This window comes from Schistocerca cancellata, chromosome 9, assembly GCF_023864275.1.
Source record: "Schistocerca cancellata isolate TAMUIC-IGC-003103 chromosome 9, iqSchCanc2.1, whole genome shotgun sequence".
Classification (NCBI taxonomy): Eukaryota; Metazoa; Arthropoda; class Insecta; order Orthoptera; family Acrididae; genus Schistocerca; species Schistocerca cancellata.
Genome location: NC_064634.1, coordinates 234,958,480 through 235,102,658, shown reverse-complemented (window position 1 = coordinate 235,102,658; position 144,179 = coordinate 234,958,480). Strand labels below are relative to the sequence as shown.

Below are 144,179 nucleotides of genomic sequence, written 5' to 3'. Positions count from 1 at the left end.
AACAACGGCCAGCAAGCTAATACTGATTCATATCATGTTTCAGTGATCATATCAAACCGTTCGATAAATAAATGATCCAGTACTTTTTATCCTTTACGATATTGTTCTTCTTCTGGGTCATTAAGCCGGCCGGCGTGGCGGTGCGGTTCTAGGCGCTACAGTCTGGAGCCGAGCGGCCACTACGGTCGCAGGTTCGAATCCTGCTTCGGGCATGGATGTGTGTGATGTCCTTAGGTTAGTTAGGTTTAATTAGTTCTAAGTTCTAGGCGACTGATGACCTCAGAAGTTAAGTCGCATAGTGCTCAGAGGCATTTGAACCATTTTTGGGTCATTAAAATCTTCATTGTTCGTTAGACATCCGAAGACATCCATTAACATGAACGATGTATTTAGTCACCAGTGTTAAAAACAATAAAAAACTCATATATATAACTGACATATAGCCATCCATTGTCAGCCAATAGTTTATCAGTATCAACAATTTTCATACGCAAGTTGAAGGAAAACTCGCACTGAAAGGCACTGCTTAATCAAAAGGCTTTCGGCTTTCAGTAATGTTCGAAACGTACATTTATATGTGTTTTGTAAGAAAGAAAAGAATGTTTTCTTGCGATACAATATTAATGCTAAAAGTCTCTTTTGTGAATGAAAAGAGTTGATGGGAAATTGAGTTTTACATCTTTGCCACACTATATGATCAAATGTATCCAGAGAGCTATTATCAACCATATATTTAGGTGTGTCCATGCTTTGTCGTTGTGATGTCTAGAACTTTGTTTGGTGACACTTTCAATGAGGTATATGAATGTCTGTGGAGAAGTGACACTCTACTGTTCCTCAAGAGCAGAAGCCGAAGGAGTAGTCCGATCAACGAAGGAAAATTACGGGAAAATTTCGTGTAAACACAAATCCTTGTACGGCGGTAGCATGGAGTGTCATGAACAACATACTGAAATTCCCAACCAGCGGGGTGGAAGCGCTGGTGTCAGGGGTAGTTTAAATGTCACTTCCTAAATTTTTTCTCGAACACCTAGAAAACCGTGACTTCTAACGAAAATGTTTCCCTGTGCGAAATGAAGCTACATGACATTTCATACTCTACAACTAAAAGTTTCGACGAATCAAATTATTAAAAATAGTACTATAATGCTATGAAATTAACGTTTACTTTTAAATGGAGCGGGTTTAGAACAATTATTAAATGTTTGTGCCACCTCTAAATGCAGTGGACCAACCTTAAGGGACGGATTGTAGGTGGAAGTATGGGATTGGAAGTAGAAGCGTCAGTGAAGGTAGTTCGTAGGATTTTGAACATGCACTTCGCTTCTTTACAAGTCTGCAAACCGAAGATCGAGCAGATGATTCCCCCACTCTTTCAACCCCACTACGTCGTAAGAAGCAGCTACAAGGTGTTTCACAAAGTATGCTAGAGTTACCGGACAGTATGACCAAGAATAAATTTCTCCTCTAGCAGTAAAGAACAGTTTGCAGAGGTTCACGTGGATTGTGTCCATATGAGTTTCTTGCGTTAATATTACTAGTAACTTACATCTGTACCCCATGCAGAGTTCACACACTCTGCGGACAATGGACACTCCCCAGGCATGTTTGTGCACTGCGTTGTTAACGATACATAGGGCACGTTACGGAGGGTCTGTATAACTCTGTGAAACACGCTGTAGTTGCTTCTTCTGACGTGATGGGGTAGAAAGAATAGGGAATTATCTGATCGCTTTTCAGTCCGCAAATCTATAAGGAAGTGAAGTGCATGATCACAATCCGGTGACTTACCATAGTAAAGACATTTAATACTTGTTCTCAGCTCACTTCATTTAACAGCAAGCAATCATTTATACCAATAAAAAACTGTTTTTAATAATATGTGAGTTTTACATCCCCTGCAACACGGAAACTATTAATTGTAGGAAGAAAGAACAGTATCTTTTTTTGTACGAAATCCATTGTTGTTTGAATTTGTACTGAAAAACATTTTTGCTAGAAGCTGCGGTTTTCAAGTTTTTCTAGAGAAACATAAAAAAAACGCTCCCTACCCCCCCCCCCCCCCCTCCCACAGCCACCCGTGCTAATACCCGAACGGTGGGGGTTTTTAGTATGTTCTGTATGACACTCCCACTTACCACAGTAAAAATAAATTCCAACAACACGATTTTTTCTCTATTCGACTTTTTTTGTCTTAGTTCACAGAGCTAAACTAGTGACGTGGGACGCTGGTTTCAGGTGAGAATTAGTGGTATGACTCATCCCAAAGATGACTGATTGCGTTCAGGTTCCGAACCTCGCCAAGCTAATCCATTTTCAGGAACGTTACTGTGTACCAACCACTACCCCACAGATGGTGCCTTTTGGCATATATTGTCAAGCTCATATAATCAACGAGAACTATTCGTTTACTCTACGCAGTACACAATGCTGTAAAATTGATTATATCATCCCACATTTAGCGTTTCCTCAGCGCAGTAAGTGGACTACATCCTAATCACGGAGAACACCCCCATACTGTACCACCACGTCCTCCATACTTCACTGTTAACACTACAAATGATGGCAAGAAATATTTTCCAGAGATTCAGTTAACCCAAACCCTTCCATCACACTGTGACTGCGTACTGCGTGATTTGTCACCACAACATGATTACAGATAACTATAGCTTTTAAGGAGCTGCTCGACCACCACAACATACACTCCTGGAAATTGAAATAAGAACACTGTGAATTCATTGTCCCAGGAAGGGGAAACTTTATTGACACATTCCTGGGGTCAGATACATCACATGATCACACTGACAGAACCACAGGCACATAGACACAGGCAACAGAGCATGCACAATGTCGGCACTAGTACAGTGTATATCCACCTTTCGCAGCAATGCAGCCTGCTATTCTCCCATGGAGACGATCGTAGAGATGCTGGATGTAGTCCTGTGGAACGGCTTGCCATGCCATTTCCACCTGGCGCCTCAGTTGGACCAGCGTTCGTGCTGGACGTGCAGACCGCGTGAGACGACGCTTCATCCAGTCCCAAAAATGCTCAATGGGGGACAGATCCGGAGATCTTGCTGGTCAGGGTAGTTGACTTACACCTTCTAGAGCACGTTGGGTGGCACGGGATACATGCGGACGTGCATTGTCCTGTTGGAACAGCAAGTTCCCTTGCCGGTCTAGGAATGGTAGAACGATGGGTTCGATGACGGTTTGGATGTACCGTGCACTATTCAGTGTCCCCTCGACGATCACCAGTGGTGTACGGCCAGTGTAGGAGATCGCTCCCCACACCATGATGCCGGGTGTTGGCCCTGTGTGCCTCGGTCGTATGCAGTCCTGATTGTGGCGCTCACCTGCACGGCGCCAAACACGCATACGACCATCATTGGCACCAAGGCAGAAGCGACTCTCATCGCTGAAGACGACACGTCTCCATTCGTCCCTCCATTCACGCCTGTCGCGACACCACTGGAGGCGGGCTGCACGATGTTGGGGCGTGAGCGGAAGACGGCCTAACGGTGTGCGGGACCGTAGCCCAGCTTCATGGAGACGGTTGCGAATGGTCCTCGCCGATACCCCAGGAGCAACAGTGTCCCTAATTTGCTGGGAAGTGGCGGTGCGGTCCCCTACGGCACTGCGTAGGATCCTACGGTCTTGGCGTGCATCCGTGCGTCGCTGCGGTCCGGTCCCAGATCGACGGGCACGTGCACCTTCCGCCGACCACTGGCGACAACATCGATGTACTGTGGAGACCTCACGCCCCACGTGTTGAGCAATTCGGCGGTACGTCCATCCGGCCTCCCGCATGCCCACTATACGCCCTCGCTCAAAGTCCGTCAACTGCACATACGGTTCACGTCCACGCTGTCGCGGCATGCTACCAGTGTTAAAGACTGCGATGGAGCTCCGTATGCCACGGCAAACTGGCTGACACTGACGGCGGCGGTGCACAAATGCTGCGCAGCTAGCGCCATTCGACGGCCAACACCGCGGTTCCTGGTGTGTCCGCTGTGCCGTGCGTGTGATCATTGCTTGTACAGCCCTCTCGCAGTGTCCGGAGCAAGTATGGTGGGTCTGACACACCGGTGTCAATGTGTTCTTTTTTCCATTTCCAGGAGTGTATTATTTTTAACTTCTTATGGACATTCATTGTGTTACCTGGACTCCTGGTAGCACTGTGGTATTCAGGAGTGATTCGTTTAATGCGATTTTTTAGAACAGTTCTCTGCGATACCCGATAGTCCCTGTAGGTCAGTACGTAAGTTTCCCGTTCTTTTACTCGTCTTGGTTTAGCTGTAGGTGTTTCTTACGTTCTACTTCGTAGTTAGTATAGCTCACTCGGGTAGCTTTAGAAGGTTTGAAATACCCTTGACGAGTTTGTTACTCATGCGACATCTAATGTCTAGTCCACATTTGAAGAAACTGAGCTCTCCTGACTGACTTACTCTGATGTTACTGTTTCTCTACTGACTACACTGTGCACGGAGCCTTCTTTTATACGGGCGTGTCTCCTCTCGCGACATCTAGCGGAAGATTCCGTATTAAAATATGGCTGTTCATGTACTTATGATAACGTTGTATAATTGACACCTGGGCGGTGTTTTCCATGTTTTAAGAGACCTATCTAAAGTCGAAAACGGTCAAAACAAACAGCTTATCGGAATCCTGGAAAAATATTAATATTGACTGTGAACTTCTGTGAGGAAACGTTTCTCATCTTAAGTACACTCAGCGAGGTATAAAGTCTCTTTAGGCACTTTTCTCGTCTTTTTAGATTCTTACCTCCGTTTTCCAGTCGCCGCTTTTTGTATGCCTCTTATGTTCCGCCCTTTTGTTTGTATGTTCCGCCATGTTTTCTTCATTGTATTGTTTTAAATGTCTTCCTGTGTACCTGTAATGTCTTTCGGCTGAAGAGCAGCGCCTATGCTGCTGGCAGCCGGCCCCAGATGGGGAATTGGAAATACAATAAAGAAAAAAAATGTTCTCGTCTGCTAGGGAACTTACATCATCTGCATATAGTAAGATCATATCTATACACCGCGCTTCAACAAGGAGCGCTACTGAGCAATCAGGTAGCTTCGCGCTTAAAATTTGAATCAGACGAAGCTTCTAGCCATGTAGACCTCTTCCTGTGTACTCCAAGTTCAGCCAACAAGGGTCATTTTATTATGTTCAGTGACCCTGATCATGAGTGCTGCCAACGTCTTCATTTATAAGCTGCAAGATTCATGAATTCACCGTGAGAACGTTGCTCGCAGATGTGCTTTGGCGTAGCACTTTTATACATGATTTTCAGCTCTAGAGACTTGTTTTCTTTGTGATCAAGATTAAGGCTGTTGGGCCGATCGCGGCTTTGTTCTATGTATTAACATCTGTCTGTCTTTGCGTCATCCTGGGTAGTTTATGTTATGTTCATCACGGGGAGACGAGATAACGTGTCGTTTTTTTTTTGTTCTACTTTGGATAGTAAGTGGCATTTCTGTTTTTGATACTATGAGACATCGTACTGGCACAAGATCCCCTGGAGGACATATGTAACCGGTTTACTGAGTTTCGCGTTTGATTTTTGAATAGTAACAAAATGTTATTTCAAATTCCCTTTAATAGTTTTTCTTTTAAAAATGACTTGCAACTTATTATGTTGCCGCACGGACATTTCTTATGTAGTCACTAATCTTTTGTGTCAGAAGTTTATCCGAGCACAATTCACAGCGGATATTGTGTCTTCAGTGGAGTAAAGTGCCATCGGATTGCAAATTACATCAAATATGGGATATGTCTGAGCTGCTGCGAACTTAGAGACCCGTGCTGCCATCCTGATTACTTTGAGAATAGCTTTTGTGGGTCACGCTGTTTATGGATAGGTACTACATCAAGGAAAATGCGGTCTACATCTTCGGCGTACACGATCCCTTTATAAGGGAGCAAGCATTCACACTTTTAGTGTATGTTAGAGTACTCGACCATCCTGATCCTACTTTTTATTTCTTAACTGCATGTACAAAATCACCTTATATTTTATTAGTGCACCATGAAAATCCTACCTACTGCCGAATATTCCATCAATAGACGTCCGATCGCATTCTTGTTCATTCATGGGTCAAAATTTTCTACAATAAAGAATATTTTTAGTGCATAAGCACTGAAGACATACCAGTTGCATACTCAGTTCAAATAGGAAGTATGAGGCATCTCTAGTTCCAGTATTTCATCTCTGTTCTTTGTGTGTTCCTTTCCACGTATTCGTGAGACTGAAAGATCTCTAACTCTATATCATTATTAATGAAGACATGAAGCATCGTTCGCTAATCTGATCCCATGTCAGCCACATCCCTGTGTTATTCCAGGGCTTCGACACACCAAACTGGTCTCTTTCCATGGCGTTCCTGGGATTGCCCATTCTACCACTGTCCCTCGAGGCAAACGACCGAAGAGATTCATTCCGGTAACGCAAGTAGTTGCCATGTGAAAATATCTCACTGTTCCACTTTGTTCATTGCCCAGTTGCAATTTTTCCGCCGGCCTGTGTGGCCGTGCGGTTCTAGGCGCTTCAGTCGGGAACCGCGTGACTGCTACGGCCGCAGATTCGAATCCTGCTTCGGGCATGGATGTGTGTGATGTCCTTAGGTTAGTCAGGTTTAAGTAGTTCTAAGTTCTAAGGGACTGATGACCTCAGATGTTAAGTCCCATAGTGCTCAGAGCCATTTGCAATTTTTCCGCAAACATCGTTGAGTGGCATGTGTAGAAAGGGGCGTCTCGAATGTGCACTAACTTTTCTGAGGTTACAGAATGCAGTTCTTCACAGAACTGCTGTTCCTGATGCACCCTCTGAGCGACAGTATAACAGACACCGATGAATTAAGTAGGTGAGACAATTTGTGCATTGTTTACTGTTGGTGGGAGACCATTCGCTAATGTCTTATTTAAATATAGTGCCTCTTCTATACTGATAAGGCTAAATTATATACCTGCCTTTTACAAGCTATTTGAAGAATGTACCGTTCCTAAAGGGAAGCCAAATACTATCTTCGTGAACTGGAATTTTTAACGTGGAAGTCGCTGGACTTGCAGTCACAAACAAAAAGGGAATACAAGATTAAGGATTTAATAAAATATAATTCATTGTTTTTAATTATGTGCCTTCTCGAAGAAGGAGTTACTCAAGTAGTACACAGATTGTGCAATGAGCGGTGTTGGAAAATTTTAAATGTCATTTACAGTGAGTGCTTCGCATTTGTGACTGTACTTCTCCTTGTACACAAACCCGGTATGGAGTTACTTATGTACATCAGCAGGATTTCTGTTTTACCACCGTTTCATATAAATGACTCATTTTATTTTAATCCTCATTATTATTATTTTTCGCAATACCCACGTTTGGGAAATATTGTAATCTAGAGCGGCACTTTTTGTTTTAAAATTCTGAAAAGTATTTCTCTTTTACTGGTTAAGTATTAATCAGTTTCCACAAATATTGTTAATCTTTCAATTACATTTAACCAGAATTTTGTAATAGCTATGTTCTTTCACAAAGACTGTCACACTCAGTATTTCCAGGTACAGGACTGTGCTTACACACCAACATCCGTTTAAAAATGATGTGACTAACAGCCAACAACTATTAACAAAATATGTATTTTTACAATTTTTGTGGTGGTTTAAAATACACCCACCTCCTCTCGGTAGCACAAGTTGATGAACGTACGCTGGTGTTGCTATGCGTGCTAAAAGATATTTTCTGTTTCTGCGCCCTACTTACACATCAGAACCTATCTAGAAAATATGTTGCTAATGTAAATCTGCTAGAATTAACAAATTATTTTCCTTTAATTTTTTATTGCATTAACAAAAGTACCGCCCCAATCCCCGTGGTAATACACGTTATTGAAAATGATTGGTATTGCTACGGTTAATGGTTAAAATTATCAGATCCTTTATTTGTCTGTCCTGGCTAATAGGCGTACTTGAAGCAATGTTAACTCCTGACAGTTAGCAAACTTACCGAAGATTCCACCGCCGGATGATCCCGATCCACTACCAGATGATCCCGATCCGCTATCAGAAGATCCGCGTCCACCAGATGACGATTGTCCTTGAGAGAAGACGCTGAGTGGATTCTGGAAAATGCCCAGACAATAAATAGTACCATGTGCTTTGAAGAATACGCATACCACGGTCAATTAAGGAAAACAATGCGAAAACACCAAGACCTGTCACTGATATTTCGTAGATGTAAATGAAATTATGATTTTATTATTTTCGTCCATAATACGTGCGTCAAACAGCTGTTATCACAGAAATATTAAAAAAAGGGTTGCTATACAGCTGCATGACCAATGGATTGGATGAAATTTGTATTGAATAGTGATGCCTAATTTGTTAAATCCCGGAGTACATCATATGCAGAAACGAATTTCTCGACGATTTTTGACAGTGCTGAAAGGATTTTTTCCGTGAGAGTATTTTACGATGGATTTTTGCTACGGATAAGACGCTATTCGACGGTTTCACTCCAGGAAGGAAAATGCGGTACAAAACGTCGGTGCTCGAGCTCCTACACACAATGACGGCTACGATATTTTTTGTGGAGAGTGTCATTTGGTCTGACAAAGTTTCTCTGCATTTATTACTCAGATCGATGCATAGTCCAACATCTGCAGTTATCAGTAGCTGAAAAACGTTGCCAGTCTAGTAAGTAATCCAGATGGAGTGGGCTACTTTTGACGCCTGCCACACTACGTACACCCATAACAGAGTTTTTTATGTGTAACGAGACAGCCTGAAAATGACAGTCCTAGCCTACAGAGTGTGACCTTACGAGATTTATACATCAATACATTCATCCATTTTGTTACTCATAAATTAGTGAATGCATCCTGTTAAATAATTTATAATAGTATTGGAAAATAATTTGGTCTGCCACAAGACTATTCAACAAAAAAGAGATGTATAATACACACATTGATAAGAAAATTATCACATTTCGTTTCCCACTTCGGCGTGTAGTTCAGTTTGTCCATTAGCATTAGCTATGTCAGTAGCATAATGTTCTGGCTCTATGACTAGGTGCTTTACAAAGGCAATATAAACAGCATAAGGACATTCATTCGAAACGCAAATTAATTGGAACGATATATTTGCAACATAGATCTGATATTGGCAGTTGCACTACTTAGTGATGCGTTAGTAAAATGTGATGAAACAATAAGTTGGCAAGATCTTCAAAGAACTCGATTCACTGGCAAGTGGCACATAGTCCACAGTCTCAGTTCTGTCATAAGAGTATAAAATCATTCACTTTTCAGGTACAGATAAATCATGCAAACAGTTTTGTTACACATTTTCTGCATGTAAATCGTAACTTCTCATTACTTCCAAATACGAAGTTAGCTATGCATATACTTTATGAATGTTTAGGAATGTAGTTTCATGTCTTATGATGAATGTTGCTATCATTGCCTATGAATTCATATACAGTGATTCAAATTATTACTTAATGACAAAAAATGTACATAATGTTCCACAGCCATTTAGTGGTACTCACAATGACCAACTGAGCTCAGTAATATTAATTAAACTCGAAACGCTACACAGCTCAAGATACGTTCACAACGGAGACGGAGGTGAGCAAACTGACTACCAGCGGAAGTAAAGGAAAGCAACCTATGACCTTCTTAAATTTTTTCAACCGTAACTGTTATTCCATGAGATTTTCGGATTGCACCTGAATGATGTAGCCATCCAGTTATAATGTTTCAGCTGCCAACTAGGCAGTTTTAATCTGTAAATGGCTGATGCCTAAACCAGAAACTGCGGCGAATGCGCATAAGCTACATTAGCATGACCACACTACGTCGATTTCAGTGTCGTCTGTCATTATCCTTCCATCGATGAAGTGATCCATCTCGAGGAAAACGCTCAGATATGTAGGCCAACATGTCATTAGAGCTTTCCGTTACATTTTCGTAACACATCGAGTTCATCTCTTCTACACATATAACCAGTATGTGACAATTATATTTTCATAACATCTGTAGCTAGTAAGTTACATCTTCATTTAGACAATATGTCTATTACATTCAATTCAGATTAATCAATACTACTTTTACATCTTTTCTGTGTCTACAACATATACGTTACACTTACAGTAAATTATATAAGATATCTTGTAGCCTCCAGTATCATAAAAAAGTTATGCAAATTTGTGGAACATTGTTTTTGACAAAATTAGGTTCACAGTCCGAAAAATGAGCCATAAATGCATTAGGAAGGTAGCTACTAATCCGTTGCTCTATTAGCTAAATCAAAATACAAGGACAATATCGTATGTAAGGAAAATTTGGCGGCTATTATGAAGAAATCTGACGCAAAAAATTTTTAAATGTGTAACACAGACATGGACAGCTTACAGTATCACGTGACTACGTCAAATATGTACAACGTTATTAAATGTGATGTGTACAGGTGGTTTTACACTTTGTATTATTCCGCTAATGACATATGTGTCAACCCATGCATCAATAGGAAGAAAATGATTTAAATTAAAAATGAATCATAGGGAAGGGGGGGGGGCAACATTACAGAACTGCTAGGACTGGAAGCTGAAATATACAGCCACAAAAAAAAAGAAAAACATAACGAGTGAAACATTCACCAATCACCTAAACACTGATGATTACAGAGAATATGTATTAAATGATGTTGATAAATCGACTCTTAGGAATTTAATCCAGTCCAACATACACACAATTTCCAGTACAAAGCAATGTAAATTGTAACTGTCGCAAAAGATGATAGTCACTCCGTGTTCTATGATGACGCGAGCGCTATAACATGAATTAATTTTCGAGAAGACATGGCTTGTCAATAGGTGTTTGCGCAACAAGAGGTGATTTAAAATTGATTTATCAGTAAAACACTAATTGCTGTATTCCTTTTCCTTTTTTGAAATATATCGCAATTGCTCCGTAGAACTATTCCGATGAAATCAAACTTAGTAACATATTGGTTGTGGATGTAAGTAACATTCTAAGCTACTGGTTGTGAATCTAATGTACTAAAACTGTAACGTATGTGTTGAAGACGCAGACAATAACTAAACTAAAGCTGCAGCGTACATGTGAAATTGTAACTTACAGATTTTAGATATGGAAAATGGCATAATGAATTGTGATTCAGTCAGAGACAGCATATGGCTTGAAAGAGCACTTGAGTTAAGTGGACAGTGTCTTGAAAGGAGGATATACGATGAATATGAAAAAGGGCAATGTAATGTACTCAAATTAAATCATGCTATGTTGCGGGAATTAATTTATGAAATGACGCTCTACGGGCAGTAAAGTAGCTATGATGGCAAAACTAGCGAGGATATGGACTGGCAATGGCATGAGGACGTTTCTAAAGAAGAGAAATTCGTAACATCGAATACAGGGTTAAGTGTTAACAAGTCTTCTCTGAAGATATTTGCTTGACGGGTAGCCTTGTATGGAAGAGAAAAGTGGACGAGGAAAACAGTTCAGATAAGAAGATCAAAAACGGTTCCAATTGCTCTGAGTATATGGGACTTAACATATGTGGTCATCAGTCCACTAGAACTTAGAGCTACTTAAACCTAACTAACCTAAGGACATCACACACATCCATGCCCGAGGCAGGATTCGAACCTGCGACCGTAGCAGTCACGCGGTTCCAGACTGAAGCGCCTAGAACCGCACGGCCACACCGGCCGGCAGATAAGAAGAGAATAGAAGCTTTTGAAATATGTGTCTAAAGAAGAATATTGAGGTACTGAAGAGAACTGAGGAGATAAAAAATTATTGTACTGCTTCACTGGAACAAGTGATCGGATGACGGTACATATTCTGAGACAACAGATATCGTCATTTTAGTATTGGAGAGAAGTGTGGGAGGCAAAAACTACACAGAGAGGCTTAGAGATGAATACAGTAAGCGCGTTGGGATGGATGTAGGTTGCAGTACTTGTACAGAGTTGAAGAGGCTTGCCCAGCCAGGGTAGGTTGGAGAGCTGCATCAAACAATTCATCTGACAGAAGGCCGCAACAACGACAACAAAAACCAACGTCATTTTAAACCTAGCAATCACCTGTCAATAATGTGGAGTTTTATCAAAAAGAAACGTTTTTCGGATTTCGCGTTGAACTGTAGGTTGCCTTTTACGAGTTGGATAACTGGCAAGGGAGACGCATGTTCAAAGACTTGCTCCAGGACATTCAGCCACGCTATTTTGTTAATACTGGAATCTAACGTTCCTTGCACCTGGAAAAACCGTAACTTCTAGCTACCATAAATATCGATGGTGTGGAGGACTGCTTCTATAATTTCTAAATTTTTACCAAATTTTTTTATGATTATTTTCTCGGAGAAATCCTAAAATTTTTTCTATTTAATTATCTGTTACCTAGATTCAGAGTTTCAAAGTTATCGAAATTATGAAGAAAACCACAAAAACTGACTTTAGCCGTTTTTTTTTCACTGTTGACCGCAATATCAAGATAACTATTCACATAAATGGCTCAAAATTTAATTGTACGCCTTTTAGACACTGATCCAGAAACGCAGTTTTCCCGATTTCGAAAATCTTGGTCCGTTTCAAGCTACATTTTTGGGTACCAGAAGGACCAATTCTAGGGATGGACATTTTTATAATTTCAGTTCATGGTACATTGTAGAAAATTTTGCCACAGGTTCTTGAAATAATGCTTTCGGGCAACCTCGGAACTTTAATCGATCACATCATCCATTACAGAAATCCGGAGGTTCTAAGTTACAGTACGTATGCACGCAAAATATGCAAGTAATATCCCGTATGAGTCGTAAACGTAGTTCTGATTGACTTAGTGAACATATGGCAGGGTTTCTGTTGTCATCATAAGGGTTTTGAGATCACCAGTCCTGTTTATGGTCGCTATTTTTCGCCAATAAAACTTCATGACGTGTTGTTTCTGTATAATGGACACTTCACTCCCATACATTCTTCTTTCTGAAAGAGAGTAGCAGAGGGACAGTGGCAGTGGAATAGGGAGAGAACAGAAAGTGCTAGTGGAGGAAAAGGAGAATGGAGACTGTGGAGGTGGGATAGAGAAAGTGGCAGTGAAAGAGCAAGAGAGTGGATCGAGATTGTAGCAGTGGGAGCGAAAGAGAGAGGAGACAGTGCAAACGTAAAAGACGGGCTTGATATGAACACCGCTCCCCTCCACGAATGGCGAATCTACCATCCTCTGTAATCCAAGATAGGGTTAAAAACTCCGAGTAAACCACCCCAAAAGTTCATTTACGTAGAGGATAGAAGGAGGAAATGATTAGTGTTTAATGTCCCGTCGACAATGGGATGATTAGAAGCGGAGCAGAAGCTCGGATTTGAGAAAGATGGGGAAGGAAAACGGCCGTGTCTTTTCAAAGGAACTACCCCGGTATATACCAAAAGCGATTCAGGGAAATCGCGGAAAACCTAAATGAGGATGGCCGGACGCGGGTTTGAACCGTCGTCCTACCGAATGCGATCCCAGTGTGCTAAGCGCTGCGCCATCTCGTTCGGTCAGTGTAGAGAGCAGCCGACGTGGTGGTTGAAGAGGAAGCAGACTGTAAGCGAGAAAGAAAAAAATAGTGGCAATGGGTGGGAAAAAGAATCGGGCAAAGATCATGGCAACAGAACGGAGAGGCAGTGAAAATGGCAAAGAAGGAGGCACTGGTAAGGAAGAGCGACAGACAGGGATGAAGACAGTGACAAAGGGAGAGGCAAACAGAAGAAAGTGCCAATGGGAGGAAATGGAGACAGTGGGAAAGAGACATATACAGATAGCGGGAGATGCTTAGTATTAAGGCTTCGCTACAAAGAGAGACTGAGTAAAAGTATTTAGAACACTGTGTTCAAAGAGCGTGATTATTTTCACAGGCCAATTCTTATTCGAGAGGGGCGTACGAAGTGTTGAGGCACCTGATTTACCACTTTTCTATCTTTTAAAGAGGTGCATATTCGCCACTTTTGTGCTCGGATTGTAGCCTATCGCGATTGCGGTTTATCGTATCGCGACATTGCCGCTCGAGTTGGTGGAGATCCAATGACTGTTAGCAGAATAAGGAATCGGTGGGTTCAGGAGGGTAATACGGAACGCCGTGCTGGATCCCAAAGGCCTCGTATCACTAGCAGTCGAGATGACAGGCATCTTATCCGCTCTAACGGATCGTGCAGCCACGTCTGGATCCCTGAGTCAACATATGGGGACGTTTGCAAGACAACAACCATCTGCACGAACAGTTCGACGACGTTTGCAGCAGCATGGACTATCAGCTCGGAGACCATGGCTGCGGTTACCCTTGATGCTGCATCACAGACAGGAGCGCCTGCGATGGTGTACTCGACAAACCTGGGTGCACGAATGGCAAAACCTCATTTTTTCGGATGAATCCAGGTTCTGTTTACAGCATCATGACGGCCGCATCCGTGTTTGGCGACATCGCGGTGAACGTACATTGGAAGCGTCTATTCGTTATCGCCATACTGGCGTATCACGCGGCGTGATGATCTGGGGTGCGATTGGTTACACGTCTCGGTCACCTCTTGTTCGCTTTGACGGCACTTTGAACAGTGGACGTTACGTTTCAGATGTGTTACGACCCGCAGCTCTACCCTTCATTCGATCTCTGCGAAACCCAATATTTCAGCAGGATAATGCACGACCGCATGTTGCAGGTCCTGTACGTGCCTATCTGCTGTAAACGTCTGGTCAATGGTGGCCGAGCAACTGGCTCGTCACAATACGCCAGTCGCTACTCTTGATGAACTGCAGTACCGTGTTGAAGCTGCATAGGCAGCTGTACCTGTACACGCCATCCAAGCTTTGTTTGACTCAATGCCCAGGCGTATCAAGGCCGTTATTACGGCCAGAGGTGGTTGTTCTGGGTACTGATTTCTCAGGATCTATGAACCCAAATTGCGTGAAAATGTAATCACATGTCAGTTCTAATAAAATATATTTGTCCAATGAATATCCGTTTATCATCTGCATTTCTTCTTGGTGTAGCAATTTTAATGGCCAGTTGTGTGTATACATACAGTTTCCTACGGAAGTTGAAGATTAAAAATTCCAGCCATCTTCTGCTACCTATACATAAACGGTAATCTGAGGAACTAGTGCAGGACTGTGATAAAGTTTACAATAAAAATGCTTTGATTTACAAGGATGGTTCGTGTATCTACCGCACCGCCGTCGTGCGAACGGCTGCGGAGCCGCGGCGCCTTTGATGCACGTCTCGCACTGTTAGCAGGCTCTGGTCGGGCGTTAGGCGGGCAAGTGGCGTTCACTGCTTAAATTGTTTAATTTATATTAGAGAGATGATATTCAGTTACAGAACTTTGTTCTAGGAATTATTTTATCATTTTTCTGTTCAGGGCGACAGAAACAATGTTTCCGCTAAACTAAGCAAGTCTTACGGCCGTAGATATGTAGAGCTAACCATGCAGCTGGTGCGGATCACTATTTTTACGTACGAATAGGCTCTTACATGTTAGGAACTGAAGATGTCACTTTTTAATTTACATCATTACCATCCTCTCTCAGTTGAAAAATTAACTTCATTTTGAGTTAAAAAGCTTAATTCAGCTGATTTAATGAGCCAATAGACATTACCAGTAAAAACGACTGGCTCATGTATCACGCATCTCAATAGCGTGGCTATGCTGGACACATATACAAACATATTAAAAAATACTGATATGCCCTATGATATCTGTCATTTAAGTTACGAAATTTTTGGACTGTGACAAGTTTTTGTTCTTTAACAGTGGCTAGATATAAACTTGTGCGTTTTGTTGATGTGAGTTTTGCTTCAGCACATTCGACTCCTCTTTCTTTAATGATAAAAATTAAATTAGAAAATAGAAAAAAATATTATCTAAGAAGTTTGTTAAAATATTATATGTACCTAAAATTTATTCCCATTTCAATGATTCTTAATCCAATTCAATGAAAATTTTAATAAATGTATAGTTAAAATAACCCTGGAGATGTACTTATGAGTTACTTGCTACACAATTAGATACTTCCCCGGCGCATGCATTACATTGCCACATGGGTCAGATGACGGTCAGATAATACTTCCATTTGCGATGGTAGTTAGGGAAATCAGTATCAAATTACGTCGTTAGAAGTAGCAGAAATTCTTACCTGGACGCCGAAAGCTGAAAAAGAGAAAGAAACAGGGTTAATTGATAATACATAACACATTTTGCAGTACATTCTATATAAGCTCAAGAATTGGCATCAGATTTAATGAACTGTTGATAATATTCTCACAATCTTCTACTGAACATTTCTCTTCCTCTAATGTCATTCAAAAGTTTAGAAAATGAAACACACTAGTTGCTGTGGAAGTTGCTGGATATTATCAAAACCCAAAAAGATTTTGGAACTGTGACACAAGTCTCTTTTTCTTTGTAATCATAGAGTAGTGCAGAATTCAATACATCTGCTTAATGCGGTGAGGAGAGGAAATGGTTAGGCTGTGCAAGTATTGTTAGCATTTCTAACATATTAGATAGTTTGGAAACGCCTTTGTCATACAATTGCAATACACGTTGAACCACAGGTTTTAAAACTTTCTTTAGTTCCCCGTCATCTGCACAGGTCTCACTGAGTAGTGCCGTAAGCATGCTTTCACAATTAGAAGTATCCTTGCAACATTACACATTCTTGTTGCTCCTATCAGACTACATAATCTCGCGATATCATACACTTTCACATCAAAGAGATCAGTTTTTCCGTCGTGAAACTTTTTCTACAAACAGATAACCAAATGCTGCCAAAAATTCTCAACTAATCATTTCATTCCAAAGAATGCATGAAGGATGATACATCACATCGGTTTTAATCCGCTTTTTTTCATCTCAGTGAAACTATTTGCAAAAACATTACTGCATTATGCAGTGTAAGGTTTGAAACGATTGTCGTCTACCTAATTTATACAGATAATGGAACGGAAAACATGAACCCTCTAACTCTTTCCCACTTCATACAATGCCCGTCGGCAAAGTTCACAGTATGTGATTCGTTTTATATTAGGAAGGTCAATAATGTTTCATGTACCGCCTTGAAATCGTGTAATACGGATTTATGGTTCACACACTGGACTGCTCTTTGGGACAGCCGCCAACGAGAGAGTTTGTTCAGTGGTTAGCGCATTGGACTCCCATGTAGGAGGACAGCGTTTCAAATACCGCTCGCCCGTCGACACGTAGGTTTTCTGTGGTTTCCCTAACACGTTTAAGGTAAATGCTCGAGTGGTCCCTTTGAAAAGAACACCGTCCATTGATTCTTTAACCTTCCCTAACCAGACTTTGTGCTACTTCTCTAATGACGTTGTCGTTGACGAGACGTTAAACCCTAGTCTTCCTTCCTTCCTTTTCCGGTTAGCGGGGCTCAGTTACTCTTCCAGCCATTCACATTTATGCTTTCCGAGGCCTTTAGCTTCGACATATAACTTAAATCAAATATCAGTTTGGTTCCTGTGATGCAGAGAAGTTCAATACCCTTTCTCACCGTTGTCCGTTTCGAGCATGTAATAACCATTATATCTACAAGACGTTAAGACACCAAATACCTGCCCATCTTCCTAAGGCTTGCGAAATTGGACGAATGTTTTGGCTGTTTACAAGCAATTGTACTTGAGTTATTTTGAATGCAGAGTGCCTGGTCACTTGTATTGTATTGCATCGAATGTTAACCGGGGACCTAGAAACGACGGAGAGGCTCCGTCCCCGCCGCAGCCGCAGTGGTCCACAACCGCACGACTACCACAATCCTCTTCATCCCTCCGCCGCCCCACACCGAACCCAGGGTTATTGTGCGGTTCGGCCCCCGCGGACCCCCCAGGGAACTTCTCACACCAGACGAGTGTAGCCCCTGTGTTTGGTTGGTAGAGTAGTGGTGGTGTACGCGTACGTGGAGAACTTGTTTGCGCAGCAATCGACGACTTAGTGTAACTGAGACGGAATAAGGGGAACCAGCCCGCATTCACCGAGGCAGATGGAAAACCGCCTAAAAACCATCCACAGACTGGCCGGCTCACCGGACCTCGACACAAATCCTTTGGGCGGATTCGTGCCGGGGGCTTGGTCACTTACTGCACGTGGCAAATAGTGACATAGGCTCTTTTGAGGTGGAGACTTTAAATCCTTACACGTACGTGTTGTGCATAAGCATTATCATTAGCTCCAGTGAAATTGGTTTGGCTACTCAGCACACTGTGTTAGCAGATGAAATTTACAGCAGTTGCTGTCTCTGCGTTATTGCCTTCTAACGCGGCGTCTATTACCCGTGTCTAAGCGAATGGAAAGCTGCCACTGCATTCTGATGCATCAAGCTGTCGAGACGCTGAGCTGGCGTGACGGAAGGCTCCGACCTGGCACTGGAGTAGTTGCCACATGTCCAATCAAGACACTGTGGCCTGTTATGTAACATAATCAATATAGTGTGGTGGAGCCAGACTGTCGCAGCGATGTTCTGGATAACATCATTTCCAAGACTGGTACAGTGCCACTTACAGGACCTATGTGATCAGGAATTATGACTTGTCAGAACAGGATGGGCCGAGTGACCGTAAGTACCATCGGTCGCAGCTATGCAGTATTTGTCGCCCTGTACAGTGGACTCGGAGAGGAACTCACAGACTTGAGTTTTGAAGTAGCTCACCAAACTGCTCCTACTCGACGCCGCATCTCTGACCTATGGAACTACAGGCCGTGCCAGAGCCTTATGAAGCTGGTACCTAAACTAGTGACTTCCGTTGGGGGGGATTATCTGGTGGCTGATTTCGACCAACCACAAGCAGCCCATCCGACAGCCCGTGTTTCGCACCTGGACCTCCATCGTTGCTGAGCCACTGCCTGTCCCGTGAACTCTCTCGCTCCTCCTGCATGCTTGCATCTACGGCTTCGTGCCTCTGCATCCTAAGCTTGGAGTCCCTGATTTGCATCTCTACGCTTGGGTGCACCTTTCACTCAGATGGGCATCTGCGATACACAATTTGTCTCTGTTACTGCAGAACCTGTTGCCGCTGTGTGCTGACCTCCTGGGCGGGCCTGACATGCTGCAACACACGCCAAGATGCTGACGGCTTATTTTCGTGACCACTGCTGCTTGCCTGATAACTTCGTAAGTCACCCACGTCCAGAGACTGCTAACCGTGGTCTGTAGTCTTTCCCTATTTAATGGCGCCGGGGCCACACCCATTTAGCCGTCTTAAAAGTGGAGTGTCACTTACGACGATACGAATTAAGGACAACACAGCATCCAGTCCCCAAGCGGAAAAATATGCTACCTGGCCGAGAATCGGATATGGGACCCTTGACCTAGGAGTCAGCCGCACTGATCGCACAGAGACAGAGACGGAATTGAGTTAAATACACTCAACGTAAGTATTGTTTTCTCAATGTTTCTATGACATCGCAACGCCCATCCAATTCGCATACGTATCTGCTACTCACGAACCACACTGCTTGACCCTCACAACCTCTAACAGAATACATAAAAATTCAGGCTTAGCCCCACTACACAAATATATCACGTGCAAATACACTCAAGCGCCAAAGAAACTGATATAGGCATGCGTATTCAAATACAGAGATATGTAAACTGGCAGAATATGACGCTGCGATCGGCAACGCCTATATAACACAACCAGTATCTGGCGCAGTAGTTAGATCGGTTACTGCTGCTATAATGGCAGGTTATCAAGATTTAAGTGAGTTTGAACGTGGTGCTATAGTCGGCGAAGGAGGAACGGGACATAGCATCTTCGAGGATCGATAAAGTGGCGATATTCCCGTATGACCATTTCACTAGCATACAGCGAATATCAGGAATCCGGTGAAACATCAAATATCTGATATCTCTGCAGCCGGAAAAAATCCTGCAAGAACGAGAGCAACGACGAGGGAAGAGGATCCTTCAGTGTTATATTAGAGCTACCCATCCGCAAATTGCTTGTGATTTCAATGTTGGGTCATCAACAAGCGTCAGCGTGCGAACTATTCAACGAAACATCATCGATATGGAATTTCGGAGCCGAAGACCAACTGGTGTACCCTTGATAACGGGACGACTCAGAGCTTTACGAGTCGCCTGGGCCAGTCGAAACCGAAATTGGACTGTTGACGACTAGAAACATGTTGCCTCATCGTTCGAGTCTCGTTTCAAATAGTATCGAGCAGATGGACGTGTACGGGCAAAGAGACAGCCTCACGAATCCATGGACCCTGCATGTCGGCGGGGGCTGTTCAAGCTGGTGGAGTCTGTGTAATGGTGTGGGGCGTATGAAATTGCTGTGATGTGAGAACATTGATACGTATAGATACGACTCTGACACCTGACCCTTACGTAAACATCCTGTAAGATCACCTGCATCCATTCATGTCCATTGTGCATTCCGATGGACCTGGGCAATTCCAACTCGACAATGCGACACCCCACACGTCCACAAATGCTACAGTGTCTCTAGTAACACTCTTATGAGTTGAACACTTCTACTAGCCATCAGAATCGTCAGACATGAACATTACTGAACGTATCTGGGATGCCTTGCCAAGTGCTGATCAGATGAGATCTCCACCTGCTCGTAGTCTGACGAGTTTATGGACAGCCGTGCAGGATTCATGGTGTCAGTTCCCTCAAGCACTGTTTCAGGAATTGTATTGTATTGTATGAAACTGGGGACCTAGAAAGGACGGACTGGCTTCGTCCCCGCCGTAGCCCTCAGTGGTACACAACCCCACAACAGTCTACAGCAGTTAACTCCCCCCACCGCCGCTCCACACCGAACCCAGGGTTATTGTGCGGTTCGGTCCCCAGTGGACCTCCCTGGGAACGTCTCACACCAGACCAGTGTAGCCCCAATGGTTGCGTGGTAGAGTAATTGTGGTGTACGCGTACGTGGAGAAAGTGTTTGCGCAGCAATCGCCGACGTATTGTAACTGACGCTGAAAGAGGGGAAACCAGCCCACATTCGCCGTGGCAGATGGAAAACCGCCTTAAAAACCATCTATAGACTGGATGGTATACTGGACCTCGACGCTAATCCGACCGGCAGATTCGTGACGGGAGCCGGCACGCCTTTCCGCCCGGAAAGCTGTGAATCAGACTTCTCGACTAACCGGGTGGGACTTCAGACATTAGTCAAGTCGATGCCAAGTCGTGTAGCGGTGCTTCTGTGTGTCCGCGGGGACCCTACACGATAGTAGGCAGGTGTACCAGTTTCTTTGGCTATGCAGTGTATATGTGATGTAGCTAAACCAAGATGCCGAGGAAAGTCTTCAATAGTCACGACCAAAGTATTAACTCTATGTTTTATTAACGATTTCGTGCTCCATCTCCAAGAATATGTTTGGCTACAGGACGGTACAGTTCTTTCTAATCAGTTACTATATTACCATCAGAATCTGTACGTACATTCTGTAGTTCAAATTATGTAAATTACATTCATTCAAGCTCTGCTACTCAACTATACGACTACTATTTTGTTAATCTAAACAGCAAATGAACTTACGAAGTGACGATGACCCGGATCCTCCGGTGATGCTGTTCATCATCTGCAAGGGTGAAGAGAAATTTTTCATTAGATCATAACTTTAAAAACTTGTTTGTGGGTACTAATAATTTGTTACTGGTGTATGAAACAACGTCCGGTTTTATTCTAGAAAGAATATTTGCCTTTATATCATTATAAAGATATGTAGTTTCATGAGGAGACAACGTATGTGGAATGAATAACGCCTGGTGCACACAGAACAGCCCAAATGGGTCTCGTCGGCGTCACGAGTTTTTGATTCGTCACTTGCAATTTGTGTCCAACGTAGCTGAATAGAATTTCGCATACTTCAGAGTGGCACATCAGTAAACCGTCAGCAAAGTTTTGACAGTCAGAAGCGGCAACTCGGCGTCCACTTCGCCATGTGATCTCCTAGAACATAGCTGTTTAATTTTGAAAATGATCAAGTGGGTTGAGTTCATTAGCTCTACACAAATATAAGCTTCCGGTCTTCTGAGGAGGAATTTCACACAGAAAACGTGGTGTGGTGTGAGAAAGTAAGCAATGTGACAGGTCCGCAGTACATTTTGCATTCATTCGTAGGATGTCGCCATCAGGAGAAACTAAACAAACATTCCACGGATCGGAGCGTGGAATGGTGGATCCATTAATCTGGCAGGAAGACTAGATAATTTAAAACGGGAAATGGATAGGTTGAATTTAGCTGTAGTAGGTATTAGTGAGGTTCGGCGGCAGGAGAAACAGGATATCTGATCAGGTGAATGCAGTCACACAGAGGTAATGCAGGAGTGGTTTTAATAGCGAATAAGCAAATAGGAATTCGGGTAAGCTAATATAAACAGCACATCCATCGATCCATCCATTAATCCAACCAAAACATACAAGAATCCACACCTATCACGGTTGTAGAAGTGTATATACCAAGTAGCTTCTCAGATGACGAAGAGATGGAAGAAACGTATGATGAGATAAAAGAAATTATTGAGACAGTTATGGAAGACGAAAATTTCTGATGACGAACCGAAAGAGCGATACATAGTCGGTGAAAATGGATTTTTTGGTAAGGAATGAAAGAGGAAGCTGCCTAGTAGAATTTTGTACAAAGCATAATTCAGTCACCGCTAACACTAGGTTAAGAATCATGAAAGAATGTTTAATGTATGGAAGAGACCTTTAAACTCCGGGAGGTTTACATAATGGTAAAACAGAGACTTCGAAACAAGATCTTAACTTTTAAGACGTTTCGAGAGCCAGATGTAGACTCTGACCACAGTTTATTTTGTATAAACTGTAGATTAAACTGAAGAATTTGGAAAAGGGTAGGAAATTAAGGAGATGGAACTTCGATAAGTTGAAAGAATCACAGGTTGTTAAGAGTTTCAGACAGAGCATTAGGCAACGGTTGAGTAGAACAGGGAAAAGGAATACAGTAGAAGACAAATGGGTAGCTTCAAGAGATGGAATAGTAAAGGCAGTAGAGGACCAAATAGGTAACAGAATAGGTAACAGAAATCCTTCGATAACACAGGAAACACAGAATTTAACTGACGAAAGGAGAAAATATAAGAAAGCAGCAAATGAAGGAGGCGAAAGGGAATGCAAATGTCTAAGAAATGTGATTAACAGGAAGTGCAACATGACTAAGCAGGAATGGCTAGAGGAAAAATTTGAGGATTTACAAGCATATTTCTCAAGTGGAAAAACGGATACCGCCTACAGGAATATTAGAGACTTTTGGAGAAATAAGAAGCAGTTGTATGAATATCAAAAGCTCAGATGAAAAACCAGTACTCAGCAAAGAAGTGAAAGCTGGCGGGTGGAAGGAGTATATAGAGGGGATACACAAAGGAGATGAATTTTCAAAGCAAATATTACAGAAATGGTAGAGGACGTGACAATGAGATTTGAGATGTGACACTGCGAGAAGAACTTTACAGAGGACTGAAAGACCCATGTCGAAACAAGGCCCCTGAAGTAGACGACATTCCGTCACAACTACTGATAGACTAGAAGAGCTATGATAAAACTCTTCCATCAGTTGAGCAAGATGTGTGAGACGGGCGAAGTATCCTCAGAGAAAAATCTAGTGATTGTAATTCCAAAGAAAGCAGTTGCTGATAGATCTGAAAAATATGAGTTTAATAAGTCATGGCTGGAAAATACTGACACTAATTCCTTACAGAAGCATGTAAAACTGATAGAAGCCGACCTTGATGAAGATCAGTTTGGATTTCGGAGAATTTTACGAACACGAACGTCCATTGTAATTGTTTAATATCTCTATTGTTCAATCTGTTCAGCGAAGAAGCAATGATGAAGGTAAAGGAAAGGTTCAGTAGAGAATTAAGATTCAGACTGTAATGATTTCGATGAAGAGATTCGATAATGATGTTTCTGTCATCGGTGAAGGTGAAGAAGAATTAGAGTTCAATGGAGCGGTCTAATGAAGACAGAGTATGGCTTGAAAGTTAACAGGAAAAAGAGAAAAGTAATGAGAAGTAGAAAAGAAACTTAGCGTCAAACTTTGCGGTAACGAAGTTATGGTACTCCCCTACTTGACAAGGAATAGAACATTTGACGGACGAAGGATGGAGAACACAAGAAGCAGACTAGCAGAGGCAAACAGTGCATTATTGGCTAAGATAAGTCCTCTCGTTTCAAATATAGGCCTTAACTTTAGAAAGAAATTTCTGAGAATGTGCATTTGGAGTACATCATTGTACGGTAGTCGAACAAGGACACTGGGAAAACGGGAAAAGAAGAGAATCCAACAAAATGTTGTTCTAGAGAATGATGTTGAAAATCAGGAGGTCCGATAACATAAGGAACGAGGAGGTTCTCACCAGAAACGGCGAAGAAAGCAACACGTGGAAAATAGTGACAAGAAGAAGGGATAGAAGGATGGGACATGTGTTTAGGCATCAAAGAATAACCTCCATGACACTTGATAAAACTAGAGGGTAATAACCGTAGGGAAAGACAGACATTGGAATACGTTCTGCAAATAATTGAGGATGTAGGGTGCAAGTTCTAATCTGAGATGACTAAGTTGACGTAAGAGAGAAATTCGTGGCGGCCCCTATAAAACTAGTCAGATCCGAATGGGGGGGCTATTTTACCTCCAGCGTATTTTCCCAAAAGGACGCCATCATAAGTTAACCATACAGACGAGGTGCATACCCTGGGGAAAAACTACACTGTACACTTCAGCCACTCGCGGTACCAGCACAACAAGGCCGTTTTGGTTGATGTTACAAGGCTAGATCGGTCAGTCATCCACACTGTTGCTCCCGAAACTGCTGAAAAGGTTTGTGCCCTCTCCAGGAAACTCGCATTTGTCTGGCATCTGAAATGATACCCTTCTGTTGTGGTTGCAGTAACGGTACGGCCATCTGAATCGCTGAGGCACGCAAGACATACCACCGACGGCAATAGTTCATGGGGGAGGGGATGAGGGGGCCATTGCAGCATCGTCAAGAAATTGTATTTCCTCGTAGGTCTCAAAAACCTCTCTAACGTATGAACAGTAAGTTACAGACAGTTATCTTCTTGTTCGTATACTAATGTACTAGTGTGTATGAATTGTAGCAATATTCAGATATCACGCTAAGGAAAAATACAGTTCAATCATAAGGAAGGTTTCACAAGAAGAACATAACCTTAACCAATATTGCATCATGCAAACATGTGATATGTCACTGCTGATAGGTGATCCTTTAACACTGAGTGTAATGTCATGAACTATTCATATCGCGAATGTGAAAAACGTAGTGAGTTCTCTACGTAGAACTACTCATGAACAATATTTCTTTTCCGATGGACTGAGCGATACAGTCAGAAACTGAGGCCACTCATAATGGAAAGATATGCTGCCATGTTAAGAAGCACTAAATAACTGCGAGTTGCACTCAGACCATTTAATTAACGAGTACTGATACCATTTGATATGCACTAAACTTAAACCAGTTATTCTGATATACAGGATGATTCAAAAATGCATGTAAATATTTTAAGGGTGTATTTGTGAGGTAAATATAAGACAAAAATGTTCTATAAATGTTTTTCCATAAACGTTTAATTCCAGAGTTATCGTTAAATACGAAAGTCATGTCCGTATCAAAACGACGGCAGTGCAAGCAGCAGGATGCCATATTCTGGTACGTAATTCACATACGTATCTCCCAACAGTTGATTCGAAACTGCATGAATAGTGTTTGTTTTTGTTTGCACGTGATGTTTACTCCTACTGTACGGAAGATGGCGCTGATGTTGTTGGTAACGGAAAAGTACGTCCTGTCGTTCATTCATCGTCGGAAGGCCAAAGGTTTCGTGCACATGATGTACTCAAACAGTGAGTATGCTGATATGCACCTTGTGTATGGTGCAGCAGATGGAAATGCACTTGCAGCAAGACGAAGGTACAGTGAGCTGTTTCCAGGAAGACGGTTACCAAGTCATCAGACGTTTGTATCTGTGGACAGACGTATGCGGGAGTATGGCATTCGTCCTGGGCCGCATTCAGGTCGACCACTTGAGCATGCAGTGAACGTCGAGGAACATGTTTTGGACCTGGTAGACCAAGATCCATCTATCAGTACGAGACAAATTAGTGCAGCTGTACGACTTCCACAATCTACTGTATGGCGGCTGCTTCGGAGACAACAGTTGCATCCATTTCACCTGCAAAAAGTGCACGAATTGACACCTGAAGACTATCCTCGCCGTCAGCAATTCTGCCAGTGGTTACAAGAGCGTCATTTGAATGATCCAATGTTCATTCGGCGGATATTATTCACAGATGAGGCCATGTTTACTCGTGCGGGTGTAATCAATTCGCATAATATGCACCAGTGGGCTGTCGAGAATCCTGGCGCGAGAATTGTGCGTGGATATCAACATCAATTCTCCATAAACATTTGGTGTGGTATTGTGGGGAATTACTTACTCGGACCTCATGTTCTGCCTCCAAGGCTGAATGGGCACGCGTACTGCGAATTTGTGGAGGGAGAATTGCCTGGATTGTTACAGGATGTCCCTCTTGCAACACGAGCCACCATGTGGTTTATGCACGATGGTGCTCCCGCCCATTACAGCCGCAACGTAAGGGCGTACCTCAATTCTGCGTATCCACATCGATGGATAGGTCGCGGAGGACCAATTGCTTGGCCAGCCAGATCACCTGACCTGAACCCTTTAGACTTTTATTTATGGGGCCGACTAAAGACATTGGTGTATTCTTCTGCAGTACCGAACAGAGAAGTGCTACAACAAAGAATTGAAGGTGGTTGTGAAATTATTCGTGGAGAGTTGAACGGACTGTGTAATGTGCAGAGATCATTGATGCGACGAGCACGGGTCTGTCTGCAAGTTCAGGGACAGCATTTTGAACATGCATTGCATTAAGATTTGTGCAAATACAGTACAGTACAGTACAGTCTGTAAAATGCTTCAATTTTCCTTAGTTATTGTGCATTGCTGTAGTTCAATCAACAGGACCTAAATTAATACAGTGTTCGCGAGGAATTGTTTCAGTTTGTTACGTCACGTTTATTTATCAGTTTGCGTTGTTAGTCCAAATGCACTGTAATTAAACTGTGAACTCTGGGAATTAAATACCTTACGTTGTATTGAATGTATTATCCTGTTTTGTTCATAACTCTGTAATAAGCCAAGTATGGAAAAAATTGTATAGAACATTTTTGTCTTATATTTACCTCACAAATACACCCTTGAAATATTTACATGCATTTTTGAATCACCCTGTATAAATAACATGCAGGCGCAAGGAATGTTTTATAAAAGAAGAGAGTTCTAAGAATGGTTAGACAACTACTGCATCAATATTTATACAACACTAGAAAAGAAACCTCTACGGGTAATTCAATCACATTACCAATTGTTTTATGAGATAAACCATGGAAAAAGTTGTCAGTTACTATTCCTTTGATTTTAATATTTAATTTCAGCGTATCTATGGTCAGGAAGTCGAGGTGTAAATGTTCGATTAATTCCACTAAGAAATGAAATGAAGGAAATTGGTAATATGTATTGTTACTATACGGGTACTTACGTTTACGCATACACTTGTCTTCAACAGAAAGTTAAAAGTGCATTTCAACCACATGTAACAGCATAAGATTAAAAAGTATTCACTCCCTCGCAAATCGTAAAACAATGCATCACCTACCTATACGAAAATTTCACTCAGTAAGTGAGAATTACAGTTCAATAACAATTTATACCGTATGCCAAGCTCTTAGTGACATCATTCTGGAAATGGTGTGTCCATGCATGGTGTTGGATGGCTTACCTGTGCTGGAAGGCCTGAAACATAGAATTTTAAACATCACATTAGCAGCTGCTCATGCCTCCTAAAACTAACAATTATGTTATGTAATCCTGCTTCGCGTCTCGTCGATTACATGCAAAATCACCCCTGAAACCAAGTCGAGCGTGACACCACTGTACTACACCGCACGATCAAATAAAGTAGGAAACATTTGTTTAATTTCTTTGAGTAGCCATTTGACCATAATGAGATGCATGTGGTTGCATATTATTGTAAAGACAGTGTGCTGGAGACTGTGACACTATTACTAACATGACCGCTAGTTATTACTTTCTGTAACTTTATTTACACACTATCACATCTCAAGGCATCAATCCCATGGTTTTTCAAATGAAACAGAGTGGTCCCAGAAACGTTAACAAGTCGCGAACATGTATGACATATACAGGGTGAGTCACCTAACATTACCGCTGGATATATTTCGTAAACCACATCAAATACTGACGAATCGATTCCACAGACCGAACGTGAGGAGAGGGGCTAGGGTAATTGGTTAATACAAACCATAAAAAAATGCACGGAAGTATGTTTTTTAACACAAACCTACGTTTTTTTAAAATGGAAACCCGTTAGTTTTGTTAGCACATCTGAACATATAAACAAATACGTAATCAGTGCCGTTTGTTGGATTGTAAAATGTTAATTACATCCGGAGATATTGTAATCTAAAGTTGACGCTTGAGTACCACTCCTCCGCTGTTCGATCGTGTGTATCGGAGAGCACCGAATTGCGTAGGGATCCAAAGGGAACGGTGATGGACCTTAGGTACAGAAGAGACTGGAACAGCACATTACGTCCACATGCTAACACATTTTTATTGGTCTTTTTCACTGACGCACGTGTACATTACCATGAGGGGTGAGGTACACGTTCGACGGGCGTTTCATAGGACGTGGAGGATCCATAAATTGGCCAGCCCGTTCTCCTGATCTCACACCTCTCGACTTCTTTCTGTTGGGTACGTTAAAGGAGAATGTGTACCGTGATGTGCCTACAACCCCAGAGGATATTATGAAACGTCCCCTTAGAAAAATTTATGAATTACTGTGCTGATAAACCTCTTACATTATTTGCTTTTAAAACAGTTGAGCAAAGCTGAACGTACTCAAACATTCACTAAGGTGACACACAATATTTTTTAGCGCAACGCAATCTGACTTTCAAAAATCCCTACAAAAGAATGGCCCTGACTAACATTAACCTATACGTTTCACAAATCACTTACCTCACAAAAATCTTGGTTACTCGAACTACTGCAATACAGCGAGCGCCACTACTGCCAGCTAAATAAAAGATTCAAACTACTGAAGGCACTAACTACTGATAGACATAGTTAGCAGATGAAAGGTTTTGATAAAGAACAAACAATGTATTTACCTTAATATTGTTCAAAAGTCATAATGTATATAGCAGCTCATGACATCCAGTCTTACAAATTTCAAAACTCCTCCATCTCTCTCCCCACATCCACCACTGCTGGCGGCTCACCTCCAACTGCTCAACGCTACGCGCTGTTCACATCCATCTGCCCAACACTACAATGGCAGACAACAATGCAAACTGGCCACAGACTGCACACAGCACAGCCAGTGATTTTCATACAGAGCGCTACGTAATGTTGCCAATAAGAAAACATAAACAGCCTACTTACAATATGAAACAACGTATTGTGGCAGCCTGCGGCGACATTACATCAGATGTGCAGCGGCGTGTACGACATTCATTACGCCAGAGAGAGCAATTGTGTGCAGCAAATGATAGCCACCACATTGAACATCTATTGGCCTGACATGTCGGGACACACTCTATTCCACTCCGTAATTGAAAACGGAAACCACGTGTGTACGTGTACCTCACCCCTCATGGTAATGTACATGTGCGTCAGTGAAAAAGACCAATAAAAAGGTGTTAGCATGTGAACGTAATGTGCTGTTCCAGTGTCTTCTGTACCTAAGGTCCATCACCGTTCCCTTTGGATCCCTACGCAATTCGGTGCTCTCCGATACACACGATCGAACAGCGGAGGAGTGGTACTCAAGCGTCAACATTAGGTTACAATATCTCCGGATGTAATTAACATTTTACAATGCAACAAACGGCACTGTTTACGTATTTGTTCATATGATCAGATGTGCTAACAAAACTAACGGGGTTCCATTTAAAAAAACGTAGGTTTGTGATAAAAAACATACTTCCGTGCATTTTTTCATGGTTTGTATTAACCAATTACACTAGCCCCTCTCCTCACGTTCGGTCTGTGGAATCGATTCGTCAGTATTTGATGTGGTTTACGAAATATATCCAGCGGTAACGTTAGGTGACTCACCCTGTATACACTACTAGCCATTAAAATTGCTACACCAAGAAGAAATGCAGATGATAAACGGATATTCATCGGACAAATAGATACTAGAACTGACATGTGATGACATTTCACGCAATTTGGGTGCATAGATACTGAGAAATCAGTACCCACGACAACCAACTCTGGCCGTAATAACGGCCCTCATACGCCTGAGCGTTGAGTCAAACAGAGCTTGGATGGCGTGTACAGGTACAGCTGCCCATGCAGCTTCAACACGATACCACAGTTCATCAAGAGTAGTGACTGGCGTATTGTGACGAGCCAGTTGCTCGACCACCACTGATCAGACGTTTTCAATTGGTGAGAGATCTGGAGAATGTGCTGGCCAGGGCAGCAGTCGAACATTTTTTGTACCCAGAAAGGCCCGTACAGGACCTGCAACATGTGGTCGTGCATTATCCTGCTGAAATGTAGGGTTTTGCAGGCATCGAATGAAGGGTAGAGCCACGGGTCGTAACGCATCTGAAATGTAACGTCCACTGTTCAAATTGCAGTCAGTGCGAACAAGAGGTGACCGATACATGTGACCAATGGCACCCCATACCATCACGCCAGGTGATACGCCAGTATGGCGATGACGAATACACGCTTCCAATGTGCGTTCACCACGATGTCACCAAACACGGATGCGACCATTATGATGCTGTAAACGGAACCTTGATTCATCCGAAAAAATGACGTTTTGCCATTCGTGCACCCAGGTTCGTCGTTGAGTACACCATCGCAGGCGTTCCTGTCTGTGAGGCAGCGTCAAGGGTAACCACAGCCATGGTCTCCTAACTGATAGTCCATGCTGCTGCAAACGTCGTCGAACTGTTCGTGCAGATGGTTGTTGTCTTGCAATCGTCCCCATCTGTTGACTCAGGGATCGAGACGTGGCTGCACGATCCGTTAAAGCCATGCAGATAAGATGCATGTCATCTCCACTGCTAGTGATACGAGGCCTTTGGGATCCAGCACGGCGTTCCGTATTACCCTCCTGAACCCACCGATTCCATATTCTGCTAACAGTCATTGGATCTCGACCAACGCGAGAAGTAATGTCGCAATACGATAAACCGCATTCTCGATAGGCTACAATCCGACCTTTATCAAAGTTGGAAACCTGATGGTACGCACTTCTCCTCCTTACACGAGGCATCACAGCAACGCTTCACCAGGCAACGCCGGTCAACTGCTGTTTGTGTATGAGAAATCGGTTGGAAACTTTCCTCATGGCAGCACGTTGTAGGTGTCGCCTCCGGCGCCAGACTTGTGTGAGTGCTCTGAAAAGCTAATCGTTTGCATATCACAGCATCTTCTTCCTGTCGGTTAAATTTCGCGTCTGTAGCACGACATCATCGTGGCGTAGCAATTTTAATGGCCAGTAGTGTCTGTAGGCGGACACGACGCATGAAAATTTGTTCCTGGTCTCCTGCTCAATAGGTAGAGTTGTCTGAGACTTGAAATTATCTCTGGAAACATATAATTTCGTTTGATTAAAGAACTAATACCTGGGTTTCAGGCAGCATCCTCCCTTTCGTTCGATCCTGAAATGCTATTGCAGTACATTTACATAGCCTCTGCATTTCTGGCCGAGTTTAGGAAGAATACCAAGTGGACTGAGACGTTGATGGGAATTTGGACTGAGGAGAGTGGCGCGACAGGGTGGTCCGTGCATATGTGTCAAGCAAGTGTGACAGGGTGGCGGACTGGTTAGCGCATTTGCCTAATGAGCTCCTATCGGTGTTTTCTTCCCAGCCTTGGTCCAAATTTTCAATCGTCCCTTGTGTATGCATATTAACTCCTTATTTGCCAATGGAATTCATGTGAACCTACGTTGGTGAATTAAAACTTGAGCTTAACCATGAGTTCAGTAGTACAATGCAAATCCCCATTAAGCCCTACATCGATTTTAAGCTATTATTAAAAATATTTATAGATATAATTGAGCATCAACTGAGCAGAGTTATACTTGATGCTAATACTCATTCATAAATACACTGTAGCACCAAATAAACTAGTATAGGCATGCGTATTCAAATACAGAGGTATGTAAACAGGCAGCATACGGCGCCAGACAACACGCGTCTGGCGTAACTGCTGGATCGGTTACTGCTACTGCAACGTGGTGCTATAGACGGCACACGAGCGATGAGACACAGCATCTCCGAGGTAGCGATGAAGTGAGGATTTTACAGTACGACCGCGAATATCAGGAATCCCGTAAAACGTCAAATCTCCGATATCGCTGCGGCCGGAAAGAGATCCTGCAAGAAAGAGAGCAACGACGACATAACAGAATCGTTCGACGTGACAGAAGTGCAACCCTTCCGCAATTCGCTGCAGATCACAATGCTGGGCCATCAACAAGAGTCAGCATGTGAACCATTCAATGAAACATCATCAATATGGACTTTCCGAGCCGAAGGCCAACTCGTATACCCTTGATGACTGCACGACACACAAGGTTTGCTCCTCGCCTGTTCCCCTCAACACCGACATTGGGCTGTTGATTACTGGAATCATGTTGCCACGTTGGACGAGTCTCGTTTCAAATTGTATCGATGTGTACGTGTATGGAGATAACCTCATGAATACATCGACCCTGCATGTCAGCAGGGGACTGTTCAAGTAGAGGCTCTGTAATGGTGTGGGGCGTGTGAAGTTGGAGTTATATGGGGCCCATGATACGTCCAGACACGACTCTGATAGGTGACACGTGCGCCAGCATACCGCCTGATCACCTGCATCCATTCATGTCCATTGTGCTTTCCGACGGATTTGGGAAATACCAGTAGGACAATGCGACACCCCACACGTCCAGAAATGCTACAGAGTGGAGCCAGGAACACTCTTCTGGGCACCAGACTCCCCAGACATAAATGTTATTGAGCATATCTGGGATGCCTTACAACGCGCTGTTCAGAAGAGATCTCCACCGCTTCATACTCTTACGGATTTAATGACAGCCGTGTAAGATACATGGTGTCAGTTTCCTCCAGCACTACTTCATACATTAGCCGAGTCCTTGCCACGTGGTGTTGCGGCACTTCTGCGTGCTCTCGGTGGGCCCTACACAATATTAGGCAGGTGTACCAGTTTATTTGGCTCTCCAGGTATATCAGTGATCGTATCAGAACGTTGAATAAGTAAATGTTTCGGCATCCATTACTCTTTATGGTATTGTTCTTGTTCTGGGTCACTGAAACTTCATCTCTCTGTAATCCTTCATTGACGCTGAATGGTCGATTAAGTCATCATTGATCACAACAATAACCTAACTCAGGCATATAATTGGCACGTTACTCCTCTCTCCTCTAGTAATATTAGCGAACATTTAAATAATGCTAATAATTTTTGTAGGCAAGTTGAAGGAAGTTTCGTGCTGAAAGGCTATGGTGTATCAAAAGGCTTTCGGCATACAGTAGTCCTTTGTAACGTATAGTTAAATGTGTTTTTTAACCAAATATACGAATTTCTTTAACAGTACGCTATTACTCCTAAAAATCTCTTTTGTAACAGAAAACAGTTAACGGGGTGTTAGGTTAAACACGTTCGACACACTTCGTGATCGAAAATATCCAGAGGACTATTAGCTAATGTTAACACGGGATGTGTCTACCCTTCGCTGTTGCGATGTCCTGAAATCAGCTGGTGTGTAATGTCTGTGAAGAAATGACAGTTTGTTCTTCCAGAAGGGCCGAACCCGAATAAATACTCCGATCAACGAAACAAAATTAGGGGAAGAACTCGTGTACTTGCAAATTTCTATACAGTGGTAGGAAGGAGTGTCATGAACAACATACTGAAATTCCCTACTCATGGGGCGTAGGCGTGTGGGTGAAGCTTAAATGTCGCTTTTTGAAGTTTTTTCTTTTAAAACTCGAAAACAGCGATTTCTAGCGAATATATTTCCCTTTATAAAATCAGGCCACATTACATCACATTCCATCGCCCACGGTATATAAGGCGAATTACAGACTGTTGGTGTAACTTTTTAAAACACCCTGTAGTGCTTCTTTTGCTCCCTCTTTAGTTTGGAGGCCTATAAACAAACAACGTGCGTGACCATAATCCGGCGACCTGCCCCCCTCGCTCTTCTACCATCGACCCCTGCCCTCTCCATCCAGTTACATACAAAGAACACAATTTCACCCCCAGTACAGCTCTACTGCGTATAAACATTTTACACACCAGTTATTATTTGCTCATTTAGTAGCAAGCAATAATTCTTTACCATTAAAACACTACTTTAATAATTCGCGAGTTTTCCATCACCTGCAAGGCGGAAGCAATTACTTTTAGAGAAAAAAGATAGGACCTTCTATTAGAAAATTTAATGTAGTTTAATTTTATGCAGAGAAACCGTTTTGCTAGAAACTGCGGCTGTAGAGTTTCGAAAGAAACATGAAGAAGCTACTTGTAAGCGATGCCACATACCTCCCTCCCAGGCCAATGCTCACAACTCAACGATGGGAATGTTTAATGTGTTCTTCGTCAACTTCCTCCACTGCACAAAAATTTGGCATTGCACGATTTTTCCTCTGTTCGACTTTTTTCGCTCTTGTTTGACAGGGCTTAAGTTATTGACGTTGAGCGCTGGATTCTGGAGGGAATTGTTTGTTTTAACATTCCCCAAAGAGCCACTGCGTTTAAATTCCGAATCTAGGCAAACCAATCCATTTCAGGAACGTTGCTGCCTACAAACCACTGCCTCACAGACACGGCCCTATGACGTGATGTATAGTCAAGTTCATATAATCAGCGTCATAGAACTATTCGTCTACTCCACCCAGCACACTATGCTGTAAAATGTGCTTGTATTGTTCCGCAGTTAGTGTTTTCTTAATCACAGTAAGTGGACTAAGCCCCAATCACGGAGAACAGCCCCATACCGTACCACGACCTCCTCCATACTTCACTGTTAGCACTACAAATGGTGTCAGGAAATATTCTCCAGTAAATATTCTCCAGGGATTCACAAAACCCAAACCGTTGCATCACACTGTGACAGGGTATTGAGTGATTCATCGCCACAAATCACTTGTTCCGAATCATCAACCGTCCAGTATCGTCTCTCTTTCCATATATTACATATAAGTATGGCTCATAAGTAGCTGCTCGACCATCGCACCATGTTATTTTTAATCGCTGATGGATAGTCATTGTGCCAGCCAGGACAGCTGGTAGCAGTTTAGAATTCAGGAATGATTCCTTCAGGTGAATTAATGGGATTTTTACAACAATCTTCTGCCATACTCGACGATCCCTGTACGTCAATATATGAGGTCCAGTTGCTGTCCACGCATCGGCACAGCTTTAGAAAGCATCGTTCCTGCGAAACGCAACTCGCCCTTTTTTCGCATGATATCTTGCGAACCATGGATGAAGGGTATCAGACGGATGCCATATTCCTTGACTTCCGGAAAGCGTTTGACTCGGTGCCCCACTGCAGGCTCCTAACTAAGGTACGAGCATATGGGATTGCTTCCCAAATATGTGAGTGGCTCGAAGACTTCTTAAGTAGTACAACCCAGTAGGTTGTTCTCGATGGTGAGTGTTCATCGGAGGTGAGGGTATAATCTGGAGTGCCCCAGAGAAGTGTGGCGGTCCGCTGTTGTTTTCTATCTACATAAATGACCTTTTGGATAGGGTGGATAGCAATGTGCGGCTGTTTGCTGATGATGCTGTGGTGTACGGGAAGGTTCGTCGTTGAGTGACTAGGAGGATACAAGATGACTGGACAGGATTTGTCATTGGCGTAAAGAATGGCAGCTAACTCTAAATATAGATAAATGTAAATTAATGCAGATGAATAGGAAAAAGAATCCCGTAATGTTTGAATACTCCATTAGTAGTGTAGCGCTTGACACAGTCACGTCGATTAAATATTTTGGAGTAACATTGCAGAGCGATATGAAGTGGGACAAGCATGTAATGGCAGTTGTGGGGAAGGCGGATAGTCGTCTTCGCTCATTGGTAGAATTTTGGGAAGATGTTGTTCATCTGTAAAGGAGACCGCTTATAAAACACTAATACGACCTATTCTTGAGTACTGCTCCAGCGTTTGACATCCCTATCAGGTCGGATTGAGAGAGGACATAGAAGCAATTCAGAGGCGGGCTGCTAGATTTGTTACTGGGAGGTTTGATCATCACGCGAGTGTTACGGAAATGCTTCAGGAACTCGGGTGGGAGTCTCTGGAGGAAAGGAGGCGTTGTTTTCGTGAATCGCTACTGAGGAAATTTAGAGAACCAGCATTTGAGGCTGACTGCAGTACAATTTTACTGCCGCCAAATTATATTTCGCGGAAAGACCACAATGATAAGATAAGAGAGATTAGGGCTCATACAGAGGCAAATAGGCAGTCATTTTTCCCTCGTTCTGTTTGGCAGTGGAACAGGGAGAAAGGTGATAGTTGTGGTACGAGGTACCCACCTCCACGAACCCTATTGTGTAATTGTAGGTCGGACTAGTCTTGGTTTAGCTGTGGGTGTTCCTTCGCGTTCGACATCATAATCACAACAGCCGAAGTTAACAATTGTAGAAGGGTACAAATGGCCTGGACAACTTTTTACTCAGGTGACATCCAACGTCTAGTCCCCGTTCGAAGAAACTACCAGGTGACTTGGCGCTTCAGATTTGGGTCAGGCAATGCTTCTAGTCGTGTAGATGTCTTTCTCTGAACACTGAGTGCAACCAACATGGATCATTTTGTAGAGTTCAGAGGCCCTTATCTTGTGTACTGCCAAGGTGGTCATTTATAAGCTGCAAGATTCGGGAATTCACGGTGAGACCGTTGCCCGCGAACGTGCTTTTGGTGTTTCACTTTATTACATGATTTTCAGCTCTACAGACGTGTTTCCTGTGCGATCAAGGTTAAAGCTGTTGTGCCGATCGAGACTTTGACCCATGTACAAGGATTAATTGAGTTATCCTTTGTAGTTTATGTTATGTTCTCCTTATATTACCTCGGCGAGTTGATATTACATGTTGTTTCTCTGTGTTCTATTTTTGATAATGATTTATGTTTTTGATGATGTGAGCCATCGCATTGCCACAATGTCCCTTGGAGGACATAAGTAACCTTGTTACTGACTTTCGCGTTTGCTAATTGAATAATAACCGAAAGTTACTTCAAATTCTCTTTAATAGTTTTGCATCCAGAAGTTACAAATTATTATGTTTTCTCACGGTCATTTCCAATATAGTCACTTATCTTTTGTCTCAGAAGTTTATCCGAGCACAACTCACTGCGTCTGTTCTCTCTTCAATCGAATCACTATAGTGACAAACTGCCGTCGGAAAATGAAATATTCATGTCTTTGCAAGCATATAAAATTAAATTTGGGATAGACGTGAGCTGCTTAGAAATTCGAGACACATGTTTCCATCCTGAATATGTTGAGAATGGCTTTTGTGATCCACACTTCTTGTGGATAGATGGCCGGTCATGAAAAGCGCACTATATATCTCCAGAGACCGCGTTGTCTTTGTGCGGGAGCTCACATTCACACTTTTAGTTTGTGTTAGAATGCCCGACCCACTTGGTCCTATTTATCAACTCTTAACTGTGTGTGCAAGATCACACGATATTTTCTCGATGCACCATGAGAATCCTACAAACTAACGAATACTTCCATCAGAAAAGGGCAGATCGCATTGTGGTTCGTTCATGGGTGAAAATTTTGTTCAAGAAAAGTATTATTTTTAGGGCATGAATACTGAAGACACACCAGTGGCGTACACGCCTTGACTTTAAATAGGAAGTATGAGGCCTTCAACCGCCAGACGGCATCTCTGGTTCCAGTATTTTACCTCTGTTCGTTGTGTGTTCCTCTACTTCTGTGTCATTAATGAAGATGTTTACCATCATACGTCGATCAGATCTCATATCAACCCCACCCCTCTCCCATACCAGGGTTGTACCGTCATCACACTGGTCTCTTTCCTTGATATTCCTGTGATTGCCTCGTCTACTACTGGTCCTCGAGACAAATGGCCGAAGTGACTCACTCTGCTAACGGAAGTAATGGCTGAGTCCAAAAATCTCACCGTTTCACTTAGTTAATTGTTCAGCTTCAGCTTTGTCGTCTACACAGTGATCCGTCTCGTCTCTGTGTGGCACATGTGCAACTGGGCTTTTCAAACTTACAGCAACTCGTCTCAGCTTACAATACGCAATTAGTCAAGAAATTGTTGGTCCTGTTGCACCTTTAAACTATCTGAATAATTATATGCAGATACCGATATATTATGTAGTTGGCCGCGTTGTGCAGTGTTTGCTGTCTTTAAGCCTTATAAAGAAACGTAGGAGTCATTTCCTGTACATAAGGAACATTCGATAAAGCCTTATTTAAATATATTGCCTCTTTTATACTGATGAGAGTATATTATAAGCCCTCCATTTCTCTAGACATTTGAAGATTTTACCGTTCAAAAACAAAAGCCAAATATCAGTTTGTGGAATGTCCTTTTCTTAGTGTCACTAAGTCGCAAAGAAATAGGAAACACAACACAGAGGATTTATATATATTTTCAGGCTCAAATTTGTACCAAGGTCAGAATTCGAACCTGGTCTCCTGTTCACCAGGCAAACGCGCTAACCACAAAGGCCCCCGAACACAGCGGCCTAGCACGTCTCCCTCCTCAATCCAAATTACCATTGATGCCTCACCCCTCTCGGTGATAAAATGGCTCTGAGCACTATGGGACTTAACTTCTAAGGTCATCAGTCCCCTGGAACTTAGAACTACTTAAACCTAACTAACCTAAGGACATCACACACAGCCATGCCCGAGGCAGGATTCGAACCTGCGACCGTAGCGGTCACGCGGTTCCAGACTGTAGCGCCTTTAACCGCTTGGCCACACCGGCCGGCCCTCTCGGTGATAAGCACGAGACCCGGGTTCGAATCCCAGCCTTGATACAAATTTTCATTCGTCCCTTCAGTATCCATATACATCACAGATATTTGATAATTGAAGAGGTCTCTGGGACCATAGAGGTCCTTTTGATTAAAGTACCATTGCCTGGGTTTCAAGCGAAATCCTAGCTTTCATTCGCTGCTGAGATGATATCCCAATGCAGACGGAGAAACTCAGCAACTGTGTTCGGTCTTACAGAGAATACCAAGTGGGCTGAGACGTGCTAGGATAATCTGTGCAGTTGTGCAAAGCCACTGTACCAGGGAGGCATAACGGATACCGTTTCTGCCTAGTGATCAGTGGCCCTAGGTTCGAATCCCGACCTTGGTATAAATTTTAATTCGTCACTTTAGTCTGCATCTATGTATCATAAATGTTTGAGAGTTCAAAACCTCTCTAGAACCACATAAATTCGTTTGACTAAGGATTCAGTACAATCAGTTTCGTTGTTTTGGGTTATGTGCGCACTCAAAGTAGGAGTGGCTCGAGTAGCATGTAGATGGAGAAAAGAAGGATGTTGGGAAATTTCGACGGTTATTTAGGGTCACTGCTTTGCATTTCCCTTCATATGATCCTTTTTGCAGACTGTACTTGTACCTCTACGCTAGTCTGGTATGGAATTACTGATGTACCTCAGCAGGATCTTTATATTGCTACCGTTTCAGATGTGTGATTCATTTTATTTTAATCCTCATTTTTATTATCACTCGCAATGCCAAGAGTGGGGGTGGGGGTGGGGGTGAGCGTACCTTATGGCCACCCTTAGAAAGTATTGTAATATAGTGCGGTACACTTTATTTTAAAATTCTGCAAAAAAATTATCATGGAGTGTTATGTTAAGTTTCCATCAATGTTTCTAATCTTTCAGTTACACAACCGAAAATATAAGCCTAAGTTGTAGCAATGACCTTTCACAATGAACTACATACTCCACGTTTTCGTGCTCAAGATCCTACATACGAACCAGTATCTCTTTAAAAAGGATGTTATGAGAAATAGCCAACAACAATTAACAAAACAGGTATTTTTAATTTTTTGTGTTGGTTATACAGTACACGTTGTTGAATGTATGTTGTTAAGTGAGCTACAAGATATTTTATGGCTACACATCCTCTTCAGGAAATACGTTGCTAACATAAATCATCTTCACTTAACAAATTATTTTCCTTTAATTTTTTTAAAGAGTGGGCGTAAAGTACCACCCCAATCCACTTGATAATACACGCGATTGAAAATGATTTGGTATTTCTACGGTTAATAATTGATACTAAACACAGGCTGTCGAGACTAATGAACGTACTTGAACCTATTTTAAGACATACTGTTTGCTAGAAAACTTACCGAAGATTCCGCCACCAGATGATCCCGATCCACCACCGGATGATCCAGATCCGCTTTCAGATGATCCTGAACCAGATGAGAAGACGTTGAAGGGATTCTGGAAAATAACCAGACATTGGTAGCATGCACTCTGTGGAGTATGCATATCACAGTCTATCATGCAAAATAATGTGAAAATATCTGGATCAGTCACTGATATTTCGTAGATGTAAATAAAATTATACTTTCATTTTTAATTTTTGATCGTTTATCACGGAACGTGCATCTAACAGTTGGTATCACAGACATGTTAAAAGAAAGGTTACAATATAGTTACTTTAATAACGAACTGGAAGAGATCTGTATTGAAGATTGATGTCTAATTTGTATAATTTCGATACATATCATATGAGGAAACGGATTTCTTCATAACGTAATTACTGAAAGGATTCTTTCCATGAAAATATTGTACGTTGATTTGTTGCTGCGGATAAGACGTTACTCGACGATTCCTTTGCAGAAACGAAAATCCGGTACAAAACGTCTGTACTACAGCTGCAAAAGAAACTGAAGTCTACGACAAATTTTGTGGAGAGTGTTATTTGATTTGCTAAAGTGTTTTTGTGTTTATCGCCTTGTAAAGTACAAATCAATAGGTGGGAAAGGCTAAGGAAATTTTCTAAACAGTTATATGAATAATAGAGTTGCAGTGCAAAAACGATTATAATCTTTCATTTGGGTATTGCACCTAACTACCGGGTTGCCACGACGGTGAGACAAAGGAAATGAAGAAGGAATAGACACATACATCCCACTGAACAGATTTGCCTTCTCAGATCGATACATAGTCCAACATCTGAAGTTATGAGTAGAAGAAAAACGTTTCCAGCCCAATAAATAATTCAGGTGGAGGTGGGTTCTTTTGATAACTAACACACTACGCACACGTACAACAGCCTGGAAATGGCTGCACCTGCCTTTATACAGGTTGACAATTATTGAACTATATGAAATAAAATCGTCATAAGTTCTGATCGGTTTGCGTTAGGACGTTCACACTACATGGTTGGCCGCAGGAGCATGATGGGCATTGTTTAGGTTGGTTTAGCGACGAAGCCTTCCTTCATTTGAATGGATTCGCCAATAAGCAATCTTGGCTCGTTTAGGTTACTGAGAATCAACATTTCGCTATCGAGAAGTCTCTTTCTTCACCCTCGACGGGTGCCTGTGTGGTGCGCAACGTCCAGTCACGGCATAATCGGTGCGACGTTCCTTGATGGAACGGTGAATACGGAACAGTAAGTGAAGGTTTTGGAAGATGATTTCATTTCCATTATCCAAAGTGACCCTCATTTCGACAATAAGTGGTTCATACAAGATGAATCTCGACCCCATCGAAACAGGAGAGTGTTTGATGTCATGGAGGAACATTTTAGTGCAAGCATTCTGGCTCTGGGGTACCAAAGGGGCCACTGGAATGGGCCTCGATTGGCCGCCATATTCTCCGGATCCGAACACATGAAATTCATTTTTGTGAGGCTATATTAAAGACAAGGCATACAGCAACAATTTCAAAACCATTGCTGAGGTGAAATAGACATTCAGGAGTTCACAGACAGCATTGACGTTCTGACACTTCAGCGGGTCATGCAGAATTTCGCTATTCGTCTGCGCCACATCATCGCCAACGAAGGCACCCATACCGAACATGACATAACCTAAATCCAAATATCTGTAGTGACGTTTACGTGCTGAATACAGTGTGTGCACGTCGTGGTTTGTAACTTATTTGAGTTCTTTTTTTCATATAGTTCAATAATTCTCACCATGTGTCTACAGAGTGTGACGTTTACGAGACTTATATATCGACATAGTCATGTATCTTATAACTCATAAACTAAATGAATGCTACCTGTAAAATAAATTATTATAGTATTTTATAATAATGGAGTCCACTAGAAGACCATTAACAACAATGAAACGTGTAATACAAACACTGATAACAGAAATAATACAGTACACATCGTTTCGCACTTTGGCAATCGGTTCAGTTTGTTCATTATCAGTAGTATAATCTTCTAACAGACTGACGAAGAATTATATATCGGCAATATAGACAGCTTAAGGACATTTATTTGAACTACAAATTACGTGGAACAGTATATTTGGAGCGTGGATCTGATAAAGATAAGTGCACTAGTTAGTGTTCCGTTAATGAGATGTAATGAAGTAAGAAGTTAGGAAGACCTACACAGATCTTGATTCATTGGCAGCTGGCACATTATTAACAGTCTCAGGTCTGTCGTGAGAGTATAAATCCATTCACTGTTCAAATATGGATAAATGCTGCAAACCCTTTTGTGATACCTTTAACTTCCATATAAAGTCAAAATGCCTTTATGTTCAAATTTTAAGTGGGTATGCATTAGCTATATTAGTATTTAGGAATGAAGTTTCATGTCATATGGTTGGCTGTGAACTCATATATATTATATTTAATTATTAGTTAATGAGAAAAATGTACATAAGGCTCCACTGCTGTGTAATTATATTCACAATAAACAACTGAGTTCAGTAACAGCCATTACACTCAAAACGCTGCAAAGCTCAAGATAGCATATGGTCACAATGGCGATGGTTGTGAGAAAACTGACTACGAAAGGAAGTAAGCGAAGGCAGCTTATGAGATTATTGAATTCTTCCAACCATAATGATTATTCCACGAGATTTCAGGACTACATACAATGATGTAACGATCTAGTTGCAACGTTTCGGCTGACAACCAGGCAGCCATCTTCAGCTGAGTTTTAAGATGGGAATTGCTGATGCACGTCCCTACTACACTTATAACAGAAACTTCTACAGTGGCAATTCGAGTATATTACCTTGGCATGACCACCCTCTTTTAAATCTGTCATTATTACTCCATTTGTGAAACGTTCTATCACAAGGAAAACACTAAGGTACGTACGTCAACATAGTACGTGAGTTTTTCGTAAAACATCGAGTACACCTTTTCTACACATACAGGCAGTGTGTTATAGTTACATTTTCATAATACATCTATAACCAGTATGTTACATCTTCATTTTGACAATATTTCTGTAACACGCAATTCAGGTCAGTCAACCCTTACATCTCTTCTACATTTATAGCCTATACATTACAATTTCATTACGTTATAGTAACAGTGCATGTAGCTTACAATCGATACAATTATAAATAATCCATGCAAATTTTTGTGTAACACTACTTTTGACAAAATTGTGTAGAATATCCCAAATATGAGTGATGTGAAGCAGGGAACGTGTTGGGAAGGTAGCTACGAAACTGCCGAACTGTACGCTAATTCAAAATTCAAGCCTCAGTGTCGTATTTAAGGAATATTTCATAGCTAATTTAGATAGTGCTAAGACTCTTCCTATTTATTTCAATTACCGGCATATGTTAAGGACGTTTGACGCAAGAAGTGTTTTAATGTGTTACACAGACATAGAAACCTTGATATATCACGTGACTACCTCACATACCTATGATGTTATGAAAACTGATATGTATAGGTGATTTTACACTTAGAGTTAGCCTGATGATAACATTATATATTTCCATTCAGCTTATAACGGACAAACAACAATTAAAAATTATTTAGTGTGACTTCAGAGGTCTGTTCGCATAGATATACCGCTGCAAAAAGTAGGTTCCTGACTGCTTATAACGTAAATTGAGTTTAATGAAAGATTTATCATTGTAGAGAAGGCATTATTATATAACTCATAGGACAGAGGACAAAGATATACACTGTAGAAGAAAACATAACGAGTAATGTGAAAAGCGAAAGTCACCAGAGGTTAATTACGTGAGAAATCAAACACTGATGATTACGAAGAACGTGTATTAACTGATGTTGATAAACCGACACTTCATATTATCATTCAAACCACGTTACACAGTTTCCATTACAATGCATGTAAATTGCCATTATTCGGCAAAAGAAATTATCATTCATACTCTATGATAAGCGTAGACGTGATTTACAGACGATTTGGCAGTAAAATACCGCGAAAAGGAATTCAGTTAACTGAGTTAGAATTTGGCTACGAAGGTATTCAACTTGTATAGTAAAATGAGTTTTCATATGCCTGACGATGTTATTGCTGTTGAATAGCTGCAATCCAGATGTGCAAAATAATAAAGATTGCATTTGCGACTGATTGCTGAATTCCATTTCCTGTTTTGAAAAATACGACAACAAGTGTTTCGATGGAATCAAACATAGTAAAATACTGGTTGTGGATGAAAGTGGAATTGCAGCCTATTGAATGTGAATCTAATGTACCAAAATTGTAACCTACTGTATATGTTGGAAACGCAGGAAATAACTTAACTGAAAATGTAACCAACATGTGAGTTAGTATAATGTACTGAAATCGTAATTACAGTTTGTAGTTATGGAGAAGGTATAAAGAATGGTTATTCTGTCAAAGTCAGCAAATGACTTGGAAGAGCAGTTGAATGGAATGGAGAATGTCTTGAAAGGATGATGTAATATGAACATAGAAAGGGCAATTGAATGTAATCGAATTAAATCATTAGATACTGAGGGAGCTGTATTAGGAAACGAGGCTGAGTAGTAGATGAGTTTCACTATTTGGGCAGTAAAATAATTGATGGTAGCCTAATTATCATCGAATAGAGATTTAAGTGTTAGGACGTCTTTCCCGAAGGTATTTCTCTGGCGAGTAGCTTTGTATAGAAGTGAAACGAGGATGATAAATAGTTCAGACGAGAAGAGAATAGAAGTTTTTGAAATACGGTTCTACAGAAGAATGCTGAAGGTTAGCTATATAGATGATGTAATTAATAAGGAAGTACTGAACAGAAGTGGGCAGAAAAGAATTATATGGCACCGTTTCACTAAAAGAATCGGTAGATGGTACACATTCTGGGACATCAAGGGATTGTCATCTTAGCATTAGAGGGAAGTATCAGAGATAAAAACTACAGAGGAAAACAAAGAGACGAATACAGTAAGCAGTTTCAAATGGGTGTAAGTGGCAGTTGTTATTTGGAGGTAAAGAGGTTTGCACAGGACAGAGTAGTTGGGAGAACTGCATCAATCCAGTATTAGGGTAGGTATCAAGAAAAACAACACAAGCATTTCAAACTTATCAATTGCTTATCAATGATGCGGAAGTAAGTCATAAATGAAACGTTTGTCGGATTCCATCTTCGTCTGTGGGTCGCCTTTCGCCAGTTGTATAACTGGCTGGCAAGACGCAAGTTAAAGGTTTGCACCAGGACACTGAACCAGGCGCAGTTGGTTCTACTATAATCTATCGGTCCTTGCAGGGCACTAACATGCTCCGAAAAGCCGCATGCGCAAATTTCGATTTTTGTTTATCTCGGGTTCTGTTGATGACAGCGGTGAGAGGTGACGAGTTCTGGATATCCATTATTCTAGCGACCAATTGTATACCTATCGGAAGAACAGTCATTCTGTAGCTATGCCACAGTTAAGTGTCAAAAATTTAAACGTTAAACGCTTCCTCCAGTCCAGGCAAATTGAGCAAATCGGTTGCTGCTTTTGAGTTATGTGTGGTCTGGGATGGATCTCAAATGACTTATAAAAGCACTGTCAGTTCATGAGCAGTACCTGAGAAAATCCCAAAAAACCACCAGTTTTGGGTAATAAAGGAACAAGTTGTGGGGATGGCTACGTCTGTAATTTCTATTCATGTCAAATCGTCTCAATTTTAACCATGTGTTCTGAAGGTAACGTTCTCGCGAGAACACGAAATTTTTTCGTTATCATTACCTGTTACCGAGAGCCAGAGTTGAGGGTTACCGTACTCATAGCGTATGCACATAATATCCGGTGTGAGGGGTAAATGTTGTTCAAATTGACGTAGTAAACAAATGGTAAGGTTTATGGGGTTATGACAAGGGTTCTGACGTCATCAAACTACGATTTTAGTACCAATTTATTCAGTAATAAAACGTCATGATCCACTTCCACTGCGAGACACTGCCAGTTGTACAGAAAGAGAGAGGAAGTGAAAAAAATAGATGGGTGAATGGAGACAGCAGGAATGTGAGCCAAAGACGGGAGAGATAGTGATGGTGATTGAGGAGCAGTAGCAGTAAAAGAGAAAGAGATATGAGTGAGATAGTAGCAGTGGTAGTTAAAGAAAGGGGAGATACTGGAAATGTAAAACGTATGCGTGGAGACCCTCCAACCTCCTCCCTCCCCCCCCCCCTCCCCATCACCATGACTGACGAAAATATTGATGAAAAAAATTGCCCACTTTTACCAATCCCTTACAAACATACACTCCTGGAAATGGAAAAAAGAACACATTGACACCGGTGTGTCAGACCCACCATACTTGCTCCGGACACTGCGAGAGGGCTGTACAAGCAATGATCACACGCACGGCACAGCGGACACACCAGGAACCGCGGTGTTGGCCGTCGAATGGCGCTAGCTGCGCAGCATTTGTGCACCGCCGCCGTCAGTGTCAGCCAGTTTGCCGTGGCATACGGAGCTCCATCGCAGTCTTTAACACTGGTAGCATGCCGCGACAGCGTGGACGTGAACCGTATGTGCAGTTGACGGACTTTGAGCGAGGGCGTATAGTGGGCATGCGGGAGGCCGGGTGGACGTACCGCCGAATTGCTCAAGACGTGGGGCGTGAGGTCTCCACAGTACATCGATGTTGTCGCCAGTGGTCGGCGGAAGGTGCACGTGGCCGTCGACCTGGGACCGGACCGCAGCGACGCACGGATGCACGCCAAGACCGTAGGATCCTACGCAGTGCCGTAGGGGACCGCACCGCCACTTCCCAGCAAATTAGGGACACTGTTGCTCCTGGGGTATCGGCGAGGACCATTCGCAACCGTCTCCATGAAGCTGGGCTACGGTCCCGCACACCGTTAGGCCGTCTTCCGCTCACGCCCCAACATCGTGCAGCCCGCCTCCAGTGGTGTCGCGACAGGCGTGAATGGAGGTACGAATGGTGTCGTCTTCAGCGATGAGAGTCGCTTCTGCCTTGGTGCCAATGATGGTCGTATGCGTGTTTGGCGCCGTGCAGGTGAGCGCCACAATCAGGACTGCATACGACCGAGGCACACAGGGCCAACACCCGGCATCATGGTGTGGGGAGCGATCTCCTACACTGGCCGTACACCACTGGTGATCGTCGAGGGGACACTGAATAGTGCACGGTACATCCAAACCGTCATCGAACCCATCGTTCTACCATTCCTAGACCGGCAAGGGAACTTGCTGTTCCAACAGGACAATGCACGTCCGCATGTATCCCGTGCCACCCAACGTGCTCTAGAAGGTGTAAGTCAACTACCCTGGCCAGCAAGATCTCCGGATCTGTCCCCCATTGAGCATGTTTGGGACTGGATGAAGCGTCGTCTCACGCGGTCTGCACGTCCAGCACGAACGCTGGTCCAACTGAGGCGCCAGGTGGAAATGGCATGGCAAGCCGTTCCACAGGACTACATCCAGCATCTCTACGATCGTCTCCATGGGAGAATATCAGCCTGCATTGCTGCGAAAGGTGGATATACACTGTACTAGTGCCGACATTGTGCATGCTCTGTTGCCTGTGTCTATGTGCCTGTGGTTCTGTCAGTGTGATCATGTGATGTATCTGACCCCAGGAATGTGTCAATAAAGTTTCCCCTTCCTGGGACAATGAATTCACGGTGTTCTTATTTCAATTTCCAGGAGTGTATATTAAAGTTTCCAGGGCCAGGAGTAAAAATCTCGAACAAACCATCCCAAAACTCGTATGTGGTTTACAAACATATATTAAAGTTTCCAGGGCCAGGAGTAAAAATCTCGAACAAATCATCCCAAAACTCATATGTGGAGAGGAGACAATGGTGATTGAAGGGAAAGACAGCAGACTGTAAGCGAGAAAGAAATTTAGCGGAGGGAAAAGGAATGGGGCAAAGTCAACGGCAGTGGGACAGAGAGGCGGTGAAAGTGGCAGAGGGGGAGGTAATAGTAAGGCAGAGAGAGACAAAAAGATGAAGACAGTGACGGTGGGAGAGACAGTGAGGGGATAGTTCCAATGGGAGACACAGGAGGCAGTACCACTGTGCGCGAGATGCTGAGTATTGAGGCTTCGCTACAGAGGGATAATGAGTAAAAGGATTTACAAAGTTCCATATTCCAAGAGTGCGAATGATGATTGAGGCAGTTGGTTTCAGACTTTTCTGTCAGAATCTTTTAAAACGGGCATATTTGCTATTTTTGTCCTCTGTCAGGGACATTTTTCAAGTGGTGCACATTCCTTGTCTAGAGGCTGTAAATTAAAGTACCCCACCGCATTTTACTGGCTGTATATGAACGCTAATTTCATAGACTACAGCAGGAATTTTGATAAGATTTTCACTAGAGGGTACACTGCTTTGCGAGGAAGGTTCATATAATTTATTAACTTTTGATGCAGACTTGCTGAACAATGATGAATTACAGTCCCCCGCCACATTTCTTATGTCCGTATGTGTGGGCTATTATAGCGGCAGACTGGATCTACCTCCCGCGGCGTCTTTGATGCGCGGCTCGCATTGTTAGCGGGTTGTGGTGTGGCACTACAGCAAGCGGCTTATGCTGGTTAAATTGTTTAAGTTATATGAAAGTGATGATATGCAGTTGCCTGCCCACGTTCTCGGGTTTTTTATCATAAGTCTGCGCTGTAAACGAAATTGGTGCAGCGCCATGTAAGTCGTACGGCCATTGATTTCTTAGTGCTAACCATACAGTCGAGGCGTATCGCTAGTCTTACATAAGCAAAGGCTGTTACATGTTAGGAGCCGACGACGTCCTTTTCAATTTACGTCACTGTTATCGTCTCTGTGTTGAAAAATTAACTTTCTACTGCGTTGTAATGCTTCATTCATCTGATATAATGAGGCAATAGTCATTCGCGTTAAGAAAAGCTGGGTCACGTGTCACGCTTCTCTATAGCGTGACTACGTTGAAAAAATGCGTAAGCATATTAAAACCTATTGGGATAGTGTGTAGTGCCTATCAAATAAGTAACAAATTTAGTGGATACTGAAAACTTTTCTCTTCAACAGCGACTAGGTATAAGCACATGGGTCTTCTTGTTGTGGGGGATGTATCATTAGTTTTGCTTCTAAGTTAGTGCTAATCCATATTCGAGTCCTCTTTCATCAGTTATAAAGATTAAATGAGAAAACTGGAAACATTATTATCTTAGAAGATTGTTCGTAAGTTATACGAGTATGAGCCTAACATTCATTTCAACAGCGATGCTTTACACTGGCGCTCAAAGATAAAAATTTATAGATCTGAGTTAAACTAACCATAGTGATGTACGTATAAGATACTTATTATACAAGTAGATACTTCCCTGGGTGGGTGCTTTACATTGACACATGGGTCGAATAACGGTCAGAAAGTACTTCAATTTGCGATGAAAATTACTGAAGTCAGTATCAACGTATCTCGTTAGAAGTGAATGGAATTCTTACCGGGAAGCCAGAAACTGAAAAAAAGAGAGAAACGGTGTTAATTATTAATACACAGTACATTTGGTAGTACATTCTATCTATGTTCAAGATTTGGCATAAGAATTAATGACAGTTTACTAAGAATCTCAAAATGTTCTACTAAATTACTCTCTTGCCCTAGTGTCATTCAAAATTGTAGAAAACGAAACAAATAACTTTTTTGTAAATATTCCTGCGTTTAATGAAATCCCTAGCAAATGTGGTAAGTCTCTTCTTCTTTGATTTCTAAATGTAGTTCACAATTCAATATGTGTGCTTAAAGCGGCGAGGAGAGGAAGTGGTAAGGCTGTAGCAGTAGTAGTCGAATTCTTGACATATCAGATGATTACGAAACGAGTTTAGACCCTGCACTTGCAATACCTGTCATCACTTCACACGTTGAAGTAAATGTTTTATTTTAATTTTCTTTGGTTTTTTTTCATCTGCGCTGGTATCACTTAGTAGTGCTGTAAAGACAGAACGTGAAAAATGTATACCACAATGCACAGTCTTGTTCCTCCATTCAGACTACATAATTTAGCGATACTGTACACTATCAAGCCGAAGAGGAGAATTCTTCTCTCATAGAACTTTTTCTACAGACAAATGCAGCGCAATAAATTCACCTGAAACCCATCATGATATTCCAATGTACATCAAGGCTGGCATATCAGATCGATTTTAATCCGTTCACTTTCATCTCAATGAAACAATTTTCACAAATAGTAGTGCATTACTTCCTCTTAGCTTTGTACAGTTTAATGTAATATCAGGTGTGAATCGATGGTTTTCTATCTAATTTATGCAGATAATTAATTTTAACACCTGACTACTCCAACCGTTTCACGTCTCATGCAATAGCCGTCAATTTCACAGCGGCATCTCCAACAGATGGACTGTACGTAATTCATTTCATATTGGGGTTAGTCAGTGGGGTTTGATTTACAGATTTTAAATTGTGTAACACGGATACATGGTTTACACTCTGTACTCACATTCGGAGAAGTGGTTACTGGGAAATGTGGCCCAGTAGTTACCACGCTGGACTCCTATACAGGAGGGTGGCATTTCAGTTTCCGTCCGGACTTCCAGACGTATGTTTTCTGTGATTTCCACATATTACTTTAGGCCAATATCGGGATGGTTCCAGTGGCACGATAAAGATAGTAATCCTTTCACATTCTTGTCCATTTAGAACATTTAATGACCCCTTCCACTATTAGGCGTCAAAGCCCTTCCTTTCCTTCCATCTCCCCTTGCTTGCGGACTTCAATGAACGTTTACAAGCAACTGTACTTCGAGTAGTTAGTATGAAGAGTGCCGGATCACTAACTGTAGCTGGTAAAGAAGTTACATAGCCTCTTTTGAACTTGGAGACTTTCAGTCCTTGCTTATACTTATTGTGAAAATTTATTCATTAGACCCGACGAAAGTTGTATGAATACACAGAACACTGAGTTAGTATGTAAAGATTGTCAGCTATTGTCACAAATAGATCTGCGAGTGTCTGACATTAACTGTCGGGTTCCATCGAACGTTCTCCTGTCTTGTCTCAGAGATTGGAAACCTTTCAGAGGTCAATCCAGATTCCGCCTTCTGTAGAGGTAATTTCTGTCACCTATAGTCTTATGGTCGTGCAATTTTTACAGTAGTTAGTACCAAATGTTAAATGGCTTTTAGCTGTAACTTCTTTAAGGTCCTGTTTAACAATTCTTCTTTTTGTAACGTTAATAAAATAATTGGTACTAATCTAACAAAGCCCTCGTTTTCACCTAATTGCTGTTGTAAACTGACTTTAATTAAGGTTTCAAAAATTGCAATATAATTAACTTTTCAGATAGGGAAGTTTCGATTTTTTTAAATAAATGATTGTACACCATTACAGTACTTTAATATTTGCTAATCAAATGATATTTTGCAACGGCGATGAATAAATGTATTTATTGTGACTATCGTTTACAGAATTGCCCAAATCCACTGCACACAGTTTCATTTAGTTCGAGCCGTTCATTGAACTTTGTACACACGAAAGTATGTATTTTGTCTTAGGTTCCTTTCTAGACAGCGAGACGGTCAAGACAGAGAAAAATGGAGACCGTTTCAGAAAGATTTTTCCAGTTTCACAGTGCAGTCTTTTCTACATGAGTGATGACAGAAACCTGGACTAGATTTGAACATGCGGTACGCATAGGGCTAGAAAGTTTTTCATTCCGAAGGGACTATTCCGTTTTATAATGCTGTATCCCTTACTAGCATGTATATACAACGCTGGAGTACTGTTTACAGTTGTGTTTACGGGTAAAACCTTTAGTTTCTTTACACAAGTATTTAACATGTCACCCACAACGCGTGTCAATCGTACGGAAGTCACACAAATTTGTCCCACACTTCTGCAAGTATACACGGTGATTATAGTTAAAGTTGCAGTTCCAAAACGCTGTAAGAAGATGAGCCACTGCTCAACATGACGTCAAATTTGAACGGAATATTATCGAATAAAGGGGAAACGTTATGGAAACAAAAGAAAAAAGATTTACCGGTAGATGGTGCTGTAAGCAACAGAATATGCAAGATAAATTATGTAGGATACATGGCTGTCTCAACCTGCATTTGAGGCGCTTCTCTTCACGGTTTAAACACAGGACCACGTGCTGCTGTCAAAGGTCTTACACAAAAACGGTGAACGAGCGCCGGTAGCTCGGCACAAAAGTTCCGGGCAGTGTAGGGCATGAAAAAGTCGTTTGTCCGAAATCTGCCACGGGTCTGGAGAGAATGATTGTCAATTTCGGAGAAAAAGGCTCTTTTCAAGTGCAGCGTGGGAGAGGCAGGAAAACAGTTGATCCGACGCCAGTACAAGACATGGCCACAGCATTTCAGGAGGTGTCGAGTGCGATCATATAATTTACAAACAGTTTTCTGCTCCAGAATTTCTTCCTCCAACTGAAGTGGGCAATGGATGACCATGAAACATTCTGTGGACAGACGAAGCCTATTTCCATCTTCAATGGCTTGTCAATACACGAAATTGCAAAATATGGGCTATGAAAATCGGCTCGCAAGTCAGCCGGTACCGGTTCATTCTGCAAAGGTAGCTGTGTGGTGCGATTTGACGGCATCATTTATCATCGGACCATATTTTTCTGATGGATTCTGCGGGTTCTGTTACTTATACTTCTGCTAGTATATGCTATGAGAGTCTTTTGTCTACCAACTTCACTCCAACCCTTTAACAGCATGGTTAACAACTAATTTCATTGATTCTTTTTATGCGGATTTTGGCCTCACGGCATTTAAAAACAGATTCATTTATGCTTTTCCTGCGATTTTTCCCTGAATTTGCTACAACCCTGCTGTACTGAATGTGCTCACCTAACGAACAGTGCCACAACTGCTGAATACCAAACTTGTTTGGTTTTAAACTGCACAGTATGGTTGGTTTAAACTGCAGCTCAGACCATAACAATCTTACTGCGCGTCATCTGTCGTTTATAGCCAAATCTACTTACATTATGAGACTTACAGCCCCAACTAGTGGGAAGATTTTTTTCCCACGACATTTCCTCCTTCTTCGGTAATTTTTTCTTCGAATTTGAAGCCATTCTGAGCAGTGGTTACCTTCTTACAGAATTTTGAAACTGCAACTTTACTTGTAATCTCCCTGTATCTTCAGTTACTGGAGTAACTGCTGTTGCTGTGCAGCGTGGCACATGACCCAAGATCGTCTGAAAATTCGTCGCAAAGATGGAGTCTTTAATACATCTCACAAAAGAGAATTAAGCCACGTTCTGTTAGATGATGTTGGAAGCCAGTGACGAAACACACGATTCAAAAGCCCCTTCCACTGTAGGATCTGAAGTGCCATACGCTCCAACTTTCGGGGTTCTGTTCCGCCACAGGTATTACTAGATTTTTCTGAGTCGCGCGTTTCGAAAAAGTGGCTCTAAGCAGATGGGACTTAACATCTGAGGTCATCAGTCCCCTAGACTTAGAACTAATGAAACCTAACTTAAGGACATCACACACATCCATGCCCGAGGCAGGATTCGAACCAGCGACCTTAACACCAGCGTGATTCAGGACTGAAGCACCTAGAACCGCTCGGCCACAGCGGCCGGCACGCGTTTCGAGGTGAGCCAAGTATCTGTAATGTTTTGTACCGTGTATTAGGACTCAGGATGAGAGAAAGGAACGTTTCTCAGCTAACAAGCTGTAGGTATGGCATTCCTCCTTAATCCCATAACAAATTATCTCGCTTCGTCTACTTTCTCTGCAGTTGCTATTGTTCCAACGCTGCCTTTTAACTTCGCGCCTATAACTGTGTCTGAATGAATAGGGACTTGTCACCGTAGTCTGATGTGTCAAGCTATTGAGATACAGAGCTGACGTGACGGGAGCCTCCGACCTGGCACTAGAGAGGGGCTGCTTGCCACATATCCAGCCTTGACACTGCTGGCAGGTCTGGAACATAGTTAACAGAGCAAAATGGGGGAGCCATACTGTCGTAATGATGACCTGGATTATACCAAGCCTGGGACTGCCCAAATAAGCTTTTGAGATTAGGGACGATGTTCTGTCAAAGGAAATTGGCTCGAGTGACCCTAAATACCATCTGTCCCAGATATGCCGTATCTGTCATCGGAAGCCAGCTTCGAGCCGTACCCCACAGCAGTTGTCGATCTGCTGTAGATCACCAGTCTGGTACAACCAGACGCTGCCTGCACGCTCAGGCCTGATGACGCTGGGGGGCTACCTGGTGGCTGACTGTCCAATATCGGGCTGCCCACCCAGGGGGTCCACGATCCGCACTTGGGCCTGACTCACTGCCCTGTGTGCTAGCACTCCACCACCATAGGCTTGAAGCAATGCATCGCTGCCTCAGCATCCTGCACTGCTGGTCCGTGGAATGCATCCGATTGAGTACCTCTTGCGCAAAGAATCTATCGTCTCCGTGCGTTGCCCTCCTGCCTTGGCCTGACGCAGCGCTACGCTCCCCAAGAGGCTGACGAAACAACTCTGTCACCGCTGGCGGCTATCTGACAACTTGTGAGCCAGCCACCTGCTGAGGCCACGTGCTGACGAAGCATATATCACCATGCGGAGTCAGCTGTGCTACCTGGCGCTGATTGCAGCGTGACGTTACTTCAACTGCTGTACTGCCTGTGAATAATAAACAGGCTGTTATTTTCTCAATGTTTCTATTAACTCACAAAAGTCGTCCACCTGGCATTACATACCTGCTGCTGCAGCAACCAGACTGCCTTCCCATTTCTACCACCAATGGTATAAATAAACACTGTAGCACTATTATGTCACATTAGAATCGAAGGGACCCACGGCACGGAGATAAATTCTTTAATAAAGTTACGACCAAAGTACAGAAACTATCTTTTTTGAAAGTACTTACGCTCCGTCTCTAAGGATATAGTTGGCTCCTTGACTGTACCCTTCTTTCTATTGAATTAACTACGCTAACCAACAGAATCTCTGCAATCTCTAGCTCAAAATGTGTCTTATTATTCCCGTCGGACCCATTTCCCAATGGAGCTGCTTAGACTACCATTTTGGTAACCTAAACAGTAAATGAACTTACGAAACGATGATGACCCAGATCCACCAGATCCACCAGATCCACCAAAGGCGCCACTCATTGCCTGCAACAATGTAAAGAAATTTATCGTTAGTTCATAACATTAAAATGTGGCTTTCATTATAATTCAGAATTTGTTAGTAGCGTATGAAACACCAGCTGGTGTTGCTCTGGCGAGAGTATTTGTCAGTACATAGGCATAGATAGTGAAGATGAGTAGTTTCATACGGTAGACTACATACACATTCCCAGTAATGATCTATCCACATGGAGGAATTCAAATGAAACTCGTTGACGGCTCGAGTTGGTGACTGGTCGCTGGGGAATCGTTTTCTGCGTACTTGAATGGGATGCCTCAGGCTGTAGAGTGACTCATCACTAAATCGTTCGCGAAGTGCTAGTAATCGCCTCCAGTGACTTGACGACTGCGTTGCCAAGCGTTCAGACTAACGTCGTCTCCTCGAACACAAACTCGTGTTGTTTTATTTTAGAAATGAACGGGTGAATTTTGAACACTAACTTTAAACAACAAAAATCTCATAGGCTACTGCAGGACGTGGGAAAAGAAGTTGAAAGACCTGTATGTAATATACTTTACATATGTTCTTTGAAAGAAATTGCATAAATGGGATCAAATATGCAAGGAAAGATAAATCATATCTGGGGTACAAACAATCCTGTTGATGGAACATCCGCAACTGAGCATTATACCAGAGGTTGAAAATACAGCTTCAGTTGCAAAGGTCTTTTATCACACGACCGGTTTCGGGCTCTACCCATCTTCAGGTATCGTAACTTGATACTGGGACTCCCGAGCGCCGCGGTGGACGTGTACTGGGCGCGGTGTGCTACCTATGAGCTCAGAACAGGTACGCAGCACACCGCGCCTAGTACACGTCACAGCACCAGGTTACGACACCTGAAAATGGCCTTATAAGAGCCCGAAACCGGTCGTGTGGTAATAAAAGAACTTTACAACTGAAGCGCTATTTTCAGCCTCTCGCACCCTTTGTTATTGTAAGCATTCGCTCATTTTTGGTAAGTGAAACAAAGCCTAGATTATTTGTTCCTTTCCCTCAGTAAGAGTTTTTGAGTAAATGTTTGGAGATTTTCAATATAAACGTAACAAAAGGGTGGAAGAAAGAGGCAAAGAAAGCAAAAGTTGAGGAAGCTATAGCTCCCTACCTTAGATTGCCAGGGACAATATATGTATGCTTTAGATTTCGTTGTTATCTCGTCCGTGTACGCACTTTTTTTTCGGAATAAGTTCTGTATATGATCCCTTATACAAATTTTTGGATAAAAAGAAGTGTTTAGCAATATATACCAGATTCATTTAAATAGCATATCTCATCATTTATGAAAAGTGAAATGCATCACTAACATGGAAATTACATTTCCCAAAAGTTAAAGTGTTTCTCTAAAAACTGTAATTAATTAAAGAACATCAAGCAGTCTTTTCTATGCTGGACAGATTAACATAGAATCAGTAACAGTTAAAAGAAAATCAAATAGCTTGAAGTTAAGGTTATTACTTTCAGTTTTAGTTACCGGAATTTTCAAACAATGAGCGCCACGCTACATGGTAGTCACTTGTTTGAGGGAACTGAATCTAATGTATAGTTAAAAATTTCTAGCTTCACGTAACTGTTTGCTAGCTGGGGAAAATAATTAATATTTCCTTTAGGAATTTCAACGTAACTATCGCTAACGACACGCAACGGCCTTGCCGCTGTGGATACATCGGTTCCCGTGAGATCACCGAAGTTAAGCGCTGTCGGGCGTGGCCAGCACTTGGATAGGTGACCATCCAGCCACCATGCGCTGTTGCCATATTTCGGGGTGCACTCAGCCTCGTGATGCCAACTGCGGAGCTGCTCGACCGAATAGTAGCGGCTCCGGTCAAAGAAAACCATCATAACGACTGGGAGAGTGGTGTGCTGACCACACGCCCCTCCTATCCGTATCTTCAACTGAGGATGACACGGCGGTCGGATGGCCCCGATGGGCCACTTGAGGCCTGAAGACGGAGTGCTTTTTATCGCTAAAGACAAAAAGGGAAAATAATTATCTTCATAGACCTTTCAATTGACTCTAAAGTGAATAAAGTAATCTGATTTGGCGAGGGCGAGAATATGTCACAGATAGAGCTGGCTGCATAGCTTGTGAGGCGCAATTACTTATTAAAAGCTACACCTAAGCCCAAAGTTACAAAGGAACGTGCTGTGTTTTCTTGGGTCGAGGTTCTCCAACCATAATCCAAAAACCAGAGTGCTAAATTTGTCACGCTCAATAATTCGTTACGTTAATTAAACGGAAACACGCGTCCATCGCACTGTTTTGCCAAAATACTACAAACTACATAATCATAGTCGGGGGACCTCGTTTCAGTATTACTTTGAGTGACAGAGAAGCCATAAACCTTTTATAACTCTGAACAGAATGGCGTTCACATCTATATCTACGTACATACTCCGCAAGTCACCGAACGATGCGTGGTGGACCGCAACTAGTCCTTTCCTTTCCTGTTCCACTCGCAGATAGAGCGAGGGAAAAACGTCTGTCTGTATGCCTCCCCATTAACCCACATTTCTCGTATCTTATCTTCGTCGTCCCTACGCGAAACATATATCTTGCCAGCAGTAGGATCGTTCTTCAGTCGCCTTCAAATGACGCTTCTCTAAACTTTTTCAGTAGTGTTTTTAGAAATTAATGTCTCCTTCCCTCCAGTGATTCCTATTTGCGCACGCGAAGCACATGCGTAACACTTACATGCTGATCGAAGCCACCGGTAACAAATCTAGCAGCTGGCCTCTGAATTGCTTCGCTTTCTTCCTTCAATCCGACTTGGTGCGAATCCAAAACGCTCGAGCAGTACTCATTTACAGATGAACTACACTTTCCTAAAATTATCCCAATAACCGAAGTCAATCATTCGACTTTCCTACTACGATCCTCACATGTTCGTTCCATTTCATATCGCTTCGCAACAATACGCCCACATATTTAAGCCACGACACTACTAAGGCTGTATCCGAACATTACGGGTTAGTTTTTCCTACTTATCCGCATTAACTTACATTTTTCCACATTGAGAGTCAGCTGCCATTCAGCACATGAACTAAACCTACAGTCACTTATCTTCGACACCTTCCTGCGCCCCAAGACGTTATCAGCGAACAACCGCAGACTGCTGCCCATCCTTTCTACCAGATCATTATGTATTCAGAAAATAGCAACAGTCCTATGACACTTTCCTGGAACTCGTGATGTTACCCCTGTCTACGATGAATACTTGCCGCCGAGGACAGCATACTCGGTACTATTACTTAAGAAGTCTTCAAGGCAGTCACATACCTGGGAACCCATTCCGTATGCCGGTACCTTCGTTAACAGTCTGCAGAGGGCTACCGTGTCAAACGCTTTTAGTAAATTTAGAGATATGGAATCTGCCTGTTGTCCTCCATCCATAGTTCGTAGTATATAATGTGAGAAACAGGAAGCTGGGTTTCGCACCAGCGATGCTTTCTAAAACCGTGCTGATTCGTAGACATGAGATTTTCGATTCAGGATACGTTCTAGAATTCTGCAGCAAACCGAAGTTAAGGATATAGTACTGCAATTGTACAGGTACGTTCGTTTACCTGTTTATATACAGTAGTCACCTGCGTTTTTTTTTCCAATCGCTTGGCACTTTGCACTGGTCGACAGAATGGCGATAAATCCAAACTAATTAAGTGGCTACTGACGTAGAGTACTCTTCGTTAGACCCTTTTGGGATTCCATCCGGACCTGGTGACTTATTTCTTTCCCTCTTTCAGTTGCTTCTCTAATGCTTGTTACTATGTCATCCATACGGGATCCTGTCGTATGGTCAAACGACAGTAAGTTTGTGCGACTGTCCTGCGTGAACGGTTTCTTGAACGTGGACTCTAAAACTTCGGCCTGCCTTTTGCCATCTTCTACTGCCAAACCAGACTGGTCAACCAGTGACTAGATGAAAGCATTACACCGTCTTCGCGTTTCTGCGTAGGACCAGAATTTTTTCGGGTTCTCCGATAGATCATTACCCTAGATATAAAATTCCTTGCAGTCGTGGACAAGTATATACTGGAACAACGAAAAGAAGTGTAAACACCCGTTTAGCCGAACATAAAAGAAACTGTCACTTAGGACACATCGAAAAATCGGCCGTAGCTGAGGATGTTTTTCGAGATGGGAACCACGAAGTTAAATTTAATGGTTGGTTGGTTGGTTTGGGGAAGGAGACCAGACAGCGTGGTCATCGGTCTCATCGGATTAGGGAAGGATGGGGAAGGAAGTCGGCCGTGCCCTTTCAGTGGAACCATCCCGGCATTTGCCTGGAGTGATTTAGGGAAATCACGGAAAACCTAAATCAGGATGGCCGGACGCGGGATTGAACCGTCGTCCTTCCGAATGCGAGTTCAGTGTCTAACCACTGCGCCACCTCGCTCGGTAAATTTAATGAGACAAGCGTTCTAGCACGAACATCCCATTATCATGCGCGCATGTATAGAGAAGCAATAGAGATTCACAAACACCATAACAATTTTAATAGAAAAGAGGAAGTGTTAAAGTTAGGCAAAATATGGATGTCGACGTTGCGGCTGCATAATGACAATCGACTACCCTTAATCGAGAATGATGACGCCTTCCAAAGATAGGCATACCGTCGGCATCACGTGAAGAATGGTGGTGCCCTCTATGCGCTCTATAAATGCGAGAGTACCTGGAGCCTCAGTGGCAGTAGCCGGACGACCTCAGAAGATGTCTCTCGCAGATGGAGACGAAACGTTAGATGGAAATTTTATACATCGACCACGGCCTCTCAGCCCGGAAGTTTCAACTGAAAACGGTGGAATTTTTATAGAAAAGAGAGCGCCATGTCCACTGGTCACAATTGGCCTCAACATGTTTGAAGTACATTTTGAGCAATCCGAGCGAATGATTTCGCCACACAGATTGTCCGACATCAAGTATGGGCCACAATCGAGAGGCTTGTTAGTGAGGAAAATCCTACACCACCAACAATTTCACAATTGTGGGCTGCTAAACAGGCAATTATTTCTGCAAGGGTCTTCCAACTACTTGTTGAGTCCACGCCACGTGGAGTTACTGCGCTAGGCTGGGAAGAAGGAGGCCCATCACGGTATCAGGAGGTGTCCGATGACGTTTTTCACCTCAGTGTGGGACAATTGTGTATTTAAAGAAAGACTGGTAACAAACGGGAATTAACCACAAAGAGTGAATATCACGTCTAAGCATAACAACTGACATACCACGAAATCATGTAGAAATAATGTGAGATTACACTGCTGTTAGTCTGTTCTCCTGTTCGGAGGCTCTATAAATCATACCAATATGAATTTGAGATATTACAGACAGTCCCAGTGAAATTAGTCACTTCTGTCTTTACACATTACTTAGAGGATACTCATCTTCTTAGTGGTAAATATAAATTAAAGCACATCAATCCTAAATTCTTATGTTCGTAGTCAACAATTTTTAAATATTTGTCCGATCATCTTGACTGAGTTGTAACTAATATTGTGGTGGTTCATTTATGAAAGTCAAAAGAGATTTACTTTCCTAAGGCACACAGTTACAAGGAAATGCTTCATTTCAAGCTTTGTTTAATGAATTAAAGATCTTTGGAGAGTGTTTTCACCTCATCGAATGTTCACCTGAGGCTCACACAACCCTTATAATGTAACAGTACTAACGGCTCACTTTTACAAGGAAAGAATATCCTCGAACTATACTACGATATTTTTAGACTTCAAAATTGTAGTAGTTGACGAGGCATCATTAGCTATACTTTTGATGTTCAGTTAGAGAGTGAAACTTTGGTTAATATTTCGATCGAGGGTAAGAGATAACTAAAAGTAAGTGTCGTAGCCCAGAAGATGATTTAACTGAAACGCAACAGAGCTAGACTCACCAAATCCAGATAGAATATGACGTCTACCAGAATTCATTTACCGTGTCATTTCAACATGACATTCACATGATCGAATCATCGAATCCTTACATCAAGTAATTTTTACCAAAATTCAATTTATATGTAAAAAATCACTATCACTACTGGTTTTAAGAACTAATTGGGTTTAATAGGTCTACATCACCCACTCTACAATATCAAAATTATATAAAACAGTAACTCTACAGCCGCCACAGGCAAAGTACAACTTATTAAACCATAGAAATAGTGGAAAATTTTTCATTATATATCACCCAGTTCATTAATTTTCTTTGCATTCATTGTGCACATTTATATGCGTTACCTTAGAGTCGCACTTCAATATTACGAAAGAATTAAAATTTACCTTAAGAAACTTTGGTAGCACGTAGGCAACATGTGAATTAAAATGATGAGAAAGTTCATCCGTAAAGTCGGCCCAACTTTAAGGGGGATTTCCTGATACAAGCAACAGAACACTTTCAGCAGGAATGCATTCTGCCGCTGACCAGGAAAGAATGTGCTACCCACCACCACTACGTGATTACTCGTGAGGCGAGGGTCAGAGATCATTGAAAGTGTCCCTTTTAATTCTAACTACTTACCCGCATCTCTGTGGAAGTGGTTCGTTCAATAAATGTACTGGATGACTTACCTCTTCTGGAATCTCTGTAACATAAAACAAAAACAAGTTGCTTTACGAGCTGCTGGTACCTTCTAAGACTAATTTCATTAAATGATAGTGTGTGACATGACATGCTATCTTTTATGTTAATTTACAGTTGTTCACTAGTGAACTGGTTCCTATCTGTCGTTATGTGGCAGAGTTAGCGACTCTGCAAGGCACTAAACATTATTTAGTTTGTAATTACTGTAAGTAAGAATATACTTAAGCGTGCAATAAATAACCGCAGTGCACCGCGCTAAGGATACCGTCTAGTAAGGTCATCCGAAGACCAGTATCAGTGGCAAAGCGATTTAGAAAAGATTGCTGTATGGTGTGGCAGGTGGCAGTTGACGCTAAATAAGGAAAAGTGTGAGGTGATCCACATGAGTTCCAAAAGAAATCCGCTGGAATTCGATTACTCGATAAATAGAACAATTCTCAAGGCTGTCAATTCAACTAAGTACCTGGGTGTTAAAATTACAAACAACTTCAGTTGGAAAGACCACATAGATATTATTGTGGGGAAGGCGAGCCAAAGGTTGCGTTTCACTGGCAGGACACTTAGAAGATGCAACAAGTCCACTAAAGAGACAGCTTACACTACACTCGTTCGTCCACTGTTAGGATATTGCTGCGCGGTGTGGGATCCTTAACAGGTGGGATCGACGGAGGACATCGAAAGGGTGCAAAAAATGGCAGCTCGTTTTGTATTAAGACGTAATAGGGGAGAGAGTGTGGCAGATACGATACGCGAGTTGGGATGGAAGTCATTAAAGCAAAGACGTTTTTCGTTGCGGCGAGATCTATTTACGAAATTTCAGTCACCAACTTTCTCTTCCGAATGCGAAAATATTTTGTTGAGCCCAACCTACATAGGTAGGAATGATCATCAAAATAAAATGAGAGAAATCAGAGCTCAAACAGAGAAAGGTTTAGGTGTTCGTTTTTCCCGCGCGCTGTTCCGGAGTGGAATGGTAGATAGTATGATTGTGGTTCGATCAACCCTCTGCCAAGCACTTAAATGTGAATTGAAGAGTAGTCATGTAGATGTAGATGTACTGGGATTGACTGCTTTAATTCTTAGTATGAATCATGAAACGTTTGTGTTCATCCGTCCACTACCATATTTCCACATGAGAATTCCTGAATAGTCCTTACTGGTTGTTCTTCACTGGGGATGCCACTGTAGTTATTTGTACCGTGCCTCATTTCAGGAGAGCCACCCTCATTTTCATCCTGTTCACAAACATGTTGTCGGGAAGCGTGTCAAATCGATCCTTTTTTTTCTGAATTCTGATACTATGTACTCATGTTTCGCAATTCCCTCTTGAGTGAAATGCTCATAACATTCATACAAGCATGTGAAACTATCAGAAAAGTCATACTTTGGAATGTTACCCTAATCACGCATCACGTTGCCTTGAATGTCGGTCACGTTGTCAAAGAGCCAACCCTATACTCGAATTTCTTCGTTTTGTCCTCTTGTGGTCCCGGTCTCGGAAACTGACATACGGCAGGGAGAGCGGTATGCTGACCACATGCCCCTCCATATCCGCATCCAGTGACGCCTACGACACGGTGGCAGGTAGGTAGCGTTGGGCTTTCATGGCATGTTCTGGAGAAGTTTAGTTTACTTTTTAGTCCTTTTGTGGCATGATCCAATTGATTACACTAAGTCTTGTCATAAGTGATAATTTTGTCAGAAACAGTAGACGTCAACGTATGGCTGTTCTTGTTCTGAGGAAAAGTGTAGGGGAAAAATTTTGTATCACTCTATTATTTATCAAAACATTCTGGGGAATGTCTTTGTCAAATGGTTCAAATGGCTCTGAGCACTATGGGACTTCACTTCTGAGGTCATCAGTCCCCTAGAACTTACAATTACTTTAACCCAAGGACATCACACACAACCATGCCCGAGGCAGGATTCGAACCTGCGACCGTAGCGGTCACGTGGTTCCAGACTTTAGCGCCTAAAACCAGTCTGCCACTCTGGCTGGCCAATGTCTTTGTCACTTGAGCTAGAGATGTTGCTGCTTTACGATTTGTGACGCAACAACACTGTCGTATTACGATTGCACGTCCGGTACTCCACACACCCAGTTCACAGTTGGCAAGTCGAATGCACATCTATTGCTAAGTGTTGCTAGTTCAAACATCCATTGTAGTTACTGCACCGATGTCGACTATACGCCGGGAATAAACTCAGTCCTGGAACATTTTGGACGGTTGGTGTATATCCAAGAGGATAAGATTCCAAAGTTTACATTTTATGTACAACTGTACCAGTGAGAATGAAAAGGTAACGTGCCCAAAATACTATTTCATCGGCATCGGCACAATACGTCTTTTAACGTTATTAATACCAACAGACGCACATTTTTGTTATGAAATCCTCGTTATTGTTTTCAAACACAAGAAACGTAACTTTGTTATCAGCGAAAGTTAAACATATGAAATATAAAAATGAGGATGATTGTGAAAATTCCGTTGGTTAGGAACCAAATTAACAATAAAAGTATGCCTCTTCAAAGTGGAGAAAGTGGTTAAAAGTGATTTATTCAACTGTGACGCCATATACAAAACTTTTCTGGCTTACGCCTTTCTTTCGTTCCACAGTGTTAATGTTGTTTTTATTATGTTCGAGCATTGCACTATTTAATATCGACTAGCATAATTAAATGGCAACCAGACATGTTCTAGATGCTATATTTTTGTTGCTGAAGTGTTCATTCGAGTCAGTGAATGAGGGGAACCTTCCGAAAACACCTACAAATTGTCCGCTAGAATTGACTTATTACTGCTTAGTACTAAACCAAGGTGATCTCGACTGTATGATTGAAAACTAACTCGATGATTGTATGTTGCGCTGTGCTGCCCGGCGCCGTTCCCCGTCCCCCCGCCGACTTTTTAAAGCTCTCAGTTCATATAGAGAACATATTATCGACCTTTTCGCACTTATTATCTGTATTTCAGATTTAATGATTTGAGTCAGTACATGTAGTGCGGATGCTCACACCTATAGTATAGCAATGTTCTTCTGGGTCTACTGTGCAAGGTCTGTCATTCTCGCCGGAGTGAATAAGTCAGAAAATAAAAAGAAACAAAATCAACCTGACTGCAGACTGATACCATCACATGTCTCCCCCGACAACATATAATAGTAAACTTCTACTCTGATTACGTTGTTCAGCAAGGGGAAGTGTTGTACTTGTATATAGCAGTCATCTTCACGATGTTATTGAAAATTGCAGCTCGTATCAACCCGCAAGGGTGTTCAAATGACCCTTTTCTGTAGATCGGTACCGGCAGCACGAGGAAGAATGATAGGAAAGATTGGCGGCTTTGTCGGCTCTGTTCCGTAAAGGTTTGCACCCACGTTGACTGCCAGACGGTGCCAGTGCAGGTGACCTGCCAAAGATAAGGCATAGTTCCAGGTTAACTGCGTACTGACAAAAAAAAATCAAGTTACATACAGGTCACTGAAACTATCGTATTTCCCGTCGAGCTCGGAAATTTTAAATCTATGATTTAATCGAATCGCTCGTGGTCTCGCGGTAGCGTTCTCGCCTCCCGAGATTGGGTCCCGGGTTCCATTCCCGGCATGGTCAGGGATTTTCACCTGCCCCGAAATGATTGGGTGTTGTTGTGTCGCCTTCATCATCATCATCCATCCCCATTACGGGTGGAGGAAGGCAACGGCAAACCACCTCCATTAGTATCTTGCTTAGTACGGCGGTGCGGGCCTTCCGTTGTTGTTGTTGTTGTGGTCTTCAGTCCTGAGACTTGTTTGATGCAGCTCTCCATGCTACTCGATCCCGTGCAAGCTCCTTCTTCTCCCAGTACCTACCGCAACCTACATCTTTCTGAATCTGCTTAGTGTATTCATCTCTCGGTCTCCCTCCATGATTTTTACCCTCCACGCTGCCCTCCAATACTAAATTGGTGATCCCTTGATGCCTCAGAACATGTCCTACGACCCGATCCCTTCTTCTAGTCAAGTTGTGCCACAAACTTCTCTTCTCCCCAATCCTATTCAATACTTCCTCATTAGTTATGTGACCTACCCATCTAATCTTCAGTATTCTTCTGTTGCACCACATTTCAAAAGCTTCTATTCTCTTATTGTCCAAATTATTTATCTTCCATGTTTCACTTCCATACATGGCTACACTCCATACAAATACTTTCAAAAATGACTTCCTGACACTTAAATCTATACTCGATGTTACCAAATTTCTCTCCTTCAGAAATGCTTTCACTGCCATTGCCGGTCTACATTTTTTTATCCTCTCTACTTCGACCAACATCAGTTATTTTGCTCCCCAAGTAGCAAAACTCCTTTACTACTTTAAGTGTCTAATTTCCTAATCTAATTCCCTCAGAATCTCCCGACTTAGTTCGACTACATTCCATTATCCTCGTTTTGCTTTTGTTGATGTTCATCTTATATCCTCCTTTCAAGACACTATCCATTCCGTTCAACTGTTCTTACAAGTCCTTTGCTGTCTCTGACAGAATTACAATGTCATCGGCGAACCTCAAAGTTTTTATATCTTCTCCATGGATTTTAATACCTACTCCGAATTTTCCTTTTGTTTCCTTCACTGCTTGCTCAATATACAGACTGAATAACGTCGGGGAGAGACTACAACCCTGTCTCACTCCCTTCCCAACCACTGCTTCCCTTTCATGTCCATCGACTCTTATAACTGGCATCTGGTTTCTGTACAAATTTTAAATAGCCTTTCGCTCCCTGTATTTTACACCTGCCACCTTCAGAATTTGAAAGAGAGTATTCCAGTCAACATTGTGAAAAGCTTTCTCTAAGTCTACAAATGCTCGAAACGTAGGTTTGCCTTTCCTTAATCTAGCTTCTAAGATAAGTCATAGGGTCAGTATTGCGTGACGTGTTCCAACATTTCTACGGAATCCAAACTGATCTTCCCCGAGGTCGGCTTCTACTAGTTTTTCTATTCGTCTGCAAATAATTCCCGTTAGTATTTTGCAGCTGTGACTTATGAAACTGATAGTTCGGTAATTTTCACATCTGTCAACACCTGCTTTCTTTGGGAGTGGAATTATTATATTCTTCTTGAAGTCTGAGGGTATTTCGCCTGTTTCATACATCTTGCTCACCAGATGGTAGAGTTTTGTCAGGACTGGCTCTCCCAAGGCCGTCAGTAGTTCTAATGGAATGTTGTCTACTCCGGGGGCATTGTTTTGACTCAGGTCTTTCAGTGCTCTGTCAAACTCTTCACGCAGTATCGTATGTCCCATTTCATCTTCATCTACATCCTCTTCCATTTCCATAATATTGTCCTCAAGTACATCGCCCTTGTATAGACCCTTCTATATAGTCCTTCCACCTTTCTGCTTTCCCTTCTTTGCTTTGAACTGGGTTTCCATCTGAGCTCTTGATGTTCATGCAATTGGTTCTTTTATCTCCAAAGGTCTCTTTAATCTTCCTGTAGGCAGTACCTATCTTACCCGTAGTGATACTCGCTTCTACATCCTTACATTTGTCCTCTAGCCATCCCTGCTTAGGAATTTTGCACTTCCTGTCGATCTCATTTTTGAGACGTTTGTATTCCTTTTTGCCTGCTTCATTTACTGCATTTTTATATTTTCTCCTTTCATGAATTAAATTCAATATATCTTGTGTTACCCAAGGATTTCTACTAGCCCTCGTCTTTTTACCTACTTGATCCTCTGCTGCCTTCACTACTTCATCCCTCAGAGCTACCCATTCTTCTTCTACTGTATTTCTTTCCCCCGTTCCTGTCAATTGTTCCCTTATGCTCTCCCTGAAACTCTGTACAACCTCTGGTTTAGTCAGTTTATCCAGGCCCCATCTCCTTAAATTCCCACCTTGTATCCTCTCTTCCTCTCTTCCGTATCGTTCCCTTACGCTCTGTCAAGAAGTATGGGACTTCATTTCCATTTTCATTAGCAATTAATACAGTATTCGCCCTTGCTACAGTCTCAGCACTCTGAATTCAAAATAAATATAAACACATATGCACTGCTGTAGTCAGAACTTGAACATGCTGGCCTTTGGCGCACAAAGGCCAAATGTACTGATTATCCGCTACACGGTTTGCAGCGAAAATAAAATTCCTGAATTACCTGTAAGCTGAGAAGACATTTGTCTTGTTAAGAACTTTAGTTTCCGTCGTACAGCTCAGGACAGACATATGTATGTTGAGTAGGGACTCTTTGTTAGCCCTGTACTGGACAAAAACTGAAAGCCTCAAAATGACGGTAGTATATTTAAGATTAATGTCATCACTATTTACGCCTAGCTGATTCAAGTACAGGAAGATTCTTCTCTGCAAAACGGAAATCAATATCCTCTTTGAAGAGTTACATAGTTAAGACACTAAACACCTCACAAAGAAAGAATGAACACAATATACCTACTGTTTTTGTTGTCTCTGAAGTGGAATAAATTCAATTAATATAGAAATATCACATCTGAGGAATTGTAGAAAAATATTGAACATCACTGATGGCGATTGTTCACCCAAAATCCTTTTCCCATTGCTCTTGTGTGTGTGGCGTTTGGTCACAAGCAGTGGAACTAAATAAAACTAACGCTCATTACAGTTGTTAGTCTAACAAGAGCACTGTACTTACTCTAAACTCTTAACTCGTATGTGCATCTAGGAAACTTACGCATCGCTGTCGACACGATCGATGCAGGAAATGATTGTGATTGTCTTGAAGAGATCACTCGATCCTGTAAAAATTTCAGACATTACTACATTGTACACTAAGAATATGCGAGTTACAATATTTATGAAGGCCAGATGAAAAGGTCTGTCAGAGATGTTTGAATAACATTTTACTTTCGTCATTTTGGTGCATGATGTCCAACATACTGAAGTGTCGTGTTTATTTAGTGAATGGATTAGTTTATACGGCTTTCCAGAAGAATTGTGTTGTTTGCTTAACGTTGAAGTGATGAAACTGGAATATCGATCCATACAAAGACCCTAAACTTTGCCCACATATGAAAACATTAAGAAATTGTTTATCATGGTATCGGAAGATTGGCAGTTAATTTTGTATGCAAAAGCTACCACCAGAGGCTCGTCGGCAAGAGGCGTACGGTATATTTTAGATGAAGAATTAACCATTAAAACACATTGTACAATGGCGATGCCAGCTGAACGGAAAGCTGTCTAAGAGCAAACGTAGAAACGAATTTGTCGACAATATTTGGACCGTTTCATACAGAATCATCCCTAGTCTGTGTGGCAGTTTTTTACTATTAATAGATATCTGTTACCCTTTCTTACAAGAAACTAACATTATAAATACACGGCTTGGTGGCGAATGGCCCTGAAACAAAAACGTCTCATTGGTCCATCTGGCAGGCATGTTATGCTCAGTAAATAGTATGAGATACAAATGAGACTCTTCTCATAGATTACCAAACAATCGGTGATACAATATTTGCCAATAATACCCAACTCTTCTGGATCACCAATACGGAAAAAAGTCGAGTGGAGACAGCGGTTGCACATAGTTTGGTTGAATAAAATTTTTCAGGTTTGCGAAATAAAACACTCGAGCTTTCGATGGGAGTCTCTGCCATCATCGTGAGGAGCAAAAAGCCGCTGACTGCCAGAACTGTTTTGTTTATTGTTATTTTATCCTTCTACCTCCTGTGGGTGGGGGTTGGCAGCCAGCGGTACAATGTTCCGCTCTTCAGCCAAGAACATTTTTAAAGTACTGCACTTACACTTGAAATCTAAAGGACGTGAACTGGTAGAGAAGTTTGCAGGATGAAAGAATATCTTCCATAGGGTTCAGGGGTCTGTTTAGTAGGAAAACTATGAGATGAAGGTTGGTGTTGGAGTGGATAGTGGAAAGACAGTAAGTTGGAAAAACAAAAGGGCATGGAGGATTCTGGTGTGTGGGTAGGCTAGCGCTAACAAGGGGATATGGATGAGTAAGGATGGAGAGGGAAAAGGACAGAGTAGCCCTGATGCGAGTGGGATGGATGGGGAAGAGTTAAGGTTGCTTGGAGGGATAAGTATCGGGGTGAGTCTCATTGTCTGGGAGAGGGAGTTGGTTAACGTCTCGTTGGGATCGGATATTGGTGTAGGGATGGTGGGACGTGCTTGTAAAGGCGCAACAACGTACAGGGGTTGGTTACCAGAGGGTCGACAATGGGATATTGGATTGTGGTTTGGGGATGGTATAGGAGATCCAAAGGTATTCGAAATAGGTGAGGAAGGGCGGTAATATGATGATATAGTAGAGGATATCTGTGGGGCGGATAAAAGGATGTGGAAATCGAGAGAGAGTGCATATCGTCCGATGATATGGAGAAACGTTTAGAAATTTGGTGGGGTGGAAATCCATGCAGTAACTGCGTAGTAGAGGATGGGTCGAATCAGCGTTTTCCATGTGTGGAGAATAGAGGATGGGAGTTCCCCAAGTTCGGCCTGTTAGTAGTTTTAGTCTATTTCGGGCTTTCTGTTGGATTGTTACGAGCTAAGGTTGCCGGTCGAGGGTTAGTCCAAGATATTTTAACAGATTAGTTAATTGGAGAGAACAGGCGTAAATGGTAAGATAAAAGTCAAGGATACGGAAGGTGCAGGGCTGGCATTGTTTCCCGCTTATGTAGAAACGGTTGTAGCATCTTGTACCTATCAGACAGGGCCGATGTGATGCGTTTGGGGAAGCTGCTTTGGGCAGTTCGCAGTCCGCTGTAGGATCAGTGATGTCTTCTGGCGCTTGTTGTCGGCGCCACGTTTAAGACAACCGCACCCGCCTCCTCACAAACGTCAAGCGTCCATCTTTGCTCCCTATCGACATCCAAAGCCCGTCACCACCCCCAGATAAGTGCGTACCCCTGGGCGCTGTTAAAATTTTTGCTATTTATTCTGATCTCGGGGGCCTCCTTTTTAGCGGAATCTCAATATGTTGACGCACGAGCCTAGACTCTCGTCCTTCCAAATTGTATGTTGTGTCCACTTTCCAGGCAGTGCTCAACTCTGGCCATCTTGTTACGATGCCTTTGTTTAATATGTCACTAGTGCTCAGTTCAATTGTGGGAACCGTTTGACCTGTATACATGCTGCCAGTCGTTTTCACCACCCTGTACACAAGAAAGCGGCCCTGGACACGTTATTACACATAGCAAATATTATTTCTAATGACGACCTCCTACAGTCTTCATTGCAGCATTTGTGACGTGTGTTCGGAGAGAATGGTAACAGCAAGGGTGACACTGCCAACGCTTATAGGTGCCATCGACGAAGGATGCCTCGTAGATCGGCCGAAGAGGCCAACCGCCTGCTGTCCTACCATACTGTAGGGCGACGAGTAGCGAGTTAGGACGTGTGCTGCAGAGACTTGGAATGACCCACCGCTGAAATATGAGATATGCTGCGCCGTGTCAAGAACGACATAGATTTTCGTGTGCCCGGTGTGTATAATGTCCCATGTGGATGCGGCAGAGCTGTGGAGGTTTTGTACTGAGCACAAGCGACTTATTAAACAAAGGGACTTTGACAAGTCGGCCATAGCAGATCATAGACTGGAAAATAGACACGTAAAACAATCTGAAAAGGCGAGAGTCTTGACTCGTGCGTCAACGTGCTCAAACTCTGTTATAAAAGAAGTAGCCGCGAGTAGAATAAATAACGATAATTTTAACAGAGATCAAGGGTACACATTTAGTAGGCCGTGCGGACGGGCTCTGAGTAACAAAAGAGAGCAAAGACGAATGCTAAGCGCTTGTCTGGATGCGGGACCAGCCGTCTCACGCGAGGCGTAGGCCCCTGGTGCCCCGTGACGTCAGTGGTCCCGCGGTTAACTGGCACTGCTGTCAGCTGCACAGCTCGCCTTCCGCGCACACGTTATTTCAACCGTGTCTGATTAGTTCCAGTTGCTGAAATCGTGTCTATGTAAGCGGAAAACTGTGCCAGTCCTATAGGTCAGTGGTTGTTAGTATTCCGTGACTCAGTCTGTAAAAAGGGAATTGCTATAGGTTCGCCTTGTTTTCCACCTTTCTGTCCGTCTGACTACTGTTCATATTGTACGCTCAGAAGTTACCTACCTCGCACTACACTTGTTAATGAAAGCGATGTTAATACTATAAGAAGATGTTAAGACAGAAAGTATTTTTCGTAAAAGTGTCTCAGTACTAATGTTGTAAATAATTAATTTCCAGTGGTAACCTATCGTGGAAAGTTCCGATTTACGCATAACCAAACGATTATTTCTTACAAGATACTTCATAGAAAGACACCTTGGTAGAGTTATTTAAATTATTTACTATAAAGTGTCTTGTATCGGATGGGAAACTGCTTACTGATGTTCCAGTTGTCTCCCAGCCATAACAAGACGCGCACAATGAGCTGACGTCATAATCGTTTTGTCGGCTGGCCGGTGCAAGATGTCCCTTTGATCGGGAGGCGCGGTGCTTCTTCCCACGGACCACGTTTCTGGCACTGGAGCCTGGAACAGATTAAAATACATGTCGAAGCAGGCTAGGTGGGGCCACCTTTCCACTGATCCAACGAAATAATGAAAAATTTGTGTATGAATATGTGTGTGTGTGTGTGTGTGTGTGTGTGTGTGAGAGAGAGAGAGAGAGAGAGAGGGAGAGAGAGAGAAAGAGAGAGAGAGAGAGAGAGAGAGAGAGAGAGAGACGTTATAGATAGAGGAAGAGGTGAAGGGGTAACAAGAGAATAAAGTAAACAAAGCCAGAACAGGTAGTTGGAGATACAGAAAGTTGTGAAGTGTTTGAATTTCGGACAAGTGGTGAGCCACATGCAAAGGAGAGACGGCTAATGCGCTAGCTGTCGAGTTTCCACTTCACTTAATGGCATTAATCTTACCGCGCTTTGTGTAACATTAATGTTTCTTGTTATACAAGGTATGCCACCACTGAATGCTCAGCAATCTTACTCTCTTAATGCTACATCTCGGTTCTGTACCTCTTCCATTTTTCGAGTCATTTTTGGTTCATTACTTTCTTCTGGTGTGATGTTCTCAGACTGTAGCTAAACGGGTTCCACAGAATAGGACCTAAGGAAACTGCAGGCACCCTGTGAACGTTATACACTGCCAAAATCCTAAAACAAAGACGTGAGGATGAAAGTCAACGTCAGTGTGTCTTTCCTTGTTACTGAAATATTGCACAGTCACAGCCAGTAAATCTGATGTGCCGTAATAGAAATGTGTGTCTCCGTTATACCTACACACTCTCTACTATCTTGTTCGTATTCCTGATCGTCCTCGATTATTGGTAGAGTGGTTGTCATCGCTGTATATGAGTATAAGCTCACCGGACCAAATATTGGTAAAAGCATGAAAAGAAGACGCTAGCCACTCTGGAGCGCTGTAAGTGGTGTACAACTGCTGCCTCGCGGTCATGTGCCCCTTCTTTGCTGACGTAACTCATGGCAGTGAATTGGTGTGTATGTGTCAGCCGGTTTTATGGAGTCAGCGTGTAATTTGGTCACTGTGGAGACGTTGCAAATTGCATGTCAGAGATATCATGTTTCGATGTATGTGATCTACTCCTTCCTTGCCTCATGTGTGTAATGCGAGGGAGGCTGGGTTGACACGCGTACATATATATCTCAACTCGCCAACTATGGGTTAGTCACGTAAAAGGGGACTGTGTACTGAGATTTGTACGTGCACTTAGTCAGTTAGTCCGCAAGGTCTCAGGTGGATATGTTGAGTAACTGGTTACAATCTTATTTTCTTGAGACAGAGTAGCCTGCACCTACCGCAGAGTTCTGCAACATACTCGTATACTGTCACCATAAATTGGAGGCCTAATGCTAGTCACTGAGATTGGGGTAATGGGAGCAACCCTGTCGACTAACCTTCTTTGTACCAAGCAGTAGAATCTGTGAGGAGTAGCCGTCTCCCTGTCAGCTGACCATGACTGTACAACGATAAATTGACTGTGTTTGCTCCACCCAATGAACTGACCTTCATTGACCCACAGTACGAGTAATGGGAGTCACCCTGTAAATTAACTGTCATAATTTGTTACGATTTTACTATAACACAGCGATGTGTGGGGCAATTATTTACAATTGATCTGTAGTTGATGATGTGTGGAGGGCGACGTATTATGTAATTTCTACTGTGCGATAACGTAAGCTACTGATATGAGTATAAGGTAACAAATGTTTCGTATGGCAGGCGTAGAGTCACTGTTACATTCGGCTGACTTTGAAAGACGACTGTTTAAAGCATAGAAACCCCTGTTTCCTACCTCTAAAAATGTTAAATACTGCTTTTTATGTAGATAATAAATAATGGCCTCGAAGGTATACGGCACCTAGTTCTAGACATAATCAACGTCTCAACTAAAAGTGGAGGCATGATTTCATGATAGTGTCTCCATATTGGGGCTTTATCATATACAACAAGCTTTGACAAGCAGAACTCATCAGTATTGTGTGGTAGAAGAATCAGTCAACATGCCTTGCTCCAAGGTGCTAAGCATCACTCAGCTATTAGGGAAGAACACGAGGCTAACTGAAGAAGGCTTTGGTTTGTCGTTATTATGAGAGAACCTGAACAGTCTTGATACTGACACTGGGAACATAAATTCTCCGAAAATGGCACACTCTTTCACAAGAAGAATTTTAATGTGCTTAAACCTATAACAGAACAATATTATGGTGGTTAAAATCGGTGATCAAGTGGACTGCCAAGAACAATAATTTGGAGAAGGGACGGTCTGTAATATTAAAGACGGAACTGTGTGCTACATTTAACAATTATCTATGTGGTAAATTATCCATGGTCAACTCTGCAAGAGATGGCGTGAAGGCAAAACTGTCATTTCCCTTACACTTGGATGGTAATATGTCAGCTACAAAGTGCTCGAACCATTTTCTGGAAATATAAAAATTCTATTGCTAAACCATATAAAGTAGAATTGGATGACATAAAAATGACGGTCCTAATGCATCATATGCCTCGGATATTGCAGCAGCTTTGTGTAGACGACTAGATATAACACAAGATTTTTCTGCAATTTTTCGCAAAACAGAGATGTGTGTTCACCTAACAGTAAACCACCTCCTCTGAGTGCAAGGACGCTTCTGACGAATAAGCAATGTCATGGAGAGCAACAATAGGACAGTTGGATTAGGCTGTTTAAAATGAATGAATTCCAATTGTAATGATATGTGTGTCAAATTACAAGCACAGGATCTTGACCAACATCTTATCAATTTTATAAAGTGTCCTCGTATGTGTCTACAAAAAAAATTACATAATCCTTGGCTAAAGAATATAGTATTGTCAGACTGGAAGCTACGATGTAGAGCTATAGGAAGGATGTTGCAGCGTTAGAACCTGTGGAAGGCTGTTTAAATATATTAAAAACCAACGAATAGTACTTAAAATGTGCTCCAATACACTCTGCACCAAATGCTTCTCTGTGGTATACATTACTGGATAGCTAACAGATCAGTTGCTGTGTTATGTTTAACAGTGTTCTGCTGCAGCAGTAAGAATATGCAAAAGTCGACTGGTATAAAAATCAACATTCTAGACAGTACAGAAAAAGGACATAATTTTTAATTATACACCTGAAAACTATTTGAAACTGTCAACTCAGACTCCAACAAGGAGAATGTACGTACTACACGTAAGTGTTAAATCGAAGTTTAGGAAACTAATTTTTCTAAATCGAGGACAGTGGTGTCCACAATACTGTGAAATAAAGACATTTCCAAATTGGGACTGATTCCCACAAATAACATTATTCCACTCTTGTTTAACAAAAAGATCCAAAGTATCAAATAGAAGTGATTCATTCTCATTTAAAGTAATTATGCCTTTAAGTGCGGTTAAGGTATTACATGTATCCAAAAGAACGCTGGAGACAGAAGAGATTGAATTAAAAAAAACAAAAACTGGATTATTTGGCGGAAAAAATTGTTGTGAAGGAAGAACATAAACTGCTGCTGGAAAAAAAGCATCGCAGATGTGGAAGCAATGTTTACATACTACTTTAAACACAGTCAATTGCAGAAATCTGCATACGACTAATACAAGGCAACAACATATGCTACGAAATCAAAGAATGTTCCAGCATCTTGAGGCGCCGGTAGACACAGAAAAAGATTGATCCGATGACGATCACTGTATTAAAAGACATATGAAAAATCTGTTTATAAACATCCATTCCCAATCGGATCTGCTCAGAACCGATAACTATATTGTACCTAAATATGATGGCCTGAGCATTATGCATCCAGCAACAGAAAAGCTGTTTGTAGAGCTTAAAACCATCAGAATAACTAAATTTAACAAGCAATCACTTACAATAATACTAAACTGGAAATTTTAGATGGGAGTTCTGCAAGAACGTGGCCGTGAAGAATGCACTATTTTCGTCCAGGAAGGTGTGGAATGATTTACCAACCGTTCAAAGCAGGAAGTAAAAGGCATCATTAAAATCCTCTAAGGTTCTCAACTAGAAGAATTACTAGAAACAACGGTGGTGATTGTTAAGGGGATAAAAGGGGTAGTACGTAGGAGAAAAATTAGATATGTATTAGAATTCATTAACGTATTTTCTTTGTATTTATGAAGTTAGTGGTTGGACAAACAATCAGGTGACTTAAATGTAGATTTACATTTAAGTTAAAGTTAAGATGGATGTTCCTCAAACCACACTAAACAAATATAAAATTGTTTCTTGGGTGCATTGATGAGCAAAAATTAACAAAGATTTTGTGAACATAAATTTGTTTTATTACTTGTTACCCTAAAAAAAAAACCTTTAAAACCTCTCCTAGTTACGATGAACTACATACATCTTTTAGATGGTGATGTTGAGAGGTAGTTCGAGGTGGGTGGTTGCATGACCCTGAATCAGCCTAAACTAGGCAACTAGGTATTCAAACGCATCACAACCTTCATTTATAACATGTATGAAAATGTGAAAATATTAATTTTGATTTTAGTATACGTATGAAAAATAAAGTTGATGAGAACTGTAGCTAATGTGAACACCGTAAGTTGAGGTCTCTACTGCCTTAACAAAGGAAAAGTATTGAGAACATTTTGTAAGTGATTTTATTGTGTGTGTGTGTGTGTGTGTGTGTGTGTGTGTGTGTGTGTGTGTGCGTGTGCGTGCGTGAAAAATGAAAGAATATATAATAAATGTGGAAAAACGTAACTGCTGTGAACACCTTAACCTGCAGTGTGTGTGTGAAAATGTAAAAATATAATACACTTTAAACTACGAATATCCCTTGTCATAACATGAGTGTGTGTAATACGCTACGCTGAACGGCGTACGTAGATGTACTTGGTTGTTACAGGATTTAGAGTTATTGTTACGATGCCAACTAGCAACTGGTTCTAGCGTGCACTCTAGCATGCATAATTTGTACGCTGTGATAACTCATAACATGACCGAACAGCAGAGATGGAGTATTTGCGTGGTAAAGAATTACGTTAAATGAAACTAGCATGACATCATAACTGAAAACAACCTTGACACCTTTCTGGTGTCTCAAACGTAAGTTTTTTCACGCTGGAACATAAGAAGCAGAAAACTGATATAGTTCGATATAGAAGTACTGGAAGGGTAAAATGCAACGAAGGTACCTCAGAACGTCGCAAATGAAACTTGTAATATGAAGTAAAAACGGCCCTAATATGAAGTTGCGGGAATCAACAGATATCACAGTAATGTCAGCGTTGAAACATCCATTCCTCTACCACTAAGGCGAAATAATGGAGGTTACAAAGTATTTACTTGTGGGGGTCTGAACACAAACGAAGGAAGTACCACTACTAATGGTTAAAAATAGGTTTTCCAGAGTTGTGACCCTACTGATCAGCCCTCATTGCCAGATCTCATAATCTATCATATGACAAGTTGGGAACAGACAAAATTCGGTAAGCAATGAAGACTGGAATTCACGATCCAGTGGTAGATAATTGGAAGTTTGATGACGTCGCTACAAACATTGAACACACATCTACATCTACATCTACATCCATACTCCGCAAACCACCTGACGGTGTGTGGCGGAGGGTACTTTCAGTACCTCTATCGGTTCTCACTTCTATTCCGGTCTCGTATTGTTCGTGGAAAGAAATATTGTCGGTATGCCTCTGTGTGGGCTCTAATCTCTCTGATTTTATCCTCATGGTCTCTTCGCGAGATATACGTAGGAGGGAGCAATATACTGCTTGACTCCTCGGTGAAGGTATGTTCTCGACACTTCAACAAAAGCCCATAACGAACTACTGAGCGTCTCTCCTGCAGAGTCTTCCACTGGAGTTTATCTGTCATCTCCGTAACGCTTTCGCGATTACTAGATGATCCTGTAACGAAGCGCGCTGCTCTGCATTGGATCTTCTCTATCTCTTCTATCAACCCTATCTGGTACGGCTCCCACACTGCTGAGCAGTATTCAAGCAGTGGGCGAACAAGTGTACTGTAACCTACTTCCTTTGTTTTCGGATTGCATTTCCTTAGGATTCTTCCAATGCATCTCAGTCTGGCATCTGCGTTACCGACGATCAACTTTATATGATCATTCCTTTTTAAATCACTCCTAATGCGTACTCCCAGATAATTTATGGAATTAACTGCTTCCAGTTGCTGACCTGCTATTTTGTAGCTAAATGATAAGGGAACTATCTTTCTATGTATTCGCAGCACATTACACTTGTCTACATTGAGATTCAATTGCCATTCGCTGCACCATGCGTCAATTCGCTGCAGATCCTCCTGCATTTCAGTACAATTTTCCATTGTTACAACCTCTCGATATACCACAGCATCATCCGCAAAAATCCTCAGTGAACTTCCGATGTCGTCCACAAGGTCATTTATGTATATTGTGAATAGCAACGTTCCTACGGCACTCCCCTGCGGCACACCTGAAATCACTCTTACTTCGGAAGATTTCTCTCCGTTGAGAATGACATGCTGCGTTCTGTTATCTAGGAACTCTCCAATCCAATCACACAATTGGTCTGATAGTCCATATGCTCTTACTTTGTTCATTAAACGACTGTGGGGAACTGTATCGAACGCCTTGCGGAAGTCAAGAAACACGGCATCTACCTGGGAACCCGTGTCTACGGCCCTCTGACTCTCGTGGACGAATAGCGCGAACTGGGTTTCACACGATCGTCTTTTTGGAAACCCATGCTGATTCCTACAGACTAGATTTCTAGTTTCCAGAAAAGTCATTATACTCGAACATAACACGTGTTTCAAAATTCTACAACTGATCGACATTGGAGATATAGGTCTATAGTTCTGCACATCTATTCGGCGTCCCTTCTTGAAAACTGGGATGACCTGTGCCCTTTTCCAATCCTTTGGAGCGCTACACTCTTCTATAGACCTACAGTACACCCTTGCAAGAAGGGGGGCAAGTTCCTTCGCGTACTCTGTGTAAAATCGAACTCGTATCCCATCAGGTCCAGCCGACTTTCCTCTTTTGACACCAAGTGAATGGGATTCGACAGACGTAATTCTACTGTGGCGTAGAGATCCAGTGAAATGATCGACAGACAGAAGTGGAAGACAACAAAGGAGTAATGGATAGTGGAACTATTCTCTTTAAATTAAAAGCCAAAAGATTCGAATATAAATGGAGGAACATGGAGAAACGTAACAGTTCTTCGAAGAAAAAAAATCATGGGTAATGACTATGATAGAAAAATTAGATGATCTCAGGTTCTTATAAAGGTGTACCGACAACATATGCAACTTTATCTGATACCACAAGAGAACTAGCAGCTTTTACAGGAACACACAAATTAAAATAACCACACAAAAATAAGAGAGAGAACCAGATTTAGTTTATGATCGTTCAGTAATTCGGAGAGTCTGAAACCAATGTACTGAAGGCACATAATATTCATCCATTAGCAAACAATAAAACGTGGAACGGGAATCTTCCACAATTCGGGAAAACGTGAAAGGTTTTGAAGCAGGAGAAGACCATTAGTTGCTTCTAAGAGACCCAAAGGAGCCCAAGACGGTCAGTCATTAATCGTTTAGAGGGTGGTAACAAGACGAGTGCTCATACATTCACCAACCGAGGACCAAAGAAGGCATCGTTAGGTCAACAGGCTCCCTGTTTAATAGCTGCTTGTTAAATGCTTATTTCCTTGAGAAGTAATATCAGACCAGTGGGACACCTACCAAACTTGTGGAAACGCCTCGCAGAAGGATACTTTAGTTTAAAATAACGTGTTAGCGAATCTTCTGAAAGACTACTCCGGGAACTGACCCACGAGCAGCTCATAACAGGGTAGACCAGCGCGCCTATCCTGTTAGGTATTTTGTTAAGAAGTTGCTGTCTGTAACAAAACGTTCCTCTGAGAATTTAGCTCTTCCAGATAGAAAAGCAACACTCTATCGTTACGCTAGCTGCGCGGGATTAGCCGAGCAGTCTTAGGCGCTGCAGTCATGGACTGTGCGGCTGTTCCCGGCGGAGGTTCGAGTCCTCCCTCGGGCATGGGTTTGTGTGTTTGTCCTGAGTATAATTTAGGTTAAGTAGTGTGTAAGCTTAGGGACTAATGACCTTAGCAGTTAAGTCCCATAAGATTTCACACACATTTGAACATTTTTTTGTTACGTTAATAAAGAGTTCGCCAAAAATTTGAATAGACAATCTTGGTAGTAAATGTGCACCATGCGTCAAAAGCACAAGTTGTTATTTTAGAATAACAGATCAATCAGAAATATATCCAGCCTAACTACGACTTTAGATATATAAAATATCTGTCGACCTAAGAATTTCGAATGTAAAGTGAGGTACATTTTTCGAGGAGAATTATGTATGAAAATGCTTTTTGAAAGATGCATGCCGTAATTGTTGAGTGCTGTGCGAAATAACAATCGAATTTTGTACTGCAGATCAGACATATATTCACCTAGACGTCAGAGTCGAACAGAAGCAGCAAAAAAGGACTCGCTGCAAGAAGGTGCTCAAACGTCAAGTGACAAGCGTCAGTCCATTGCTGCACTGACGCGTCTCAAGTGTCGTTCATAATTTATTTAAAGTCATTACAATCTGCGTTCTATTCCCAACAATTAATAAACACGGTGTCCGTAGTTAAAATTCCAGTTTCAAAACGCTGTGGAAAGAGAACCTCTGCTCAGTATAACTTTGAAGAGAATGTTACGGACGCAAGAGAGACGTCATGAAAAAAACTAACAAAAATTTTACCACTAGATGGCGCTGTAAGGTTTTTAACGTAAAGAGGGTCGGCTACAAATGACAGACGAATCGCAATATGACTGATATATTTTGAGTTGTACATTACACTATTTGTATTGTTCAATGTACATAACTGCGCAAGTTCGGAAATCAACAATTGTGGCACTGTTAGTTAGGTAAGCCAATTCTACCACAGCAAGATCGTACCACACCAGATGGATGAATCGGGTTTTAATTGTCCTGAGACTAAAAACTGCATAAAAGGCAGAGAGACTTCGGTTTCTTATTGACCTGGGACCAGGCACCGCATAAAAAGCAAAATGATATTGGATATACACTCCTGGAAATAGAAAAAAGAACACATCGCCACCGGTGTGTCAGACCCACCATACTTGCTCCGGACACTGCGAGAGGGCTGTACAAGCAATGATCACACGCACGGCACAGCGGACACACCAGGAACCGCGGTGTTGGCCGTCGAATGGCGCTAGCTGCGCAGCATTTGTGCACCGCCGCCGTCAGTGTCAGCCAGTTTGCCGTGGCATACGGAGCTCCATCGCAGTCTTTAACACTGGTAGCATGCCGCGACAGCGTGGACGTGAACCGTATGTGCAGTTGACGGACTTTGAGCGAGGGCGTATAGTGGGCATGCGGGAGGCCGGGTCGACGTACCGCCGAATTGCTCAACACGTGGGGCGTGAGGTCTCCACAGTACATCGATGTTGTCGCCAGTGGTCGGCGGTAGGTGCACGTGCCCGTCGACCTGGGACCGGACCGCAGCGACGCACGGATGCACGCCAAGACCGTAGGATCCTACGCAGTGCCGTAGGGGACCGCACCGCCACTTCCCAGCAAATTAGGGACACTGTTGCTCCTGGGGTATCGGCGAGGACCATTCGCAACCGTCTCCATGAAGCTGGGCTACGGTCCCGCACACCGTTAGGCCGTCTTCCGCTCACGCCCCAACATCGTGCAGCCCGCCTCCAGTGGTGTCGCGACAGGCGTGAATGGAGGGACGAATGGAGACGTGTCGTCTTCAGCGATGAGAGTCGCTTCTGCCTTGGTGCCAATGATGGTCGTATGCGTGTTTGGCGCCGTGCAGGTGAGCGCCACAATCAGGACTGCATACGACCGAGGCACACAGGGCCAACACCCGGCATCATGGTGTGGGGAGCGATCTCCTACACTGGCCGTACACCACTGGTGATCGTCGAGGGGACACTGAATAGTGCACGGTACATCCAAACCGTCATCGAACCCATCGTTCTACCATTCCTAGACCGGCAAGGGAACTTGCTGTTCCAACAGGACAATGCACGTCCGCATGTATCCCGTGCCACCCAACGTGCTCTAGAAGGTGTAAGTCAACTACCCTGGCCAGCAAGATCTCCGGATCTGTCCCCCATTGAGCATGTTTGGGACTGGATGAAGCGTCGTCTCACGCGGTCTGCACGTCCAGCACGAACGCTGGTCCAACTGAGGCGCCAGGTGGAAATGGAATGGCAAGCCGTTCCACAGGACTACATCCAGCATCTCTACGATCGTCTCCATGGGAGAATAGCAGCCTGCATTGCTGCGAAAGGTGGATATACACTGTACTAGTGCCGACATTGTGCATGCTCTGTTGCTGTGTCTATGTGCCTGTGGTTCTGTCAGTGTGATCATGTGATGTATCTGACCCCAGGAATGTGTCAATAAAGTTTCCCCTTCCTGGGACAATGAATTCACGGTGTTCTTATTTCAATTTCCAGGAGTGTAATTGTATTGAGGCTGGCGCAAGACGTGTTCAGTATGCTGTTCACCGTTCCCTGCCTAAAGTTGAATTAGAGAAACAGCATATTTCACAGTAAATCGTTGTGTCACGTTCAGAATGCATTGCGTAAAGCATGTCTTTAGTTCAGGTATGCTCCTGACTGGAGCACTGATGACAACATCTTGCAGGTACCCCACAGCCAAAAGTCACACGGATGCAGACCGGGTGATCTGGACGACCAGGCTGTAAGGAAATGACGCCTGATAGTTACAGCGTTTCCGAAACGCTTTTGCAGCAACCGCTTCACTGGCTGTGCAGCGTACGGAGCAGCGCCATCTTGCTTAAAAATAATACTACCCTCATTTCCACGCTGTTGAAGCGTTGTAGTGAAGTTGGTGCGGAAAAGTGTCTCGAAGCGTTCACCAGTGACAGTATAGGTAACAGGATCCATAGAACTCCTCCTTGAAATAATGGAGGTCTGCGATAAAATACGTAATCAGCCATCCACATAGTCCCGTTTACAGAATGAAGTGCTACCGGTTGACGTGTGCGCTGAATTTTCCTTCCTCATATTCTGCAATTCTGCGCATTGACATATTCTTAGATATGAAAATTGGCTTCTTCTCGCAACACAATGTTCCATGACCATTCATTGTCCGCTTCCATGAGAGCAAGAAATTCCAGCGCGGATGTTTGTCTTGCTGGCAGATCAGCGGGAAGCAGGTCCTGAACGTGGGTGATGTAGTATGGGTAGCATTGTAGGATGTCTCGTAGCATTTTATCCCCCGTGCTCGCAGGCATGACGAAGGTTCGTGCAATTCCCCGCGCACTGCCAGTTTGCACCCCACCGCTCGACCCCTCCTTGCGGAGCTGTGGCCACATCTGTGACAGACGTCGGATCAATTGCTTTCCTACCTTTACCATATCGCACTTCAAAAAGATCCTTTACTAGAGGCAATTTTGCATGGGTATTCACTGATTTTTAGCTTGATCCATGACTAGCAACGGTCGCACGGAGACGGACCAAGGTTAGAGACTTGGGTCCAGTCGGGCGCTCGTGGGAGATTCGGCTTGTCTTTCGGAGCAGAAAAAGAGAGGAATGAGACGAAGCGCCAGCTGGTGATAAGTATACGTCGCAACCAAATGGTTCAAATGGCTCAGAGCACTATGGAACTTAACTTCTGAGGTCATCAGTCACCTAGAACTTAGAACTACTTAAACCTAACTAACCTAAGGACATCACACAAATCCATGCCCGAGGCAGGATTCGAACCAGCGACCGTAGCGGTCGCGCGGTTCCAGACTGAAGCGCCTAGAACCCCTCGGCCACTCCGGCCGGCATACGTAGCAACCAATGCATTGCTCCGACCACAATGGGTGCCGCTTTACGGCAGCTTCTCGCATAATGCGCCCTGTGCAACGTGAAGTCGAACAACGTAGCATGCTGGACACCTGTACTCGCGCACAATCTTAGTTTTTAGACCCAATGCTTCCGACGAAAGCGCATTGCAACAAAGGAACCTTGGGCCGTACGGACGGGTCGCCATCTGAAAAAGCTTTGCAGAAGGTAGTCAGTAACAGAGACCTCTGAGCTGCTAGGGAATACTTCAGCTGCAGACACGGAACAATAACATGATCCGGGGAAATGGAAAAGAGGCGTCTGCAGATAAAGAGAAGGGCAGTTCTGACAGTCAGTAGCAGCAGATCACGACGCTTGCAATTTTTCCACTGAGTGCAGAAGGTTGTGAGAAGTTGCTGGTGGGACTAGGGAGGTATGAGAATTTCCCAGCGTTAGTAGGGACGTTGTTAGGGTAGACGAATTTGCGCGAATATTTTGCTTTTCTCAAGTGACTGATGGTTCATTTACGACTCGGCCAGTGTTGTTATTTGCATGTGGTAATTTTTTCATTCTTCTGGCAGATTCGGGCAATCACTGTGTTTCCACTGCATATTTGTCTTCCTGTAAGTAAATCGTAGATTATGGTTATACCCCATTTACCTAACTAAGAAATCTTTGCCGGGAAATTAAAGTAATAGATTAGGACCGTCCAATTTAAAATATTGTCGATTTTCCTGATTTATTCATTTCCTGAGATCGAATAGAGCCTGTAATAATTTCTTATGCGTGCATACGTTACCACAGAATTTTATAATAAAGAAGGAGTTGTGTGATTGTTTCAAAAATTCAAATGGCTCTGAGCACTATGGGACTCAACTTCTAAGGTGATCAGTCCCCTAGAACTTAGAACTACTTAAACCTAACTAACCTAAGGACATCACACACATCCATGCCCGAGGCAGGATTAGAACCTGCGACCGTAGCGGTCTCGCGGTTCCAGACTGTAGCGCCTAGAACGGCACGGCCACTGCGGCCGGCTGAGTGTTTCATTTCACAGCTAGATGATAGATGATTACCCTGTTAATTATCTTTTGTGAGATGTAACACCAGTGTGGCTAAAGCCACGCCTGTACTCTTACTTTTTTATGTGTGGTGCCTGATTTTTCATATACTTCCGAAAGAACAGAAACCACACATATGTTGGTGAAACATACGGCTTGACAGCATTTCATGATATGTTCACTGTGAATGCACCCTATTAATGATGACGTAGGCGTGGTGCACTGATTTTTTTTATGATGTTTTTGAGGAAACATAAATTGAGTCGTGTAAGAGAGGGATTAACGTCGCCAATTGCGAGGAATCCACGGAGTCTGTGGCATAGCGATTTTATTTTATATTATCTTTTTTTTTGTACTGATGCGAAGTTGTGGGTGACCCAGTGGTGAGATTATGTTTTATTTGAAAGTGCATCTAATCACCTTTTGACAGGACGAGTATCTATGCGATGGAGGAAACCGTTGAGCAGTAATTAAAGAGATTATGATCTTTAAAACCCAAATCTTTTGGAGACGACAAGGGAAGACTATAATTCAAATGTATGCCAAAATGATAATTACACTGTCAAACAAAGATACGCTCAGTGACAGGAGTGTTAGTATCGATTAAATTATTGTTTAAAAATGGGAGATCTTTAGGAAGAAAGAAAATGAGTAGTCAAAGTTCTGAGTAAGATCTTAATGACTAATTTGATCGGGTATAAATGGAATACAGAAACATGATATAAATCTTGTAGCAAAACTGTGCGACCCACAATAGCTCTTGCTTGAGAAGTATTTAGTGGTGTAATGGTCAATGCAGACACTAACATTGGTGAGGTATCAGTGAGACGTCTGTCTGCGGATATCTCGTGCCAGTTAACGTAGTACATGTTGCAATTAATAGAATTACAGGTATGAGTAATGGTAGAAGTAGCGACCTTTGCTTACCTACAAACCTACCTGACCTTCCCCTGTGCCCTCAGTTGATGGCCAAAGGGGACACTGCAGTTTGCCACCACTGGGCGAGAAAAGCAGTGCTCCATTCTTCCACCGTAGTCGTAGCAATGTTGAGAGTCCAATCATCGCTCCGCTCGTTATTGCTATAGACGGTAGTCGTAGGAGATTTTGGAGTGCTAATCATACGCAAGCTACATACACTCTGTCTATTGAGGCCACATTGACAAAGTATAAACAGCCAGCTGTATGTGCTGGATTAGAGTACTTAGTTCACAACATTATGTGGAGCGCTATCTAATACAAAGAATCCGGATACCTATTAGCGGAAATAATAACGAGTTTTTTTTCCATCTTTCGTCTTTATGAAGGCTTGAACTCCGCTGTGAACACTTTAAATAAGGGGTGTAAATGTCCGTGAAGGAACAGCAGCCAAATCTTCATCAAGATTCGAAACTAGAGAAGGTAACGATGTTAGACACTGAAATCTGGAGCTAAGCCGGCACTCTGACTTATCCCAAAGGTTACATTGGATTCAGAGAGGGCGTCTGGGTAGGCCATTCTATTTCAGGTATATTGTATACGATACGTTGTTTCACAGATGCCTATTTACGACAGGTTGCAAAGTTGTGCTGGTACAACCAGTCCTCATCTCCGAACTGTTTCCCTACTGTCAGCAGTACAAAATACTGTAAAATGCTTTCATATCCTTACATATTTAGAGAGTCCTTAAGCACAATAAGGGAACAACACTTTAACCACGAAAAGAACCACAATAGCATAATACCACCTCGCGTCTGTTTCACTGTTTTTATCACACTTGATGCAAGGCAATGCTCTCCAGGCATTCTCCAAACACCAACCCTTCGATCGGATTGCTACAGGGTACAGCGTTATTCATCACTCCATATCATTCGTTTCCATCATCTACTGTTCAGTGCGTCGCTCTTTACACCACCTCGAGTGACTACAGACATATGGTTTATGTGGAGCTGCCTCACCTTTGTACCCCACACCCCCCAATTCACTTCTTTTTAACGCCTCCTTTTTTCTCTTTTCTTTTTAATATCTGTCTTCCTCGACAGTTTTTACCCTCTACAGCCTTGTCTAGTACCATTCCGTCCTACTGTCCCTCCTTCTTCTCAGTGTTTTCCATATATTCCTTTACTCAGCTATTCTTTGCAAAACCTCGTCATTCCTTACCTTATCCGTCGATCTAATTTTCAAAATCTGATATTCTTCGATTCTCTTCGTTTCCGGTTTTACATTCTCAGAAATGTCTTCCTCAAATTAACCCCTATGTCCCATACTAGTAGACCTCTCTTGGCCTGGAGTGCTCTTTTAGCCAGTTCTAGAGTTATTTTTGTTTCTTCGTTGCTCTGTCCGTCATGGATTATTTTGCTGCCTGGGTAGCAAAATTCCTTAAGTTCATCTACTTTGCAGGCCGATGTGGCCGAGCGGTTCTAGGCGCTTCAGTCTGGAACCGCGCGACCGCTACGGTCTCAAGTTCGAATCCTGCCTGGGGCATGGACGTGTGTGATGTTCTTAGGTTAGTTAGGTTTAAGTAGTTCTAAGTTCTAGGGGACTGATGACCTCAGATGTTAAGTCCCACAGTGCTCAGAGCCATTTTCTCATCTACTTTGTGATCAGCAATCCTGTTGTTATGTTTCTAGTTGTTCTTGTTTTTGCTATTTCTAATTACTTGCGTCTTTCTTTGGTCTACCTTCAACCCATATTCTCTAATAATTAGACTGTTCATTCCATTCAGCATAGCCTGGAATTCTTCTTCAGTTTCACTGAGGACTCTAATGTCATCAGCGAATCTTATCGTTCATATCCTTTCACCTCGAACCTTAATTCCACTCTTCAACCTTTCTTTTATTTTGATCTTTACTTCTTCGGTGTATAAATTGAACAGAATGGGTGAGAGACTACATCCGTGCCTTACACCGTTTTTAATCCAAACACTTCGTTCTTGGTCTTCCTTTCATACTTTTCCCACTTTGCTCTTGTACATATTGTATATTGTCCGCGTTTCCCTATAGCTTACCCCCAATTTTCCTTAGATTTACGAACACCTTCCACAATTTTACGTTGTGAAACTCTTTCCAGGTCGACAAATACTATGAACGTGTCCTGATTTCTCTTTAGTCTGTCTAGCATCATCAAATGCAACTCCAGAATTGCCTCGCTGGTACCTTTTCCATTTCTAAAGCTAAACTGACAGTCATCTGCACATTCTCAATTTCCTTCACCAGTCTTACGTGTATTACTCTTGGACGTAGCTCGGATACATGAGCTGTTAAGCTGATTGCGCGATAATTCCCGGATTTGTCGACTCTTGCAGTCCTCGGAATTGTGTGGATGACGTTTTCCCCAAAGTCAGATGGTATATGGTCAGTCTCATTTGTTCGAAAAGGAAACGTGAATAGTCGTTTTTTTTTACCCGTTAGCCGACGATTTTAAAAATTATGATGGAACGTTATCTATCCCTTCTGCGCCATTTGTTCTTAATTAGTCCAAAGTTCTCTTAAATTCCGATGTTTCTTCCCTGTAAACTCTTATTTCTTCGTCTGTCACATCATCATCAGGTCTTCCCCATCATATAGGACTTCAATGTACTCTTTCAATCTATATGCTCTCTTCTATGTATTTGACATGAAAATACCCATTGCACTCTGTTTCGGCTTTTCTACACTTTCAGTCAGTCCTTCTGAAAATGATACCTTTTTCGATTTCTTCACATTTTTTCGTGCAGTCAATTCGCCTTAGCCTCCCTGCACTTCCTATTTGTTTCATTCCTAAGTGAACTGCATTTCTGTATTCCTAAATTTCCCTGAAAATTTTTGTACTATCCTCTTTCAGCGATCAACTGAAGCATTTGTTCTGTTACGCTTGGTTTCTTCACAGCTACTTCCTTTGTACCTATGTTTTCTTTCCAACTTCTGCGATTGCCCCTTTTAGAGATGTCCACTCCTCTTCAACTGAACTGCCTACCGAGCTATCACTGTCGCACCCTATCTCTACATTCCTTAGCACTCTCGTAGTCCTTCCTCTATGGTCGTTGATTAGTCTATTCTCTTACGTTTCAGCCTGCTCTTCATCAATGCTCAACAGTGACCCGAGTCTATATGTGCTCGTGGGTACGCCTTACAATCTAGTATCTGATTTCGGAATCTCTGCCTGACTAATGTGTAATCTAACTGAAATATTCCTATATCTCCCGGCCTTTACTAAATATACCGCCTCCGCTTGAGATTCTCCAATAGAGTATTCGATATTACCACCTGAAATTTGTTACAAAACTCAATTATTCTTTCTCCTCTCTCATTCTTGGTACCGATCGTATGTTCTCCCATAAACTGTTCTTCTGTTCCTTGGATGGGTGACCATCCGGTCTGCTGAGCGCTGTTGGGAAGCGGGGTGCAGCAAACTGATGAGGTACTTGATTGAGAAGTAGAGGCTGCGGTCTCGTAAACTAACATACGGCCGAAAGAGCGGTGTGCTGACCACATGTCCCTCCATATCCACATCCAGTGACGCCTGTGCGCTGAGGATGACAATGCAGCCGCTCGGTACTGTTGGGCCTTCCAAGGCCAGTTCGGACGGACTTTAGCTTAGTTTAGTGTATATGTTACGTATGAATTAAACTTGTACATACCTTCACGTTGGTGGCGGCAGATTGTGTCACAATAATCCTGTAAAAAAGAAATTATCATATTTTTAACGTTTAAAGAACATAGTTCTTATATAGGAAAACAGCGACCTGTAATAATTATGTATAAACAGGAAGCAGTCTTGTTGGGGATCATAAATGATATTGAGAGTGATATGTGACATGTAAATGATTAGAATCAGAGGGAAACGCTGCATAGTGGTTTAGGAACTGGGTGTCACATGTGTATATAGCGAACTTAAGAAGGGAGTAGAAAAAACTGTAAGAGATGTGAGAACTAGTGTCTCAAAATAGAGGAGTAAAACCACCTCAAAGAGATAAACTTCATACTGCAATCAATTTCAATTTGTCATCCAGATTCAGAGATTTAATTACGAGGATTTTTTTGTACATTACTGACATATATATGAGGGCATTTAGAAAAGTAAAAATACAATGGCTCGCAGCCCTTAAACAAAACATTTATTTAGAAATCGTCGATTACATCTTATTAACTGGATTATTTGTTATTTTTCGACATAATCACCCCCGTTATCCAAACATTTGTTAAGTCGGTGCACAAGCTTTTGTATCCCACAGTCATAGAAGGTTGCCACCTGTTGTCGGAACCACATTTCAACTTCATCTTTGATCTCTTCATCGTCGTGGAATGATTTTCCACCAAGATGTAACTTCAAGTAACGGAAGACATGGACGTCGGTGGGCGCAAGGTCCAGGCTGTATGGCGGATGTTCCAATACGTCCCATTTGAATTGTTTGAGTAGTGCTTTGGTTACGAGCGCTGTGTGAGGCCCAGCGTTGTCATGGAGCAAGCGGACTCCACTTGTCAGCATTCCCCTACGTTTGTTTTGAATTGCCCTTCAAAGACGTTTCAGAGTCTGACAATATGTAGCAGCATTAATTGTCGTTCCATTCCCAAAAAACAGAAGCCATGATGTTCTTCGCTGAAATTGACGTTTTGCATTTCTTGGCTTTTGGTGAATTCGAATGGCGCCATTGCATTGATTGTTGCTTGGATTCAGGTGTATCGTGATAAACCCACGTCTCGGCACCTGGCGCAATGTGATCAAGGAACTCATCACCTGATTCAGCATTGCGTGCGAGGAAGTCGAGTGCAAAGCCTATCCATTTCTTTTTGTGTTCTTCCGTTAACAGTTTTGGAACCCAGTGCGCACACAATTTCCTGTACCCTAACTTGACAGTCACAACGTCATAAAGAGTTGTCATTGACACGTCCCGTATTATCTGAAGCAACTCTTTCAATGTCAGACGCCTGTTCGCATGAATTGCTTCCTCTGTTCTCCGAAGAAGGGCATCAGAGTTCACAGATGGCCGACCTGTTCTTTGTTCGTCATGAACATCGGTCCTACCTTCAGAGAATTCGTTACATTTTATCGATTCATAATGTTCCCATAATCAGAAACAATTTCTTTTTGAATATCTGCTGGTCGCTGACCTTTTGCATGAAGAAAACGTATGACGGAGCGCACGTCGTATTTGGTGGGATTCTATATCGGCGCAGCCATTTTAAACATGACATACACCAACCAGAAGCAACGTTCAACTGCCGAACGACCGCGAGGAGAATGCTAACGGTTCAAGGTAAACACCAGTGTTGCTAACTTGCTCGTCAAAACTCTTCTGTTCCTCTGGCGTACGGTGTATCTTCACTTTCCGACATACCCTCCTATATTAAAACACGTAAGTGTGGAATTTGCAGTTAATAAAGTAAACGAGAGTATTAGGAACGGCAGTTGCTGAAATATAATTAGAGTACTCAGCCATGTTGACTCCCAACTACGCCTATCCTTCAACTTGGCTGTCTATCTGCTTTCGGTTCCCGCCGTTGTTCCAGTTATGCCGTCGTTCTTCCTTCTTCTACGAGTGGCAGCAGCGATGTGTATCGATACTTGCGCCATGTACTATCTTTGGTCTTGTGCACATAGTCTCCGGCTAGTGTGTGTGCGGGCAGTCGGTCGGTTGGTGCGGACCAGGGAGGATATCTCAGTGCGGCCGGTCGGCTGGGTCCGCTGACAGTCCCTGCGCAGTGTCGCAGCGTGTGTGTAGTCGTCCGATCGCTACGAGCTTCGTGGCTCACCGACCCAGGACGTCAAAGTTGAGTGGTGTCCTAAGTACGCAAGCCACGTCCGTTGATGTTGTGTCGTTCGTTTCGGTGGTTTGCTGTTGGGGAGCTTTTCCTGTGAGCAACACCGAGTGTTTGTAGTGGTGAATTCGAGCCGCCATGCAGTGGAATTAACTATTATGGTCAACTAAAATTCAAGTGCACCAGCGGAATTTTCTGGCTTGTGGTCGTTAGTGTTCTGGCTATCTGCCCTGCCCACTGACGTACACTCAGGCCGTGTTCCTTTTTGGTGGAGTCAACCATATTGCCTTATTACCTTATTTCAGATTCAAGTGTAGCAGCGGAATTTTCTGCCTTGTGTCCGTTAGTGTTCCAGATACCTGCCCTGGTCACTAACGTAATTTCGGCAATGTCCTTTCCTCAACTGTTGTCACTTTTCATCATGGTGTGTAGTTTTGACAGTTTAATACATATTTCTGAGCAAGCAGTAAAGGAAACAAAAGAAAAATTCGGAGTAGGTATTAAAATCCATGGAGAAGATATAAAAACTTTGAGGTTCGCCGATGACATTGTCAGAGACAGCAAAGGACTTGGAAGAGCAGTTGAACGGAATGGATAGTGTCTTGAAAGGAGGACATAAGACGAACATCAACAAAAGCAAAACGAGGATAATGGAACGTAGTCGAATTAAGTCGGGTGATGCTGCAGGAATTAGATTAGGAAATGAGACACTTAAAGTAGTAAAGGAGTTTTGCTATTTGGGGAGCAGAATAACTGATGATGGTCGAAGTAGAGAAGATATAAAATGTAGACTGGCAATGGCAAGGAAAGCATTTCTGAAGGAGAGAAATTTGTTAACATCGAGTATAGATTTACTCGTAAGAGTCAGGAAATCACTTTTGAAAGTATTTGTATGGAGTGTAGCGATGTATGGAAGTGAAAAATGGACGATAAATAGTTGGGACAAGAAGAGAATAGAAGCTTTTGAAATGTGGTGCTACAGAAGAATACTGAAGTTTAGATGGGTAGATCACATAACTAATGAGGAGGTACTGAATAGAATTGGAGAGAAGAGAAGTTTGTGGCACAACTTGACTAGAAGAAGGGATCGGTTGGTAACACATGTACTGAGGTATCAATTAGTATTGGAGGGCAGCGTGGAGGGTAAAAATTGAGGGAGACCAAGAGATGAATACACTAAACTGATTCAGAAGGATGTAGGTTGCAGTAGGTACTGGGAGATGAAGAAGCTTGCACAGGATAGAGCAGCCTGGAGAGCTGCACCAAACCAGTCTCAGGACTGAAGACCAGAACATCTACAATACATATATCATTGTGGATAATGACGTCCGTAACAGTTTGGTCCTTGAGTTCATGTACCGATTGGTGGCTAGCAAGCCGTTTGGTTAGTCAGTCCGTGACTATCTTGCTTGGGTTACCGACGGATCAATTGTAGTTGGGTCCACCACCTGTCTCATCTAAGTGAACGTTAATGTTTCGAGGGCAGGCCTCTCCCCCCCTCCCCCCTTCCTGAAGACGTCTGAGTTCCGTTGTCTATACTGTCTTTTTCATGGGTGTTTAATGGTCTAATGGTAATGAGAAGTTAAAAAAATTATTATTGTGTTTTATGTAAATCAAGGGCCTTCAGCCCGTATAAGTAAGTTTGAATTCTGTCAAACGGATATTTTGCTGAAAGTTACTGTTGTTGTGCTATCTTTTCGTTTAGTGGGCTGTCAGCCACTTAAATCTTAAAGGTTTGAGGTATTTTGATTTTTGGAAAATCAACTGTGGGCCTTCAGTCACTTAAAACCTTATTATTAAATTAGTTATTGTCGTTGCGCTACTTTTTCATTTAGTGTGCTTTCGGTCACTTAAAACTTAAAGGTTTAAGATATTTTTGAAATTTTGCCTTCAGCAGCTTAAAGCCTAATTCTTAAAATTTCAATTTAAGCGAAAACGTTCCGGCCTTCTGCCTTAAAAGATTATGGTAATATATTTTAAAATGTTGAAATTTAATTGTGGCCTTCAGCCGTTTGTATTGCACCTTGTTTATGTTTGTTTTAGCCATCTTTGCTTTGAGGCCTGCAGCCTAGCTGTGATATGTATTGACTATCTGTCTTCAGTTTTGAAATTTATCTTGTTGATTAATAAGATTGCATGTTTGGAGGCCTTCTGCCGTGAAAGAATTGAATTATGAACTCGTAGGAGTAAAGGTTCGGCTATGTTCCGATTTGGTTTAAATGTGTTGGCAAATTACAATTCTGAAGTGCAACTGACCGCTACCTTATTTGACCCTTTCCACAATCCTTATCACCTGTTCTGCCCTGCGGGTTTAGCAGGTGTTTCACTGGTAGCAGAGCGTGGTTATGCATGTGCTTACCAACCTAGTTGCGGACAGTTTACTCTTGTTTCGATTGTGTCTGTGGCATCGTATTGTTTGACTTGTTATTGTTTCAGATGTTAAGAGAATGGCAGTCAGACAGTGCCCACGGATTGGCCTGCTGAGAAAAGACCATCTCGTTTACGAGATGGCAGTAAGGCATCAGCCGACGGAGGGCAGTGTTCCAGACAGAATTGCGTGCTGCTGTGCTGCAGCCGGTTGGCGTCACCTTGGCTGTGATCGGTGAGACACGTGCAGCCATCAAAATTCTTGGTGAGGCCCTTAAAGGCCTTGTGGATACTATTGGTCTCCTAGAAGGAACCCAACCTAGTGACAGTCATTTGGGTCAGGTGCGGGCACAGTTGGCGCATTTAACTAATCTGGTGGCTGATTTGAGTATGTTAGATTTGGGAGAGCATCCCAAAAATCGGCGGCTGAGTTGGGAACTCGGGTGAGCGTGTTGCAGTTAAAGCCTTCATGCTTGGAGTTGGATGGGAGGAAGTCTGAAGATAGTGACTTGCGCTATCATGGAGAACAGAACATGTGGACCAGGCCAGGGGTGGCATTGTTCCAGTGGCTGTTAAGTTAGATGCCGTGTTAGCTAAGTTGCCTAACCCTCTGGCTTATTTATTTCAGGGTCTGACCGAACTGATTGTAGAGCGAACTGTTTAAGCAGAAAATGTATTGTGGTTGTCGGTTCGTCTCGAACAACACACGGCCACTTTTCGCCTTCTCACACCACGTGATGCTGTCACTGGTATACCCGCTAGCTAGAGGCGAGTTGCAGAACATCCTCTCACGAGCCATGTCCGAAGTGTTTACCTTGCAACAATTAAGGGGGCCCGTGCTTAGTCAAAGATTAACCACTGGGGTTCGGAAACCACTTGAGTGCTGCCGCATTTAGGAAGTGCAGCGGGGTCATGAGCAGTTGTATCAGTGTGTCGATCTAGTCCACATAGCTTCCTTGTCCTTGCTGCATCTGCATTATCCTTTGAGAGCCACGGGCGCCGGAAGGTTGCAGGGCGCGACATAGGGGCGGATTCCATATTATCCACATCTGTTGAGGTTAGCAAAATGGAATCCAGGCGTTGATTCAGATGCGGCATTACAGCTCATCTGGTACGCTTTTGTGATCAGCCTCGTGCTCCTAGAGCCTATTGCTGACGCCGGGTTGGCACGCGAACCAGGGTTCGAGTCTTTAGGCCTTGGTGCAGTGGCGTGGTCACCCCCGCATCATTCCCTTTGCCTTAAGTTTGTTCTCGGGTAGGTGGCGAGCTCGTTTGCGCTGTCTTGGATTCCGGTAGTTCCTTGTCATTATTGAGTTTTGAGTGGTTTTTGGAATTTGGGCATCGTACTAGACTCCGTTTGGTCCCGTCCTCGATGCAGAGATGTTGGGTGGCCAAATGCTAGGTGTGGGTGGCCAAATGCTAGGTGTTACCTTTGCAGGGTTGGGTACGGCGAATGCATCGGTTGCCGATTATTCCTGGTCTGTATCTTTGGTTAAGGGACTACCTGTTAATCTAATATTGGGGTGTGATTTCATTTATAAAACCGGACTCATCTTGGATTATTCCGCTCATACCTTTTCCTTTAGGTTATCACCCGGTGAGAAGATTGGCCTTCTCCAGTGTGCTAAACCTGGTGTATGGCGAACTGCCACGACCTTCGGCGTAGAGGTTGCAGCTAATGAATTTGATCTGGCTCATATCTTGCCCAATCAGGCGTCTCAGCTACGCGATTTGTTGCACAGTTTTTCTCAACTGCTTAACGATAACCTGGGTGTCATCTGCGTTCTTGAATATCATATCCGTTTGTCTGATGGCACCCCCCGCTAGGATATCTCCATAACGCCTCTCAACCCTGAAGGTTAAGATACTCAGGGCTAAGATATCTCAGATGCTGCAACAATAAGTCATCAGACCCTCTACTTCTGCTTATGCTTCTCCAACTTTTCGTGTACCTAAGGATCAGGGGCGGAATTTCAGACCTGTCGTTGACTACCGGCGTTTGAACGCCAAGGTTGTACTCGAATCAGTACCTTTGCCAGATTTGCATTATTCTTTTACTTGGTTTGCCGGTGCTAATTGGTTTACTGTTCTTGATTTGAATCAGGCCTATTATCAGTCTCCGTTCGCTGAGGAATGTAAACATGTCACTGCCTTTTGTACTGATTGGAACTTGTTCGAGTTTAACAGTGTCTCCTTTGGGTTAGGTAGCGGAGCGGCGGTGCTTACTCCTCTATTGGATAATATTCTTGGGGACTCTGAAGTTAGTACATGTCTATAATCATTTGGACAACTTGGTTATCTATAGTCGTTCGTTTGAGGAACATTTGGAGCATATCCGGCAAGTTCTTTTGAGGTTACAGCGAGCTGGTCTAACTGTTAAACCTAGTAGAATTACGCCATCTAGGCGGAAGGTATCTTTCTTAGGCCACATAGGCTCGGGTCAGAGTATTCGCATTGATCAAGAGCAGTCGAAAGCCCTGTGGGCATTGCCTCCTCCTGTTGATAAGCGGGGAATAGCTAGATTTATAGGCATGGCAAATTGGGCGTTTTGTGCCCAATTTTGCCCAGTTGGCGACACCCTTAAATCAATTACGCCTTAGAGGAGTGCGTTTTGAATGGGGACCTGCCCAGGAGGCTGCCTTTGAGCATATTAAGACAGCGATGGCCAACCCGCCGCTTCTTGGGGTACCCGATTTTAGCAAAAGGTTTATCGTGCAGATTGATGCTTGTAATGCCGGTATTTCAGCTGTTCTCCTCCAGGAATTTGAGGGGCAGAGACAGCCATTTACATACGCGTTTCGGCGGTTAACAGATGCCGACCTTAAGTACTGTCTATGAGTGGGAGGCCTTGGCCGCTTTGTTTGCATTAGAAAATTATCGGTTCTACCTGGAGCATTGGGTTTTTCAATTGGAAACCGACAAAAAAGCGTTGAGCTGGGTACCGGCGAGGCCGCGTAAAATTGGCCGTACTACCAGGTGGCCAATACGTATTTCAGCATTTCAGTTCGAAGATAAACATATTGAAGGTTTTGAAAATGTCTTGGACGATGTTCTCAGCCGGATGTTTACCAAAGACGTGTGTAGTCAGGGAAGGGAGCAGGTAGACAGCGACAATCTTAATTGTATAGTGTTAGGTGTAATTCCCGTTTTGTTTGAGGACATTGCACACCATCAGGATCAGGACTCTGTGTGGGCTGGTATTAAGCAACGAGTGTTGGCAGTAGAGCTGTCGGAAGAATATGAGATTAGGAGGGGTATTCTTTACAGGAAGGTGGGCACTGATAAGCAGTCTAAGATCTGTTTGCCTGCTACCTTTGTGCGTCCGTTCTTCGGTTATTTTCATGATTCATTGGTGGATGGCCATTTAGGGACTTTCAAGACGCTCCAAAACATCAAGGAGCATTTAACTTGACCCTCTATGGGCCAGGATGTTAGACAATGTCTCTTGTGTAACGTAGCCAAATCTAACAATGCCATTCAACAAGGCTGGTTGAGTTCTGAACGAGAGTCCTTTCCCGTGCACAAGCCCTATATTGATTACTTGAGACCTTTACCTCGGACTAAAAGGGGTCATCGATATGTACTCGTTACGATTAATACATTTTCTAGGTTTACTTGGCTCCTTCCGAGTCGTAACGCTACCTCTATCACCACGATTAATCACTCGACTAGTGTCTTTAGTGTTTTCCGGCACATAAGCAGCTGGTTAGTGATAACGCTCCTGCCTTTCTTTCGGACCCCTTTAAGGCCTTCTGCTTTCAGAATGGTGTTAAGCATGTCATCACCACCCCGTATTATCCCCAGGTGTCCTTTGCAGAAAGGGTTAATCGGAATCTTAAACCCCTTTGATTATTTACCATCAGAAAACAACCAGCAAATGGGACTGCAGTCTTCCCTCGCTCAGTTTTGCTTTTAATACCGCCAGTCACGAGGCCTTGTGAGTTACGCCTGCATCCTTGATCTTTTCCTATCCAGTTAATTCCCTTCTTTCCAACTTGCGGGGAATTCAGGACCTTATTCCACATGACGTTAATCCGCGCGGGTCATCAAGGAAAACTGGAAAAGGGCCAGGCGTAATATACTCAGAGCTCATAATAAGCAAGCCGAGCTTTATAATCGTAATTGGGAAACCTTTAGGGGTAGGCCAGGGGACCAAGTTTATGTCTGCAATTACTAAGGGAGGCAGGTGTGCGGTGGCAACCTTAGTAAATTTAATCCGCGTTTCCTTGGGTCTTGCGCTATTATGCGACTATGAAGGCCAGTAAATATGTTGGTTAAGGAGAACAGCTCAGGCGAGCAACATCGGGTTCACCTTAGTGAAGTTAAGTTCAAAGCTCGGGGTTTGAATTAACCCCTTTCTGGGTTAAGTTTGAGGGGGGGGGGGGGGAGGTTGAGCCGTGCTCACTCCGAACTATGCCTTTCCTTGAATTTGGCTGTCTAACTGCGTTTGGTTGCCGCCATCGTTGCGGTTATGCCATGGTTCTTCCTCCTACATGTGGCAGCAGCGATGTGTATCGATATTTCCACCGTGTACCATCTTTGGTCTTGTGCATATAGTTTCCAGCTAGTGTGTGTGCGGGCAGTCGGCCGGTTGGTGCTGACCAGGGAGGACATCTCAGTGCAGCCGGTCGGCTGGGACCGCTGACAGTCCCTGCGCAGTGTCGGAGCGTGTGTGTAGTCGTCCGATCGCTACGAGCTTCGTGGCTCACCGACCCAGGACGTCAAAGTTGAGTGGGGTCCTAAGTGCGCAGGCCCCGTCCGTTGATGTTGTGTCGTTCGTTTCGGTGGTTTGCTGTTGGGGAGCTTTTCCTGTGAGCAACACCGAGAGTTTGTATTGGTGAAATCGAGCCGCCGTGCTGTGGAATTAACTGTATTGGTTCACTACAATTCAAGTGCACCAGCGGAATTTTCTGCCTTGTGGTCGTTACTGTTCCGGTTACCTGCCCTGGCCACTAACGTAATTTCAGGCAGTGTCCTTTCCTCACCTGTTGTCACTGTCTAACACGGTGTGTAGTTTTGACAGCTTAATACGTATTTCATTGCGGATAATCACGTCTGTAACAGTTTGGTACTTGAGTTCACGTACCGATTGGTGGCTAGAAAGTCGTTTGGTCAGTCGGTCCGTGACTGGTTGGGTTACCGACGGATCAATTGTAGTTGGGTCCATCTGCTGTCTCATCTAAGTGAACGTTAATGTTTCGAGGGCAGGTCTCTCTCACCCCCCCCCCCTCCCCCCTCCCAATGGAGGCGTCTGAGTGCCGTTGTCTCTGCTGTCCTTTTCATGAGTTTTTAATGGTCTGTTGGTAATGTATTATAGCCAATGCTTTAAAAAAAATTTATTATTGTGGTTTATGTAAATCAAGGGCCTTCAGCCCGTATAAGTAAGTCTGAATTCTGGCAATCGGATATTTTGCTGAAAGTTACTGTTGTTGTGCTATCTTTTCGTTTAGTGGTCTGTCAGCCAATTAAAACTTAAAGGTTTAAGGTATTTTGAATTTTTGGAAAATCAATTCTAGGCCTTCAGCCACAAAACCTTATTATTAAATTAGTTATTGTTGTTGCCTTACTTTTTCATTTAGTGTGCTTTCAGACTTAAAACCTAAAGTTTTAAGGTATTTTTGAATTTTTGGAAAATCAACTGGGGCCCTTCAGCCGCTTAAAGCCTTATTCTTAAAATTTACCCTTAAGCGAAAACGTTCCGGCCTTCTACCTTAAAAGATTATGGTAATATATTTCAAAATTTTGAAATTTAATTGTGAAATGTAGCCGTTTGTATGGCACCTTGTTTATGTTTGTTCTAGCCACCTTTGCCTTGAGGATTTCAGCCTAGCTGTGATATACATATATATTTTAATTATTTTATTTGGAATTTTAGCTGCGTGTCTTCAGTCTTGAAATTATCTTGTTGATCTTCAGGATTTCTTGTTTGGAGGCCTTCAGCCGTGAAAGATTTGTATTTTGTAACTCGTAGTAGTAAAGGTTCGGCTATGTGCCGATTTGTTTTAAACGTGTTATTAAAGTACAATGAATTACAATTTTGAAGTGAAACTGACCGCCACCGTATTTGGCCCTTTCCACAATCCTTATCACCTGTTCTGCCCTGCGGGTTTAGCGGGGGTTTTAAGCACGTTATTATCACTTCATTACCCCAACTATGTATCCGTCTTGTACCAAATTAATTTCACTTACCCTTTACTTATACGAGCAACATATTTCCGTAACACATCAAGATTAACTTAAAATACAAAGTGCCATTTGTGCAGGTAAGATGACAATCTGAGAAGCAATGCCTCCGAGTTCTTTATGCGAAAATTCTTAAAGCTCTTTAAATAAAACAACTTTACTAACATTTTATATCTTTTTTCTTCATGTCTACAAATTTATTTCACAACATAGTGAGCCCGCTTACGAACACATGTCATCCAAAGAGAGACTGGTTTCTTGATACGATCACTGTACAATGTTGGACTTCGTTCACGGAGCGACAACCTCATCTCTGTTTCCACCGCTTCACCATTATCAAAGTCAAGCCCTCGAAGCTGCTTTAAAGTTTCGAAACGGAAGAAAATCGAAAGGGGCCGAGCCATGAGTGTATGTAGGATGATCCGTGTCAGTGAACCGAAGGCGTCGGTGTGCTGCACATGCCGCAGCGTTCGTGTGCAGTCTGTCATTGTCCTACTGAAGGAGAGGGCACTCAGCTGGAGGCACGTTTACAACACACTATTTCTCACGAACTCACATAATTACGGTACACATCGCCAAGTCACACACTACAATTTGGATCCTTCTAGCGTCAGACATTTTCAATTTACATCGGCGAAGTGGGAAAGTCGGTCGAGTAATATGCATGGCATTTAACTCCTCAACCGATACTGCGAATAACACAAAATGTTCACAGACGTTACTCCTCGGCACGTCCTGGTATTTATATGAGTGACACCATAACCGGGCGTAAGACTTCAAGATAAACGGAACATTGGCAGTTGGACTTTTACATGAGAAGGTTGACGTCTCTGAATGATTGGGATCGCAGCCTTCCTGTGTGTCAGACATTCAAAACATACTTTACGATCTGGAACATTAATTTGTTCAAAATGACCGCTACAGATAGCCAATGTGTCCAGAACAAAAGCACCGTTGGACGTCTGACTTGCCTATGCGAGAAGTCAGTCTTCCACACGAGCGTCCTGTAAAATATTTTACATACACGCAGCAATACCGAAAATAGCGCACCAAGAGACGAGCACCGGATCAAAATGACATTTATTAGACATAATGATACGGTTGACTGATTCAGATGATCTTAAAATCAAGACAAGTAAACAAATACAGTGAACACAAGCAGACTAATATAGTGCAACGTCAGTACCCCGTTGGACCACCTTTTACTCCAATACATGTCGCAACACCGTCTGCCTTCGAGTTGATTAGATGTCTGATGTCCTACAGCAGAGTGGCCCGCATATCTTGAATAGACACCCCCAAATTACGTACGGTATGATTTCATCTGCGTTTCAGCTGATCCCACACACTCTCTGTAGCGTTCAAGTCCGGGATGCAGGTCGGCCATGAGAGAGTCGAAACATGACGTATGAAGTCTTGACCAATTCGAGTTTTACACGGACGAGCATTATCTTACTGGAAAACTACCCCTGGTGAAGAATCAGGCTCAAGAATATCGCCAACACAACGCTGGAACGTTAAGGTTCCATGTAGCATAATTAAAGGGGACCGCCTATCGTGGGCTGTAGCCCTGAGGCCATTACGCTAGCTGTGCAGGCGATGTGGTGCACGGCAGCGAGGGCGTAACCGTAACGTTCACGAGGGTGCCTCTACACTCGTATGTGGTTATCATCCGTTTCCAACTCGAGTCCCGCTTCATAACTAAACACCAAATTTTAACAGTCTCTGGCAGTCCATGTCGATCTGGCTCGGTTGTAGGAATCAGCATGGGTTTCGAAAAAGGCAATCGTGTGAAACCCAGTTCGCGCTATTCGTCCACGAGACTCAGAGAGCCATAGACACGGGTTCCCAGGTAGATGCCGTGTTTCTTGACTTCCGCAAGGTGTTCGATACAGTTCCCCACAGTCGTTTAATGATCAAAGTAAGAGCATATGGACTATCAGACCAATTGTGTGATTGGATTGGAGAGTTCCTAGATAACAGAACGCAGCATGTCATTCTCAATGGAGAGAAGTCTTCCGAAGGAGGAGTGATTTCAGGTGTGCCACAGGGGTGTGTCGTAGGAACGTTGCTATTCACAATATACATAAATGACCTTGTGAACGACTTCGGAAGTTCACTGAGGTTTTTTGCGGATGATGCTGTGGTATATCGAGAGGTTGTAACAATGGAAAATTGTACTGAAATGCAGGAGGATCTGCAGCGAATTGACGCATGGTGCAGGGAATGGCAACTGAATCTAAATGTAGACAAGTGTAATGTGCTGCGAATACATAGAAAGGTAGTTCCCTTATCATTTAGCTACAAAATAGCAGGTCAGCAACTGGAAGCAGTTAATTCCATAAATTATCTGGGAGTACGCATTAGGAGTGATTTAAAATGGAATGATCATATAAAATTGATTGTCGGTAAAGCAGATGCCAGACTGAGATTCATTGGAAGAATCCTAAGGAAATGCAATCCGAAAACAAAGGAAGTAGGTTACAGTACACTTGTTCGCCCACTGCTTGAATACTGCTCAGCAGTGTGGGATCCGTACCAGATAGCGTTGATAGAAGAGATAGAGAAATACAACGAAGAGCAGCTCGCTTCGTTACAGGATCGCGAAAGCGTTACGGAGATGATAGATAAACTCCAGTGGAGGACTCTGCAGGAGAGACGCTCAGTAGTTCGGTATGGGCTTTTGTTGAATTGTCGAGAACATACCTTCACCGAGGAGTCAAGCAGTATATTGGTCCCTCCTACGTATATCTCGCGAAGAGACCATGAGGATAAACTCAGAGAGATTAGAGCCCACTCAGAGGCATACCAATAATCCTTCTTTCCACGAACAATACGAGACTGGAATAGAAGGGAGAACCGATAGAGGTACTCAAGGTACCCACCGCCACACACCGTCAGGTGGCTTGCGGAGTATGGATGTAGATGTAGATGTAATACCGTAGACTGAGTCGCTGACGTCTCGGCTTTTATGGCAGTACACGACAAGGTGCCTGAATTACAAAGTCGCATCCGAAAGGCGACTTTGGCTTTCGCGTTTGTCCTCGGCCTCGAAATGGTAGCATCACCTGAAGTCATGAAGACCTTCGTGTTTCACCGCATGGCCCCGCTACTAGTCGAGTTCCTCGAGCGTGGAACCATAATCAGTGTGCAGTGCTATGAAAACACTTTGCCGAAACTGCGGTGCACCATAAGCACAACGCTCGGGAATGTCTCGGACGATGACGTCCAGCTCCACACTCCCAGTGGGACGAATGATACTCTTCAGCAATTTGCTTGGGAAACACTACAACGTCCTCCGTACGGCCAAGATCATTCACCGCATGATTTTCATGTATTTAGCGACCTGAAGAAAGACATGCGCGGACTTCGATTTCAGTCGGACGAGGAAGTGGAACAGTAGGTGTGCTTGGGCATACGTCAGCGGCCGAGAGCGCTCAACGAAACAGGACTAGTCGTCTCATCTCCCAGTGGGACAAATATCCTAATGTGTCTGGTTATTACTTACAAGGTCCCGTTGTGGCGTGTGTTCAGTTTTCATCTGGCTGCTCCTCATATTACTGTGTGTCCAACATTTTATTAATCAGAGAATAATTCTTTTAGAGCTAGTCTACTTCCCACAATAATGAATGTATACGGTAAATAACAGGAATCCTGTGAAGATTCGGATACCATTCCCTCGAATACGGTGATATTCCAGAAACTCCAAGGTAACTGACACCAGGAGCACGTACTTGAAAGTCCACTGGTATTGGTCACCTACTACGAGGCTTATTTTATTTTATTTTATTTACATGTCAAGTTCAGTAGGACCAAAATGAAGAGAAAATCTCCAAGGTCATGGAACGTGTCAGTACCTAACAGCAGAACCTTCTTTCTGCTAGACTTTGCAACTAACCTAGGCCTCCTAATTGCTGAGGACTGCTGCAAGTTACCTACATCTACGGCTACACGAGGTTCCTCTCCACTCAACTCTGACAGTTGGTCGTATCTATTGCATTTATGCAAAGTAAAACTGAATACCTCCTCTTCCTAGCTACCTTCTTGCCAACTGCCAGTTCCCATTCCCCACCACCCTTCACCCTCCTCAACCTATCTAGTTCCTCCTTTGTGCATTGTAACTGCACCTGAAGGGCACAGATCTTACGCTCCTGCTCCTCTATTAACTTGTTTCTACTACAGATTCTACATTCCCAGGAGAGGATGTCCCTAAAATGACCACTGGCTTCCCCACTGCATTCCCCCCAATGAAAATACTTTGAACAAATCCCACACCGTAATCCACTACTCACAAACCTACGACAGAGCCCACACTTTTCACTCATGGTAAAATTTTACAGTTACTGAAAATAAACTATACGTCTACGTTATCAAAATTCAGTTACACCAGTAGAACTATTTAAGAACTAACAATAATGGTCTCGAAATTCTCTGCCTACTAAGAAAGCACCTACTTGTATTAATACTACTACAACACAGCCGATACCAATACCAGCAAAACTTCACACAATTATTAGCTAAAACCAAAAAATTAAAACGACCACTGTAACACTAAGAGAAGTTAAAATACTAAATGAAAATTTTATTGAAATATTTCACTAGAAAGAATAATAAACATCGGTTGAAAACTAAAGCACGAAATTTACTAAACGACTTCAACGCACTGGAAACACTATAAAACACAGCGAGCGAACGATTACAAAAGTTTATTAAGTCGTTATTTCGCCACAAACGGCACGCAACACCGCTAAAATCTATTACATGTAATAACTGTATTACAGAGCACAAATAAGTTTGTCAGTACTTAGCTTATAAGCGCTACAGCTACAGTACACACCGCAAAATGTAAGGTCCAATCTCGCTGAAAATCCAATGAAACTTTGCACAGACGTGATGGGCTGTGTTCTAGTATTCCCATCGATCGCGTCCCTTCACTCTTTTCAGTTCTGAGCGCACAGAGTGCACATAAATATGTCTAAAAAATAGACTCTCCCGTGATGTGTGAGGGTCTGGTGGGAGATTTTGCCTGATGTCTTCACGACAATTCTCGGCCGCACTGTGCAGAGGAAATGAAGATGCTCCTGCAACGTCTTCGATGTAAAGTGTTTGAACACGCACAATATAGCCAGTAATTGTCTCCCCCTGCGTTTCGTATCTCCTCACATGATCCGCTGGCTTCGAAGACCACATTCTGGCACAGACAAGGAGCTGTGGACCAGTATAGAGAATTGGCGGAAAGCACAGCCGGTTGCTTTTTATGATGAGGGTATTGGAAAGTTGGTACAACGCTACGACAGATGTCTTAGTTGGAGATGCGGCTTTGTAGAGAACTAGCTGGAAGGTGTAGATAGCTGTTGCAAATAAAACATCTTTGATTTTCACATTGGTTTCCATTTCGCGACAGATTGGACCTTACTGCCGAATAGCAACCGCGTATTTCACTATGATTAAAAAACGAACAACATTATTAGAGCTATTTTTAACTGCAGTGCATCAAGAACTACTTCTTTTAAGGTTTTTAAATTAACAACTACATTTTCATTCAATTTCCAAACGAAAAATTATACTGCACGTTTTATTGTGTTCTGTTCGTAGTTATTAGTCAACAAAATCAGTTTCCAAAGTACTTTGCGACTGTATTTACGTAGCAAGTTATATGGAATCTAGACCTTTCGCTGCTTACAGGCGTTGATAAATATCAATGGGGACAGTTGAAAAATGTGTGCCCCGACTGCGACTAAAATCCAGGTCCTCCTGCTTACATGGCAGACGCTGTTTCCGACTGAGCCACCGAGGACACAGACGATATTACGAGTGCAGAGACGTATCTCCTCCACGCTCCCCGTGAGACGCACACTACATTTTAGTGAACCTGCCCACCATACTAATTACTCGCGGCAGTCAATCTACCGATTCCCGTAAGAGTTCGGGCAATTTTAGTGCATCCGCACTGAAGAAGACCATGGGCCGATATCCTTATCTATATGAAGATGATATCTATCCTTTAGGACATGTCCCAGTGCGGATGTACTCACATTGCTCAAACTCTTGCGGGAATCGGTAGATTGACTGCCGCGAGTAATGAGTATGGTGGGCAGGGGCACCAGAAATGTAGTGTGTGGACAGAGCAGGGCAGAGATAAGCAGTTTCAATACTGTCTGTGTCCTCGGTGGCTCAGTCGGATAGAGCGTCTGCCACGCAAGCAAGAGGTCCCAGGTTGGAGTCCCAGTTGAGGCACACATTTTTCAACTGTCCCCTTTGATATTTATCAATGCCTATAAGCAGCGAAAGGTCTAGATTTTATATAACTTCATTGTTAGAGAGCTGCAAGATCATCAATGATATCTGTACAGATAGCAACTTCATGTATTTACCTATTGTCAACGGATCTCATCTTGGTATCCATTTGCAAAGAAGGCATTCATTTGTAAGGGAAACTGATATTTAGCAGTTGATATAATTTCTTTGAAACACAGGTGGGATTAGGAAAGCCCGTTAACTATAGAGTTATTAAGCGATAGTCTCTAAAATGGAACATGATATAGGTGCGTTCGAGGTTCAAAATTAGGAAACTTGTCAAAGCTAAAACCGGATAACTTACCGGAGTGACCTGCCTGGCCTGTACGATACCTGAAACAAGAAAACCCATGTTGGTTACTAACATATTAATACTTTACGGTGGTCACAGAAAGGACTTAACATTTAACAACAATAACAACTTTTAACGTCATTGAAGATAACTGTAAAAAAGGTTAGTGCTTCCATATATCTGGGAAACATAATTACAGAAGACATGACAAGCAATAAGGAGGTCAAAACGGGTGTAGCAATTGCCAAGGAGGCATTTAATAACAAGACGAGGCTTTGATGTGAGTGCATGGACAGAGGAAGAGACTGGCAAAGAGCTTTGTATGGGGGGTGGCATTATACAGAGCTGAGATGTACACTGAGGAAAGAGGAAGGTGCAAGAACAGGAGCAGTTGAGATGTGGATTTGGAGGAGGACTGAAGCGATAAAATGGTTAGACAAAGTGAAAAATGAGGAGTTGCTGAGAAGAGTGGGTGAAGGGAGAGAAGTTTTAATGGTTATCAGTAAAAGAAAATACGATTTTCTTGGACACTGAATGAAAAAATGTAGTTTATCGATGGATGGTGTGGATGGAAGAAGAAGGGGACGCAGAAAATACCAGTTGATAGTGCAAGGATAGAAAACAAATACGAGAAAACTAACCAGGTAAAAAATGACAAGCTTGCGTGTAGAGCTACATGTGAATACCTGCCCTAAGGCAGCACACTGGAGAAGATAATGATGATGCAGTAAAATTTTACTAACTTCGAAAATGTAAACAACCTTTCTATTCCATTCACATATTTGAAACATTACTTACTAGTGTACATATTCGTGTTCTATCGATCATCCCGACAAAAAGGTGTTCTTATGTGTTACGAAATATATCAGTTAGTATTTCCAAAGTAGAAACTTAATTGTCATGAAGAGGTAATTCCATACCCAAACTGTATCTGACACATTTAACACTGCGTAAATGTCGTTCATTTTTCCGTTCGCTGCGTAGCGCAGTCAAGAGATTCAGCAGTCTGTTTTCCACGTTGAAGAAAATATAATAATAGGTACACATCTGCTTTCAGTTTTGACTACTTCTCTCAGGTTTTCCAGTGTGGTCCCTCAGTTTGTTAACATTACTAAGAAATCTGAAGTATGGTTAAAATTATCACGATAGCTACATTGCACACAAGGCACGATAAAAACTACAATAGGTTTGCCATTATAGTAAAGAATGCTGAACCCATGACAACCGGTCAGTTTGAGCACTTAACTATGTGCGAAGCAGGGAGAACGATGTAGGTTACATTCGTCGATAAAATAAATATCAGAATTTAATTCAGGCACCTTAGACTCCAAATTATTAGATGTCTTCTAAATCGCTCTGTTCATATTCTGGGTAACTTTAAAGACTTCGAAATAGCTATGCCCCTGTTCAGAGAAACTTTTTCTCTATTCTTGTGTTTATTGTAATCGGTTACATTGCGTACTTATCTCACACTGTACAGTGAACTAGGGCTAAACAGAACACATACCGATGAAATTGATAAGAAATGATCATAGCACCGATTTGCACAAACAGGGACCATAAATTCCGAAACATACAACGAAGCAACTAAAAAGATGAAGTAGAAAACCAAGCGAAAAAATCGTGAATCCAGAGACACACAACTATTCTTGGAACTGATTCTGAAATTCGTTTCGTTGCAAACCAATTTCTCTCTAGGGAAGAGGGTTGTGCATAGAGGGCATACACGAAGTTTTTTGGTCGATACTTCACTCTAGCGACTGATTTCAGAATGACATGTAGGAATGCCCACTGGAGACCGTCGCAGGCAGTTTCCACCATTTTATACAGTTTTTGTTGTTGTTAGACATGAGATTCTGTTTTAAGCAAGATTTTAATTTATTTCGAGTTCTACATATTCAAGTGTAGTATAATATATTGCAGGTATTAGGAACATATTGTTAACCAGCGTAAAAATTCACCAATAAGAACACGAACAAGGCGAATATGCTCCTGTTTAACATAAGACTGACAGGGAAAGGGGTACCAGCTGCCTCATTATACCCTTGTCAACACCTTTAAGATTTTTCCAAAACTCTTGGGCATGCCAACACATTTTGCGCTCTTCTTATCATGCAACTGACACCCACACAAGCTCCCATAACTGTATCCGGCTCACAGCCACTAGTCTAGTGCTTTAAGCCGCTCATACCCTTTCACTCGTACTTGCTCATTCTCATCTACTCATTCAGCCCAATTCATTACCATTATCTCTTTGTGTCTCTCTAACTGCCATTGTCTCCTGCCTCACAGCCACAGCCCCCTTCGTTCTATCCTAGTACTGCTCCTTTCTCCTCTCGCTGTTAACTGTCTCCCTCTTGCTCCCTCTTACTGCTGCTAGCTCATTAATTCCTTTCCACTTATGCTTCTCTTCTCACTGTAGCTCTCTCTCTCTTCTTCGTTGTGGTTGTCATAGACTCGGGCTCTCATTATCACTGACTTTCACTTGATTCCACTTTGTCCTTCTCTTTATTCCTCTCCCAATAGTACTGCCTCCTTCATTCCTTTCCTAGCAATCTTCTGTCACTGCCAATTATGTTCCATTGCGACTATGTCCGTCTCCTTCTACGACACTTCCCCTGTCTCCTTCGCTTTCTCTGTACCATAACCACTACTATTTTCCAGTATTTATTACTTTTCTTCTCTTTGGCACTGCCACTGTTTCCTCGTCTCTTAGCAAAAAAAGCATGAATATGTTCGCATGTCAAAATTGTAGGAAAACTTTGTAAAGGTATTGAGGAAGGTGGAATGAGGTAGCCAGTACCCCACTTTTCAGTCCTAGTCTTTTAATAAAGAGGTGCATATTCTCATTTTTGTGCTCCGATATGAGTATTTTTCGTTGGTTCCCTTATTTCTCCTGCTACGGCAGGGCATGCCACTCATCTGAAAAGAAATTTATGACTCAGAAAAATTTACTTACGTGAAATTGCAATAGTGCACAGTTACCGTAATTTTACACATCACACCGGATTTTATTTGCACGAAAAGAACATGTGTTCCCAGAATGCTTCTGATGATAATGGAGGCATTTTACAGCCGCCGGATTTTATGTGTACCGGTAGGGAAATTTTGAATCTCTATATTTCGGAAACAGGTAAAGATACCAAAGTTATTTTCAAGTTCATTTGAGAGAGGGATCTTAGGAATATACCATAAAAATTAGAGCCATTTTCTGTTTATAGCCCTCTAGGAATCCATGGCTAGGTTTCAGTACTCGAAAACCATGTTTTGGAGGTGTTTCTCGAAAACACATAAAGATTTTTGAAAACGGAAACATGGTAGTTATAGACAAATACTTAGAGAATAAACCGTTAAAAATTGAGTAATTTTCTGCGGATATTTATTATTTAGATTTCGTCTCACACTGGATTTTACGTGCATAATTTACGTGTACAAATTGAATTACTTTGAACTGCTGCATCTCGAAAAAGTTTAAAGATATCAAGAATATTTTCAGGGGTCTCCAGGATCTGGATGTTAGAAAAATATCCCACACATTTAATCCACTTGCTGTACATAGCCGTCTCTGAATCCGGAGCTCGTTTCTGATAACCAAAAACCGTATTTTTCGGGTTTTCTCAGGAGCCCCCAATGAACTAAATAGTGCCTCCATGAGCTAAATAATGCGTTCCGTTGACCACATCTGATGCAAAAAGAACCAAACGATTAGGTCCCTTATAGCAAGCCAGAGGAGTGTGTATTGTTTGAACTTTGGCCCTGTACTGTAGGATATTTACTGTAAGATGATCCTTCTTTGGGTATAAATAGGGTCCTTAGTCTAAGGGCTATCTAAAACACTTGACCCTATCTTTCTATTATCAATAGAATCTGAGGTATGAGCCCTGTCGCTTGTGCACTGATTTTTCAGTTACAGAATTTTACGGCAAGTGGATTTCTATACGTCCTTAAAATTAGTTATATGTGTGGACCATACTTCGGCGATACTTCGAAGGTCTTTTACCATGGAACATGGGGTATTTGAAAATTAATTGAGTTTCGTTAACGTTGTAACAGTTTTAGCTTTGTTGAAAACTGGAATATATAGTTTCAGTTTGAAAATATAATTAATTTGAAACTAGTTTTTCACAATACTTATGCCTAATTTGATTTCACTTGCTGATTATTGCTGTGTAGTGAAATAATAATGTCACAGATAGACGACTAAATACAGATTGGGCAAGGTTTTCTCGTTTTCAACGCTTTTAAATTTCAGTATGTAACGTAGCAACTACGTTACGTAATGCTGAATAAATATGCCCACTATATTTCGCAATTTTATTTAAAGGCTTCGATAGTAATTTTAATAATAATAATAATAATAATAATAATAATAATGTAAGGGCTTCACCCAAATTTAAATCAAAGTAATTCACACCATCCAAAAGGCGATTTTAATTAATATGTTTTCGCTATTAATCAAAGTAAATGTAAATGAGAGTATGCAGAAGGCAGTGGGCAGGCATACATCGAACGATCGGTATAGAAGGCTCTGAGACATCTCGAGTGTGTAGATTGGAGTGCCAGTTGCGCGGAAAAATGATAGGTTTCTAGTACCTCATAGACCAATTTCAGCTTGATAATACCGTTCCTGCATCAGAAAACGCGTTAGATCGTGAATGCTGGGGGGAGCCACTCCCCCGTAGAACTTCGATGGCGATATTGTGAGACATCAGAGTCGCGAGAAGATAGTCCCACTTGTTCTTAACCCTTCAGCTTAAGAAAAATATATTTCAGATGTAATCTAAAGCACATGATTTAGGAAAGGGCTTAAGAAAAGATATCCTCTTGTACATGCTATTTTCTTGCATTAATTTATAAAATGAGTAACTGCATGATTACTCAGTGGCGCAGAAGTACGAATAAAGAGGAGGTGGGCGCTAGTATTGGTGTTGAAAATCGCTTTGGGTCTTTCATGATGGACAGACCCACATCAGACTACTCCGATGAAATGCTAACTTTATTCGATCAATAAGTACTTATACAGTGCAAATGGCTTCCCAGGCACAGCTCCGAGTGTCTGGAACAGCAGTTGAGTAGCGACAGGTTATTCCGCAGTTTAATACGCCATTAAAAGCGTAAGAGAAGCAGTGATTTTGACTGTGAGATACGAGTCTCATTGAAACTCTGATAAACTTTAGAACAACGGTAGAACCACGTATAACGATCAAGATGTAGCCTCATCGTCATGGGTAAGCGATATTTTGCCTGGCTCAGGGCTGGTGTAAATTTCTGATATATGCATCAACATTTACATCCATACTCCGCAAGCCACCTGACAGTGTGTGTCGGAGGTTACTTTGAGTACCTCTATCGGTGCTCCCTTCTATTCCAGTCTCGTATTGTTCGTGGAAAGAGAGATTGTCGGTATGCCTCTGTGTGGGCTCTAATCTCTCTAATTTGATCCTCATGGTCTCAAGGTTTTACTGTACACAAGATGGCCGTAGAGTTTAGTGCAGTTAAACGTATCTAAATTAACCGCGTAATATGGTATTGTTCAGGCGTTCGAGTGTTTGCTGTAGCTGCATCATTAGAAGTCCCGCGTGGCAGAGCAAAATTAATTGTTTAACTCTGAGTAAAACCGGTACCTAAATTCTATGTACGTAAAGAGAAGACAGATTGTTGTAGAGAAGGCTGACGTATATTGCATTGTTCTGAAGGATTCAATGTGACTCAGTGTGAAGGTAATTTCTGAACATAAATGAGAGATGTGTCATCATAAAGCACGTAAGGGAAGACGTTAGCCTGATACTCTGTTATCTGTGTGCTCTCGGATCAACTACAGGTGTCAAACATTACTGTAATAGCAATCTCTTGCAGTTGTAACATGTGCTTTATTGGAGGACAGAGCTCATTTTAATTATATTTTGTTTATCACGGAAGGTCCGTATTCTTATTCGTTGCAACACCCTTTTTCATTACAATAATACTTGGTCGATTTGTTGCTTCCCAAAATTGCTTACATTGAGTAGCATCGAGAGCAGGAGTGCAGAACTATCTCTGAGAGCCAAACATTTTCGTGAGATATAAAGGTCGTGGTCTGTGGTGCTTACGACACGTAACAAACGTTAGGTGGACGTTGGGCCGCTGTGCGCCCGATTTAATACAATCTATGCGGCACCAAGCCTCTCAAGTGACTAACTACTGGCACCGATACTTTAATACAACTCACGTTATATCACATTCCAGCATTCGGTTCAGTCATAATGGTAGTCAGGTGAAATAAATCTCGGAGTAATAAACTGCTCCACCGACTCCTCTAACTTGTGAGCAGAATATTTGCTTCTAGGTACATGACCATTGTTTACCTTGGAACATAATTTTGGATTTGCAAAAATCTTAATTTTCCGAAGTAATTTTTGTAACTTCTGGAAAATACTGCAGCAAAAAAAGGTTAATTTCATCATTTAAACATGGAATAAGCTAGTTAAAACCGAAAGCCTGAGGCACGTCCCACGATACAACACTCTCCCCTATAAAAGATCAGTAACTCAGACTATCTTCTTTATTTGTGTTCACTTTGTATCACGCTTTTCTATGACAAATCATGCTTCAGATAAGGAATCTACTTAGCAGAAAAACGTTTATTCTGAGTAATGCGTAATATATTGTAAGATTTTTTGTTCATTTATTTTTTTATTTTACAAAATTTTATTTGACAAAATGTCGTTTTCTTCCAAAATGCGTGATATATGGTCGAAGAGCCCATCTGATCTAAATTTGTAAACTACAGTAACAGTGTTCTTATTTTCTAAATCTGACACATTTTTTGCTACAAAAATTATATCGCATCATTTTTCTCACAGTTCTTTTATGTGACAGTTCAAAATTTCTGGTTTTTACCAATGTTAATACAGAGGACGAGAGTCATGAGTTGGATTCATGAACAACATTCCAGTAACGTAAGTTGGTAGATTGCAGAATACGCAGGATATGGTGTCTCACTGAGCACCGGGAGCTACTGCACCATGAAGAAATACCCGCATGTCTCGCGCAAAAATTTATAGCCGTGTTGACGGAGCAACACATCCCAGCCATGTAAAGTTAACAACCCGTTTATCGCGATCAGAACTCATTTTCAGTTGCGTTTCCGATTTCATCCATTTTGTGATCCACAAGATGTGGTTACTGTGTAAAGTACCATACTGACTACGACGCTTGCATACGATAATATCATTTGTCACCCGAGAAAGTTACGTGAGTAACATTCCGACATGTAACAAAATAATTATCAACGAATGAAACTGCTGAATACTAATAACAGTAACTAAAGTGTGAAGTAGGACACATGCATTTTTGGCTTCTCGATAGCATTTTCTGGAGAGCAGACTTACCACATACGGCGAAGAGTGCCAACACAGTCAGTAGTTTCAACTCCATGGTGTACAAACAAGCAGTTCTTTTGCGAGCAAAAACTTATATAGTCAGACATAGACCTTGCGTGGGGCTTTAGTACACTGGAAAATTCCACGTTACGTAACTTGGTCGTAAGTAGTGTTAACATTTTGCTAGCTGTCAAGTTGTACGGACTATCGTAAGGTCAAAAGGCTCATTGTTTTTCTCCCAAGGCAATAAGTGACGTAGTACCAACAAATAATTGTGGTTTGCTGGCTATCCGTTTGCATGTATGCGATGTTTATGCGCGTGCAACATTGAGTTCGAGTAATTTACCTCGTTGGGGGCGTGTTATCGAGGGAACGACACGAAACAGATAACATGGCTCTCGTCAGCTGCATGCCACCTGAGGTGAAGGCAGCTCTGAGCATTCCTATATAACATACAGTTCTGCGTTCCTCTGCCGGTATGTACGGGGTGACACAGAGTGCAGTAAACATTGAAAAATTCAATAGTTCACGAATTAAAGTAGGTGGAGAGGTACACATTTGAATACATTTTTGACATGACATTAGGTTAACTGAAACAAAGAAAAGGTGCACAAATGACTAACAGATAGCGCTTCATAATTAACGTAAGAATTGATTTTTAGCGAAGACGATGACCTTTGTAACAGGTGCTCAGTATGTCGACAGTCGCTCATCAACAATGCCTATAGGGGAGACAGAGACGGAATGGATTACCGGGACAGAACGATGTCGGTAGTCTAATTTCGTCTAGAGGCGCAAAGGTGTCTTCAGACTGACAAGTGTTTAAAAAGCCAATGTCTGTTACGGTTTAGTAAGGTTGCGGCTGTGGTCGCGCGAGTTGCGTGTCCTACCTATAAAAGTGAGCGAATTGTCGGCTCTTTCATAACTTTCCGGACCATTTCCAACTAAGGTAAATCTGTCAGTTTTTTTTCTTCACGATCAACGTTTATTCCACCTACATTACCATGTACTTAGTAGCTATCTTTTTATACAACGCAGTTGAAAAAAAATTGTTTACGGGGGTCACTGAATATTTTCTCAACAGATAAGCGCCGGCCCGTGTGGCCGAGCGGTTCTAGGTGCTTCAGTCTGGAACCGCGCGACCGCTACGGCCACTGGTTCGAATCCTGCCTCGGATATGGATGTGTGTGATGTCCTTAGGTTAGTTAGGTTGAAGTAGTTCTAAGTTCTAGGGGACTGATGACCTCAGATGTTAAGTCCTATAGTGCTCAGAGCCGTTTGAATCAACAGATAAGCGTTTAGGGCGGAATGGTCCATTCCTTCCCGGTCGCCTTTTATTCTTAATTTGACGAATTCTACCGCATTGTATGCTTTTCTCACTTGCAGATTGTAGGTAATTATGTACGGAAAACGGAGAGACAAAAGTGGTTCATGAAAAGCATGGATCGAGACGTCGAATCGAAAATTAATAAAGCGATTAGGCACGAAAAACATCGAAACAACTTGCCGTGCCTTTGCTTGCTTTAAAACTATACGTAAAGATGAGAAATGGCAATCTCCTTCCAACAACTGACAAAACCTACGGAAATATTGTGTTTACAATAAGGAGGAAGAGTTATGACATGTCATATATATGAAGAATGTGGAAAAATAGATGTTTTGGTATGATTATGACAGAAATGCGCATATCAACGTATCAACTAGCAGAAAGAAACTGATGCCAGCACCCATTCCATAACGGAACGAAACTGGCTGGAGAAACTGGGTCCTTGGATCTTTGGCTCGGCCCTCCCTGCTTCGAGTTTCAGGAAGCAGTACAATCAGTGGGTTTATAACGCGCGTGCTTTCGTAGATACTGAGACGATGCAGCCCAGCTTACTTGTAAGATGTGTCATCGAAGAAAGTAAGGAGGAAAAAAAGGGAGTCCATTCCCAGACCTCTAAAATTACCTCCAAATGTTCGACGGGCCGTTCCGGCCCGGTCTCCCCTAGTCGAGGGACAATGTTGCGAACAGTAACGTACAGAACATCTGTAAGTATTGTGAGAAACTGCCGCCAGATGCTCTCTTTTAGCATCCCTAATGAGGTCGGATAATCGCGGTAGACTCGCGCCTTCATGTAACCCTAAAACCAAACGGATTGAGGCCTGGGGACCTAGGGGCCAAGAAGGACATACTTGGCAGCTCAGCACGCGTTCATCGCTAAACGATGTGCGCAAGAGATCCTTCACTCAGGTAGCAGTATCGAGTGGAGCGCCATGCTGCATGAAAGTCGTAGCTTTCAGTGGGGATAGGGATGATCTGACTCTCCCTCTCACTATAGTTCATTTTACACGCAATTATCTTGTGGTGCCACTGATGTGTTGCTGTTCATCACCATCTGTTGACCAGATTTTGCGGTTTTTTGGGTTTAGCACCATGTCATTTAAGGCATGTGCATCAGTCTATACCTCTCCACCTACATAATTCCGTAAATTACTGCATTTTGAAATGTTAACGGACTTTTCAACCACCCTGTATGTTCATTAACCATCATTAAACACCTTCATCTAACACCTATGTGTCTGTCTTGTAACTATTAGTTCAAACATTACAACCCAAAGAGCTGAGAGAATCTTATTGACTCGTGGGTGACAATAGAACGAAAACGGTACGTTTTGCGATTTTTCTTCCCAGTTATAGGAATGAAATTATTGTAGGGTTTATGGTAGAACCAGATTAGCAGAGATCTGCCTTTGCCAAATGTAAGAACAGATGTAGATAGTAACGTTTGTGGAGTAATTACCAACGAGGATAGCTTCAAAGAGGTCTACCTAATGTGTTAGGACAGGGCTTCCCAACGTGTGGTCCGCGGAACCCTTAGAAGGCCGCCGGCTCTTTCTAGGGGGTCCGCGGCCACCCTTCACCAAATCGTGTAAAATAATGAGTAAAATTATTGAATAAAAATGTGAAAATCAAATTCATCACTTTTTTTCGTGTGAGAAACATGTGTACTTTTACTTCAGGTCGTATTCCCAAGCAGCCTTTGCGGTTCCAAGTGAGAACGCATACGCAGTTTTGTGCCGGAGAATGCGGCTTCTCTGATCGACTGTTCCGCAACAATGCTCCGGGTCACGGCGGTAGATGCGCTGAAATCTTTTACGCATGTGCATAGCGAGCTTTGTCGACCAATAACAGCGCTCGCTGGCACGTATGCGGCCCCAGGCATCTTTAAATGTTAAACTTGCTTTGTCAGTGCACTACTTGTTTCATAAGTCGATTTTTGACCTTCAAGTTGTTTTCATTCATCTCTAAACCAAAGACTATTGATACTTCGGGAGGGAGGGGAGGGGAGTTATTGGGAACATGGAACTTGCATTAAGAAGCTTTCAGTTCCCATGGGTTTCGCTCTGAAATTTAAAGTTACTGTGCTCTTGACTGAATAGGGGTCCGCCATGGATTTTCGACTGAAGAAGGGGTCCACCAGCTGAAAAGGTTGGGAAGCCCTGTGCTTGGAGAATCACGAAAAAAAAACAGGTAAACTTGATGCTAAGGTGTAAGAAAAAATTTAAGTCCCTATTTTTCACTGGAAAAACTAACAGGTAATTTCAGCTCATTTACTCGATACCTCTTTATGTAACGGTTCTGTTGGTATCTTTATGTTGCAGAATAAAATATGCAAATTGACTGAAGTGTTTGTGTTTGTTATGACGATAATTGAGAAAGATAAGGGTGAAACTTGGTTCCAGAACATAGTCGACGCTTCTAGAACAACACCAAAGGGACCATTGAAGTTAACGTCCATGTGGAACGGACAGACCACCATCAACATTTTCACATGCTCTTACTCGATGAAATCTTGCGGAGAGGTTTAACATTTACTCCAGCACAACTTTACCTGAACAAGAACATGACATTGATGCCTCTTTGACTGTGTCAGCTTTAATCTGTTGATGAAAATTACTTTCTTCTCTGTGATAAGCAGTTATCAAATTGCTGAAACAGACTGAATATGAGTATACGGGTAAAGGAATTAGTAAAAATAGCCTGGGGTACATTTACAGAACTAAATTTAGGTTTTTAGGCATCTATTTAATAGATTCAGGACTACTGGCTAAGTGAAGAGCTCTACAGAACTGCGGTTCTGAACTGAACCCATGCTGCTACATCTTAGCAAATAGATTAGACTGAATTTTTATTCTTATCACAGTTAACCGAATGTTGCGTCATTTCTTATTAGAAAAAAATTCATAAATATAAAATAAATACACAATATTATGCTTTTCCTTTATAACCTATCACAGTCGTATAGCAGGTAGGCTGTTTCAGTTAGGTAACTATCAAGGCGTTAATTTTGAGCCGAGGGTAACGCTGGTGGCATCGACCAAACGCTACACGTAAATTTATACGTTGCAGTACAGTGACGTCAAAATGTGTCAGAGGGATATTTAAAATAAGACTCACCTTAACAACATTAACGATAGATATTGGAACATACCTGTGTTGCGTTTATTGTGAATAGTTTCTTTTCATGAATTAGAAGTAACCTGCACAAATATCTCTAATATTTTGTTGAGCTTGAAAAACTCTAACAACTTACTCTCTCGTGTTGAAGCGGCTATTGTGCCTGTCACTGTCATACTTAAACTTCCGCAGGGAAACAACTGTCTGTCACCGCCACTACACGCGACAGGGTGGAAACTCCGGGTGGAGGTATTCAGCAGAGGGTCCTAAAGTTCATCCGTTACTGCTAGGTCAAAGAAAATATGCCTTCACCTCGGGTGAACCTGAGACTTGGCAGCAGGTAGTGATGTTTTGGTGGGACGCGCAACGAGCTCTAGACGCAGCTGCCAGGATGTAATATGGCTTGGTTCGAACCCGAAAGAGCTCTGAATTGGTCTGCGGGATGTAACCGTTTGGCCTGACTCAGTCATTTAGTTAAAGTGAGAGTTTCGAATGCTTTAATCTTGTGCTCAGTGCTTGGGTAAAGCAACTATGATTTCCGATCTCTATGTTGGCTACGTAAGACAATGAAACACGTCCTTACTTACAGGGGCTTCTAAATTGATTAATTTATAAACTGTGGACGTGAACAGGGCTACAGTACGTAAGGAAACGTCTAATACTTACAATTTTCACGAACTGAAACGTAAAACTTCCGTACTGCGAGAACAGCTCCATTAAAATACGGAAGCTCTCAATAATTCACTGCAGACAAACACATGCAAAACACTTAAAGAGAAACAACCACTGTTAAGAAATTACGAAACAAGTAGTAGTCACAGAGAGCCGGATAGCGTTCCATTACTCTTGGAGCTAAATCTTGTCTCTACACTGCTGACACTGTTGTTGAAGGCCGTGTTTATAAATCAGAGCGATCAGTCCACTCTGAGAGCTAAGTCGAAGGGACAATAGTGATGTCTTCTAACATCATGGCGATGTCGAAGGTGGCGTGCTACATCCAGTAAGCTACTGTAACGCTCCTGCTCAAATCTGTTGTTCGCGCCACGTTAAAACGACGGTGTCCTATTCAAGTGCATTGCGCGTCTCTGTCCAAGGCTATGAACAACAAACGGAGAATCTACGCGGCAACCGTCTGGAACCGAATGAGATTCCCGTTGGCGTCTTACGAATTTGGAACCGCTGATATCTGAAGGAGGAGAATGGGTTGGAGGCGGCCGCGTTTCGGAGGTTTATGACCTACGAGTGATGGGTGTTCGGTAACAGTTCGACCTCTCCCCCCCCCCCCCCACCACACCCACGGTGCCCCAACCAATTTAGAGTCTCCAGTCAACTGCTGAACTGCTGAGAAAGGCAGCTGTAACTGCTGGGAACAGAAAGCAGATTACACCTTCGAGCCTCAGAGATTTACCATCATGTCAGAGCTCCAAACGAAGTGAAGGAGGAGACTTTCTCTAGCAAAGTGCCTCCTTTATGAGAAAGAAGTGTTGAAATTATGTGCGGGTCCTAACGGTTGTTGCAATTTTGAAGAAACTCCGCATAAAAAGCTTTTTTTTCAGACACTGAAAAAAATTTAGTGCCGAAATGCTTTTAATTGCAATCAGGGAATCAATATTCTGCAGGAAGATAACTATGATTGTAATTAATGTTGGTCACTTTCGTTATATTTGATGTCGTGTGACCGCTCATGTATGCTTGCTAATTGTGAGCTCCACAGCTGACTAACATTAACATTAACCATTAATGAAAACCACTACAGTTGTATTAATACACGCTTACTGTGTAACTACCGATCTTGTTCTTTTAGAACACCATCAAGTTGTCGAGTCGTGCCAGTACCATGACGTACGAGGTTTAGAGCCCATTCAGAAGACAACGATCACATAAATAAACTGCCAACCACCTGGCGAGAGGCTGCGAGCAATATATGCAGACGACACGGTGTGCTGATTTCAATAATCTTGATCATGTTGAGTCTAGTGTACAGACCAGCTGAGTCGCATATACTTGCTACTCGATCACCTATTACTGCACTTGGCCTTTATCGGAAACAGACGGCTGCGTCGCAGTAAACAAGTACCTTGGTGACTAAGAAAAAGCGCACCATACTGTGAATGCTTTCATGGCACTTGTTCATACACACGAAAGTGAGAGAACTCATAGAATAGTGATACGCACATACAGGGTGAATCGCTTAAAACTTGCACCGCAAATACTGCGGAAATGGAAAGTGATATTGCTGTGTGGTTTTCACAGAATCGACTGGTAGTCAGTGGCTCGTTTTGTTAGCCAACACACAGATTATAATAAAACTTACAAAGTGTATTTTTTTGCAAACATAGACTTTTAAATGGAATAATGGCTATTGACATTTAAAATTAAAAGTAGGGTAAATTAGAATGACATTGCTGTTTATTGCAGGATTCTAGTGCCAGTCATTTCCCATACCGACACTTGTGCAGTACATGTGGTACCACACACTTAAGAACAACACAAGTGCATATTCTAGTTATGTGAATTCTTACTAATAACGAGTCAATTCACCATCACACCTTGTTTTCAAAATCACCACCGGCAGTGGCAATATTCCCTTATACTTTGGTATGGAACTACTAATGCACACGTGATTGCATTTCGGCGGAGATGTCCGAGCAGGCTGCAGTAATATGCCAATGCGTATCATCGGGTGTAGTTGTTAAGTCCTTGTAGACAGCGTCTTTCGGCTTACTGCAGGAGTCAAATCCGGGGAACAGGCCAGCCAAGGTAGAGGTCATCTGCGTCCAGTCCAAAGACTTGGAAACAATTTGTAAAGACATACAGTAGTACTTTGTGCCCTATGGGCCGGACAACAATCACGTTGAAATCACCACTACCTCCTCGCTTGCAGAGGAACGTCTTCTAGCACCCGTGGAAGATGGTCTGTAAGGAGGCCACAATACTTGTGCCCGTTCAATGTTCCATCTATGAAAAACGGGCCTATGAGGTAATGGTTCACTACACCACGTCAGACGTTTATATTCTATAGACACTGACGTTTCACCAGACGAAACAAACGGGGATTGTCAGAGGACCAATAAGGGACATTTCGGCGGTTTACTGGCCATGATCGACAAATGTGGCGTCATCACTAATCAAGATACATGATACATCTGGAGTATCCTGTCTTGTTGCCCATATATAGAAGTTAACACGATTATCGTAGTTGTTTGCATGCAGCTGCTGATAGAGAGAGATGTGAAAGGGATGTAATCCATGTCGATGGGAAATATGTAGGACACTTGCCTGATTGTTGCCACTTCCTCATGCGATTGAGCGGGAGCTAATGTGTGGATGAACTGCAACGGCAAGAACATTAATTTCCTCCTCTTCTGTCGTCTGTTACTTTGTCTAGGTCTTACACAATCACTTTCACGTAACTGGTTGAATAGACTAATACATAATTGCCGAAATGGTTTACGTCTGTAGGGATATTTTGCCCCATACGCCATACAAGGAAGAGCTGCGCTCTTCCCACACTCTTCATACGCCATGAGTATGTCGGCTTTTCTGTATTAGTTAATCCCATCGTCCACTAACTGCTTGGACTGTCACACACTAACTGACTAGCAAGTTGCAATTCACGCAAGGAACACACATGCACAGTGCAAGCAACTCTAACAACATCGTACCTACTAGCAAATGTGCAGGCTGACTGGCGCAAATGGCGCAGAAATGTGTTTATGCGGCAACATCTCAAAATACGGTACTTCGTAAACGACTTGCACTTAAATCCTGTCACAAACACCGATTACATTTTAATTTAACCTACACTTAGTGTGTTAATGTCGATGGGCATTGTTCCATTTAAGAAAGTGTATGTTTGAACAAAAAATACACTTTATAAATATTATTACAATCTATTTATTGGCTAACAATACGATCCACTGTATACCAATCCATTCTGTGACAACCGCATACCAACAGCGCTTTTCACTACCAAAATACTTTCGATGAAACTTTTAGGTGGTTCACCGTATATTCGGATGGTGATAGTTTCGCGTACGCTAGCGCAGCTGTCATTTGTACTCAGTTGATTCACGTGAAAAGATTTCCGACGTGATTATGGCACCACCGTGGGAACTAACAGACTCTGTATGCGGAATGATAGTTGAAACTAGACGCATGGAAAAGTCCATTCCGGAATTCGTTAGCGACTTTAATATTCCGAGATCCACAGTGTTACGAGTGTGACGAGAATACCAGACTTGAAGCATTACCACTCACCACGGGCAACGCAGTGACCGATGCCCTTCACTTAACGACCGAAAGCGGCGGCGTTTGCGTAGAGTTGTCAGTACCAACAGACAAGCAGCACTGCTTGATATAACCGCAGAAATCAGTATGGGTCGTACGATGAACGTATCAGTTAGCACAGTGCTGCGAAATGTGCCGTTAATGGGCTACGGCAGCAGATGACCGGCGCGAGTGTCTCTGCTAACAGCACGACATCACCTACAGCACTACTCCTGGGCTCGTCACGATATCGGTTGGAGCCGAGACGACTTGAGAACCGAGGCCTGGCCCAATTTCAGTTGGTAAGAACTGACGGTAAGGTTAGAGTGTGCCGCGGACGCCAAGATATCATGGACCGAAGATGTCAACGATGCACTGTGCAAGCTGGTGGTGACTCTACCACGACTGTGTTTACATGGAACCGGCTGGGTCCTCTGGTCCAGCTGAACCGATCATTGACTGCATATGGCTATGTTGGACTACTTGGACATAATGTTCATCCATTCACGAACATCATGTTCCTGAACAACGATGGAAGTGTTACGGATGACAATGCGCCTTGCCAAAACGTTTAGGACAACTCGAGTGAATGAGGCCATGCAGATCCCCCGACATGAATCCCAACGAACGTTTATGGGACTTAATCGGTAGGTCAGTTTGTGAATAAAATCCTGCACCGTCAAAACTTTCGCAGTTATGGACTGCTATAGAGGCAGCATGGTCCAGTATTTCTGCAGGGGACTTCCAACGACTTGTTGAGTCTGTACCACGCAGAGTTACTGCACTAAACCGGGAGAAATGAGGTTCGACACGACAGTAGGAGGTATGGCATGGCTTTTGTCATCTCAGCGTAGCATCTACCCTGATTAAGCGCTGACTCACGATATGCGGACCGAATCATCCCCACCCCAGATGTAATAATATTGTGTTTGACCGTTATTGATCAACATGCTTCCGCCAGGCCGTCGCAATAATTTTTATGTAATTTAATTTCCAGATTTTGTCTCAAACGTTGCTAAATCACTTATATAACGACACTGGCGGAACTCAGTTACCTGACGGTGCTCTAAAGCAACGAAACCGGTCATGACACAATCAATATCTAATTACACTACTACAAAAAATTGACGTGGCCACAGCATCATTTGATAAGCGACCTATTCGCGTTGTTCCTGCAATGTCCAAGGTCTTAGAATGAGTAGTCCACGACCAGCTAACCAACTACATAATAACAAACAACCTATTAGATGAATACCACCCAGATTTCTGTAAACATTTCAGCGCAACATCTGCCTTAACGAACGCAACAGATGACCAGAAACTTGCCATGGGTGCCAAAGAGGCAACTGTCATGTGGTTGTTACACTTCAGAAAAGCCTATGCCACTGTCGACTTCTAAAGTTTGCTTGCCAAACTTATCGGCCTAAATATCTCGCCAAGTTTAAATGTAATAATGTCGTCCATATCTGATGTCCCGCCAATAATGAATGTCTGGCACCATGGAGGCAGGTAGTCTCAGGCGCCCCCAGGGTTCGGTATTAGCTCCCGTGCTGTTTTTATTCTACGTAAATGATGTGTCATCAGATGTGGCCTACTACAAATTCCGCATGTACGTTGATGACCTCCAGTTGTATCTAAGTGCTAAACCAACGAAGTTGAAGACACTACCAGGAATCTGAACACCGACCTGTCTGCACTATCAAAATGGATGAAGGGTATCGTGTGAAAGCCCATCCCATTCAAAACACAAGTGGTCCTGGTTCGTTATTCTAGGCTCATCAGCTCAAAATATCGGGAATCCCTACCTTCTGTAGCCCAAAATGGGACAAATATCAATTTTTATCATTCAGCAAAGAATCTTAGAGCATTAATACACTCCTGGAAATGGAAAAAAGAACACATTGACACCGGTGTGTCAGACCCACCATACTTGCTCCGAACACTGCGAGAGGGCTGTACAAGCAATGATCACACGCACGGCACAGCAGACACACCAGGAACCGCGGTGTTGGCCGTCGAATGGCGCTAGCTGCGCAGCATTTGTGCACCGCCACCGTCAGTGTCAGCCAGTTTGCCGTGGCATACGGAGCTCCATCGCAGTCTTTAACACTGGTAGCATGCCGCGACAGCGTGGACGTGAACCGTATGTGCAGTTGACGGACTTTGAGCGAGGGCATATAGTGGGCATGCGGGAGGCCGGGTGGACGTACCGCCGAATTGCTCAACACGTGGGGCGTGAGGTCTCCACAGTACATCGATGTTGTCGCCAGTGGTCAGCGGAAGGTGCACGTGCCCGTCGACCTGGAACCGGACCGCAGCGACGCACGGATGCACGCCAACACCGTAGGATCCTACGCAGTGCCGTAGGGGACCGCACCGCCACTTCCCAGCAAATTAGGGACACTGTTGCTCCTGGGGTATCGGCGAGGATCATTCGCAACCGTCTCCATGAAGCTGGGCTACGGTCCCGCACACCGTTAGGCCGTCTTCCGCTCACGCCCCAACATCGTGCAGCCCGCCTCCAGTGGTGTCGCGACAGGCGTGAATGGAGGGACGAATGGAGAGGTGACGTCTTCAGCGATGAGAGTCGCTTCTGCCTTGGTGCCAATGATGGTCGTATGCGTGTTTGGCGCCGTGCAGGTGAGCGCCACAATCAGGACTGCATACGACCGAGGCACACAGGGCCAACACCCGGCATCATGGTGTGGGGAGCGATCTCCTACACTGGCCGTACACCACTGGTGATCGTCGAGGGGACACTGAATAGTGCACGGTACATCCAAACCGTCATCGAACCCATCGTTCTACCATTCCTAGACCGGCAAGGGAACTTGCTGTTCCAACAGGACAATGCACGTCCGCATGTATCCCGTGCCACCCAACGTGCTCTAGAAGGTGTAAGTCAGCTACCCTGGCCAGCAAGATCTCCGGATCTGTCCCCCATTGAGCATGTTTGGGACTGGATGAAGCGTCGTCTCACGCGGTCTGCACGTCCAGCACGAACGCTGGTCCAACTGAGGCGCCAGGTGGAAATGGCATGGCAAGCCGTTCCACAGGACTGCATCCAGCATCTCTACGATCGTCTCCATGGGAGAATAGCAGCCTGCATTGCTGCGAAAGGTGGATATACACTATACTAGTGCCGACATTGTGCATGCTCTGTTGCCTGTGTCTATGTGCCTGTGGTTCTGTCAGTGTGATCATGTGATGTATCTGACCCCAGGAATGTGTCAATAAAGTTTCCCCTTCCTGGGACAATGAATTCACGGTGTTCTTATTTCAATTTCCAGGAGTGTAGTTGAAAACCTAAATTGCACTGGGCACGTAACTGCGGTGTGTAAGAAGGCATTAGTATCCTCCATGCCCTACAGAAGTATAAAAAGCTACTTCCACTTGCCCTGAAAACTAATGCATGTACTTCCAAGTACTGATTACAGCGATGTTATCCTGGAAGGACTTTCACGGAACGATCGCGGTGCCTGCAACACGGAATGAATGTCTCTGTTCGTTGTATGTGTGATGATCGACATTTTGATCATATTTCACCATACCATGCACAGCCATCCTGGCTGCGTGCAGACAAGCGAGGATATTTCCATACTCCCTGTCTACTCTACTGTTTTATTAACGACCACTGTCCCTCACACCTCTTTTCGACCTAAAAGCTCTTTCATACTTCTTTTCGACCCTAACACTCTTTCATACCTCTTTTCGACCTAAATGCTCTTATCTGAATGACGTGGCAGAAACACCCATTCCGATCAGAGTGAAATCCTTTCAGTCCCACTCCATCGCTCAGCCACTTCCTTCAAGTTCTCCTCAGTAGCAGGAAATCGACTCAGCAAAAGCTCCCGGTCTAATCGTAAAATACCGGCTTCAATGGTTACTTTATTGACAGTGATATGACTCGTGTGTGTATAGGTGAAGTCCCATACAATTCTTCTCAAGCTGAATGTCTGATAAACCTCCATATGGACGTGAAAACCGCAACTAAAGAAACGAATTTGACTCCGTGATATTCAGTTTAAAGTCCGGCATTTAGCACAAATTACTCCTACCTTTAAATGTTTGTAATCAAGTATCTCGTTAACACCAGTTTAATGTGGCACTTCTTAATAATGCATCTTACTTGCATGAATTTAAATTTAGCTCTACTTCACAACGCATCTGACTTATATGACGTGAAATTGATACTTTCTTCAAACTGCATTCATAACAGCCAAACTTCAGGGGTGAATGGTGGTACTGCTTCAAACAACGTTCAATGAATACCATTTATTCTCACCGCCTGAAAACTGACCTGGAACATGACTACAGCTACTGATCACACTGAACATCAACCATAAGCACCATCATGAAAACAAGAATCGATTTCAATGAACAATTTTTCTAAGTACTTTCCACTTTCCGTGATCATAACCAACAGACTCTGAAATCTTACATTTATGAACAGAGCTTAGTCTGTCACAACTGAAAGGTAAGGAAAAACTGTGTACTTGGCTTTGTGCTAAGCCAGATGGCCGTTCTGTACTCGCTGGTTACCAAGCAAAAGTACCTCCTGTCCATTGCCAGGGCAGTAGAACATACAGATGACCGTCAATCTCGTAAATCAGTCCTTAAGTCTCAGAAAATAGCAGAAGTATTCTGAAGAGTGAAATCAGGAATGACGCCAGACTCTCGCATTGGAAATTACAAAGCTTCGTATTCCCCCACTTTCTATCATTTCTTGCAAGCCTCTCCCAGTCACACAGCAGAGAACAGTTCAGAGAATCTGCATTGGAAAAGGAAAGCAAATTTCTGTGCAGCGCTGCGTGTTGTTACGTTTAGTGTTTGCCAGAGATTCGTCTCCTACTGCCCCTCTGTAGTCATGGCTTGTAAGCCAATGGTCATTTCTCCCTCTACACGTTACCAAAGTCACAGCGTCCTCACGGTCGGTCCGGAATTACTCTAAGAAGAGCAAACCTAGACAGCCGTATTCTGGGGGAGGAATTCCACCGTATCTCCGCCGAAATTCTTAAGATTTGGACTTTCGTGAGAGCTACTTCCCGAGAGTGGAGTGCGGAACGTTCTTTGCCCATGCAGTGCAATGAAACGTGACTAGAAAGCTTGTTCAGAGATTTCATCGAACCTGAAACAAAAACTGCTCGTGGGATGCATCCCCTTGTGGTACCATAGTGTCTGCCTCAGCGGGCGATTCCACCTTCGCCTCGCCGACGTTGAAGACACATACCGGGTGATCAAAAAATCAGTATAAATTTGAAAACTTAATAAATCACAGAATAATGTAGATGGAGAGGTACAAATTGACACACATGCTTGGAATGACATGGGGTTTTATTAGAACCAAAAAAATAGAAAAGTTCAAAAATGTCCGACAGATGGCGCTTCATCTGATCAGAATAGCAATAATTAGCATAACAAAGTAAGACAAAGCAAAGATGATGTTCTTTACAGGAAATGCTCAATATGTCCACCATCATTCCTCAACAATAGCTGTAGTCGAGGAATAATGTTGTGATCAGCACTGTAAAGCATGTCCGGAGTTAAGGTGAGGCATTGGCGTCGGATGTTGTCTTTCAGCATTCCTAGAGATGTCAGTCGATCACGATACACTAACGACTTCAGGTAACCCCAAAGCCAATAATCGCACGGACTGAGGTCTGGGGACCTGGGAGGTGAAACATGACGAAAGTGGCGGCTGAGCACACGATCGTCACCAAAAGACGCGCGCAAGAGATCTTTCACGCGTGTAGCAATACGGGGTGGAGCGCCATCCTGCATAAACATCGTACGTTCCAGCAGGTGTTTATCAGCCAGGCTTGGGATGATGCGGTTCTGTAACATATCGGCGTATCTCTCACCCGTCACGGTAGCAGTTTTGCTGTCCTGTGCTATCTGCCGGACATTTTCTGAACATTGTTTTTTTTCGGTTCTAATGAAACCCCATGTCATTCCAAGCATGTGTGTCAATTTTTACCCCTCTATCTACATTATTCCGTGGTTTATTAAGTTTTCAAATTTATACTGACTTTTTGATCACCCTGTATTTGGAAGCCGAGGACTTTCTGCTGGTGGCCGTCCCTACTGAAACCCGCCTTCCCGCTCAGCCACGGCACAGTCTGCTCTGTTACAAGCCAACCCACTGCGACTTAAAGCTGAACTACAGTTGTCGTAAAAAGTAAAACGAAAGTTATTTAATTAATGGATGAAGAGAGTAAGAAGGATGAAATGTGTGCACATTCATTGACTACTGATACAAGTAACATAACAAATTTACATAACGTCTGTAGGGACCAGCGGGTGACCGGCTCACTCCACGTGCTGTGGTACTTAGGCCTGCGGTCTGCCACGGGGCTTTCGCTACCTGCTGCGCTTCAGGTGGAGGCCCCGCTGACAACAAATTTTTCGCCAACTGTGGCCTATCTCGCGACGATGTTCCATCTTCCATCCACAAGCGACGAGACAGAAGGAGCTTCGTTTGTGTCGCTCTTCTGTCTGCTCTCTCGTCTGTGTACAGATCGACTAGAATTCTGTTATTAATCATAATACAAAAACAGAAATACACTGTGTTATTCCTAAAAAATACAAACGTTATAAAATATCCTAGTTTGAGAAATGTGGGTACACTGGATCCAAGATTTTCGTAAACAGATACATGACAAGCAAAAATGCAAAAAAAAATTGACATACTATCTTATTACTTTTTTACAAGTCTGAGACCACCTCCCCCAGTTTTTATCATTATGATTCAAAGAAATACGGAAGAAACATATTAAGTGATATAAAAGTAGAGGTTTAATTAATTTCTTTATTTTCAGTTATTTTCTGTTTGTAATCGCATATTTATTTTAATATGTATGATATTTTTATTTGGTTTTTTATTAGACGGGAAAGCAGTGGTTCCGGATCGGGATATATATAGATTGTACTACTGTCTACATGATGCGGCACTATTCCATGCTACTATTTACTACTGCCACTAGTGTTACGATAGGTACTTGAAACTGTACCATCTGTATTGGTTCGCACAGACGCAGATACCTCTAAATTTTCACCCTTTGCTCTTCTTTTCTCTCAAAAACATGCTTCCGCACAATTCGTTCTTTTATATCACCTGTTCTGTTGCGTACGTTTTCCACAATCACTCCTCTGAAACGTGTAACACATGCAAGGAATACATTGTTGACTGTACAAATGGTTCATATGGCTCTAAGCACTGTGGGATTAAACATCTGAGCTCATCAGTCCCCTAGACTTAGAACTACTTAAACCTTACTAACCTAAGGACATCACACACATCCATTCACGAGGCAGGATTCGAACCTGTGACCGTAGCAGCCGAGTGGTTCCGGGTTGAAGCACCTAGAACCGCTCGGACACAGCGGCCGGCCTTGACTATACAAAACACATATCTTTCTCGAAGGTAATATGAAAACCAATTGACCAAACAAATCTTAAGTTCATTGTGACGTACACATAAGCTCGATCTACTTACAACTTAGTGATTTATGCTTCATTTTCCTCTTCGTTCCATACGGTTTTGTGTGCAGTCATTCGTAGTTTACTCTTCCAATGGTTTCCTTTTCTATATCACCCCATATTATATGAGATCTCTTTCCAAAAAGGTGTTTCCTTCGTGAACAAAACTACCTTTGAATTTGTGTAACAGTTCACAGAGAAACAAATAAATTATCATTGCCATATCTGCTTTGCCTAATATCTTACCTGAAAGACCCTCGCATTATAGACTGATCGTTGTCGTAATATGATTCCTTTATACTAAGTGATCAAAAGTATCCGGACACCCCCAAAAATCATACGTTTTTCACATTAAGTGCATTGTGATGTGACTTACTGCCAGGTACTCCAAATCAGCAACCTCAGTAGTCACTAGACACAATGAGAGAGCAGCATGGGACGCTCCGCAGAACTTACGGACTTCGAAAGAGGTCAGATGATTGGGTGTCACTTGTGTCATACGTCTGTACGCGAGGGTTCCACACTCCTGAACATCCCTAGGTCCAATCTTTTCGATGTGATAGTGAAGTGGAAACATGAATTGACAGGTATAGCACAAAAGTGTACAGGTCGACCTCGTCTGTTGACTGACAGAAACCGTCGACAGTTGATGAGGGTCATAATGTGTAATGGGCAGACCGCTATCCAGTCCATCACACTGGCATTCCAAACTGCCTCAGGATACAGTGCAAGTACAATGACAGTTAGGCGGGAGGAGAGAAAACTTGTATATCATGGTCGAAAGGCTGTTCACAAGCCATGCATCACCCCGGTAAATGCCAAACGACGCCTCGCTTGGTAAAAGGAGCATAAACATTGAACCATTGAATAGTGTCAAAACGTTGTGTGGAGTGACGAACCACAGCATACAGTGTGGCGATGTGATGGCATGGTGTAGGTATGGCGAATGCCCGGTGAACGTCATCTGCCAGCGTCTGCAGTGCCAACAGTAAAATTCCGTGGCGGTGGTGTTATGGTGTGGTCGTGTTTCTCATGAAGGGGGCTTGCACCCCTTGTTGTTTTGAGTCTCGCTATCGAAGCACAAGCTTACATTGATGCTTTAAGCACCTTCTTGCCTCCCACTGTTAAAGAACAATTCTGGGATGGCGACTGCAGCTTTCAACACGATCGAGCACCTGTTCATAATGCACGGCCTGTGGCGGAGAGGTTACACGACAATAACATCCCTGTAATGGACTAGACAGCACAGAGTCGTGACCTGAATTCTACATAACACCTTTGGGATGTTTTGTTACACCGACTTCGTCCCAGGCCTCACCGACCGACATCGATACCTCTCCTCAGTGTAGCACTCCGTGAAGAATGGGCTGCCATTCCCCAAGAAATCTTCTAGCACCTGATTGAACGTTGTTGTTGTTGTGGTCTTCAGTCCTGAGACTGGTTTGATGCAACTCTCCATGCTACTCTATCCTGTGCAAGCTTCTTCATCTCACAGTACCTACTGCAACCTACATCCTTCTGAATCTGCTTAGTGTATTCATCTCTTGGCCTCCCTCTACGCTTTCCTCCAATACTAAATTGGTGATGCCTTGATGCCTCAGAACAAGTCCTACCAACCGATCCCTTCTTCTAGTCAAGGTGTGCCACAAACTTCTCTTCTCCCCAATCCTATTCAATACCTCCTCATTAGTTATAAGATCTACCCATCTAATCTTCAGCATTCTTCTGAAGCACCACATTTCGAAAGCTTCTATTCTCTTCTTGTCCAAACAATTTATCGTTCTTATTTCACTTCCATACATGCCTACGCTCCATACAAATACTTTCAGGAACGACTTCATGACACTTCAATCTATACTCGATGTTAACAAATTTCTCTTCTTCAGAAATGCTTTCCATGCCATTGCCAGTCTACATTTTATATCCTCTCTACTTCGACCGTCATCAGTTATTTTGCTCCCCAAATAGCAAAACTCCTTTACTACTTTAAGTGTGTCATTTCCTAATGTAATTCCTTCAGCATCACCCGACTTAATTCGACTACATTCCATTATCCTCGTTTTGCTTTTGTTGATGTTCATCTTACATCCTCCTTTCAAGACACTGTCCATTCCGTTCAACTGCTCTTCCAAGTCCTTTGCTGTCTCTGACAGAATTACAATGTCATCGGCAAACCTCAAAGTTTTTATTTCTTCTCCATGGATTTTAATACCTACTCCGCTTGCTCAATATACAGATCGAATAACATCGAGGAGAGGCTACAACCCTGTTTCACTCCCTTCCCAACCACTGCTTCCCTTCCACATCTCTCGACTCTTGTAACTGCCATCTGGTTTCTGTACAAATTGTAAATAGCCTTTCGCTCCCTGTATTTTACCCCTGCCACCTTTAGAATTTGACAGAGAGTATTCCAGTCAACATTGTCAAAAGCTTTCTTTAAGTCTACAAATGCTGGAAACGTAGGTTTGCGTTTCCTTAATCTACCTTCTAAGATAAGTCGTAGGGTCAGTATTGCCTCACGTGTTCCAATATTTCTACTGAATCCAAACTGATCTTCCCCGAGGTCGGCTTCTACTATTTTTTCCATTTGTCTGTAAAGAATTCGCGTTAGTATTTTGCAGCTGTGACTTATTAAACTGATTGTTCGGTAATTTTCAAGTCTGTCAGCACCTGCTTTCTTTGGGATTGGAATTATTATATTCTTCTTGAAGTCAGAGGGTATTTCGCCTGTCTCATACACCTTGCTCACCAGATGGTAGAGTTTTGTCAGGACTGGTTCTCCCTAGGCCGTCAGTAGTTCTAATGGAATGTTGTCTATTCCTGGGGCCTTGTTTCGACTCAGGTCTTTCAGTGATCTGTCAAACTCTTCAAGCAGTATCGTATCTCACATTTCATCTTCATCTACATCCTCTTCCATTTCCATAATATTGTCCTCAAGTACGTCGCCCTTGTATAGACCCTCTGTATACACCTTCCACCTTTCTGCTTTCCCTTCTTTGCTTAGAACTGGGTTTCCATCTGAGTTCTTGATATTCATACGAGTGGTTCTCTTTTCTCCAAAGGTCTCTTTAATTTTCCAGTAGGCAGTATCCCTGGTGGGATAAGCCTCTACATCCTTACATTTGTCCTCTAGCCATCCTTGCTTAGCAATTTTGCACTTCCTATCAATCTCATTTTTGAGACGTTTGTATTCCTTTTTGCCTACTTGATCCTCTGCTGCCTTCACTACTTCATCTCTCAAAGCTACCCATTCCTCTTCTAATGTATTTCTTTCCCCCATTCCTGTCAGTTGTTCCTTTATGCTCTCCCTGAAACTCTGTACAACCTCTGGTTCACTCAGTTTACCCAGGTCCCATCTCCTTAAATTTCCACCTTTTTGCAGTTTTTTCAGTTTTAATCTACAGTTCATAACCGATAGATTGTGGTCAGAGTCCACATCTGCCCCTGGAAATGTCTTACAATTTAAAACTTGGTTCTTAAATCTCTGTCTTACCATTATCTATCTGAAACATGTCAGTATCTCCAGGCTTCTTCCATGTATACAACCTTATTTTATGATTCTAGAACCAAGAGTTAGCTAAGATTAAGTTGTGCTCTGTGCAAAATTCTACCAGGCGGCTTCCGCTTTCATTTCTTAGCCCCAATCCATATTCACCTACTACGTTTCCTTCTCTCCCTTTTCCTACTACCGAATTCCAGTCTCCCATGACTATTAAATTTTTGTCCCCCTTCACTATCTGAATAATTTCTTTTATTTCACTATACATTTGTTCAACTTCTTCGTCACCTATACAGCTAGTTGGCATATAAACTTGTATTACTGTAGTAGGCGTGGGCTTCATGTCTATCTTGGCCACAATAATGTGTTCGCTATGGTGTTTAGTAGCATACCTGCACTCCTATTTTGTTATCCATTATTAAACCTACTCCTGCATTACCCCTATTTTATTTTGTATTTATACCCCTGTATTCGCCTGACCAGAAGTGTTGTTCCTCCTGCCAGCGAACTTCACTAATTCCTACTATATCTAACATTAACCCATCCATTTCCCTTTTTAAATTTTCTAACCTACCTGCTCAATTAAGGGATCTGACACTCCACTCTCCGATGCGTAGAACGCCAGTTTTCTTTCTCCTGATAACGACGTCCTGCTGAGTAGTCCCCGCCTGGAGATCCGAATGGGGGACTATTTTACCTCCGGAATATTTCACCCAAGAGGACGCCATCAATATTTAACCTGAAACGTCCTCTTAGAAAAATTATACATGACTGTGCTTAAACTGACACACAATATTTTTGGCGCAACGCAATCTGACTTTCATAAATCCCTTCAAAAGAATGGCCCTGATTAACATTAACCTACACGTTTCACAAATCACTTACCTCACAAAAATCTTCGTTACTCGAACTACTGCAATACAGCGAGTGCCACTACTGCCAGCTAAATAAACGATTCTAACTACTGAAGGCACTAACTACAGATAGGCATAGTTAGCAAATGAAAGATTTTGATAGAGAACAAACAATGTATTTACCTTAATAGTGTTCAAAAGTCATAACATATATAGCAGTTCATGACATCCAGTCTTACAAATTTCAAAACTCCGCCATTTCTCTCCCCATATCCACCACTGCTGGCGGTTCACCTCCAACTGCGCAACGCTACGCGCTGTTAACAGCCAACTGCCCAACGCTACGATGGCGAATATTGCAACAATGCCGACCAGCCTCAGACTGTACACAGCACAGCCAGTGATTTTCATACAGAGCGCTACGTGTCGGCGGCGTTTCCAATATAAGAACCTAAACAGCCTACTTACAAACCATACAGTAAAGCTACATGCCCTCGGGAAAAATTACGGCTGTACTTTCCCCATGCTTTCAGCCGTTCGCAGTACCAGCACAACAATGCCGTTTTTGTTAGTGTTACAAGGCCAGATCAGTCAATCATCCAGACTGTTGCCCCTGCAACTACTGGAAAAGCTGCTGCCCCTCTTCAGGAACCTGACGTTTGTTTGGCCTCTCAACAGATACCCCTCCGTTGTGGTTGCACCTACGGTACGGCTATCTGTATCGCTGAGCCACGCACGCCTCCTCACCAACTGCAAGGTCGATGGTTCTTGGGGGGTGATTGAACGTTTGCCTGCGATAGTGGAAACTGTCATCAAGGCTAAGGGCGGGCCAACACCATATTGAATCCCAACATTACCGATGGAGGGAGCCACGAACTTGTAAGTCATTTTCAAGCAGGTGTCCGCATACTTTTGATTACATAGTGTATGTCGAGTGATTCCCCAGCAATCCATGTCTTCCCACATATGACGGTGATCCTATACACCGAGTATCCTTCTTTCAAACCACATACAACATTGTGTCCATCAAAACAACTGCATGTCGTCGACCAAAATACAAAATTCTCACATCAGTATCGCACTGTCGGCGATCAAAGAATACAAATTGCTGTACATAACGCAGGATTCACGGTGCGGAGCTACCGTCGTGCGACCGCAAATACAAAATACGTCCATAAGCGCAAGGTCGCGGAGGCCCATAGATCGCGCATACTCAGCTTCGAGCTAAGGTCTCTCACTGACACAAATTGGACTACTGCCCAAGTATACATTTCACGTAAACGTCTGAGTTGATGATTCGGTTTCGTACATAGAATTCATTTATCTCATCACCTAAAATAATTTCTTCATTGGCATAAACTTAGACGCAAAATGTACACATTTATCACCACAACAGACGTCACTACCAGCTTCTTACCCTCATCTACATCTACATCTACATCTACATGATTACTCTGCAATTCGCATTTAAGTGCTTGGCAGAGGGTTCATGGAACCACAATCATTCTATCACTCTACCATCCCACTCCCGAACAGCGCGCGGGAAAACGAACACCTAAACCTATCTGTTCGAGTTCTGATTTCTCTTATTTTATGTTGATGATCATTAATACCTATGTCGGTTGGGCTCAACAAAATATTTTCGCATTCGGGATAGAAAGTTGGTGACTGAAATTTCGTAAATAGATCTCGCCGCGACGAAACACGTCTTTGCTTTAATGACTTCCATCCCAACTCGCGTATCATCTCTGCCACACTCTCTCCCCTATTAAGTGATAATACAAAACGAGCTGCCCTTTTATGCACCCTTTCGATGTCCTCCGTCAATCCCACCTGGTAAGGATCCCACACCGCGCAGCAATATTCTAACAGAGGACGCACGAGAGTAGTGTAAGCTGGACTTGTTGCATCTTCTAAGTGTCCTGCCAATGAATCGCAACATTTGGCTCGCCTTCCCCACAATATTATCTATGTGGTCGTTCCAACTGAAGTTGTTCGTAATTTTAACACCCAAGTACTTAGTTGCATTGACAGCCTTGAGAATTGTACTAGTTATCGAGTAATCGAATTCCAGCGGATTTCTTTTGGAACTCATGTGGATCACCTCACACTTTTCGTTATTCATCGTCAACTGCCACCTGCCTCACCATACAGCAATCTTTTCTAAATCGCATTGCAACTGATACTAGTCTTCGGATGACCTTACTAGACGGTAAATTACAGAATCATCTGGGAACAACCTAAGAGAACTGCTCAGATTGTCACCCAGGTCATTTATATAGATCAGGAACAGCAGAGGTCCCAGGACGCTTCCCTGGGGAACACCTGATATCACTTCAGTCTTACTCGATTATTTGCCGTCTATTACTACGAACTGCGACCTTCCTGAGAGGAAATCACGAATCCAGTCGCACAAATGAGACGATACGCCATAGGCCCGCAGCTTGATTAGAAGTCGCTTGTGAGGAACGGTGTCAAAAGCTTTCCGGAAATCTAGAAATACGGAATCAACCTGAGATCCCCTGTCGATAGCGCCCATTACCTCGTGCGAATAAAGAGCTGGCTGCGTTGCACAAGAACGATGTTTTCTGAAACCATGCTGATTACGTATCAATAGATAGTTCCCTTCGAGGTGATTCATAATGTTTGAATACAGTATATGCTCCTAAACCCTACTGCAAACCGACGTCAATGATATAGGTCTGTAGTTCGATGGATTACGCCTACTACCCTTCTTAAAGACTGATGCGACCTGCGCAATTTTCCAACCTGTAGGTATAGATCTATCGGTGAGCGAGCGGTTTTATATGATTGCTAAGTAGGGAGCTATTGTATCGGCGTAATCTGAAAGGAACCTAATCGGTATACAATCTGTACCTGAAGACTTGCCCGTATCAAGCGATTCGAGTTGCTTCGCAACCCCTAAGGTATCTACACTCCTGGAAATGGAAAAAAGAACACATTGACACCGGTGTGTCAGACCCACCATACTTGCTCCGGACACTGCGAGAGGGCTGTACAAGCAATGATCACACGCACGGCACAGCGGACACACCAGGAACCGCGGTGTTGGCCGTCGAATGGCGCTAGCTGCGCAGCGTTTGTGCACCGCCGCCGTCAGTGTCAGCCAGTTTGCCGTGGCATACGGAGCTCCATCGCAGTCTATAACACTGGTAGCATGCCGCGACAGCGTGGACGTGAACCGTATGTGCAGTTGACGGACTTTGAGCGAGGGCGTATAGTGGGCATGCGGGAGGCCGGGTGGACGTACCGCCGAATTGCTCAACACGTGGGGCGTGAGGTCTCCACAGTACATCGATGTTGTCGCCAGTGGTTGGCGGAAGGTGCACGTGCCCGTCGACCTGGGACCGGACCGCAGCGACGCACGGATGCACGCCAAGACCGTAGGATCCTACGCAGTGCCGTAGGGGACCGCACCGCCACTTCCCAGCAAATTAGGGACACTGTTGCTCCTGGGGTATCGGCGAGGACCATTCGCAACCGTCTCCATGAAGCTGGGCTACGGTCCCGCACACCGTTAGGCCGTCTTCCGCTCACGCCCCAACATCGTGCAGCCTGCCTCCAGTGGTGTCGCGACAGGCGTGAATGGAGGGACGAATGGAGACGTGTCGTCTTCAGCGATGAGAGTCGCTTCTGCCTTGGTGCCAATGATGGTCGTATGCGTGTTTGGCGCCGTGCAGGTGAGCGCCACAACCAGGACTGCATACGACCGAGGCACACAGGGCCAACACCCGGCATCATGGTGTGGGGAGCGATCTCCTACACTGGCCGTACACCACTGGTGATCGTCGAGGGGACACTGAATAGTGCACGGTACATCCAAACCGTCATCGAACCCATCGTTCTACCATTCCTAGACCGGCAAGGGAACTTGCTGTTCCAACAGGACAATGCACGTCCGCATGTATCCCGTGCCACCCAACGTGCTCTAGAAGGTGTAAGTCAACTACCCTGGCCAGCAAGATCTCCGGATCTGTCCCCCATTGAGCATGTTTGGGACTGGATGAAGCGTCGTCTCACGCGGTCTGCACGTCCAGCACGAACGCTGGTCCAACTGAGGCGCCAGGTGGAAATGGCATGGCAAGCCGTTCCACAGCACTACATCCAGCATCTGTACGATCGTCTCCATGGGAGAATAGCAGCCTGCATTGCTGCGAAAGGTGGATATACACTGTACTAGTGCCGACATTGTGCATGCTCTGTTGCCTGTGTCTATGTGCCTGTGGTTCTGTCAGTGTGATCATGTGATGTATCTGACCCCAGGAATGTGTCAATAAAGTTTCCCCTTCCTGGGACAATGAATTCACGGTGTTCTTATTTCAATTTCCAGGAGTGTACTTCTAAGAAACGCATGCTAGCAGCTGTTCGTTTCCAAATTCTGGAATATTCCATTCGTCTTCCCTGATGAAGGAATTTCGGAAAACTGCGTTCAATAACTCCGCTTTAGCGGCACAGTCGTCGGTAACAGTACCATCGGCACTGCGGAGCGAAGGTATTGACTGCGTCTTGCCGCTTGTGTACTTTACATACGACCAGAATTTCTTCGGATTTTCTACCAAATTTCGAGACAGTGTTTCGTTGTGGAACCTATTAAAGGCATCTCGCATTGAAGTCCGTGCCAAATTTCGCGCGTCTGTAAATTTTTAGCCAATCGTCGGTATTTCGTGTTCTTCTGAACTTCGCATGCTTTTTCCGTTGCCTCTGCAACAGCGTTCGGAACTGTCTTGTGTACCATGGGGGATCAGTTCCATCTCCTACCAATTTATGAGGTATGAATTTCTCATTTGCTGTTGCTACTATGTCTTTGAATTTGAGCCACATCTCGTCTACATTGGCATAGTCAGTTCGGAAGGAATGGAGATTGTCTCTTAGGAAGGCTTCTAGTGACACTTTATCCGCTTTTTTAAATAAAATTATTTTGCGTTTGTTTCTGGTGGATTTGGAAGAAACGGTATTGAGCCTAGCCACAACGACCTTGTGATCACTAATCACTGTATCAGTCATGATGCTCTCAATTAGCTCGGGATTGTTTGTGGCTAAGAGGTCAAGTGTGTTTTCGCAACCATTTACAATTCGCGAGGGTTCGTGGACTAACTGCTGCAAATAATTTTCGGAGAAAGCATTTAGGACAATCTCGGAAGATGTTATCTGCCTACCAACGGTTTTGAACAAGTATTTTTGCCAATATATCGAGGGAAGGTTGAAGCCCCCACCAACTATAACCGTATGAGTGGGGTATTTATTTGTTACGAGACTCAAATTTTCTCTGAACTGTTCAGCAACTATATCATCGGAGTCTGGGGGTCGGTAGAAGGAGCCAATTATTAACTTAGTTCGGCTGTTAAGTATAACCTCCACCCATACCAATTCGCACGGCATATCTACTTCGACTTCACTACAAGATAAACCACTACCGTCAGACACGAACACTCCACCACCAATTCTGCCTAATCTATGTTTCCTGCACACCGTCTGAGACTTCGTAAAAATTTCTGCAGAACTTATTTCAGGCTTTCCTTCTCTCATACACACTGCTCTTTACATGAAAGAAAACACAACAAACAATACACCTTTGCATGTGCTAAACTGCTATTATTTCTCTTCATTATTAACCATCATGGAGAGCTGCATCAAACCAGTCTCAGGACTGAAGACCTCAACAAAAAGAATTAGTACCCATAGACAGGCCGTGCGGTTCTAGGCGCTTCAGTTTGGAACTGCGTGACCGTTACGGTCGCAGGTTTGAATACTGCCTCGGGCATGGTTGTGTGTGATGTCCTTAGGTTAGTTAGGTTTAGGTAGTTCTAAGTTCTTGGGGACTGATGACCTCAGATGTTGAGTCCCATAGTGCTCAGAGCCATTTGAACCATTAACCATAGACACAAAATAATGTACATAGACACACGCGAAAAGGATATAAAATACCACAAGATAAGAAAAACATTCTATAAATTATCCAGCATTTTTCAGGAAAGGTTTAATTTGGGCAGTGTCATATATGGTTATTAAATCCTGCAAAGCTAATTATCATAGTCTTTCTATTTTGGCTTTCTCCGAGAAATTTTCGCGTGGGATTTAAGGTGCGTTCTTGCGTCCGTTAATTACTCATTATTTGTGACAAAGACTGCGTTTTAAGTTTTGTAATGACAGTTGCGGTGTCCTAGTTTCAATGACATGTGTTTACTAGCCATCCCCTCTGTCATATCGCCAAGATGTCTCCGCTCTCCGCTCTCTGCTCATTTCCATACTGAGGCTGGTTCCACTGCCCTTGACTATTGCTGACACCAGTTACGCCTGTTGTGATAACTGTTCGGTTTCCGTTATCACTGTTAAATTGCTGTGGACTGTAATTTCCCTATCCTGGAGTTCTGCTTTTGTACCTCCCGTTCCAAAGATTATTAATACTATTGTCATGACTAGGCCATCCGCCAAACTGATTATTGTTGTTATGACACTGTCCTTGTGTTCTCTAAATGCAAATTCTAATTCCCGTAAAGATTTCTTGAATTCTTCGGTGTCACTGTCGCACTTTCCGTTAAGGCCTGCTGATACTGTAACGGCAATTTCACATAGCACAAGAGGATAATTTCACTAGCGCTTCAAGGTGTATTCAAGAACTGATTTTTTAAATCATAGCCTCAAATGTTTGAGATGGCTCTTGAAATCGGATGTTCTGAAATCTTTAAACATCATAATTTCTCGTTGTATGCTTTCATTCGCATCATTGGACCAGCGTTACCCATGAACGCTTCTTTGACTGCCTCGTACGACTTTGGTGTGGAAGCAATGCCACGCATTCTTTCTGATACATTTTCTTCTAAGTATGCGTAAATGTAAGATAAATTACATTGTAGAGGCCAATTTGTTGATAATAGTACTTTGAACTGATACAGCCAAACCTTGGGATGTAAAGAAATCCCTCTTTCCCTATATGTCTGAAAATTTTGTACATAAATGAAGTACAATTTTGTCATATGATGACATAATGGAGACCGTGGCTGTCGTTTGAAGACAGATGTTGATGGTGTTATGACAGCAACCAGCCACAAATTTACTTTCAGTTCCTTTATTCAAAGGAAACCGTTACCGATTTCGAATCATTGTGATTCATCATCAGACGGTTTACACGCTTCCTTTATGACATTTGGTGTGTTTTTACAGATTAATTGTCCTAAAATGTAAATAAAACATAATTATAAACACACCACACACAGATGGTTGCGTTACAGATTTTCGTTGCATGTGACTTACGTGAAACGTCGGTTTCGAGTGTTTGTTTTCATAACATCCGTCCAACAGATGTAAATGCATTCTCACTGCATCCTCGTTGTTGCTCACGTAAATAGTTCTCACTGTACACTTTAGATTTGTCACTGAGATCATTTCAACCACGCACCACATGTTTTGATACATACAAAGAGCTTACAAACATATGAGTATCACAGATGCTATGATATATCGTAACATTTGACGATGATGTCCTATGTTTGGTAAGGATCATATATTCATTTACACAACTGTAATGCCTTTTACATTAGTACAGAGACATTGAATTTTTGAGTTGATATTGCTAAATTAATTATAAAGTTTTTTATATGTATTTAGAACTGTATAGGTCAAATAGTATATTACTTAATTACATTTGGCATCATGAGAGTTATACTAACATATAAATTTGCTTCTTGATCTGCAGATAGGTGTATTAATATTATTTGCTTTGGAGGCTGGAAAGTAATTTTTGGAAATTTTTCAGGAAAGGGGTGTTAGCTAACTCTGTTTGTTCGTTAAGGATATAGTCTGGGGTGCTGTTTTTGTGTGTGTGTATTTCTAATTCTTCTAATATATTCATAGTGGCTCCTTTTTCTGCTAGATGCAAAATTTTTTTAAGTTGTCCTCAGTGTTTGCCACTGAATGGTTTTCTTCAGCAATATGGGCTGCAAATGCTGATTTCTTCTAGTTACCAAGTCTTAGAGCATCAATATGTTCTTTGTATCTAATTTCAAAACTTCTGCCTGTCTGTCCAATGTAGAATTTTGGGCATCTATCACATTTAAGTTCGTATATTCCTGATTCACGGTAGGGACTCTTGGAGGTATTTACATCATGGATTACTTTTTGTTGTAAATTATTATTTGTGGAAAAGCTGATTGTGATATTTTTCTTCTTTTTAAATAAGTTTGCTATTTGGTATGAAAGTGGGCCTATGTATGGGAGAGTAGCATATTTAGGTTTGGCTTCAGTGGCACACTGATTTGGCTTGAAGTGACTGCTGTGAAGTGGATCTGTGGTTTTTGTTTGCATTTTGTTGTTGTTTTTGAAGTCAACAAAGGTAATGATGAGGTTCTGTTTGTGTTGTAAAATCATTTTCAGGTTCCAGATTTGTTCCGCACAAGACCGCCCTTTACGGAAGCCTGCTTGGCATTCCCCAATCAAGTGGTCGGTCTGGCATTCTAGTCTGTTCAGTAAAGCTTTAGAGAGGATCTTGTATGTGACCGGTAGTAGGGATATTCCTCTGTAGTTGTTCGGGTCAGTCTTGTGACCTTTTTTGTGTAGTGGGTGCATCAGGGCAGTTTTCCAGTCGTCAGGAATTTTCATGGTGTTCCAGATGTCTTCCAAGATCCTGTGGATGTCTTTGGTGAGTTCTGGGTCTTGTAACTTCCAGATTTCCGCGATGATGCCATCTTATCCTGGTGCTCTACGATTCTTGAGTGACTTGATTATTTCTTTAGCTTCTTCTAGAGTTGGAGGTTCACTATCTGGATT

The 144,179-nt window shown here is 42.8% G+C and overlaps 1 protein-coding gene and 1 long non-coding RNA gene across 2 annotated transcripts; both read right to left on the bottom strand.

Moving 5' to 3' along the window:
- Positions 1–21,561: 21,561 nt before the first annotated feature.
- LOC126100480 (uncharacterized) lies at positions 21,562–40,632 on the bottom strand. Its single transcript, XR_007522180.1, has 3 exons — positions 40,530–40,632; positions 27,875–27,888; positions 21,562–21,604 (listed from the first exon to the last, which is right to left on the bottom strand). It is a non-coding gene; the product is annotated as an uncharacterized LOC126100480 (long non-coding RNA).
- Positions 40,633–55,074: 14,442 nt separating this feature from the next.
- On the bottom strand, positions 55,075–114,939 carry LOC126101308 (uncharacterized). Its single transcript, XM_049911985.1, has 9 exons — positions 114,863–114,939; positions 107,505–107,533; positions 90,235–90,271; positions 72,613–72,758; positions 68,958–69,021; positions 62,218–62,281; positions 61,980–62,055; positions 55,636–55,696; positions 55,075–55,202 (listed from the first exon to the last, which is right to left on the bottom strand). The coding sequence occupies exons 1-9, from the start codon at positions 114,906–114,908 to the stop codon at positions 55,075–55,077; spliced, it is 651 nt and encodes a 216-aa protein (XP_049767942.1). The 5' UTR covers positions 114,909–114,939.
- Between the last annotated feature and the right edge of the window lie 29,240 nt (positions 114,940–144,179).

Excerpts from the sequence above, each read along its gene's own strand:
- LOC126101308 (XM_049911985.1), bottom strand. The coding sequence starts at position 114,908 with ATGGAGTTGAAACTACTGACTGTGTTGGCACTCTTCGCCGTATGTG. Across the intron at positions 62,282-68,957 it reads GATCGTGTCGACAGCGATGC|AGATTCCAGAAGAGGTAAGT; the intron begins GTAAGTTTCCTA and ends TTTATGTTACAG. Across the intron at positions 62,056-62,217 it reads CCACTTCCACAGAGATGCGG|TTGGGCCGACTTTACGGATG; the intron begins GTAAGTAGTTAG and ends TCCCCCTTAAAG.